This window comes from Gobio gobio (genome assembly GCF_949357685.1).
Source record: "Gobio gobio genome assembly, chromosome: 10".
Classification (NCBI taxonomy): Eukaryota; Metazoa; Chordata; class Actinopteri; order Cypriniformes; family Gobionidae; genus Gobio; species Gobio gobio.
Genome location: NC_137116.1, coordinates 23,192,610 through 23,332,713, shown reverse-complemented (window position 1 = coordinate 23,332,713; position 140,104 = coordinate 23,192,610). Strand labels below are relative to the sequence as shown.

Below are 140,104 nucleotides of genomic sequence, written 5' to 3'. Positions count from 1 at the left end.
CAACTTTGTTTGCATTTTATTGCCACAATATTCTGACATTGGGCTTAAACCGTATGGGGAAACCAACTTGTATTCCGTGTTTCCTACGCTGGTTTTGTCTAGATTGGACTAACGGTTTCAAAGATATCTGCAAATGTTTTTAAGCGCTAAATCAAAACACTGCACAAACCATAAGGCAAAACCTGCCATGTTTGATATCGTTGCACTCTGCAAGGATTCAGGAGACAAAAAAAGTTACTCCCGTGAAAATAAGTTGACCACAGCCAAAGTTATAAGCATTTGAAAAATAGATTTTACCACTAGGTGGCGCTGGTCTGAAACTTCTCAGGCTCTTTCAAGGCATCGTGCTGATGACCCATACCAAGTTTCGTAACAATTCATTAATGTGTTCTTAAAATACAACATTCAAAATTCAAAATCGCAGACAGCCAAAATGGCCAATATGGTAAAATTGGATATCAGTCGCCCCGAATCTAACAAGACAATTTTTTAGATATATCTCTGGACCAGTAGGTGGTGCAGTGCCGAAACGCATCATGCAACCTCAGTTCATGCTTGTGACGACATGTACCAAATTTGGTCTGAATATGATTAACTGTTGCGGAGATATAGCCATAAGTGTATTTTCACAATCGCTGCTTAAATTTGTTTGTGTGTGTAACGTACTGCTCAGAGAAATGAAGGCTGAGGATCCAAACGCAGCTTTATTAAAGGGTAATCCACAATCGTAGTCAAAAACAGGCAAAAGGTCATACACAGGCAAGCAGTCCAAAAAGGCAAACAAGACAGGAGAGACAGGCAAAAGGGTAATCCAGAGAACAGGCAAGTAATCCAAAACCAGAGACAAGAAACCAGGGAAAACACTCAGAAATGCTGTTATACAACAAACAAGACTTTGCCGTGAATGACAGAGTGAACATGGTATATATAGGCTGAGGTAAATGAGACACAGGTGCAAACAATGAGTGCTGATGAGTCCGTGCAAAGGATTATGGGAGATGTAATCCTTGATGGAGTGACAGTCCGGGGTGGAGTGCCCTCAGGTGGTAATCAGGGGCACTCTCACTGGTGATCGTGACATAGCCCCCCTCCTAAGGAGTGGCTTCCAGACACTGCTATAATTATCCCGGAGGGAGGTGGAGCGGAGGCTGACCCGGGGGCGGGATGAAGGGCCAGGCCTGTGGAGCAGAAGAGGGCCTGGAGACTGAGGCAGAGCAGAAGGCCAGGAAGGAGCAGGCTGGACAGATGACCAGGGTGGCACAGGCCAGACAGATGACCAGGGTGGCGTAGACAGCCAGTGCGGAGCAGACAACCACCACAGACAAGGTTGAAGACCCCCACGGCAGAGCAGATGACCATCACAGCAGCACAGACGAGGTTGAAGAACCCCACGGCGGAGCAGACGACCACCACAGCAGTGCAGACGGTCTTGGAAACCCCCATGACGGAGCAGACGACCACCACAGCAGTGCAGACGAGGTTGAAGACCCCCACGGCGGAGCAGACGACCACCACAGCAGTGCAGACGGTCTTGGAGACCCCCATGGTGGAGCAGACGACCACCACAGCAGTGCAGACGGTCTTGGAGACCCCCATGGTGGAGCAGACGACCACCACAGCAGTGCAGACGGTCTTGGAGACCCCCATGGCGGAGCAGACGACCACCACAGCAGTGCAGACGAGGTTGAAGACCCCCACGTCGGAGCAGACGACCACCACAGCAGTGTAGACGGTCTTGGAGACCCCCACGGTGGAGCAGACGACCACCACAGTAGTGCAGACGAGGTTGAAGACCCCCACGGCGGAGCAGACGACCACCACAGCAGTGTAGACGGTCTTGGAGACCCCCACGGTGGAGCAGACGACCACCACAGCAGTGCAGACGGTCTTGAAGACCCCCACGGTGGAGCAGACGACCACCACAGCAGTGCAGACGAGGTTGAAGACCCCCACGGCGGAGCAGACGACCACCACAGCAGTGCAGACGAGGTTGAAGACCCCCACGGCGGAGCAGACGACCACCACAGCAGTGTAGACGGTCTTGGAGACCCCCATGGTGGAGCAGACGACCACAACAGCAGTGCAGACGGTCTTGGAGACCCCCATGGCGGAGCAGACGACCACCACAGCAGTGCAGACGAGGTTGAAGACCCCCACGTCGGAGCAGACGACCACCACAGCAGTGTAGACGGTCTTGGAGACCCCCACGGTGGAGCAGACCACCACCACAGCAGTGTAGACGGTCTTGGAGACCCCCACGGTGGAGCAGACGACCACCACAGCAGTGCAGACGATCTTGGAGACCCCCACGGTGGAGCAGACGACCACCACAGTAGTGCAGATGGTCTTGGAGACCCCCACGGCAGAGCGGGCTGAGCAGGTGGCCCGTCGGAGTGCTCTCTAGACTCGGGACAGGAGACGGAGTCCTCTCTGGACTCGTGACAGGAGGCGGAGTCCACTCTGGACGCTGGTCAGTGGCTGGAGCCATCTCTGGAAGCTGGTCAGTGGCTGGAGCTATCTCAGGACGCTGGACGGAGACAGGGGACGTCACTGGGCTCTGGACGGAGACAGGAAACGTTGCTGGACCCTGGACAGTGACTGGAGATGGCGCTGGACCCTGGACGGCAGCCATGACGGGACGAGACTCTGGAATGGCGGCCATGTTGTCCAAAGATACATGCTTGGCAGAGGAAGTGGGTATGTCACTATCCTCCTCCATGATATCCACTGTAAAAGCAGAACCGCTCAGTTGCAATGCAATGTCAATGTAATTTTTCAGAGACCAATTAGAAAATGTATGTGTATTCAGTGCATGTATCCTTCTCATCATCATCATTATCATCATCATCATCCTCCTGCCATGATATTAGTTTGTAATCTTGATGCTGCTAAAAGTTGACCTATCTGCACTACTGCATGCATAATTTCACCTGTCTACTGATCAGGGGGGCGATTCCAGATTTATTATTATTATTATTAGTAGTAGTAGTAGTAGTAGTATTTTACTAAAATTAGTTAATAATAATAATAATAATAATAATAATAATAATAATACTAATACTAATAATAATAATAATAATAATATTTTTTAACGTGTATTTTAAGGGCACCTCTAAATTATGCACCATTTATAATCTGAAATACCATCGTTTAACCTCTAGATAGCTGTATATCCCTATATATAAACATATCAACATGGCTGTGTATTCCCTATTTGCTGGGTTTTGATTCAGACATAATTAGTTAGTTTGCATTTGATTTGGATATGTATTTTTAAACATTATGAAAGACTACTCTTTGTCAAAGTTGAGTTTTTATATTGATTTGAAGTATCAGTTTTGTATTAGCCTACAGTCAAATCTGGACACAGAGAAAGCATTTAGTTATTCATACTAGCTACATATAATAGCTTGATCAGTCACACTATAGTAATCAGAATACAGGAATCAGTAGTCAGAATCAGAATATCGACCAGGACGACATTTCAAAATATATAATTGAGTGTTAAATACCATGAAATGTGGTCTGAAAAGTCTTAATCAGAATGGTATTATTATTAAAGAATGGGTATTAAATGTTTTGATTGTAAAGTTTAACATCAGCTCAGTGGTGTAAGCAGATTATATAATATATACTAATCCAATATCTAATATAGAGAATCTAATATATACAATTTCAATGCAATTCCAAACCAATCCAATAACGACACAGCTCGAAATTCAGGATGAACACACATAGTCAGCCTAATGGTGCACAGCTTTTTAAGCAATCGTGCTTTATTTATTTATTTATTTATTTATTTACATGTAAGTGTGCATTGTTGGGGTAACAGCTTAGGACCCAGGACCAGTAGTGAAAAATGAAGACCAAGAGTCAGGAGTGTAAGTAATTAAAGAAAAATGTACTGAAGAATAGTTTGCAGTTTTATCAGCAGCAGAAGCCAGTTTCAAGTCTCATAAGGAGTTTGTTGGCCGTGCTCCCTCTACCAGCCTCCCCGCCTCCGCCTATCGTACATACAATTTCTGAACAGTTATACTGTTTTCAAGGTCTAGCCACGTCATTACTGCAAGTCGAATGATTCTGATTGGCTCAGAGAAAATGAACAGTCTTGGTAAATTTCCACACATTGTAAGTTAATCACAGATATCACTTGTTGATGCTTTCACCCCGGAGTTAGGCACGTAATGACCTTCCAGATTCTGGAGCAGGCGTCAGCTTGTCCAGAACAACAAGCCCCCCATCTTTTAGGATGCCCATAATCCACCTCCAATACTGATCTGTAACACTGAATACTGCGCACATACAAAGATACATAGTCTCTCCAAGGTTGGAGTTGGTGAGATCTGGTCCCAACCAGAGAAAGTTTTCCAAAACATATTGATAACGTGCTTTTCTCTCAGTGAGAGATACAGACAATAGTACAGACCATATTCATCTTGATTCTTTAGGGTTTCAGTAAAAGTAAATATAAAATTAAATAAAATTAAATGAAAGACAAATCCATATTTCATCTCTGGAAGCCGAGCTGAATGAGCAATCACTGTTACTGCATTCCTGTCTAGTTAGGGGTGTGTGATGCCTCCAAAATCCAAACATTGTTCTGAAATCAAGCGTTTTGGCGAAACATCACACACGCCCAGGACACACCCTCAGTCACCACTCAGAGACCAAATACAAACTTTAGAAAATATAAAGGAAGAAACAATCATTGGTACTATTGACTAATCAAAATCATAACTGGAAAGAATCATTAAAATCATAATAATTATATAGGAGGATGAATATTGATTGAGGCTTTGATTATGAATTTAAGTAGGATATATATATATATATATATATATATATATATATATATATATATATATATATATATATATATATATATATATATATATATATATATATATATACACATACACACATAATTATATTGAAGCGGCTGTAGATTCCAGAATCTTTCAGCATTAAAAGTACGATTTCGGCAGCGAGAACGATGCTGAGTCAAATGAAGATAAAGACGTGTTCTGGCCAAGCAGCAACCTCCCGCAGTTTCTCTTAAAGCCAATACGGAAGTGACTTAAACTGCAATTCATCGACTGGCCGCTAGGGACAGGCTCCAGAAGGGACCAGAATCTCACTGAGCATGTTAAAATGGCCAACTTTACAGCAGGAAAAAAACATGTTTACAGCCTGGAACAAATTGTGGTTTTGGTCTTTACGGTTAATTTTGCCCTTCATGACAACTGTGAGGGGGATACGTTTTTTTTATAACTCATTCGTTTACATTATATAAAGCCTTAAAGTTCTGCATAATTCAGGGCGTGGCCACTTTGAGTGACAGGTGGATAGCCATTTATCTGCTGTCTGTTATCACGTCACCTCAGCTCCACCCGAGTGATGCGCGATGACACGCTGCCAAGATGGCAACTGCCAGCTCGTCCCTACTTTACGCTTCAAAACTGCTCTTCAGAATCCTATGGGTGACGTCACGGACACTACGTCCATATTTTTTACAGTCGATGGTTCTGGCGTCTGGGGTGTTTATTGAACCAATCAGATAAGAGCAAATTGAAAGTCAACGAGCAGCTCATTTGATTGGCTACAGAAGAAGGTGGACCCGCCTTCCTCCTCGCGCTTGCAAAACTTTGGCCCTGTCCACACGAACACGGGTATTTTCAAAACTGCAGCTTTTTCTACGGCGGTTTGGCTGTTCGTCCACATGCAAACGCAGTATCCGGTTACTGAAACTAGACTTTTTTGAAAACTCCGACCAGGGTGAAGATTTTTAGAAACTCCGGTTGCAGCATTGTCGTGTAGATGGTGAAACCGGAGATTTCGGCTTGCGAAGTCGAAGTGTGTGCTGTTCTCTCCTTTGTTTGACATCAGATTGTGCGCCGTTATCTCTTTTGTTTACATGAGTCTATGAAATGGCGGACGTAGCTTTTAATAACTCTGCTAACAGCGCTTATCACATGTATACATTTACATGTGCAGTTATCTCATTGTATTGCAGAACAGAGGCGCCAGAATTCAATAATACAAAAGAGTAAGGCAAGTGTGAAGCTATTACAGTCCACTTGGGCCCTGCCCCATACAGTTACACTGAGTCCAAAGTAAAGGAACTTGTAGAAGGGTTTCACTGAGCCCATGGCATCCCTCAGTAGACTGGGTAAAACCAGCCTGATCTGCCATCGATTTGATTTAGCCCTGCAACTCAGTCTGGAAACCTGTACATTAATTTCTTTTTTGTACATTAACACTTTTACGGGAACCAATCACAGACTGGCCTATCCACCTGGCGCGCTATTGGCGGGTTTAACACGATGACGGATAGAGAAGCGATTTGTCATTGCCCGTTGATCACGCCACTTGTGGTCTGATTGGTTAAAGGACTATCCAATTGCGTACAGAGTCATTTAATTTATGCTCGTTGATCACGCCTCTTGTGCAGTTGAAAATACATGGCAGACTCCCCAGACCAATGTTCAATCTTAAATTGAACAAATCCTTCAGTGCTTTGGTGCAGTCGATGGGACCCATGTGGAAATCATGCAGCCAATCATAGCGTGGTTTTGCGTTTTCATGTGGACAGAGATTTATTTAAAACCGTGCTTGTGTGGACGCGATTGTTTTTTAAGAGGAAAAACTCTGGTTATAAAAATACCTGTGTATGTGTGGACTAGGCCTCAGTGAGTGAGAGAATCGTGCCAAAACTGTAAGCGCGGCTAAAAGAAAGACGGAACTGTACAAATCGGTTTCTTTCGGGAACGTTTTTTTGCCCTATGTTCACAACAAGTCATTTAGACATTTGCTACAGTTTTTTATTTTATTTTACACAAAGGTTGGTTTTACACGGTCAATCTATTTTGCAGTTCCTGACTCTGTTGTTTTCACTTGCAAATCGATGTTCACAGGCATGCAATGATTTTGGACGGGTTTTGGCGAAAGAAACTTGTCAAAAGTGTAAGCACTGAATGGAAGAAGAATACAGATCATATTTATTTAAAAACTTTTGACTGGTTCATCTCTTATGATTGTGTCCATGCAGTTTACAAACATTGATTTACAAAAACCCTCTTTAAATTAAATATAATATTTATGTTTGAAACATACAGCTGTTTGGACCGCCAAACTCTAATGTTTTCTTCTAAATTATTACTTTAACAGTTAAACTAATCAACAGCAAAATAAATAAAACAATTGTTTGTTTGTGTATATGACACAAATGTTTTAAACACAAATGTTTTTGTTACTGAAATCCACCCTTCTGCTAGGATAAATATAATCCTGATTCATTTTTGGATCAAAGGTATCCCAATCTTGCTGAATAGTTTTGGGCCCCGTCCACGTGAAGCCAGAGCTTTCCCTATCCAATCTTTTTTTTTCCTAGTTTCAGGAAATATCTGCGTACACTCGAGAGCATTGAAAACGGCTCAAAATGATGTAGTATACATGCCAGGCCAGTATGTGGCGCTGTAATTCTGCCACAGAAATACACTAAAAACGGAGAAGAAGAGTTGTGGCTAGAAGGGGTACAGCAACAGTCAGAGGTGAGGCAAAATTTCACAATAAAATAACAATAAATAAATTTGCTACTTACCAGATGTGTTTTATTAACGCCTACACCTACCCCAACCCTAAACCTACCCTTACAATACTGCAAATACAGTAATTAAATGACGCAGTATTGATGCCGCATGACGTAATGACGCCTGCCCAGTGCCCGTAGTTGTATCCCTTCTAGTCTTTCCCGCGCAGGACGTGGTGTGATGACATCACCGTTTCACAAAATATACGGATTGGCTGTACACACAAAAACGCAAGGGTGTCGTTTTCAGATTCATCCACTCTGGGACCCGGTTTCAAAAAATATTGGTTTCATGCTCCCAAAACGCCGGATCCGTGTGGATTGTTTTTGAACAACTGGGCCCTGGAGATCTACCTTCCTGCAAAATTCAGCTCCAACCCTGATCAAACACAACTGAACCAGCTAATTAAGATCTTCAGGAGCACTTGATAATTACAGACAGGTGTGTTGGGTTGGCTCTGAACTCTGCGGGTACTCCAGGCACCCCTGCTCCAGTGTCTTTAGCTCTATAACCAGGGTTGACAACTTTGGTCCTCAAGGTGCACTTTCCTACAGAGCTTAGCCCCAACTTTAATCAAACACACCCGAACAAGCTAATCAAGGTCTTCAGGATTACCAGAAAGCAGGCATGTGTTTGGTCAGGGTTGGAAGAAATTTTTGCTGGAAAGTGGATCTCCAGGGCCAGAGATGCCTAGCCTATTTTGGCCTCACAGTCTTAGGCTGCATCAGAAACCTGGAAAATGCTGCCTTCGGAGGACACATTTCAAGGTTGGAAGGCATCAAGGTATGTCCGAATCTAATGTTAGCTCCACTTCCTGTCTCCTGAGATCAGGGGAGCCACTAGCAATTTTGGGCCCTATGAAAGAATATGAGGTTGGGCCCCCTAGCGCACCCATTCTGCACCAAACATACAAGCCAACCAGCTATCCAAAATCAAATACTGACCTATTACGTGAGCACGCTCATTCCACGAGAGAAATGCACATTTCATACATTTCGTTACATAATCAGAGAGTAGCCTATTTCTTTTTGTTTTGAATTGTTTCGTTTAAAAGTAATCGTGCCAGCGCCTCTATGTCTCAATTATATTGTCTGCTATATTTGCTTATTGTTTATTAAATCCAGGGAATTGGTTGATGTAACATTGATTAAAATTAAGATACGCTTTATACAAAACGAAATTCACTTTAAAGAAAGGCTTTCTACAAAAACAAATCCAGGGTTAGGGTTAAAGGGTTAGTTCACCCAAAAATGAAATTTCTGTCATTAATTACTTACCCTTATGTCGTTCAACACCCGTAAGACCTCCGTTCATCTTCAAAACACAAATTAAGATATTTTAGTTGAAATCCAATGGCTCAGAAAGGCCTCCATTGGCACAATGCACTTTACACTCTCAAGACCCATAAAAGGTACTAAAGACGTTGTTACAAAGTCCATCTCACTACAATGGTTCAACAATAACTTTATAAAGCGACGAGAATTAGTTTTTGTGCGAAAAAAAACCTAAATAACGACTTATAGTGATGACCGATTTCAAAACGAAGCGTTATGAATCAGTGAGTCGATTCAGCGGTTTGGATCGCCAAAGTCACCTGATTTCAGCAGTTTGACACGCGATCAGAATCATGATTCGACTCGCTGATTCATAACGCTTCGAAGCTTCATGATGGTGTGTTTTGAAATCAACTAAAATATCTTAATTTGTGTTCCGAAGATGAAAGGACGTCTTACGGGTGTAACGACATGAGGGTAAGTAATTAATGACAGAATTTTCATTTTTGGGTGAACTAACCCTTTAATGAAGTGGTCAAAATAATTTCTGACCCACTCCATGACTTCCAACATATTACGCATTTTATGTGTCCTTTCTTACTAATACTGCTCACTTTTCATAGTCAACATAGATGAAATTAAAAAAATAACATTATAATATTTAAACATAAACATGAATATAAAACATCTTCTTAAAGGCTACAACAAGTATAGTTGCCTACAGTACAGAGAAAGTTCATGTCGGAGCGGATTTGAGCGAACATAGTTTTACTGGTGAGCGTGAGCCGTTCATGAATGTAGCTGGAAATGCAGAAATAAGCCATCATTTTGTTTTATTTGTAACTCTTTAGTAGATTATACATTTATAATTTATAATTACATTACTACTAGGCCTGCTAATAAAACCGATCTCTAGGGGGCCCCAAAAGTGTGTGGGCCCTTAGAATCGTCCTAACTTTTCCCCCCTTAGTGGTGCCCTGCCTGAGATACCTTCATCCGATCGATTTTTGAAGGCAGCATATTTGTATCCTTCGCTGCCTTTGATATCCCACAATCCTGTGCGTTCCATTCTGTGACAGTTGAGCTGGGAAAAAAGATGGTGTCCGCAAGTTGCATTTGCTGGTCAGTTTGTGTGTAAATATAAGTTTTTGTCAATTATAAGTTTAATATAAGTTTTGTGAGGTGCCTTCACTGCACAAACGCTGCCTTACAAGTCATTGTCTGATAAGGCAGAGAGGCAATGATTCAGCTGCCTAGGTTTTCGGACACAGCCTTCCTCTGAGTCCGCACTTTCGTGACATAATCTTGCTTTGACTGACTGCCGGGTAATGTCCTCTGCGTAGCTGCCCGGGACGTGTGGAGAACACATCAGAGAACTGATGGACCAGATGATCCAGCTCCGTCTTCTGGGGGGCCGACAGCTGTGTTCCCACGTCCACGACCGGGGGCTCGACAGAGGCCAGTGCGCTGAGTTGGTCTCTGGTCCCCACCCACCTCTTCAGCAGGTTAATATGATATAGCTGCTCTTCACGCCTCCGGCCCGGCTGGCGCAGCCGGTAGTTGACAGGACCCACTCGCTCTATGACCGTGAACGGACCCTGCCAGGTCGCAGAAACTTGCAGGCGGAGGTGGGGACCAACACCATGACCCTGTCGCCGGGCTGGAATTCGCGGGGTTGAGCCGTCCGGTCGTACAGCTGCCGTTGGCTCTGCTGGGCCTTCATCAGGTGTTCCCGGACTAATGGCATGACCCTCTCAATCCGCTCACGCATTTCCCTCACGTGTTCGATGGCGGAGCGGAGAGGTGCCGGCTGCTGCTGTTCCCAGGCTTCCCGGGCCACATCCAGGAGCCCTCGTGGCTGACGGCCGAAGAGTAGCTCGAACGGGGTGAAACCCAAGGAGGCTTGGGGAACTTCGCGGACTCCGAACAGGACGTAGGGAAGCATCAGGTCCCAGTCTCGCTTATCTTCGGCGGCCACTCACCGGAGCATCTGCTTGAGGGTTTGATTGAAGCGCTCTACTAAGCCGTCTGTCTGCGGATGGTATACTGTGGTCCGGATCTGCTTCACCTTCAGCAGCCGGCAGAGGTCAGCCATTAGCCGGGACATGAAGGGAGTTCCTTGGTCCGTCAGTATCTCCGCTGGGATGCCGACTCGGGTGCAGAGGAGGAAGAGTTCCTTGGCGATGTTCTTTGCCGTTGCCTTCCGTAGGGGAAGTGCCTCTGGATACCTGGTGGCGTAGTCGACAATCACCAGGATGTGTTCATGTCCACGGGCAGACTTCGGCAACGGCCCCACCAGGTCCATTCCAATTCGCTCGAAAGGTACCCCGATGATGGGCAGCGGTATGAGCGGACTGGGGGGGGGTGCTCGTGGCGCGGTCCTCTGGCAGGTGGGACAGGCTTGGCAGAACCGCTTCACTTCTCCATCCAGGCCCGGCCAGTGGAAACGGTCCCGGATGCGCTGGATGGTGTTGGCGGTTCCCAGGTGGCCGGCCATCGGATGGCTGTGGGCTAGCTCCATGACCATTTCCACGTTTGGTTTGGGAACCACGAGCAGTTCTTTTACCTCCCCCCTTCGCTGGGCGACACAGTACAACAGGCCGTTCCTGACGACGAAGTGCGGGAGAGTTGCTGTGCCAATCCGGTCCGTGCTGAGTGCTGGCAGGTGATCGGTGTTCCTTGCCAGGGCGACGCTGACGAGAGCTCGGGAGACTTGTCACAATGTGTAGTGTTGCTATTCTACCACTAGACTCTCTGCATAAACATGCTCAGAGGAGTGCTTATATTTACTCACATTTCTACGTATAAGTACAAGTTGGTAGATTCCACACTTTGTGTGCAACTGTTCTTACGAGCTCTGCGGCTCGCCAGTGATTGCTCAATCACGTCGAAAAGGTCTCACTAGACGTAGGCACAAGTACCGCCCCCGTGTTTACAAAGCGAACATGCAAAGACTAATACAAACGTCCTTTAGCAAAAAAAAAGGTTAAACAACGATTTTGAAGTTGAAGATGTTTTTTTCTGGTTAAGGGTGTCTGTAATAGTCATCGCATGTTTGCTTGGGGCGATTACTTCCGCATACGTCTAGTATGTGACCTTTTCGACGGGATTGTGGTGTGACAGAAGTATCGCACGGACAAGTAGATCCGTACCATAAATCCATTTGGGATTTAGCCAATGAGAGAAAAGAGGAGGATCAGAAAATAAAGTTGCACCAATCTAATAATTTGTTAATATATGCCAATGTTTCTCTTTTCGATCGTACCACAGTGCCCCCGGAATGCGATTTTCAAATTGGGTGGTTACAGCCATTCACAGTATTTTTCACGCGACTTCAGATTGTGCTCATAACCGAACTTTCAAATGTTTTTGAAAAATATTGATATTCACTCTACAGCAAATATTTCTGCACTGGTTCCGATCAGGCAAAAAACCTATAAGACTAGTTTGCAAAAGTAGGATTTACAAGAAATCCAAAATACCCGAAAATTCCAACGATATAAGACTTGAGCCTAACGGTTTATGAGTTATGAGCCTTTAACCGCCCTAGCGCCCCCATCAGGCCGAACAAGGTGAGCCTTGGTGACGTTGTAGGTGGTGTGAGTACCAGCCCTCAAAGTTTCATATCTCTACAACTTATGGTTTGGCCTCCCCGATCACTTTTAGTGAAGAATGCTGATCCTTGGCAAAGTTAACAATACCAATAGGGTTTCAGCGTTTTGCGCTTGAACCCCTAATAATGGCATTGTTTATGCTTAAATGTGGAAATTAGTAATAAAAGGAGGTGTGTCCAAACTTTTGTAATGTATAGCCTACATTTGAACCTAAAATCTTGATTTTGTCTAAATTAAAATATAAAAAGAAGACAAAAGATTTGTGTACATTGTAACGTGGTTTGTTTGTATGGGAAGAAGGAGGCGGGAACCGGCGAACATTTAAAAGACTTTAATAAAATAAATCAACAAAATAACTTAACCGGCAGCAGTCCCTCACGGACGACTGCCGCTTACATACAAAACAAACATAAACAAAACATAACATAAAATCCAGGCCTGGTCCTCTCTCGTCCTTCACTGTCGTCACTCCTCCTTTATACTCCCGTCACTCCTCCTTTATACTCCCGTCACTCCTCCGTGAGACATGAGGCCGATGCGGCACGCAGCTGGCGCTCATCATATTTAATGGCCGCGGCCTCGTGCCGCTCTCACAGTCCCGCAGCCTCGCTGCTCGCCACATACATGTTGTTTTGCAATTAGACCTACCCGTTAATCAGTACCAGCATGTAGTTTAATGCAGCCAGACTTAGGAATTACTTTTAAGTGGAAATACACTTTGCATAAATCATTTTTCGTTTTGGATTGTCACTCTTTCGGTTCCTACTGCTCATCCTTTTAAGGTTTAATTTCTGAATCCTATTTGATATACATCTTTTCTTGATTACTGTACAGTTACAAAAGAATAGCAAAGGAGATAAAATGGAATTTACTAGTAAAGAACAAACTGAGCTTTTATGTACAATGTCTAAGATCATAAGGCTGTTAGTGGAACCAGAAGTGTTCTGATCCAGTCTGGATAACTAATAATAATGTACTAATTTAAATGCTTCAGTTGGACCATCACCTGCTGTTTAACAACAAATATTCAACGCGTCTTTCAGAAATCTCTTAAAACTGTGGACGCAGAGGGGTCATTTACACAACTTTTGCTTTTAAATTTCTTTAATAAAATCAGAAATGGCCAACTGCATCGGAAAAAAATGAAAAACATTAGAGAGGCAATTGCGGCCCGCCTTTGGCCAGGGCATCAGTGTTTACCTCATTTCCTGCTTTGTGCAATGTTGGCTCAAACAGACCTTCAAGGAGCCGAGAAGTTCCTAAAACACATGTGAATGACCAAACACCTCCTTGCTTTGGCAAGCTCGTGCTAATCCATTCCAGACGACAAGACATTTTTATGGACTGAATTTCTGGCTGTAATACGAGTCACATTCCCTTTCCGGAGGCAGTTTGCTTGAACATCGGTGAGATGCTAATGGGCATAACTGACTCAAAATGTTGTTTATGTAACTGGCTGAGTGGCTTGCCAAAGTATGTTGATGAAGCTATTTCCTGTATTTCCTTACTCAGTCTGCAAATTGAGGCTTCGGTCATAATTTGTGCTCCTCTTGTGTAACAACCCTAGTGCAGAAAAAAGACTGATACTGTAGTTTGTAATTTTAATAGTTTTAATGAATATTCATTTAGCAGACATCCTTTTCCAGGGTGATGCAATAATAATATTAACTTAAAATAAATACTTTTTTTACACAAACAATGATAAAACATGAACTAATAAACCCAAAAATAATAGTCAGTGGCGTTCTGCAGAAGTATATGAGTGAATAAAAGGAAGTTAAAGCCACAAAATGGAGGTGACAGAGGAAGTTTACCCTCAGGTTGAAATCGAAACTTACTAAACCTCCATTACAATGTCCCAGTAACCTACAGCATAAATGTTTTAGTTATTATAGTTCTGTGCGTGTGAAAACATTTAAAATGGTGAGGCTCGAACAAAGAGCAGCATATTGTTTCCATGGACAATTTAACTTCTGTATCTGTGTGAAATGTTTACAAGTGTAGGGTGGAATGGGTGGAATAGCTTTGGGTGGGATGAGCTTGACCCTGAAAAGAATCTGCCTTTGTTGTGACATCTATTTTTTTTAGGGTATAAATGTGGAAATCAGCAGGCAATGGCTGCTTCCACACTACCATTGGATGTCATTCTGTGCCTCAGGTGATTTGCGAAATCCACCTGGGTTTGCGAAAGTACCCGGTTGATGACAGTTTTTGGTATCCAGCCCTGGAGAACAGGGACAAACCAAACATTAGAACACTCATTAAGCAAAGTATAGTGTGATACTATTGAGAATGACTTTACTTATTAAAGACCATTCAAACTATTTCTATCAATTATCATTTAATTTCGCAACTTCTTCAAAGGTAAACAGTGTCATTTTTAAAGCCACTAGAAACAACAAATAAAATCGGGGGGGGGAATTTTTTTTTTTTAAAAACTCTGAAAACTCCCCCTATTGGTTGGGAAAGAGATAGTCCCGCCTCAAACTCATGCTATTGGTTGAATCAATGTTGCTGTGTTGGGCTAAAACAAACAATGCAACTTTTCAGGGGAATCAGTCTAGTAACGGCCTGCTTATAGATATTAATCTGGAATACGAGAAAGTATTTAACATCCAAGAAATTGTACAAAATTATTCACCTTTTAACTGAGAGGGCAATTGACTTACCTTAAGGTCTAAACTGAGCAACCAGGTAAACTTTGTCTTATTGGGATCATCTGTACTTGGTCGCATCACAATACAGGTTGGTCCATTCTCAGCCCTCAGAAAATAAATAGTATTGTAAATTTAATACATTGCAAGAGGTTTTAATTTTTTTGTTTGTTTGTTTGTTTGTTTGTTTGTTTTTTGACTTACCTTACAAACCCTTTCTTCTCAGGCATTCCAGGGTGCTGAGTGGACATCCCGGCTAGGAAGCATGTAGATCCCCTTCGCTTGGCACAGCGGACGCTTACAAAATCTCTTGGGCCCACCACATTTCCAGGTGTTTCACCTGAAATCTCATGTGTGATCATAGTATCCTGACCGATTTTTTGAAGAATCTGAGAGGGACCAAAACTGTATTGAATACCAAAAATCTCTAAGCAACAGTAGCTGTATGTTTTGTTACATTGTGACGGAGGCCTGTGATATAAGATATAAGAAGATGGGCAGTCCTTCAAAAGTGCAGTGACTATAATGCACACAGGCCTGCAGCATAGGAAGCAGACAGTCAGTAGATCTATTTCTACCCACCTTGACTTGTTTGACATTGGGATTCCACTCCCCCATTTGTTCCATGTTGTCCACCAGCTCCTCATAAAGATCATCTGTTTGCTGTTCCAGCATCACTTCCAACTTAAAAACCTTCCCAATGTCCGGTAATACTTTACTCATCACCTTATCCCCATTGACCTGAGAGAGAAAAATATATAATAAAGGCCTGGACACCAAAGTGCCGTATAAAACTGTATAATAAAATATGCATGTATACAAGGCATCTATACATGGCCTCATTAGAATGAATGATGAAATCTGATTAATTATTATTATTATTACAGTCTCAATCTCAGTTTGCCAGCCATCCTGTTCACTGAGGATGCTGATAGACTTCTGCAGAGCATCCTGTCCCTGCTGCACATAGCACTGCTCAGCTTCACTGTACGTCTCTTCTGCAATCCGACTGCCTGCGCAAAGAAACACACACATAAACGTGATCATCTCTATGAAGAAGCATCAAATGCATACTAGATTTCTAAAGAAAATGTGAATTTCTGTGAATTGGTGGAGAATTTTCGAAAACACATACTGTTTTTCACCTACTATATAGGGGAGTTGGAATATTTGGATGCAGAGACTCATTATAATGCCATTATGAGTGAGTCATTGAATCATTCACTCAACCAATTTGCTCAAAAACACTGAATCATTCAGGAACAAAACAAGTAACTGCATCCAAAATCACAAAGGTAAGTTTAAGTAAATTGGGACATTTTTCCCCAGTCATCTCAATGGCAAAAAGTGTCCCAATGAGTAGGTACTGCATTTGATTAAAAACTTACTTCACAATTAAAGAAGTACATTCTTTATAGTATGAATGTGGTAGTATAAATTAACTCCAGTCATACTACTGTACATCGGCCATGTTGTCAATGTCATATGACATCTATTGCGTTGCTTCACTGTCATTCACATCTCCTCTGCCGTGGCCTCGTGTGACAGTAAAGTGTCCATCAGATACACACTTTTGTATGAAAGCAATTTCACTCTAACTAATATTCAAATCAACAGCCCATTGCTCCTGTAATATTGCTTAAATATTGCTTAAAATATACTGTATATTAAACAGACAGTTAAACAGGACAGTAAATAATTTCGAGAATTTAGTTAGCTAATATTATTAGCTATTACATGTACAGTTAAAGTCTACAGCATCCATATTTCTTAAATACAAATGTTCAAGATGTGTGGAAGTTCTCTTACTGAGCAGGGAGCTTCTTCTTCGGATGTGGTTAATCCAAGCACTAGGTCCAGGTCCAGAAAGCTTGTTCAACTCATGATGGATTGCAATCATTGCATTCTTCCTCAGACCTGATTGTGATTGTGATAAAAAAAATAAAAAGTATATATAGAATAAATACAAGCATATTATTAAAATATTTCAGAAAACCTGGATACATGAAACAGCTTCTTACCTGTCATGTTTCTCGTGTGCCTGTAGGAAATGCCAGCACAGAGTTTGAAAGTTGCAGGCAACATTATAAAGCTTTTCTTAACCGATGAATGAATGACTACACGTGAAATGTGGGCACGGTGAGTTAGCAGTGGAATATGAGGAACAGCTGGCTGCTTCAGCCCCTTTATAGCCCCACCAGACAAGGCCGTGTTCTCGTCACCTCGCAGATAAAACAGCACCATCACTCAATGCACGGGGTGACCCTGTGTGTCAAGGATGTGCAACGAACACGACGGCCTATCTGTTACCACTATAAACACGTTGTTACAGATAACAGCCAGTGCCTGAAGACTACCCACACAGAACACTGTTTTTTTAGAGTCACAATAAACAGTGCAGTACAACTAAACTTATCTACAGATATATTTTCGCATATGATAAGCCAGTAACTCAAAATGTCACACATGACTTGCTCTCCTGAGTCCTGGTTCCATTACAGCATTAGTTTAGGAGGTCAAGTTTATAATAACAAATCATCAGGCAAAAATATCCAAAATCATCATCATCCTACCTCAAAGGGGTCAAATAAAATGTCATCATTACTTGGTGGCACTCCAAAAAAGAGGTAATTAGTTGCTTCTCCAAAAATAATCAACATGAAATGACCTAAAATGACAACTTTTAGCTAATGTGACCAATTATGGCTTTCAATAATACCAGAGATGTAAGCTGGGCTGTGTTCTGCAAATCCAGGTTACACAAACACATCTCAAAGCTGCAACAAATCAATTCTCCATCAATGATAACAATAAGAGGCCGGTCTGACAGCCTTGGACTCAACCGCAAATTTTCCTAGTTCTATGAAAATATTGGTTTAATGACTCGTGGTTTTCAACTTGACGTAAAATCAACTTGTTCAAGAACATTTAAGCAAGATATTGTGGGGGAAAGTGGTTTTATGAGTGAAAGTACCTTAACCCACAACCCTGTGTCCCTCAGAGTAATTTATACGTTAAGCCTTAACCTAAGGACAAACTTCTAATCAGGATGTTTGGAACAGTCACAGACTGTTGAAATGAAGCTGGAACAGGTGCAAACCATAGCTGTTAATGTACTACAAGTTTAAATTGAATTAATTACATATGACTTTTTTTCAAATTACTTATATCTTATACATTTTCCAGGGAAAAGCACTCAAATTTAATTAAAAAACATTATTGTGGCATACGAGTAAAACAATAAACTGTCACAAAAGTGATTTTTTATTTTTATTTTTTTAATATTGCGTTTCTAACATTAATAAACATAAGAAATGTTTCTTCACACAGAGAAAAAGGATGTCAAAATTGTATCTTTATGTGTACAAAGAGGTCCTTTTAAGGGTACTACCCCAGCGACAAGCTGTTGTACCCCTAAAGGCACAATTTTGAAATCCTTTTTCTCTGTGTGTTGGGCACTAAATAAGCATATTAGAATTGTATTTCTGAAGGATCGTGTGACACTGAAGACTGTAATAATGGCTACTGAGCTTAGCCATCACAAGAATAAATAAATTTTTAAAATACAAAGTACAAAAATAGAAAACAGTTACTTTACACATAACAATTTCTATCATTTAAATCAGTTCAATGATTGTTAGTCTGCAAAAAGACAGCCGGAACCAGGAACACTTCCTATAACACCTGATGTACTTGTTACATCATAATAAGAATGGCATCTAAGCAAATATTAATCTCTCTGTTTATCTCGAGGTTACCATGGTCAGCCAGATTCTGGCTGTATCCAGATCAGATAGAGGACCTGTGCTGGTCCACAACGCAGCCCTGAAGTGTCAGCAGAGATTCTGTCAAGTTCTTACCTGTAATGCTGCCTGAATCATAATCATACACGTTCATTTATTGGCCAGAGAAGAACTGGTCCCCCGACTGATCCTGGTTTCTCCCAACGTTTTTTTTTTCCTCCATTCTGTCATCTAATGGAGTTTAGGTTCCTTGTCACTGTCAACTGGCTAGCTTAGTTGGGACACTTAATATTCAACAATATTATTGATCTGACTGCATTGACACCATATGAGAACTGAGCTGGACAATGACATAACTGTTTTCTCCAGAGATGCTGTATAGATTAATAAACTAAATTAATAATTAATTGCTTTAGCTGGACAATGACACTATTTTCTTCTAGATGTGCTGTACAGCCGAAACAAACTTTGTTGCAATATTTTCCTGTTGTCAAGCTGCTTTGAAACAATCTTTATTGTAAAATACAGTCCTATATAAATAAAGGTGACTTGGTTTATTTTAAATGTTAATAATATTTCACAATATTACTGTTTTTACTGTATTCAAAATATACACCAATCAGGCATAACATTATGACCTAATATTTTGTTGGTCCCCCTTTTGCTACCAAAACAGCCTTGACCTGTCAAGGCATGGACTCCACTAGACCCCTGAAGTTGTGCTGTGGTATCTGGCACCAAGATGTTAGCAGCAGATCCTTTAAGTCCAGTAAGTTGCGAGGTGGGGCTTCTATGGATCTGACTTGTTTGTTCAGCACATCCCACAGATGCTCCATTGGATTGAGATCTGGGGAATTTGGAGGCCAAGTCAACACCTCAAACTCGTGTGATTCATCAGACCAGGCCACCTTCTTTCATTGATCCGTGGTCCAGTTCTGATCCACTCATTGGCACCCTGACTGGTCTGCATCTATGCAGCCCCATACGCAACAAACTGCGCTGCACTGTGTATTCTGACACCTTTCTGTCAGAACCAGCATTAACAGCATTAACCTATCAATTTGAGCTACAGTAGCTAGTCTGTTTGATCGGATCACACAGGCCAGCCTTCGCTCCCCACGTGAATCAATGAGCCTTGTAGTCGGTTCACCACTGTTCCTTTCTTGGACCACTTTTGATATACTGACCACTGCAGACCAGGAACACCCCACAAGAGCTGCAGTTTTGGAGATGCTCTGACCCAGTCGTCTAGCCATCACAATTTGGCCCTTGTCAAACTCGCTCAAATCCTTATGCTTGCCCATTTTTCCTGCTTCTATCACATCAACTTTGAGAACAAAATGTTCACTTGCTGCCTAATATATCCCACTTACAGGTGCAGTGATGAAGAGATTGTCAGTGTTATTCCCTTCACCTGTCATAATATTATGTCTGGTTGGTGTATACATGAATTACAATGATTAAATGTAATTAAAAGGTTAAATCGACAGTCCTAATATAAAGTAAAACAATTTAACTAAATTAATTCAGTTTTCCTTGACATTTATTATTCAAAGTTTTACGTTTATTTATCATTCACGATAATCACGTACGTTATCATAATACAAAGACATTCACATTTCTAAAAGAACTACACAGTTGTGTTCAGGCCAGCACAGGTTTTATTCAGAAGGACTCTGTCAGGTTTGGCTTCACATGCAGTCAGCGTAGTACAACATCTCTCTTTAAAACGTGTGTGTGTGTGTGTGTGTGTGTGTGTGTGTGTATGTGTTTGTGCGTGTGCATGTTTACATTGTGTGAATGACTGAAGTGACACACAAGTGCAAACCGTATCATGGGCACTAACCTGGACTAGACTTCTAAAAAGGAGGCACTTCATTGGGTTTTTTTCTTTCTCCAGAATATAGTTAAAACTCACTTCATAACTTATACAAAAAATTAATCCAAAAAAAGCTGTGCCTTCAAATTCTCATGTTCTCTAATTTGAGTTTTTACTTGCCAAATTAATATCACTTCAGTTCCCTTTTAGTTTGGTCATTGTTATAAAGGCAAAGTTCTTTTATGCAGCAATTACATGCGTCACCACCAGTTCATTTGTCACATTGTTGTACATATGGAGGACATACAGGAAGTATATATAAGCAAAGCATTATCTCTTAGTCTGAGGAAAGGTTCAGCAAAGGTTCATTTTTCTAAACTTCAAAGCTGTTAAATTACTTCAGAGGATACTGTAGAAGTTTAAACCATCAGGCCTTCAATTTACAACCCTTTTGTTTAAATTACAGAAATAATGCTAGTTTACTGTGACACCAAACGTTTCCGTCCATTTAAGAAACTCTTTAAAAAAGTGGCAAACCTTTTCTTTTATGTTTCCATAGACCAAATCAATATTTCCTTGCCAATATAACATAAGTTTACATCAGTCCCTCTTCATGATATAGAGAGTTAGAAACACTTATTGAACTATTACAAAAATAATATGCAGTTTATCTATGCATACTCAGGAGAAAGGTCTACTTCAAATTCACTGTAAAATCAGTAACTCGACTCTCAGTGGCCGGAGTATCAAGTTAATCAAGTTTTATAGCAACTAACACACTGTGGTTAGAAGAATCGCTAATTTAGATACACAACAAAGTGGCAAAAGTGAAGAATATTTCCTGTAATGGTAAATAAAGCACTTCCAAACAAACTGTCAGCATTGGCCACAATTTAAAAAAATAAGAGAAATGCATGAACATAAACCTTTTCTGAATTTCACCTGAAAGTAACCATGAATCATCACAACTATGTGGCGTATAAAGTCTCACCACAGCGAACAACATCATGTCACTAATATACACAAAGATCAGACCCCTAAACCATTAACCTTCTAAAAGACACATTGGTCCCGCTCGATGAATAGTTGATTGACCATGCCGTGTGCAGTGCAATTTATGTAACATGTCATAATACAGTGCAATAACCAGTTATTACACACATTTCAGAAGAGAAGTTTGAAATGTTAGAACCTGCACTAAGTATACACTTTTTTTTCGCTTTAACCCTTCAGAGGAAATTTCTAGCACAAAAAATTAATGGCATAACTGATGCATAATTTGGTAAACACACATCAGTTTAATGATTGGAAATTACATGGCACTTAGCATACGTACTTGTGAAATAGCTTCAAGTCATAATTCTAATACACTTGATTTGTCTTGAGATTCGCTATTGAACTTTGAGGTGAAAAAAAAAAAACCTGGAATGGTATTGTAAATGCAAGATTATGAGGTTGAGATTCATATTCTATTCCTTCTTGAGTCACTCTGTTTGGTTACTGATAAACTATCCATTTATTAAAACATTTGAACACTACAAAACTATCATGTATTCTCTATGCACGGGATATAAATGTATTTTTAGGTTCCAGATTCCCATGATGTCTATACAACTGAAATCCTGGACACTTTTTAAATGAGTACATTTACAGTTGGGGAAGATGAATGAAATGTCTTTCTACCAGTTGGCATCTGATTGGAAACTGCATAAATATGAGAAAACAGCTGCTGAGGTATGAAAGTTAATGTGTGTGTGTGTGTGTGTGTGTGTGTGTGTGTGTGTGTGTGTGTGTGTGTGTGTGTGTGTGTGTGTGTGTGTGTGTGTGTGTGTGTGTGTGTGTGTGTGCGTGTGCGTAAAAAGGCTGAAGTGAAGTGGTGCCAGTTTCAGTCTATTAGTGGTTGTAATCTGATTTAATGAAGGCATTATTACACACCGGATCTGGAATAAAAGCTGTTTTGTTGTAAAAGTGAAAATACTTCACTGTGTATGGCCAATTCTGTCTCCTCTTGGAGCTGCTGTGATACAAATTTAGAAAATTTTTAAACTGTTCTCCACATCAGCAAAATCTCACAGTAGCTCAGATTGAAGAGTCCAGCAAGATCCTCTGATTCAATGCCAATTTGCCTATGGAAGCTGAATAAACCAACCGTTTATCGTTATTTTCTGTAACTTGCGTAAATAAGCCACTTATGAATAATGTGATAAGATGAAAAGTATTCCCTGACTGATTTGTTGTGCTGTGATTGGCTATGTATCTGCTGGTAGGCGGCCTACATACCCAAAGACCACGCCCACTGAGATGGCTCCGCCTTTCACAACGTTCAATGGCCTTTATGCACAAAGGAAGTGATCATACAGAGATACTTTTAGCTTATGTTTGTAGACCACGTAGTGTCCGGCAAATGGAGCAGATGAGATTTTAGAAAACGGACGCTGGTCTTAAGTGGACTGGAAGAGGCTGAAAGGGATAGTTCACCCAAAAATAAAAATTTTGTCAACATTTACTCACCCTCATGTTGTTCCAAATCTGCATGAATTTCTTTTTTCTGCTGAACACAAAATAAGATATTTTAAAGAATGTTGGTAACCAGACAGTTGACGGTAGCCATTGACTTCCCAAGTATTTTTTGTACTATGGAAGTGAATGGCTACCGTCAACTGATTACCAACATTCTTTAAAAAAATATCTTCTTTTGTGTTCAGCAGAAGAAAGAAACTTTTACAGTTTTGGAACAACTTTACGGTGAGTAAGTGATGACAAAACTCTCCTTTTAAGCTGCCAAATTGAGTTTGTTTTTCAGTGATATCACATAATTTGCAGATGACACAGGAAGGAAAGAATATACAGCTTAAATGAGCACCTATTTCCTTGTGCTTTAGGCCTTCCCTTCTCTGCAGCAAAATATGACAACGGTTACTCAAATACGTGTCTTCCTGTAATAAGCTCAATCTTTGGCCTGAGAGTATGCAAGGCAATGCACATTTTGGGTTGAGGTTGGAGGTGTTACATGTAGATGGAAAGAAAAAAGCGGTAAGTAGGTATAACGAGAGGGATGGAGGAGGAAACGAGAGTGTGCGTGTGTTTGTGAGTGAGTGTGTAGTCTCTTAAGTTCACTATATTAGCTTTCCTTTGCAAAAGAAAATTTAAAAAGCCCCCTTCCCATTCCCTGTGGAGGCCTCTCTTTGTCAATAAAATCCCCTGAATAATATGAGTTAATTATGTCATTGTCAGTGGCTCTTTACTGTTCCAGCAATCCTGAGGGAGCGTGAGGTGAAGGAATAAATGTTCTCCTTTCTGTCACAAAACAGATAAATAAAGGTCTTTAAACAGGATTTTGTTTTGTCTCCTGTCCTCTCGGCAGGCCTTGGATGGATAGTGTGGACCAAGGCAAGGAAAACGGACTCTTCCACGCTCTGTCGACTGGTCTTTAAAGGGCAGGAGGAGGAGTTCCTCACTCTTATTCTTTCCTCTCTTTATCGCTCACTTGCTTTTGTTCCCTGCAGTCCTGCAGCAATCTGTCCACTAGGGGGCAGAGTTTGACATGGAGTCAACAGAGTTGACACTGGAAGACGAGACCCGGCTTTGAGCGATGGTCACCTCTGGATGCTGAAGGATGAGAGACAATGACAGATAGAAATAATTAATGTTAGTTATGATGTATAAATTCTCTCTTATATAGACATGTACAATCAGGGTCCAAAATTAACACTCGCCAGCAGTGTTGGGGGTAACGCACGTTACTTAACCAGATATACACTCACCTAAAGGATTATTAGGAACACCTGTTCAATTTCTCATTAATGCAATTATCTAATCAACCAATCACATGGCAGTTGCTTCAATGCATTTAGGGGTGTGGTCCTGGTCAAGACAATCTCCTGAACTCCAAACTGGATGTCAGAATGGGAAAGAAAGGTGATTTTAGCAATTTTGAGCTTGGCATGGTTGTTGGTGCCAGACGGGCCGGTTTGAGTATTTCACAATCTGCTCAGTTACTGGGATTTTCACGCAAAACCATTTCTAGGGTTTACAAAGAATGGTGTGAAAAGGGAAAAACATCCAGTATGCGGCAGTCCTGTGGGCGAAAATGCCTTGTTGATGCTAGAGGTCAGAGGAGAATGGGCCGACTGATTCAAGCTGATAGAAGAGCAACTTTGACTGAAATAACCACTCGTTACAACCGAGGTATGCAGCAAAGCATTTGTGAAGCCACAACACGCACAACCTTGAGGCGGATGGGCTACAACAGCAGAAGACCCCACCGGGCACCACTCATCTCCACTACAAATAGGAAAAAGAGGCTACAATTTGCACAAGCTCACCAAAATTGGACAGTTGAAGACTGGAAAAATGTTGCCTGGTCTGATGAGTCTCGATTTCTGTTGAGACATTCAGATGGTAGAGTCAGAATTTGGCGTAAACAAATTTGACTTGTTACCACTGTGCTGGTGTAATGGTGTGGGGGATGTTTTCTTGGCACACTTTTTTTTTTTTTTTTTTTTTCATTTGGCAGACGCTTTTATCCAAAGCGACTTACAGTGCACTTATTACAGGGACAATCCCCCTGGAGCAACGTGGAGTAAAGTGCCTTGCTCAAGGACACACTGGTGGTGACCGCTGGGATCAAACCAGCAACCTTCTGCGTATCAGTTCCATGGTTTAACCCACTGGACCACCATCTCCACTTTAGGCCCCTTAGTGCCAATTGGGCATCGTTTTAAATGCCACGGTCTACCAGAGCATTGTTTCTGACCATGTCCATCCCTTTATGACCACCATGTACCCATCCTCTGATGGCTACTTCCAGCAGGATAATACACCATGTCACAAAGCTCGAATAATTTCAAATTGGTTTCTTGAACATGACAATGAGTTCACTGTACTAAAATGGCCCCCACAGTCACCAGATCTCAACCCAATAGAGCATCTTTGGGATGTGGTGGAACGGGAGCTTCGTGCCCTGGATGTGCATCCCACAAATCTCCATCAACTGCAAGATGCTATCCTATCAATATGGGCCAACATTTCTAAAGAATGCTTTCAGCACCTTGTTGAATCAATGCCACGTATAATTAAGGCAGTTCTGAAGGCGAAAGGAGGTCAAACACAGTATTAGTATGGTGTTCCTAATAATCCTTTAAGTGAGTGTATCTTTTACATAACAATTGAAAAACTCCATTCTCTTTAGTTCAGTTCAGTTGGCCTTGTTTATTTGTAGGCAAAATATCAGAATGTGGATACTTCCTCATAACATAGATCTCTGCATGTGTAGCCATTTAAAGCATTGCTTTCCATAAAAGGTGATTAATTATCTTGGATGCCTAGTTATTTTGTAGTTTATTTACAAAACGCATACACTACTGTTCAAAAGTTTGGGGTCAGCTATTTTTTTTAAAAAGAAATTAATACTTTTATACATAAAGGACACAGTAAAGACATTTATAATGCAACAAAACACTGGAGAAATGGCTGCAGAAAATTCAGCTGTGCCATCATAGGAATAACTTATATTTTACATTATATTAAAATAGAACACTGTTCTTTTAAATAATAATATACGCAGAATGCAAAAAGTGACAATTTATGATCCCAAACTTTTTGAGTAAAGCATGTAGTGTATTTCTCACAGTAAAACAACAAAATAAAAATATGAACAAAATCTTAACACATCTTAATGTTTAACAGCTAAATATTTTGTTGATATTGTCTCATTTAGACATAAAGCATTCATTTTATAAATACAGTATATATACAAACACATTAGTGTTGCCAAATAGATTAATTGCGATTAATCATCTAATATAAAAGTTTGTAAATGAATAACACTGAATATCTCTTCATCACGGCACCTGTTGGTGGGTGGGATATATTAGGCAGCAACTGAACATTTTGTCCTCAAAGTTGAAGTGTTAGAAGCAGGGAAAATGGGCAAGTGTAAGGATTTAAGCGAGTTTGACAAGGGCCAAATTGTGATGGCTAGACAACTGGGTCAGAGCATCTCCAAAACTGCAGCTCTTGTGGGGTGTTCCCGGTCTGCAGTGGTCAGTATCTATCAAAACTGGCCCAAGAAAGGAACAGTGGTGAACCGGCGACAGGGTCATGGGTGTCCAAGGCTCATTGATGCACGTGGGGAGCAAAGGCTAGCCCGTGTGGTCCGATCAAACAGATGAGCTACTGTAGCTCAAATTGCTCGAGAAATGAATGCTGGTTCTGTAAGAATACACAGTGCAACGCAGTTTGTTGCGTATGGAGCTGCATAGCCGCAGACCAGTCAGGGTGCCCATGCTGACTGAGCCCTGTTCACTGCCGAAAGTGCCAACATTCGGCATGTGAGCATTAGAACTGGACCACGGAGCAATGGAAGAAGGTGGCCTGGTTTGATGAATAACGTTTTTTTTTTTCACATCATGTGGATAGCCGGTGCGTGTGTGTTGTTTACCTGGGGGACACATGGCACCAGGATGCACTATGGGACGAAGGCAAGCCGGCGGAGGTAGTGTGATGCTTTGGGCAATGTTCTGCTGGGAAACCTTGGGTCCTGTTACTTCGACACGTACCACCTACCTAAGCATTATTGCAGACCATGTACACCCTTTCAAGAAAACGGTATTCCCTGGTGGCTGTGGCCTCTTTCAGCAGGATAATACGCCCTGCCACAAAGCAAAAATGTTTCGGGAATGGTTTGAGGAGCACGAGTTTGAGGTGTTGACTTGACCTCCAAATTCCCCAGATCTCAATCCAAACTTGTATGGGATGTGCTGAACAAACAAGTCTGATCCATGGAGGCCCCACCTCACAACTTACAGGACTTAAAGGATCTGCTGCTAACATCTTGGTACCAAATACCACAGCACACATTCAGTGGTCTAGTGGAGTCCATGCCTTGACGGGTCAGGGCTTTTTTGGCAGCAAAAGTGGGACCAACACAATATTAGAATTAGGTCATAATGTTATGCCTAATCGCTGTATTGTGTTATGTTAGATGTGATTAATCAATTTGACAGCACTAATATATACATATATATATATATATATATATATATTAAGATTAATGTCAAATACAGCTTTATGGCCGGTATGAAATAATGTGAAATTTGAAAAATAACAGAAAATATAGGATTCAAAATCTAAATTTAAACCTAGAAATAAAAAGAAAGGAACATTTTAATGTACAATTAAGAAGAAACAAATAAAATCTGCACTCTTTCTAGGTCATTAATCAAACAAGTAAACTTGTTCCTGTGTAGAGATAGGAAAACAAATTCTAAATGAATGTGGCAAAGTTATTTTTGGCCCCTGGGTACAATGCTTCAGCCTGATCGTTGCTGTTCTGCTCTACATGTGTGAGCGTGTGGTGTCCTGATGGGGTGTTTGACCTGGTCTGTAGTTAACTATTGTGTTCTCTGGGGTGTTCCTCTGTGGTGGAGGTGGAGGGGATCCTCACATGTCTCCTAAAGATCCTGTCCAGCAGGCTACGCCGAGGAGGCTCGGGAGGCTGGTTCCAATCCAGGTCAGGGGGTCGTGTCCCCTGAGGCCCGAATACATTAAGGTCGCTGAAGCACTCCGTCTCGATCATCTGCAGCAGAGAAGGTGCATAAAAAAGAGGAAGGACAAAATAGCAAGAGATAGACACACAGATGATGAAGAGAAGGTCAAATCATCCTTATTTTATAAAATCTTTACAGAATACAGGGTAATTACAGTTCTGGAGGCTGATTGGTCAATGCAGCCTTCTAGTCATTCTAATATACATTATTAAGAGCTATAAACACCATTAACACCTGTACATCTTGCGGTCAGTGACCTTTTTAATTTTTTCTTGTTCATTACTGTGCCAAATGGAATGTTAAAGATGATGCCAGGTTGAATGATTCATTATAGTGTTATCTGAAAAAAATGTTGCCATATGGCATTACGTTGGCAGCAGTGGGGATTTTAGCACAGCTTCATACCTCATTTTGCCATGGGATGGAGACACTGCCAGTGGCAAACTTGGAGTAGAAATCATTGTCTGTTTGGTCCAGGTTGACTCCCTTTACGGTGGAGAACTGCTCAATGTCCAGAACATCTTTACAGTAGACCGCCCTGGGCTGTTCAATTATCAAAGAAGGGAAACAAAAATGAAAAACAGTAATAACAGAATTCAACCCTATGCACATTTCTAAAGCCTTGAAATTATGAAACATGATCAAAACAAACATCTCTGAAAAACCTGTTATACACAATCTACAACATGCTGATAGTTTATACTTTTTTTGTAAGCAAAAGACCTTGTAGAATAATTGTAAAAACATCCCCCTTCAGGTTGTGGTACACATTTTTCTGCTGTAAAATCTTTTTTTAAATGTAAATGTAAGAATAACTTTTATATTGTTGGTAATATTTCAAGATGAACACTTGATTGGTTTACTATATTTTTTTTTGGAAAAAAAAAAAAATATTTTGAGGAAGGTTTATTTTATATCTCTCAATCGTCATGTGTTTTGCCCTCAACAACTAAAGAGCTTTGATCATAAAACAAGGGATAAGAATACCATTTTAGAAAGACATACATTGCCTGGCCAAAAAAAAAAAAGTCACTGTTTGGATTTAAATAGGCAAATGTTTAAGAGTCTATGATTGGATCATTATTTACATTACATAATTGATGGAGTGTGAAGCTTTTCATTTCTTAATCAACAATGTAGGAAGACACATCATGAATTGGCACCTCAGAGTCCAGACCTTAAGTTCATTGAAAGTCTTTGGGATGTGCTGGAGGAGACTTTACAGAGAGCTTGACTCTTGCATTGTCAATACAAGATCTTGACCAAAAATGTATGCATCTCTTGATGTGCCTGATGCATCTTGACATTGAAAATATACTCCAATATCCTACTATATGAGCCATTAAAGGTCCCATCATCCCATGACATGAAAATTTCACTTTATGAGGTTTTTTAACATTTATATGAGTTCCCCTAGCCTGCCTATGGACCCTCAGTGGCTAGAAATGGCGATAGGTGTAAACCAAGCCCTGGGTATCCTGCTCTGCCTTTGAGAAAATGAAAGCTCAGATGGGCCAATCTGTAATCTTCCCTATATGTTGTCATACGGGGAAAGGGATTTGCCCGCTCAGAGAATTTGGAGAAAATGGATTCCGTTTATTTTTTACATTTAATTCAGTCGCAATGTCAGCACAGATTTTACAAACAGACTTTTACGATATGGATTCGACAGCACCACCACAAAGAGTAAGTAACAGTGTTCATTAATGCCTGATCTGTGATTTCAAATGTGTAGCTAATTATTCAAGTTCACACAGATTTTCTTTCTAAATCGTTTAATACTGTTTATGCATCAGTGAATCAATCCAGTGACTAAACGATCAACTTCACATTGTTTCTCTCAGGAGCATTTAAAACAATCTATTATTTAAATTGTGATTAAACTACAGAAAGCGATCAAAGAACACTCTCTTTATAATGTTCAAAGCTTTCAATCACACGTTACGAGTATATCTGCACACTTGTCCAAACTCCCGTTATAATGAATGACGCCGTTATGCTGCACAACGAAGCTCTTACTGTATTCATATCGATGTTGTGTATGCTGTTAGTTGTGGTGAAAGCATTTCGTGAGAGAAATCGCATTGCAATGCTGAGATCACTTCATTCAAGCGATCAACACACTGTCTGTCTACTCAATGCTCATCACTGCAGCATTTCATGTGAAGGGAAAAGATCTAAAAAATAATGCTATAATCAACACTTTCACGATTCATTAATCTCGACAGCTGTAATAGTAAAAAACGTAGTAAAAGTATTTGAGAGGGTTCCACATATAATACACATTTCAAATGCAAAGATGTCAGCCAATCACAACAGTCTCACAGCAGACACGCCCCTTCAAACAGAGCATTTAAGCCAAAGGGCTAAAATCACGATAGAACATTTTTATTTCTAAATAATGACATTTTATGATGTAAAAATCATACTAACAATATAAATACACCTCAGCAAACATTATAAAATAATTTTAAAAAATCCAAAACATGGGACCTTTAATGCCTGATGTATCAAATATGATGCTCAATAAAAAAAACCCCGCAAACTTTCTGACTATTATTTCATTTGTCAGGCTTAACGGTGTTAACATCAACTACATGAGGACAGGAACTCACATCAGGCACAAAGGAAGGTTCCAGAATGCCGGCCTCCAGCCTCTTGAAGTTGATGTTCTTAAAGAATGGGTGGGCTTTGACTCCAGCAGCTCCATCCACCTGGCAGCCGAGCCTCTGCTTGGGATCTTTGGCTAACAGCTGTGGGACAAGGAGCGAAGAGCAGCCAGTCAGACATTAGGAACACAGGTTTGTACATTCTTTAAGAGTGGAATGAAAGAGGTGAAGCTGGCCAATGGCTTTGAAACACTCGGAAAAAGAGCTTGTGTGCCAAATGAAGACATTTAAAGGGGGCAAACATCCTAAAAGGGTCAGCAATCACAAACCAGACATCACAAAACCACACAGGAACGAGTTAGGCTGGGAACTTTAGTGAGCTCAAATGTGGAGGCCATTTGCATGACACGACTTAGAATTTCAAATTAGAGTCAGTTCACCTTAAACATTTTAATAAAGGCCTTCTGAAGCGAATTGATGCGTTTTATAAGAAAAATATCCATATTTAAAACTTTATAAAGTAAAATATATAGCTTCCGGTGGACTGCCTTCCGTATTCAATTTACGAAAAAGGTGTAACTGCTACCACGTATCACTAGAACGTAGCCCAGGCATTTTGAACTGCGAGAGGCGTTACACTTTATGTGTAAGTTGAATATGGAAGGTGCCAGAAGCTAGATATTTTACTTTATAAAGTTTTAAATATAGATATTTTTCTTACAAAACCCCATTGATTCACTTCAGATGGCCTTTGTTAACCCCCCGGAGCTGTGTGGAGTATGTTTATTATGGATGGATGTGCTTTTTTGAGCTTCAAACTAAAATGGATCCCATCACTGCCATTATAAAGCTTGGAAGCATCAGGATATTTATTAATATAACTCAGATTGTGTTAATCAGAAAATAGAAAGTCATATACAACTAGGATGGTTTGAGGGTGAGTAAATAATGGGGTAATTTTCATTTTAAAGTGAACTAAGTAATTTAAATAAGTTTTGCGTGAAGAAAGAAAGTTGGACTTCTGCTGAAAATCTTAAACCTTTATAAGACCATTATGAATTAAATTTAAGACCTATATCACGCAATAAAAAAACTTACAAAAGGAAATTCAAAAATCACAAACTTGCAAAGCAAATTAATTTATTCAATTTGAACAAAGTATCAGTAAACTTGCACTTCCCCATAGCTCAATCCCACCAGGATATTTATTTATTTATTTTTTGGTAAAAACATTTTTTAATCAAAATCTGATTTTTGTGGTGGTAAATTTTCCCGCTTAGAGTCAGAAATATGGCCAAAATCGTACAAGTAAACCACAGCAATAAGCAATAAGAAAAGGATATATGGACATAGGCATAATAATTATGTGTATTTGATCGTTCAAGGGCAATAAGCCTAAATAGAGCACATTTGGTATCTGATATCGGTCCGTGTGTCAGTACCGAATAGAGTTTGTGGTTTACATCGCTTTTATTTACTCTTTTTTTAGTGCCATCATACTTTTTATTTGGTCATTCATCCACCTTGAGTAATCGCTTTGCCCGGTCCTTGGCGCTTATGTGAGACAGCAGGTGAAAAATGTAATGATTCGCCTTCGCTCTCACAATCGCGGAACTGGAAGAACTCGAGAACTATTAGCTGAAGAATAAAATCCGTTTTGTGTGTCTGTGGTACAATCAGAAAGAGATTGGCTGTAATATACGATGCATGTTGTTCTCATTTGTAGTCATAATACAACAAATGATATTTGGACTAGCGAAAGAAAGAACTGCAACACCCCGGAATAAAAAACAAAACACACACACACACACACATTCTAAATCGCTGCAGGAGCATTTCAATAAGCATTAGAGGTAGCGTTACATGTACGTAGGAAAATTAAGACATGTTTAAAATTATTTAAGACCTAGAACTCAATACATCAGTGAATTTAAGACTTTTTAGGGCCTAAAGTTTAGATGTTGAAATTTTTGACTTTTTAAGGGTGCTTTCACTCTAGCAGTTTTGGTGCGCACCCGGGTTTGATTGACGTCAGAGTTTGGTTCGTTTGGATGATGTGAACGTTGTCTTCCGAACTCGGGTGCGCACCCGCAAATCGTACCAGAGTCCACTTAAAAAGGGTGGTCTGGGATACGGTTCATGTGAACTCCGGTACGGTTCGCTGCTGATGTGAACGCAATCGTACTAAATCACGGAAGTGAACTGCTGGAAGATGACATATGATTTGATAAAAATGTGTGTTTGAATGTGTTTCAGTCATTTTCCGGGCGAGCGTGACTGACGTACTGCAGCAGAGAGCTGTAGATCTCATTTCTGCTCATCTTCAGCATTCTTTAGAGCATTTGCAGTACATTCACGGCAGATAGACGCAAGTACCATTACGTACTAAAGCTTTAGAAACAAAACCAACGGTTCAAAAACAAAAATATAAAAATTAGGTGAGCAACGCTATGCATTTTGCCACCTTCACGCTCGCTGTCGATACTAAGCAACCGGGTAAACAGCTGCTGCTTTGATGACGCAAACGCACCCTGGTTCGGACCCAGACAATATAATATGAACACAGTCGAGCGGGGGCAAGGGGAGGGGGAGCAATCGAACTCGGGTTTGGTCCAGGCAATGTGAAAGCACCCTAAGACCCCGTGGAAACCCTGAAATTACACATTTTTCATTTTTGGGTGAACTGTCCCTTTAAGATGAACAGAAAGCCAGTCGCATGACACAACTCTAATAAAAGACAGCTGAGGTTCTTTACAATACATATAGAGTATTAAACAATACTGAACTGAGCTGCTCTCAGAGAGCTCATTATCAGCTTCTTTCCCAGCCGAAAACATGCACTAGCAGCCAGAAAAATGAGCCAAACATACAGAATGGACTCAATTTGACCAGTTTTGTGCACTCAATCAATGGACTCTTAATCAGCTTGTATGGCGTGTTTGACTGAAGAGATAATGTAGCTTTGGATACAAGCTCTTAGTTGTACTCTGTGTCATCTTGGATTTTGACCAGCATAGAAACTTCATTCTTTGTGTATATGTGTGTGTGTATGTGTGGCCTCACCATCCTGCAGATGGCTTTGGTGTCTTCTGAAAACTTGTCGCTGTACTCCTCTTCCTCCTCCTGCACCCTCTTCTCCACTTCTTCCCTCTTCACTCGCTCTTTGCGAGCACGGAAAGGCGATCGGCCAGCGGTCATCTCATAGATCAGACAACCCAACCCCCACCAGTCTGGACTCATGCTATACCGCTCGTTATTGATCACCTCTGGAGCTGTCCGTTAATACAGTTTGAGTTCATCAATCAATAAACATTTCAATGTTTCATATTGCCATGAATAGATATCTAGTAGGACTGAGTGGTGCAGCTAAAAACAAATCTCGATATTTTTCAGCCTTTCGATTATATTTGGTATATACTAGCGTTCAAAATGTTGGGGTCTGGAAGATTTTTTCTTTTTTTTTAAAGAAGTCTATTATGCTCACAGAGGCTGCATTTATTTGATCAAAAACACTGTAAAACAGTAATATTGTGAAATTGTATTACAATAAAAAAGATTTTTTACTATAGTAATATATTTTAAAATCTAATAATTTATTTCTGCTGAATTTTCAGCATCATTACTCCAGTCTTCAGTGTCACATAATCCTTCTGAAATTATTCTAATATGCTGTTTGGTGCTCAAGAAAAAAATTATAATTATTATCAATGTTGAAAACAGTTGTGTTGCTTAATATTTTTGTGTAAACCATGAGGATTTTAATGAATATTCTTTGATAAATAGAAAGTTCAAAAGAACAGCATTTATTTAAAATAAAAATCTTTTGTAACATTTTAAAATGTCTTTTGATCAATTTAATGCATCCTTGCCATTAAAAAGTATGAATTTCTTTAAAAAAACAAACAAACAAAAAAACCTTTGAATGGTGCTGTAAATCAATACATTCAATACTAAAAATGCATTAAAAAAGTTATGATTTATTCATAAATGAGAGATGCTATTTTGCTTCAATTTTAAATCGTCTGCAAAATCATGAATATTTTACACATTTATAAATCAATACAGCTAAATATCATTACCCATATAGCCCACAGTCCCCACTCGACCACGGATCTGTTCTCCATCAGGCACTTTAATGGCCAGTCCCAAGTCTGAGATCCGGATATGACCTGTAGGGATAGTGAGGGAGTAGTAGCAAACAAACCAGAACAAGTTAATTTAAGTTAATTTATTGTTATATTTCATAATTTATTAAACTTTAACTGATATTTATATATATATTTTATATTTATATAAAATGTAATTTATATATTTTGACATTGGGGCTATAATTAAAGATTTATTAATATGGCAACTTAGGGCCTTATTTTAACAAAGTGCTAAGTGCACTTAGGGCGTGTCCGAATCCACTTTTGCTAGTTTAAAGACAGAAAAAAAAAGAAGAAAAAAAAAATCGTCGGCGTGCCAGGCTCATGGTCTAAAAGGGTTTCCCTTATTCTCTTAATGAGTCATGGGTGTGTTTTGGGCGTAACATGAAATAAACCAATCAGAGTCTCATCTCCCATTCCCTTTAAAAGCCAGTTGCGGATTCACTATTTACATGGCGGAATTTGCAAGCAGAAAGACTGAACACTTCTCCAGAGAGGAATCCTTTGATTTTTTTATATTTAAAAATGTTTGCGTGCTGCTGCGTCCCTGTGTGTGTAAAAAGCAGAGTGTACGCATGTTGTGCACATTACTAACGCGCCCTTTAAATAACACAAACAATACTGCGCTATTGACTTTAGACCAGGTTTCAGTTGGTCAATGGCGCAGTCGATTTCAGTTCTCAAAATCCGCTTGTTAAGTCATGACGTAAGGAACGCTGTTTCTGGGTCCAAGCCTGAAACTCGTTTCACACTATTTATTCAAATTAAACATCAAACATTTAAAAAAGTTAAAGATTTTAAATACTTACATTCTACACAACAGTCTCTGTGCTCACAGTGTCACAAACATTAATATTTTAACGATTTATAAAAGATGAATCACTGTCTGGCCATCTGGAATTTTCGTATGGAGATAAAGAAAATTTTTTTTGTAGTATTACACCATATTGTGTGTGTATATTAGCACCGTTTGTTGTTTTTCTTGTGGTATGAGATTCCATTTGGACCCAGAAGCTCTGCCGCGTGACGTCAGACTTAACAACCGGATAGCAACGCACCAACTATGCGCCTCGTTTGCACCTCTTTTTCAGACTGCACAAATGGGTGCACATACATTTGTGCACATGCATTTGCTATTTAAACAACGTGGCGCAGGACGTGAAAATGATAATGGCGTTGGGCTGAAATTTGCAAAAAACACTTGTGTTGCGCCTGGTGTCGCATTGCTCCCTTAGTCATTGAAATCAATAAAAATAAATAATGGAATTTATCCATACATAAATACATTTTTGAACAATCATCTTACACATGCTACACTTTTTTCTTCTGTCTTTTGTGTGAACTAATAAAAAACAACAACAACTTTGGTATCAGATGGAAGCCAGTATCGGGAAAGAAAAAAAGTGGGATCGGTACATCCCTAGACCAAATCCAATATAAATTTAATGTCAATGCAATGTCACATTTAGCTCATTTGAAAGAAAAACTGATTTCTTAACTTACCATTATCATCTAAAAGTATATTCTCTGGTTTTAAATCCCTAGAATGAAAGAAAGCAAAAATTTTCAAATTCATTATCATTTTATGAGGATGGGTGTATTTGAGGATAGTGTAGTCACACATTGGTTCCTGCCCACCTGTAGACGATAGACTCTCTGTGCAGGTGATCTAGACCACAGCAGATCTCGGCACCATAGAACTGCACACGGTCCTTCTCGAAGCCTGGGGTTCCCATGTTATAGATGTGAAACTTCAGATCACCACCGTTCATTATGGTCAGCACCAGACACAGGGCATCTTTGGTCTCATATGCGTACGCTAAACTAACCTGAGAGAAGAGGATGAGCAGAATTTTTTTTTTGACCTTTTTAAGTATACAAGCTGTTAGCTAGTCTTTATTAGACAAAAAATATTGGACAGAGACAGGAAGGTACTGAGGAATATGCATTTGAGCCTTTATTGCCTGGCCACTTGTGAATGGAACCCCCAAGATGGATGTTTATACCAGGTGTAAACATGACCAGAGTAAAGGGAGGAAAAGAGATGATAGATAACAGATAAATGAACGAATCCACTTACCACAAACCTGCTGTTGACCTTCTCCAGAATCTGTTTCTCATTTAGAGCCATGGCCTCCCCCTTTCTCTTCTTTATCCTTTTCTTCTCAAGCTTTTTACAAGCATACATTTTACCTGTGGCTCTCACCTGGCACGCACACACCTGGGCAGGGATGGACATATATTATCACCACATATATACACACACACACACACACACACACACACACAACATGCACGCACGCACGCAAACCTTGTGACCAAACTCTAAAGTGATAGTTCACACCAAAATTGAAATTCTATCATTTACTCATTTTTATGTTGTTCCAAACCTGTATGAATTTATTTCTTCTGTTGAACTAAAAAGAAGATATTTTGAAGAATGTTGGTAACCAGCCAGTTGATGGTAGCCATTGACTTCCATAATATTTTTCATACTATGAAAGTCAATGGCTACTGTCAATTATCTGGTTACCAACATTCTTCAAAATATCTTCTTTTTAGTTCAACATAAGAAATAAATTCATACAAGTTTGGAACAACATAAGGGTGAGTAAATGATGACATCATTTTTGGGTGAACAATCACTTTAGAGTTTGGTCACAAGGTTTGGCGGGTAAATTTTTTTTTAGCAGTCCATTGTCATAGTGTAGCACAGCCCACGCAAGTCACTTTAAAACCAAGAAGCTTTCTATTGGTCAAAAGTGGTGAATTCGCATGACCAACGCATGAAAAACTACACACCTGCGCACATAAGTATTCATATGCGCTTGCCTATGGACTAAACACTTGATGCTTTATGTGCACGCCGTCACCATTCTCACAGATTCAAGTTTTTTGAAATATCCAAGTTTGTGTTTTCAAGGCACCAAACACTGATGCCTTGCAAATTAACGGCCAGAATGCATTACAAGTTTTCTATTTTAGTTGAAGATGATGTTGTGTAATTGGCCCAAAAAGTAAATAATTAATGAATTTTCACAACTGAAATGAATCAATAAAAAACTTAATTTAGCTGGACATTTTTTTCTAGAGCTGTTGTACAGCCAAAACAATCTCTCTTTCATTAACTTCCTATTATCACTGTAAAGCTGCTTTGAAAAAAATCTGTATTGTAAAAAGCACTATATAAATAAAGGTGACTTGACTTTTACCAACACAACTTTTAATTTACGAGAAACTTCTGCTCACACAGATTCCTATTGAAATGACTGAATTTGCTCGTGAAATTTTGCAGAGCAATGTTAAATGTCACCCCACCTTTACAAGATAGCATCTTAACTGAAACATCAAAAAATGGTTGATTTGCTCTGCAAAATTTTGTGGGTGAAATCCAATTAGATTGGGAGTTTTGCGTGAGGGTGAAAAAGTTTAAGTTGGTTGCGCAAATTCATTGCGTTCACCAACAAAATGCTGCTTCGTTTGAAAGTGACTTCATACATTGCAACACCATTGACTTTTTTTCCATCATAGACCTTTTTTTTGCGAAATGTCACTAATTTAACTGCCCCAGCAACTCTGCACAGCACACAAATAATGCTCTTTATGCGAGTTGGACAGGAGACTGACTCAAAACTGATTCCAAAAGAGTTTGATGTTAGCATGTTGCTAAGGTAATAATAGCAACAACTGAATAGACAATTGTGGTTATTGAGTGGAACAATGATATAATCATCAACTATTCTTTTAGTTCTATCTTTCAAGCTTTCTAAGCTTGTTGCAATGCATTCTGGGACTACCTTATCTACAATGAGGATACATGCACTGCTTATTTACTGTTTGGCCAAAATAAGGCCCCTAAAAAGATGGTATGATGTTGCTGCCTATATTTCAACAGCCTTTGTGTCAGGAACACACTTGTCCACAATTACTGTCTAGGTAGGCAGCTCACTGGGTTTTTTAATACAGAGCAAACGAGGAAATATTTAGTAATATTTACACGCAGTGCAGGTCATCTCTTTTCACAATACCCTTACCTCTCCAAAGCCTCCTTTCCCCAGAACTCTATACTGCCGAAATGTGTCTTTTGTGATGGACTGTCTGGAAACGAAAGCATAAAATCTGATTTGAAACCAGCACAGACAGGAACCTGGCAATTTAACATTCAAATCCATTAATAAAACTAGGTTGAACACAAACTGCATTACAAGTTGTACAGAACATTACAATTATAAAGCACAGTCAATAAGAAACACATTTTCCAACTCATCTGTGAAACAAAGCCTTCACAGAATTGTGTTTGCAGAAAAAGTGGGAAGGAAATTTTTCATATCTGTTTTATGGGCCACTTAAATGTAAAGTTGACCAAAAGAGTTTATATCTAGCATAGACTTGGACGCTGCTAAGTAACTTGAACGTTTCATGACCCAAAAATGACAGTTTGCTTTCATGTGTTGAGCTGTTAACAATTACACTAACAAATAATTGAAATGGATTAGCGTCCGCACTGCCATAACAGCTGAATATGATTTAGCAATGAAACAAAAGCAGGACGTCTGGTTTTAGCAGAGCAAATAACTTCCCCCAGCAACCTAAAAGAATGAAATAGACAACTTTTAAGGTAGACTAAAAGGGTAAGAGGCAAAGAAAAAGGAGATAAAGTGTGTAACCAACCTTTCCAGCATTTTCCATTGGAGGAAGCGGTCGAAGTACATGCTGTTCTGATAGTCAGAGAATGGAGCATCACTTAAGTAGTCATGAAGAACTCTGTGAGATTTAAAACAGCATGGAGACTGTTAGACCATAAGCAGCACAGTTAGTATGGTTGACTGACTTCAGGTGAACAATGACACTATTTTCGATTAGAGCTGCTGTACAGATGTTGCATCATTGAATCGTTTTCCAGTTATTATCACTGTAAAGCTGCTTTGAAACAATCTATATTGATAAAGCGCTATATAAATAAAGATGACTTAAAGGGATAGTTCACCCAAAAAGGAAAATTACTCCAATATTCACTCACCCTCAAGTCATCCTAGGTGTATATGACATTCTTCTTGCAGACAAAAACAATCGGAGTTATATTAAAAATGTCCTGGCTCTTCCAAGCATTATAACGGCAGCCTAAAATGCAATGATGACGTCGAACGTAACGCAAGCGTTTTTTACTGCGGGAGGCATTACACTTTTATCGTAAGTTGAATACGGAAGGCGGTTCACCGGAAGCTCGAAATTTTACTTAATAACGCGTTAAATATGGATATTTTTTTTACACAAAGCATCGATTCGCTTCAGAAGGCCTTTATTAACACCCCGGAGCCATATGGATTACTTTTATAATGGATGGAAGCACTTTTTTGCATTTCACTGCCATTATAATGCTTGGAAGAGCCAGGACATTTTTTAATATACAGTAACTCTGATTGTATTCTTCTGAAAGAAGAATGTCATATACACCTAGGATGGCTTGAGGGTAAATTATGGGATACTTTTCCTTTTTGGGTTAACTATCCCTTTAACTTGACTTGTACACTGACAAAAATTGCAACAGTTGCAGAAGTAATGTTTGTTTCTTTAGGGATAAAAAAAATGTGTAAAATTATCAATATCCCAGAAAAACTACACAACCCTTAAATCTGCATACTGTCTTTTCTATATAGTTAGGTTTATGTTGAAAATAGTACAGTCAGTATGTGAAAGGTGGCCAGATTGCATACAATTTCCAGTGGATTTTTGAAGTATTTTGGGCAAATCTTGCCCCCAATTATTGTTACAGCTTGTCCCAATTATGGCAATGCTTACTACATACTACATACCCTACAGTTAGGGGTCAGTAAGGTTTTTTTTTTTCTTCAAAGAAATTAATAGTTTTATTTACCAAGAAAATATATAAATTGATCAGAAGTTACAGTAAAGACATTTACAATGTTACAAAATATTTCTATTTCAAATAAATGTTCTTTTGAACTTTCTATCCATCAAAGAATCCTGAAACATGTAATCATGGTTTCCACAAAAATATTAAGCAGCACAGCTGTTTTCAACATTGATAAATGTTAATCTTAATCTTAAGTTTTTATTTAAAAAATGTTTCATCTATATACATAATATTTTAATACAAATCTAAAAATACCACAAGATATCTACAACAAGAACAGTTGGGGCCAAGGTTAAAGCATTTGAATTTGCTTAGTTTAAGAGCAACAGACGTCCAGGTGTTTACAAGCGTATTTGCATTTGTCTTACTGGCGACAGTCACTGAAGATCTCCTTGCAGGGGCTCAGTTCTAGATTTTCTCTGCATCTTTCAGCAAGACCTTCAGCAACATCCACACACTCAGAGGACTGTCAGAGAAACAACATGCTCTGATTACAGATGCCCACTGAGACATTTAAGATCCAAAATTAACACACACACGCACGCACGCACGCACACACACACACACACACACACGCACACGCACACACACATGCACGCACACACACAAAGTAAAGTTAAACCAAATCACACCTGCTTGGTGAGAAACTTCTTGATGATCTCATCTCCTCGGCTCTTCCTCTTCTCATCTGGTGCCACCTCGTAGTCCTCCTAAATGACCAGATGCAAACAAATTAGTTTCAACAAGTACTCACAACTACTGAACATTGAGACAAACAAGCCATGACATAATCCAAAATATAAAATGACACCTTATAACTAAATGTACTTAATTTAGAAGTAAATGAAATAACTTGCACATAAAAATGCTAAATTGCAGTTTCTGGGGGTCAGGGAGAACAGGTTTTTAATTTAAGTCGTCCACTGAGAAACAAAATTGGGTTTACAAGTTCCGAGCTCTTCCTGTGTTCTAAGTTTTTAAAGTTCATACCATAGTTCACTCAAAAAGGAATCTATAATTTACTCACCCTCAAGTTGTTCCAAACCTGTATGAGTTTCTTTCTTCTGCTGAACACAAAAGAAGATATTTTGAAGTACATGGGTATCCATTTTGATGGGCCCCATTGACTTACATAGTATGAAAAAAAAACCAAAATGGAATTCAATTGGGCCTAACTGTTTGGTTACCGACATTCTTCAAAATATCTTCTTTTGTGTTCAGCAGAAGAAAGAAATACATACAGGTCCCCCAAGTGAGTAAACGATGACAGAGTTTTCATTGTTGGGTGAATAATCCCTTTAAGATCAAACTGATTTGAACTGAATTATACACACTTCACTCTCAGAGTTATTTCAGATTTATATGCCCATCATGACACCTGACATTTTGAAAAATGTTTTTGCATATTAGTTTTTTTTCCCATTCAATGAAAGTCATTATTTTTGACCCCACTGACTTTCATAGTATGGACAAAAACAACTGAAACATTCTTCAAAATATCTTCATTTGTGATCCACAGAATAAAGAAAGTCATACGGCTAGGTTTGGAACGACGACTAAATGATGACAGAATCATCATTTTTGAGTGAATTATCCCTTTAATTCAGCAATAATACATTAAAGAAAAATTGTATTTGGCAATCTGGTTGTTATTGTTAACTAAAACAAAACAAAAAAAAACTATTAAAATTAGTTTTCATTAATTCAAATAAAGCAACAATAAAATATAAATAGATAAAATACATCAACTTATTTTATTTTGGTTAGTTGCCAAGTCACCATTTCGAATTCGAATTAGTGTTTTTGAAAATAGGCTCATTTTCCAACTCCCCTAGAGGTAAACAGTTGAGTTTTAACGGTTTCGAATCCATTAAGCCGATCTCCGGGTCTGGCGGTAGCACTTTTAGCATAGATCATTGAATCTGATAAGACCGTTAGCATCTCGCTCAAAAAATGACCAACGAGTTTCGATATATTTCCTATTTAAAACTTGACACTTCTGTAGTTACATCGTGTACCAAGACCGGCGGAAAATGAAAAGTTGCGATTTTCTAGGCCGATATGGCTAGTAACTATACTCCCATTCCTTGGATATTACATACAATTTATTCCTGTCCAAGTAGGTTTTTTATGGTCATTATAAGCTGCAACATGGACCAGACTTTATGTATTAATCAAAGATCTAGTCACGTGAGACTAATGTGGATCAGACTTTGTGCCGATACTCAAAAATCTTGAGACTAATGAAACCGAGCCAGACAGAGCTTATTCAACACTGGAAAAAAGAAACTACATCCAGTGAGTTCACCATTACTGATGGTATCCGATTCTATATGCTGAATGAGGAAGAGGCATCATGTAATTGAGTCTGCGAGTGATTACACAATGAATGAGCTCCACAGTCTGGCACGTCCTTTCCCTTAGGGCCGTAAATGAGCCTATGTGTGTGTGGTAGGGGGGTAATACTTGATGACACCCTCATCAACACTCTCTCCAGCACTCGTGCTCTGTGGATCCTATTACGCAAGACTCTCCATGACCACCTGCCCCCCTCTCAGTTCCATCTTGAATGATGTAAACACATACACAAATGATCTCGTACCCACAACGAAGCATATGTACCCACAAATAGGTTTTCGGACATATCACGTGTCCGCACTCGCGTCACACGGCCCTGCTGTAGAGTACGAAAGGCACATACACATATGCTTCACGACCGCACACACATGCTTCATGAAGCCCACCGTGTGACTTCAGGTTGCTTGGTAACCAGCCAGTCAACACGGCAGGATTCCATAAGGTCCTGGAGCGCCACGGCACGGCCCAGCAGCGTCACTAAATACATTGAACGTCATTACATAGTGGGGGACTGTGTGTGTGTGTGTGTGTGTGTGTTTGTGTGTGTGAGAGTGCATACTGCGCCTTGACACATACAGAATGATTTCCATTCCACTTAACACATTTGGCAAATCCTTCAGTGGAAGATTGCCGTGAGTAGTGGTGGAAGAAAAGAATGTTACATGGAATGTTCAGAGTTCAATAGAAGTCAAGTTCTATTGAAATAATTTCAACTAGTCATACTCATTGTGGAAGCTCAAACATGCTTGCGTAACACGCAAGAACAAACCTCATTGGTTCTCTTGATCTTCCATTGACCATATTTGATGAGCTCCATGTATGTGCGTTGATCAATGATCATATGAGAATAAAAGACACAATTAAATCTGTTCATCATATAAAGAGATTGTGTCTTTTCAGATCTAGATCAAACTGCTAAATTTATATAGATTACTTACGATGTCTTTATGAAGTGTAAAAGTTTTGGTGGAATGGAATTTCAATAGAGAGACAGAAATCTGTCATCTTTTGTGTTTCAAGGAACGAATGGGTTTAGAACAGCATGGGTTTAGAGGGCGAGTAAATGATGACAGAATTTTCATTTAATACAAAAATCACAAATGTAAAGCCAGTATTTCTGTTAAAGCACTTAAATACTTTTTTATTGTTTTCATGGATGTCCAAAATATTTTTAAAATCCCCCCTAAATCGTTGAATTGTTTAAATCATCTATTTTGAGGTGGAACTACTTCTCTAGTCGTCTGAACCCCTGAAAAACAAACTACCCAAGATCAGACAAGAATCCTGAAAAAAAAGTGATCATTTTACAAAAATATTAAGCAGTACAAAAGTTTTCAACATAGTTAATGAGAAGAAATGTTTCTTGAGCAGCAAATCAGCATATTAGAATGATTTCTAAAGGATCATGTGACAATGAACACTGGAGTAATGATGCTGAAAATTAAACCATCACAGCAATAAATTACATTTTAAAATATATTAAAATAGAAAACAGCTATTTTAAATTATAATATTTTTTCACAATATTAAAGTTTTTACTTTATTTTTGATTAAATAAATCCAGCTTTTGTGAGCATTAGAGACTTGTTTAACAAACAATAAACATATTTACTGACCCCAAACATTTGAATGTTAGTGTATTTTTTGTTATTAATAATAATAATAATAATAATTGTATAATTAAATAATTATATATTTCACAGTGATGTGTAAAAAAACCTCACTGGATTATTACAATATTTGGAAATGTATTTTGGAAAATTTAAATAGACATTTAACCTAGACCTAATTAACACTAAAGCAAGGAGCAGGTTATAAATGTTATTCTAATAATCATGAATAAATTACTATTTCTACAGGGTTTATGTAAATATATATTATATCTAAAATCTAATATCGTGACAGCCCTAATATATATATATATATATATATATATATTAGTGGTGGGCCGTTATCGGCATTAACGTGCTGCGTTAACGTGAGACTCTTATCGGGCGATAAAAAAAAAATATCGGCGTTAATCTATTCTCAAATTTGGGTTGGGAGCTGGGTCTATACTACGCAAGCTATGATGACTTTCACCTTGATAGTCTAGCGCGGATGTATACCTAGCCGAATTGCACTGTAGGGGGCGAGAGAACGAGTCTTCGAACCTGTGTGTATGCCTACTGAAACGATACGACACTCCTTTTCTACAGTATCGATACCAGCCGCGCTCTCCTCTCCGACCGACAGCGAGTTGACACGCACCCGCCTCCTCTCATTCAGTCAGTTGACCCTCTGAACACGGCGAACGCGTGTTCTGCTGAATTTAGCGTGTTAGTATTGGTGTGACCGGTCTGAATTTTGCGCGGGGTTGCACATAACGTTAATTCTACTAATTCCCGCAGATTTCGCGCTCGCATCAGAAGCGCGCACACACATACCGTAATAAAGCCGCCTCTGACATTCAAGGGCAAAAATGAGCTCCTTTTTCCAGCTTATTAATGGTCAAATACATTCAGAAATGTCTCAAATCCCATCTTGGTGAGTTTTAAAATAAACATAGTCGTAACCAGCTCACAGGAACAATTTTTGGGATCCATGCGTGCGTCAGGTCTTAAAGGGACAGAAGTTATTTATTATTCAAACTACAAAAAGACAAGCGATCACTTACGAGCACACATATTCTGAATGCCTTCGGCAGAATTCAAATGAGCCATTTTAATCTAGATTAATTCCAAGATTACAGTGAGATTAATCTAGATTAAAAAAAATTATCTCTGCCCACCACTAATTTATATATATATCTATATACTCACCTAAAGGATTATTAGGAACACCTGTTCAATTTCTCATTAATGCAATTATCTAATCAACCAATCACATGGCAGTTGCTTCAATGCATTTAGGGGTGTGGTCCTGGTCAAGACAATCACCTGAACTCCAAACTGAATGTCAGAATGGGAAAGAAAGGTGATTTTAGCAATTTTGAGCTTGGCATGGTTGTTGGTGCCAGACGGGCCGGTTTGAGTATTTCACAATCTGCTCAGTTACTGGGATTTTCACGCAAAACCATTTCTAGGGTTTACAAAGAATGGTGTGAAAAGGGAAAAACATCCAGTATGCGGCAGTCCTGTGGGCGAAAATGCCTTGTTGATGCTAGAGGTCAGAGGAGAATGGGCTGACTGATTCAAGCTGATAGAAGAGCAACTTTGACTGAAATAACCACTCGTTACAACCGAGGTATGCAGCAAAGCATTTGTGAAGCCACAACACGCACAACCTTGAGGCGGATGGGCTACAACAGCAGAAGACCCCACCGGGTACCACTCATTTCCACTACAAATAGGAAAAAGAGGCTACAATTTGCACGAGCTCACCAAAATTGGACAGTTGAAGAGCGGAAAAATGTTGCCTGGTCTGATGAGACTGCCTGGTCTTCTGTTGAGACATTCAGATGGTAGAGTCAGAATTTGGCGTAAACAGAATGAGAACATGGATCCGTCATGCCTTATTACCACTGTGCAGGCTGGGGGTGGTGTAATGGTGTAATGGTGTGGGGGATGTTTTCTTGGCACACTTTAGGCCCCTTAGTGCCAATTGGGCATCGTTTAAAAGCCACGGCCTACCTGAGCATTGTTTCTGACCATGTCCATCCCTTTATGACCACCATGTACCCATCCTCTGATGGCTACTTCCAGCAGGATAATGCACCATGTGACAAAGCTCGAATAATTTCAAATTGGTTTCTTGAACATGACAAAGAGTTCACTGTACTAAAATGGCCCCCACAGTCACCAGATCTCAACCCAATAGAGCATCTTTGGGATGTGGTGGAACGGGAGCTTCGTGCCCTGGATGTGCATCCCAAAAATCTCCATCAACTGCAAGATGCTATCCTATCAATATGGGCCAACATTTCTAAAGAATGCTTTCAGCACCTTGTTGAATCAATGCCACGTAGAATTAAGGCAGTTCTGAAGACGAAAGGGGGTCAAACACAGTATTAGTATGGTGTTCCTAATAATCCTTTAGGTGAGTGTATATATATATATATATATATATATATATATATATATATATATATATATATATATATATATATATATATGGTAAATGGACTGCATTTATATAGTTATATAGCTTTTTAACAGACCTACGGCCATCCAAAGTGCTTTACATTTGCCTCACATTCACCCATTCACACACCGACGGCGGTGTCAGCCATGCAAGGCGCCATCCAGCTTGTCGGGAGCAGCTGGGGTTAGGTGTATTGCTCATGGACACCTCGGCACTTGGTCAGGTGGAACTGGGGATCGAACCACCAACCTTCCGGTTTGTAGACAACCTACATGAACCACTGAGCCACAGCCACCCCATATATATATATATATATATATAAGTGGTGGGCATAGATAATTTTTTTTAATCTAGATTAATCTCACTGTAATCTTGGAATTAATCTAGATTAATCTAGTATGATGGAAAAGGGAGCTAATTTTTGCACTTGTATGTCAGAGGCGGCTTTATTACGGTATGTGTGTGTGCGCTTCAGATGCGAGCGTGAAATCTGCGGGAATTAGTAGAATTAACGTTAAGTGCAACCCCGCGTGAAATTCACACCGTTCACACCAATACTAACACGCTGTCATATCGATATGATAGAAAATGAGTATCATATCGTTTCAGATATTTCATTATCGATACATATCGAAATATGGATATTTTTGACAACACTAGTAGGCATACATACAGGTTCGAAGACTTGTTCTCTCGCCCCTATAGTGCAATTCGGCTTGGTATACACCCACGCTAAACTATCAAGGTGAAAGTCATCATAGCTTGCGTAGTATAGACTCAACCCAACTTTGAGAATAGATTAACGGCGATATTTTTTTTTATATCACAGCACGTTAACGCCAATAACGGCCCACCACTAATATATATATATATATATATATTATATATATTATATACTGAAGGTTCTTTGTGAGGTCAGGTACTGATGTTCGACGAGAAGGCCTGGCTCGCAGTCTCAGCTCTAATTAATCCGAAAGGTGTTCTGTTGGGTTGAGGTGTATAAGTCAGTCAAGTTCCTCCACACCAGACTCGCTTATCCATGTCTATGGACCTTGCTTTGTGCACTGGTGTGCAGTCATGAGTACCAAACTCGAATGTGCTGTGGCAAAAAAACAATGTTTATTTTTTTAGTTTCGATGTCGATTTTTTACAACTCTTGCAGCGACAGAAAAGGCTTAAACCAATCACATACAAGGAAACAAACCAATCACATACAAGGAAACAAAGGTGACGGAATGTCCAGTTGATGTCATTAGCTATTCAATCAACATTAACCATTGCCAGGTATCGCATTTCTCATGAGATTACAGCTGTAGTTGTGTTTGCCCACTGTAAACTACAGACAACGATAACATAACCTTTTGAGTTAAAACTCATTGATTTTTTTCTAAATCTAATTGTTTCCGCGACTATGGAAAGTGAATGTGTTTCCATCAGTTCAACTGTGGCACTTAAATGTTTACATTGTGACTGAACTGGAAACATAGCTGCTCGGGAACCATCGATTGGTTCCTGAAGTTTGTGGTTGGTCTCGTCAGATGCGGTGCTACCGTCTCTGGAGGAGCTCCTCAAATTGCCCCACGGACGTTCGAAAGTAAGTGCGGAACCGGCCATGATAAAGTTGTAGCTCCTGTACAAGATTAGCATACTCCCCTTCAGACTCTGTTCTTTTAAGACTGTTCTTTTCGGTCCTTTAAATAAAATGAAAATCTCATCTTCACTGAATGAGGAAGTGTCCGTGTTTTCTCAGCTGTTCGCCGTGAATGTTTTGGAATGTTGGAGCTCTCACACGTCACAGGCGTCGCAAATTCGTGTCGCAGCTGATGTGAATGGTTTTGAAGCGAACTATTCGCACACTAAATATTCGCTTTTCCACTTTGTTTTTTCATTATGCGTCCAGTGTGAAAGGGCCTTAAACCTTGTGGAAAGCCTTTCCAGAAGAGTTGAAACGGTTATAGCTGCAAAGAGTGGGCCAACTCCATATTAAACCCTACGGATTAAGAATGGGACGTTCATGTGCATGTAAAGGCAGGCGTCGCAAAACTTTTGGCGATATAGTGTATGTGTCATTCTGCAGAAAATGAATATTGGAAGCAATTGACTACAGAAGACAACTACAGGTGCTGATCATATAATTAGAATATCATCAAAAAGTTTATTTATTTCTCTAATTCCATTCAAAAAGAGAAACTTGTATTTTGTATTCATTCATTACACACAGACTGATATATTTCAAATGTTTATTTCTTTTAATTTTGATGATTATAACTGACAACTAAGGAAAATCCCAAATTCAGTACCTCAGAAAATTAGAATATTACTTAAGACCAATACAAAGAAAGGATTTTTTTTTAAATCTTGGCCAACTGAAAAGTATGAACATGAAAAGTAGGAGCATGTGTCTCTGCCGCTCAGTCCCGCCCTCGGTTCGTCCCCTCTGTCTCCGCTGGGCTCTTCCCACTTTTCCAGCATTTTTCAGATATTGCCAGTGGGTAGAGTTAAGCTCTGAGCAGGGGTTTAGTCAGTAAAATACACACTAAATAATGCCACTCTAGGCAAGTTTTCACTTAAACACAGTCAGCTATGTTTTAAGTGAACATAAACAGTCTAGAAAGAAAACGGATTTGTAACAGTATAATGGATCCGTGTGTCAGGTATTAAAGTGACAGCAGCCTAATATACCTACTGCCAAATTATGAGAAAATATTAAAAGGTCTATATGGCAGTTTTTCCCCATGGTATCAATGTCAAAATTGTGGCCAGTGAAAATGCTGAGTGGCAAGTAACTTTGGAAAACCACTAGCCACAGTGGCTGGTGAGCAGAAAAGTTAATGTCAAGCCCTGCTTGTGGCTATACTTGTAAAACAATGTTTATTGTCATGTTTATTCCCTGGTTTCAAGTACTTCCATTGTAAGCACTTTACTGGAACAGTAATTTTTGCTGGGTACATGCCAATGTTATTTTTTGCGGTTATCGTACCACAAATGCTGTTGGTAGAAGTTCAATCTGTACTGAACCCAGAAAACATCTTTTTATACTGACATGTTTTTTTATATTTTAAACTGTTGAAGATGACAGTGACATTAAGAAAGGGGACACGGCTTAAATTGTGCTTTCTCTGCCATCTTTTGAATGAGAAATTATGGAATTTACAGGGGAATTTGCTATGCCTGCATGTTAAAGGTCACCGCATGGAAAAAAGCAGCAAATACAAACACTCACAATCTCACACACACACACACACACACACACACACACACACATACACGCACGCACGCTGGGTTTGCATGTTTTATGGGGACTTTCTAACGATATAAAGATTTTTATACTGTACAACCTGTATATCCTATCCCCTAATCCTAACTCTACCCCTAAACCTACCCATCACAGAAAGCTTTCTGCATGTTTACATTGACAAAAAAAGCTGTTTACCTTATGGGGACCAAAAAATTACCCCACAAGGACAAGGATTTCAGATATTGCCATCCCGGTGGGGACATTTTGTCCCCATAACGAAGGGTTTACCAAGACCACACACACATATACAGAGAGAGAGATCCAATCATAATAGTGGCTTGAGAACAGACCTACGCCAGCAGCTCTGAATGGTACAGTAGAGCTACCAGGATAAAACAAATGGCGGGCTGCCTCTGACACAGGGGAACTGGGCCAATCTGATTTGTGCGATAACATCGGACTATTCCGCCTCCACCGAGATGGAAAAACAAAACCCGGACCAAAAAGGTCATCGGCATACACATTTCATTTGTCTTTGTGTACACTCAAACCTAAATAATGTGTGAGGAGGTTTCTCACAATAAAGTTCTTGTGCTTCTTTCCTTCTGTCACACACACAGAGATCTCACACAGAGCAGACACAGACAGTGCCGTCTAACTTGCCACAACAATTGAGATCCCGCTACTTTCTGACGTCAGAGCAGGCCTCAACCCCCCACCACCACCACCACCACCCCCGGGCTCTTTCCTTATGGTGGCTCGCACAAACACGCACATGCACATTTGCTGCCGGCAGAACATATGCGTACATGCATCAAACACATTAAAGTATTTTCAGTTCAGTGCATATGTGTTTACATTCAATTTGTTATTCAAAGCAGAATCCAGAACTAATTTTGATGAGTGTCAGGTCATAAAGGGAACTTTTTCTTCTTCTTTTTGACTTTAGAATTGTTTAAATGGCTAAAATCTCACACAGCTAAGAGTATGCAGAGTATTTCACCCTATAAATCAAAACAAATATTGAAAAAAAGAAAAGAAAATAATAATAATAATAATAATAATAATAATAATAATATTATATAACTTTTTAGGATCATTAGGATTGCTTTTTTTCCCCTTCTTAATTTTTTTTGTTGCCTTATTTTCATGAGAATTAGTTGAATTTTACCCCGATTCTCACTACCATATTCTTCTGGGTGCTTTATTTCTTGAGCTTGTTTGTAGTTATTTTCATTTTTTATTTTCATCTGTAATACAATAATTCAAGTTATTCTGTTCTCATACAATGATTTTTAAATTAAAATCAGCATACTACAACATATACATGTACTATCATAAACATTTTAAATTATATGCACTACTGTCCAAAAGTTTGGAGTCAGTAAGATTTTTGTGACAGTCCACAAAAATATTAAGCAGCACAACCATTTTCGACATAAGAGCACAAGAGACTTCTTTCAAAAACATTTTACAGACCCCAAACTTTTGAATGATAGTGTTTATGTATTTTTTTGGGCACTAAGAATTGTGAGGTCCTATTTTATTTCTAATGACTCTAAAATAAGCTTTTATTTACTTTTTATGTACTTTATTTACAAAATATTATTTGGGGTAAAGCACAACTTGTCCATTCTCTGTGTGATACACCCAAAGGTAAATTCTCCAAACAAGGATGATTTATTTAAATGGAAATAAGTGTTCATATATGCACAGTTAATGATAACTATTTTACCTTTCTTAAACTAGTGTATTCAATCTATTAAGAAAATCAACTAAATGCAATAAATCACTCCTAACATTGATATTTGTAATACATTTTGTTAGATTGTAATACATTATTTCACAAGAATCTCCAAATTAAGGAAAACCCCATTAAAGTGATAGTTCACCCAAAAATGAAAATTAGCCCATAATTTACTCACCATATGACATTCTTCTTTCAGACGAATAAAATCTGAGTTATATTACAAAAGTCCAGGCTAATCCAAGCATTAGAATTGGATTCATAGTTGCTCTGTTTTTGAAGTCCATAAAAAGTGCATCTGCCCATCAAATAGCGTGCTCCACACGGCTCTGGGGTGTTAATAAAGGCCTTCTGAAGCGAATCGATGTGTTTGTGTAAGAAACATACCCACATTTAAAACTTTATCAAGTAAACTTTCGACCGACCGCATTCCCTGTTCAATTTATGGAAAAATTTTTGAAAGTTCCCCTGTCGATCGAAAGACTAACGCGACCAGGTACGCTCGTCATGACGTCACGTACGCATCTTGAGTTTCACTTTCAACATTCAACACTTTTCCACTTAAGGCGGTCGACCGAAAGTTTACTTGATAAAGTTTTAAATATTAATATTTTTCTTACACAAAGGCGTCGATTCGCTTCAGACGGCCTTTATTAACACCCCGGAGCCGCGTGGAGCACGTTATTTGACGGACAGATGCACTTTTTATGGACTTTATGGATCAAATTCTAATGTTTGGATTAACCTGGACTTGTGTAATATAACTCAGATTTTATTTGTCTGAAAGAATACACATATACACCTAGGATGACTTGAGGGTGAGTAAATTATGGGCTAATTTTAATTTTTGGGTGAACTATCCCTTTAAGATGGTTAAATATTTGTTTAATGGCATCTTTTACTAAGTACTATGAATGAAGGGCAGTATCACCAATACCAATACTGCTACTGATGACTTTAACAAGCTCATTGCTTCTGCCTAAATTAATACGTGATGTTAGCTAAATGCATGATTTTTATTATCTTAAAACTGTGCATTTCTGACATATGGACATTCTTTTAACACAGTCACCTATGATAATAGATTGCTCTAAATTGCAGAAACATGCATTTTCTGTAGAACTGTTTTGAAACTACGTATTGTGAGAAGCGCTATACAAATAAAAGTGGGATGAACATTAAATGAAATGCAGGGAAGGAGACCAGAGGCATTTTTTAATGGATGCTTTTGTGGAAAAACAGCTTATCATATAATGATTCACCAGCCTATCGGCTAATCTTTAAGTTTTCCATTAAACATTTGTTTTGGATTTATCTATTTTTAGAGTTTACACAAAAAAAATGCTGTTTTATAAGAGAAGTCACAAACAACTTTGCAACATGTAGGATTCAGTTTACGACACTTCTCATTCCTTTCTATCGTATCCGCAAAACAGTGATTTACTGAAATTCAATGACGTCAAGGCTGTAATGTGTTTGGTTATCAAGGCACATGTAATCCTAGTTGCGCTTTCTCCAATTGTTAAAGCCATGGACCCTCATATCTCCCGATAATAAGACAATGGCTGCATCCGGAATCGCATACTCTCTTGAGCAGGTACTTATTTTGAATAAATAATTACTTCACGACCACTAAAAGAGTATGTTCTATCTAGTATGAATATAATCCGGACATACTACATTCACCATGATGTCATTATCAGGTTATCATTCAGGTCGGTTACATCGCTTCACTGCCATTCATAAATCCTCTCCTGTGGCCTCATGGGATAGTAAAGTGTCCATCATATGCACACTTCAGAATCTCGTCATAAATAGTCATCCGGGTGTTTGTTTTTTTGCCTACACTTTTGAGTACAGTGAATTTGGACATACATTTTTTGTCACATACTGTTTATCACCAACTATATAGTAGGGAAGTATGCGATTTCGGATGCAGCCCATCTCTGGTAACCCAGGGACGATTGTATGATGCTTTTATGTTTAGGACATTTTTGTTTTTTCAGACTTTGAGACATTCACATGCATCTCTGTAACACATCAGTAAAGCTTCTGCTATTCAGTTATACGGTGACACAGCACAAAGGTTTTTTGTTAAAATGAGGAGGCGAAAGTTCCAAGACTCAATAAACAAGATGAACACCTTTTCCATGTCCTAAAAAAAAGCACAAATATGCTGCCCCATGTTTTATGATGGTGACTTCCTGTCATGGGTTCAGGTTCCTGGGGTTCAGACTGTTTGGGGTCTATAGGGGTGTTGGAAAGACCAGACAATGGCCTCATTCAGTGACCACATGCCGGTACTGATATTTTGGGCTTTATTCCATGATAGCCAAGCTAGTCATGTGGGAGGCATGTTGTCCAGGCCAGTGGAACATTGGTGGAGGGGTTAACGAGAATCCTGAGAGAGTTTGAGCGGGCAAGATTTAGAGAGAAGATGAACTGCTTGAAAGAACCTGCAACTAAAAGCTGTTTTGATGATCTTTATTAGATTTATGTTCATTAGGTGCTTTCAGCGTTGGAGACATGTGTATGCGTAGCCTGACATACCATGGCGTCCAGAAGTTGGATGCATCGCTGCATCTCCGGTCGGGTCTCACAGTAAAGGCGGAACAGAAGTCTCCCGATGGGCTGCTTCTCACACAGGCTGAAGTAGTCCCGGTCTGAGACATGAAACAAAAGCAAAACTTTACAAAAGTGTGCTGTGGTGGTATCATGCTACAATGATTGAGGGTGACTTTGATATACCATGAAAAATATGTACTTTGCTGTTAATTGGAAAGGAAACTTAAAAAAAAAAAATTCTGTCATTCACTCACCCTCACACCTATATTACCATCTTCTGTGGAAGATAAAAGATTATATTTTGTCCATAAAATGAAAGGCAGCAGGGTCCAATCTTGTTTAGAACATCATTGACTTTTATTGCATGGACAAAACAGTTCTTCAAAATATTATGCGCAGAAGAAAGAAAGTCATACAGATTTGAAACAACCTGAGGGTGAGTAAATTACGTTATTTTCAATTTAGAGTTGGGGGGTGGGGTGGGTGAACTTTCTCTTTAAGTATGTATTAGCACATGCAAGTACTGGAACGCGATATACCAGCATTTGCATGTTAATGTTAGCATCCAGCTAAATTAATTACTTTAAAATTTCAGTAACACTTTACAATAAGGTTGTATTAGTTAATAGTTAAGGCATTAGTTAACATGAACTATCCATGAACAACACCTCTGTTCAGCATTAGTTCATCTTTGTTAAAGTTCACAGTGCATTAACTAATGTTAACAAGATTTTAATAATGCATTAGTAAATGTTGAAATTAACAATAACAAAAGATTAAAAATGTTTTATAAGTTAATTATTAAAACATTAAGGGCAGTTCATTATTAGTTCATGTTAACTAATGTAGTTAACTAATGTTAGCTAATGAACCTTATTGTAAAGTGTTACCAAAATGTCTTAACTTTATACATCTATAATTCTGCTTTAATATACACAACAGTTTGGGGTCAGTAAGATTTGTGTTTTTGAAAGAAATTAATACTTTTATTCAGCAAGGATGCATTAAATTGATCAAGAGTGACAGAAAAGGGATTTATTTATAATGTTACAAAAATATATCCATTTCAAATAAATGCTGTTCTTTTGAACAAAGAATCCTGAAAAAATATGATCATGGTTTACACCACAAATATTAAGCAGCACAATGGTTTTCAACATTGATAATAATAAGATATGTTTTTAAACAGCAAATAAGAGTATTATAATGATTTCTGAAGGATCATGTGATACTGAAGACTGGACTAATGATGCTGAAAATACAGCTTTGCTGTCACAGGAATAAATTACAATTAGAAATATATTCAAACAGAAAACAGTTCCTTTAAATTGTAATTATATTTATTTTTTAAATAAAATGTGAAAACTATTGCTAGGGTAACTTAAGTCAAGTTGTTCCTGTTAAACAATTAAAATAGTTGATTGATGACAGTCACTCCTTTTCATCTGTACATAAAAATCAGTAAAAAAAAAAAAAATTAATAGGGCACGATGTACTGTACTAATTTGATGGAATTTTATGTATTTTTTTTTTTTTTTTTTTTTTACAGCTGTTTTACCTGTATTCCGAATTTTGGACTTCATTGCGTTCTATTAGGGTTAACGGAAATTTCCGTAAAATTACTGGATAATGTTCAGGTAATAAGCTGGCAGTACTTTTTCTATTGTTTTACAGATTCATTTTTTACAGAGTAGCTCAAGAAATTGTGCACAATATTAGATCAAAAACATATTTGTTTGCATATTTAGCAAATCCACTGGGACAAATGTGGGTACCTTTGACATACTACTGTAATTTGGGACGCACTAATGCTCCTCTCACATTCGATTTCTCAGATAGTAAGCAAACTGGGATTCAGACAATGGCAATGTAAACTCAGAGATGACTAAACAATGCTGAACAGCAAAATGACATCACAGTAAGGGAAATTTGGCCAGGAGAACACCACAGCTGACAAGAAGCATGAAAATAACAGGAAGTTCATGAACAAGACAAGTTGAGTGTCGATACTTTACCGATGGTTTTGCTCAATTCTGTGCACTGACTGATATGAGGAAAACGAAGAATCTCCCTCCATTTTTTACTTCTTCCTTTCCGTTTTCCTCCTCCACCTAGATGGGGAAAAAAAGACAAAAGTAGACCTTAAAAAAACTTCAATCAACATCAATGTAAACAAAAAAAAGGGTTAACAAAAAAATCTTAAAGCCTGCTGTATCATATTTGATATCCAAGTTTCTAAGGCCTCTAAAATTATCAACATGATCAAAACTTTAACCCTGTTGTACACAATCTACAACATGCCTTCTGCCCTTGATAGTTTATTCTTTTTTAGCAGGTAAAATAACTTTTAGTATAATTGTAAAAATGTCCCCCTGATCATAAAACTAAGATGTATAATTGGGAGATGAGTGACAACTGATATTTGCATGCATTTAATGTTAGTAGTCTGTAGACAGCTATTACAAGCTATAAGAACTTGTCCATATATAAATAACAACATATGTTGTTTTGTATTTCGAATCGGCTTTGGCCGCGACTCTGGAAGACTTGGAGTTAAGCTTTTCTTTGAGAATAGAACAAAGAACGGCACTGAAGTCTTTCTTAAGAAAGGAAGATGTGTTCGGAGTTTTGCCGACCGGATACGGTGAAAGTTAAATCTATCAACTAGCTCTGCTTCACCTTCTTCGTTGCTCCGATTCCCCTCTGATTGAGCCCTGCCAATGGTGAGTTCCCAGACCCAACATCTTGATGTGGGTCTGGCTTGTCAGGCTAGGACAATAGTTGATATCCAATTGAATATGCTGATTTTGCGAATGCCGTTTCATGCTGTCTTTAAATGCCAGGATACTTTATGTGACCGCTAATTAGCTTTAAACCTCATGAAATCTCCTTGTGACTTTGAACATGTGCAGTGTAATAAAACATGTCAGCATCTGGTCTCTCAGCCTGAGAGTAAGTAAGCTCTAGTTAAAACGAGTGTGTCATTTCTGACGTCAACGCAGGTCAAAAATATGCATTCCCTCCCAAGAGAAAAGGGGAGCTTTTACAACAAACTATGTCACGCTCTGCAATAACTGTTTGCCTTTTGAAACATTCAAACTTATAGAGGCCAAAAAAAACAGAGCAGCTTCTGCTACAGATACAAAAGTGCTCTTTATCGCTCCTTTCACTCTGGATAAAATTCAAGGAGAATTCGCTGTATGGTGTTCCCACTCTGGAATGGGAATTGAGGGTTTGACCATTCCAGCATTGTGAATAATGCTGAATGTTTCCAAACACAAACAACCAGGGTAGTTAAAGCCCAAGACAGGTCCTTAAAGACATTCATCTCACGTACATGACAGGCCTTGTTAATTAGGAGCCACTGGCTCATGAGATGCCAAAATTCAAATCCTTTCCCACCAAACGCCCGGATTTTTTGAAGGGTACTAGCCAGATTCAGCCACCATAAATAAATATGAGAGGAATGTTACAGTAAATTGCTCATACTTGGCAGGGTGATTTCTGTGTGTGAGTAGATTAACAATTTTCAAGAGCAATGAACCCTATGAAAATTTCTATTGGAATATTTGGTAACACTTCATTTAAAAGCTTTATATGTAATGCATTATAAAATTATTTAACACATTATGTCTTGTAATGCACCTTATAATGGATTGTATGGTCCATGAATAATTATAACCACAGTTATAATTAGTGATGCACCGAAATGAAAATTCTGGGCCGAAACCGAAAATTTAGGATGCACTTGGCCGAAAACCGAAACTGAAGCCGAAAATGGCTTCTTTTAAAAGACGTATATATAAATTGCTTGAATTTAATGGATCTGAAATGAAAAAAAAAAAAATCACGAACCAATAGAATAATCAAACTTTTATTAAAGTTACATAACAAAAACTAAAATATTTTTAACAATAAATATAAATAATAATACCAGTAAATAATAAAGTTTTATGTTCCATCAAATAAAATAGTTTTTTAACAGTTGTGCAAAAAAAGATCCACAATTATCTGAATAACTGCACACAAAATCACAGAATGTTTCTCATTAAGAACATGAGATGCTGCACTGAATAGTCTCTCACTGTCTGTCACTGTTCTCCGGGAAAAATGGCATTTGGGGGGTAAAATATGTGTTTTTTTTGGCAGGGTTGCCTGCTAAAATTCGCATTCCTGGGTCTAAATATCAGATAATTGGGGTCGCTTCAACCCACAGACATGGAAAAACATCCCGCGGGAAAACCGTGGACTTGGCAACACTGCTTGGGGCAGATAAATACCTGCGTGCATGCCGCGCAAGCAATGGAAAGCGGCCTTCGTTCGCGCGGCAGTAGTCAAGGGGATTGTCGCTTCTGGCAATGGGTAGTTCAGCTATACGTCTATATTTGTTCTCATACCGCTGACATGCTTAATCTTTGATAGGCAGACGCGTCACGTGATAACAGCTCGACCGTGAGTGAAACCTAATCGCTTGCGCACGGATGGGAGTGGCGGGTGACATTCATTTCCGTTTTATGTTTTCAGCTGTTTTTTTATGCCATTTTCGGCCGAACATTTTCTTGCACTTGCACCCCTAGTAATAATTAGCACTGTCAATTGATTAAAAAAACCTATATTAATCACATATTTTTCCTGTGATTAATCGCATTTAAAAACACTCAAGTTTTTAATATAAGATTTAATACTCTATAATATAATAATTTCACAGTTAATCTCCAAATCGATGTGAAAAAACAAAAAACAAAGACTGTAGCCTATATTTTAAATACTTAATGGCATCTTTTTATGAATGAAGGCCAGTATCACTGATACTAATACAGCTACAATGTCTCTATAAAATTTATTTTTTTTCCCTTCAATTTTAAACATTAAATTATAGCCATTTTACAGTGTAACTGAAAGCTATACATTTTTTTATTACACCTAATTTAAGTAAACTTAAAACAATCCTCACATAAACCCATGATAAATGTCATATTTACTTAAAACAATCCTCACATAAACCCATGATAAATGTCATATTTACTTAATAAATAAACTACATAAATGTCATGTTCATGTACCTATGAAATATACAGAAATGGAATTAAGTTATCAAACAGTCTGCACTGCATAAATTATAAATTCAATATAGATTAATCCTTATTAAAGCTACAAAAGTTCCTTAGTCAAGAGCAGTGCATAATTTTCTCTGTTATCTTGGTTCTTTGATTAACAGAGAATTAGTGGCTGCTGTCACTTTAAGATCTGCTGCTGCAGCAGCACATTTCACGCATCCCATTTTCTCTCACAACTCTTTACATTCATTTAAGAATTTATTTAACCAATTTAAGAGAATATGCAACAAAATGAACAGTTTGGCATAATTGTGTATGTTATTGTTCTTTGAAGCGTGAAAGAGAACCCAATTCTGGCATGCTGTCTGTGTGCATGATACTGGTGCGTGTCTTTCATCATCAAACTGATGAAATTGAGAAATTTTGCAAATAAAGCTTTCTGTTGGTCAACGCAGCGAATTTGTGTGACCAACCCATTTCGCCCTCAAGCTAAATTCCTATCGCGTTGACTTTAAATGCCGGGCTTTTGCCCATGAAATTTTGCTGAACAATGCTAAATTTAACTAAACATTAAGGGCCAGATTTACTAAACAGGGTAAATTAGCACGAGAGCACAATTCCAAAAAAGCGCTGATGGGAGTGGAAAGTTCAGTGCAAATTAAAGAACACAGATGCAGCCGGATCATTTCTATAATGACAAATGCAATCTAAGAGCAGCACAAATTAGCGTCTGGAGTAAATAATGCCGCAAATACCAGTAAATTGACAAGCGCAAACCTTAGTAAATCACCTTGCATGATTCACAACAAAAGTGAAATGAATACGCCTCAGACTGAAGGAAATGCAAATTCCTAACTCAGGTATTTTGTTGTAAATTTAAAAGTAATGCGTTACTTTACTAGTTACTTGGGAAAAGTAATTTGATTATGTAACTCAGGTTACTTGTAATGTGTTAACCTTAATACTGCTTATGCACACAAACAAACTTCGTTAGTTTAATAGAGACCAACCCATGGGCCATAAAAGTACAGAGAAAGTACTGTTTTTCATTTTACAAAACCTTTAGATTACGGGCCTAATTTTAACGATCTGAGAGTATGGTCTGAAGCGCATGGTCAAGTGCACTTGGGGCGAGTCCGAATCCACTTTTGCTAGTTTAACGTCGCAAAAATGGTCGGCACGCCCAGCACATGGTCTAAAAGGGTTGTCCCTATTCTCATAATGAGTCATGGGTGTGTTTTGGGCGTAACGTGAAATAAACCAATCAGAGTCTCATCTCCCATTCCCTTTAAAAGCCAGTTGCACTTACACCATGGCTGATTCACTATTTGCATGGTGGAATATAGACACCCTCAACCTGACAAGCCAGTTTAAATACATAACCAATCGTGTATTGCCACGATTGGTTAAATAAGTAGCCATTTCATTCGTCATTACTGCAAATAGGTCATTTTGATACATGCAATGACTATCCATTATGACAAGTAGGCATTTTTATCTTTATGTACACAATAATAATCTTTTACATTGTAATCCTTATATTTTTAATATATAAAATGTTTATGTGCTGTTGCACGTCCCTGTGTGTGTGTGTGTAAGAAGCAGAGTGTACACCAGTTGTGGACCCGCCTATAGGCGGATATTACTAGCGCGCCCTTTAAATAACACCAAAAATACTGCGCTATTGACTTTAGACCAGGTTTGAGTTGGTAAATGGCGCAGTCGTTTTAAGTTGCCTCAAAATAGCAACGCACCAACAATGCGCCTGACGTTTTCAGACCAGCACTCCCATGGGCGAACTAATGGGCACAAATACATTTGCTATTTAAACAACGTGGCACTGGACGTGGAAATGATAACTGCGTCAGGCTGAAACTAACAAAAATCACTTGCCTGCCGCCACATTGCGTCGGGTGTAAGATAGAGACTACAACTGAAACCCAAAACACTATGTTGAGGTCTAAAATAGAAAAGGGCGGAAAAGACTGTAGACCATCCCCAACAAAAGCAATGATCTGATCATGAGAAATGCACTATTTGCCAAAAACTTGCAGCTTACATAATCCTTAATGCGTGTGTCTGTTACAGATTTAGGGGGAAGTGACGGCAGGAGTAATGGTGACCATTTTGCCACAGAAAAATAACAGATGCCAATCACACCAGAGAAGAATGTTTGCTTTACATCATCCTGCCAGAGGTCTGTTCAAGTCAGAGCATGCATCACTGGTCAAGTCAATGCATCAAACAACATAAAACACCCAGAAAAAAGTGGGTCATAAAACGGAGATGTAATTAACCTCCTTCATTTCAGTCTATCAGAGCCAAGAAGAGTCAGATCGACAGCTGAAGGTCAGAAGGCTTGATGCTCACTCATCCGAGTAATATAAACAAGAATTGAATTTTCTGAGAATGACATTTAGAGCTTGATGGAGCTCTTGCTGATTATTACAGCTGGAAAAGCGAAGATAAAGCACCACCCTTATGACTGAAGCGGGATAGGGATCCGGTCTCATTATTTGGAGAGGTTTAGGTGGATGCAAGGCGTACACAGCTTTATGTAAATGTATTGTACTTACAGTATGTGCTCAGATCGGCTCGACAGGCATCATATCAGAGCAACTAGTAACCATTTACTTGTCATTATTGGGTCTCTGATTTGCTTCATGAAATGAGATGTTGAAAGAGAGCATTGGTGAAAATTGCAGTGCTTCATCCACTCGCATTGCACAACAACAAATACTCTCATATTCTCCCTGTGGCAAAACTATTGAAAACACTGTCTGAACAAACAGATTTAATCGTTTACGAAATGACAGTGCAGATATTCAGTCCTAACAAATCAGACATTTAGTCAAATCTTTCATCTTAATCATTAGTGATGACTACAGAACTACTTCTCAAAAGTCAACAGGTCACATACACACATGGCTAAGCTGAAAACATTATGAAGGAAAGCGGATCCCAGCGTTTAGCATTTACGAGTGCTTGGCAAACTCGCTGTGTTGTTATCATTATCAAAATGAGCCCAGGAATTCCAGTCATGGCATGAAATAATGTGGGCCACAGCACGGTCAGGTGCTTGTGTGTATCTACATTTAGGAATGGTATAAGCACCATTTTCAGTGTTGGGGAGTAACTAGTTACATGTAACTAGATTACGTAATTTAATTACAAAATAAATGTAACTGTAATCAGTTACAGTTACTGAGATTTAAAAAAAAAAAAAAAATTGTTACTTATTAAAATGTTAATGATTACAAAGGAGGTTACATCTGAATATTTTCTGTAAAAAGCTAAGATATGTTGAATAATATTAATTTGTTGCTTTGCCTGTTTTTGATGTGCATGATGCCTCCTGCCATTTAAAGGACGTTTAGTGACGCGATGCTATTCCGATGCTTTTGCTTGGCTCTGTTTGAATTTGCAGCACACCACGTCTGCCAATTATATCAATCCACATTGCTGCTGAAAGCTTTAGGCAACAACCTGAGAGTTGCCACCATGGCGAGTAATAAAAATGCATTCCAGTGCTGGAAATTAGTATGTAATCAATGTAATCAGTTACATTACTTTAATAAAGTAATTGAAATAGTTACACTACTTGTTACATTTCAAATAGAGTAACTTGTAATCTGTAACCTATTACATTTCCAAAGTAACCTTTCCAACACTGACCATTTTGTATTGCAAATTTTTCAGTTTCTCAAAACCAGCTTCAGTACTACTTTACAAAATTTCCTCTGAATAAGTGAAAAAAAAGTCCTGCAGGCTTTACATTTTTGTTCACTATTCTATACAACATAATTTATATTTTAAAATGTGTCCCATTGAAAGCACTGCAATTTTCCAGAAATTGTACTGGATGTGCTTGATGTTATACGCATTCATAATTTTAAATACAAATTTAAATCAAAGAGGCAGTATTAACATAGAAGGTCTGGATGCTGAGGGACATCAAAATTTTATTTCAATTTGTCTGGATAAGTCCAAAAAATTTGACACACATTTGAATGAAAAGTTTCATTATAAAAATTAAATAAAATAAAAAACATAAAAAAAACAAAAAGCTGAAAAAAAGCATGTTATTTCTTGGTCTTTGTGACTTCATTACTATTTTTTTTTTACTATTATTGGTAACCTTTGACAGTTAATTTATTCCAACAATAGACCTCACAATAGACAGCATTTATAGAGTGCACTCGCGATGTGATCAATACACTAAAACACACACCATAGAGAGAATGACAGGAAATCAATTATTTGTCTCTGTGTCCTTATATACACATGAACGTATTGCAGATGTTGCAAATGTTGAAGAATTAGTGAGCCTGTTTAATTTGTTCCACAAGACTCCGACTACACCCTTTTGTTTCAAGTTCGTTTTATGGATGTGACCTAATGTGCACAATATAAAAATATGCTTCACAACGGTCTGCAGTAAGTCTGTCAGAAACATGGAGAGCAACGGCAGAGGCACACACCCCGCATGACGGTAACATGTCGTCATTTACTGCATTGCAACTTTAGGCCGTTTTACTGTTGATTGTTTTACTTGGTGATTCAGAGGTTTAAGTCTTTAGAGAGCACATTAACTACACTTAAATGCAGGCAGATTATATAACAATTCAAATAATGGGAAACAGTTGTTATAGGAACAACTGTAAAGTAAAACAATACAATAAATTGTAGAACCTGTTCAAGTAATTATGTTCACATGTCTGTGAGTGTCACATTAAGGATTTGTTTATTGACCGCAATCCACAAACTGAAGTGCAACCCATTTATAACAATTGTACACCACCTCAGTATCTAAAATCCAGGCTGCTGAAATGTCAGTGTAGTTATAATTTTAAAATATTTATTGTGTGTGTAATACAGTATCTACAGCAGCATTAATAATTGTATTGCTCTGTGTACTTCATAACGCCTCAAATTACATTCACGGGAAATGGAGTTTCTGTATTTGGTGCGCTTCAGTGTCACAATGACGTACATTTTCTTGATCCCGTGGATTCAGTGTCTATTTTCTTTTTCTGCAAATTGTTTAAGTTGGTGGTCTGGTGAGACTATAACAGGTATTGACTCGACAGATGCGGTGTCATGGAAAAACGAGTAGCCTAAGCGACTGCATGCAACACCTAGTTGACTTGATAAACAATCCATTTCAAGATCAGTTGAGGGTCTAAAATTAGCAATGAATTGATAATGGATTATGATCAATTATTAACCTCTAGTTTTCATGGTTTGCATTTTGCTAGCCCCATCTCTAATGAAAAAGGTCTATTTTCCTTTTTGGCTGAACTATTCCCGCATTTACTCAGTCTCATGTTGTTCCAAACACAAGAAAAACAAAAGGAGTAATGTTAAAAATTCAAACACTGCAAACTGTTGAACAGAAACCTTTATGCTCTTTTTGTGGCTGAAAGCATCATTAATATTAGTCTAATTATTAAATAAATTAACACATGATGAGAATCTAGTATTTTTGTATAACTGACATTCTGCAGAATCTTGTCGAAGTTACTTATGATGCTCACTAATACTTTGTTTTAAATTATTTAATTTGGTAAAAAATAATGACCAAAAACTAAAATTATATTACAATTATAGATAAGTAGTGCTGGGCAATTGATTAATCGCGATTAATTGCATGCAAAATAAAAGTCTGTTTACAAAATATGTGCATGTACTGTGTATAATTATATTATGTATATATAAATACACACTCTATGTATATATTTAAGAATATATTATAATATATATATATATATATATATATATATATATATATATATATATATATATATATATATATATATATATATATATATATAATTTATCTTATATATAAATATACACATTTTCTTAAATATATACATGCATGAGTGAGTTTTTATATATACATAATAATTATACAAAGTACACACACACATATATTATGTAAACACAAACTTTTATTTTGGATACGATTAATCGCAATTAAAATGATTTGCCCAGCACTAATAATAAAATATTATGGTTATAATTAAGATTGTAATTAAAATACACAGTTGAGGAAAATATTAACAACATAAAAACAGTTCAATATATTAACAAATGCATGTTTTTAGAAGATACGTAAAGAACTTGCATATTATTGTACAATAAAATGTTCTTTTTGTAAAATAAGATTGTGTGCCCATTTTCAAAAATTTACTAGAAAAAAATGCAAAAGTGAACATGGCACAGCACATGTAGATCACAAATACACCTGCGCAAAACTAAGCTAAATGACTCATGACTGCTTGAAAAATTCAGTGAATTTAATGTCTGCCACCATACATCATAGTTTTTCAAAACCCTATAAAGCATTTAAAGGGTGTGATTAATCAAACTTTTATCATGATACGGTCGGTTAGAAGAGCTGCAGAATTATTAAGGTGTGATGACTCAAGAGGAAAAGAAACAACCGACCGGCCACAGCATAGTTTCACTTTCTGAGAACAAAACAGCGCTTTTGTGTGTACTATACCTCTGTCTAAATATACATGTGACTGTGTGAACCGAAGAGGAACCTGACTGCACTTTGATTGACGAGAAATCTGCAACGCAGCAGCACTGCTGCTTCCTTGTATGGTTATAGAGTCGATCTTTGGGGAGAGGTTTTTCAATGATGTCTTGTAGGCCAGCTCACATCTACCGCTACATCGGATATGGTGGAGGATACCAAGCCTGACTGATAAATGAAGGAGGCCTAAATACTGACATTAAAAGGATAATTGTTTAAATTGTATAAAAATTGTTATTTTGTTATACATTATAAGTCAGTGCACTATTAAGTTTTTTGCCGTTTTTAGCATACAGGTTTGGAATGAAACTAGAGCAAGTATGTATATAAATAAATATGCATGTATATAAGTATATTAATTATTTATATCAATTACTTAACTTGTTTATATATACACATTTGTAAATGTATATTGTATATAAATACAGTGTGTGTGTGTGTGTGTGTGTGTGTGTGTGTGTGTGTGTGTGTGTGTGTGTGTGTGTGTGTGTGTAATGTGTGTGCAATAGCAAACGACAGCAATCCAACAAACCAATCAATTCCCAATAGACAAAATCAATTCCCGCCCTACACTTTTTATAGTTCAAGATTTCGTTTCACTTGGATATACGTCACAAGAAAAGAAAGACTATCACAACTTCCGTTTCATAGTGACTTTGAATGTGCAGGAATACTGTAGATCTGATCTTTATCTCCGACAGATCACTCATGTTGTGTGTTTTGCTGCAGAACTCAGACACACAAGTGCATGCTTTTGCTGACTGCATTCTCTTGCTTAACCGTTCATCCACACAGACTGTTCACCAGTAAACCACATCCTGAGGAAGGGAACAAATCAGATGAAAAATAGCAGGCCCATATCAACCAGACACAAAAAAAACAACTGTATGTGCACTGTATTGTTGCAAACATGAGGTAGCAGGTATATTTTTACATCAGGGGCGTTTTCTCTGAGAGAGGGATGTAGGCTACATAAAGAAAACAACATAGACACACAAAAAAATGAGATCAAATGAGATCAAATAGGTATCAAATTTTTGGACCATTTTCCAAGTAACATTTTCCACATTCAAAGTAACTTTGCAACTACATGTCAACTAACTTAGAAGACTTTAGAAGACTGTAAGGTGTTAGGGTTCAGGTGAGTAAAAGGTTCAGTAGAATGTCTCATCAAAATAAAGTGTTAACATATTAAGCAGGCAGTCTATTAATACTCTAATGAGAGTTACTTGACAACCACACCAAGTTGCTTCATTTGGCCAGAAGAAAACTGTTCCCCGAATGAGCCTGGTTTCTTTTCAGGTTTTTTTCTCCACTTTGTCACCTGATGGAGTTTGGGTTCCTTGCCAGAAGTTGCCACTGTCGCTTCTATGGCTTGCTTAATTGGGGACACTTAATATTCAACAATGTTATAGATCAGACTGACACTGTTGTATGAGAACTGAACAGAGCTGGACTGTTTTCTGAAGAGCTTCTTTATAGCCAAATTGAACTCATTTCATAATTGATGATGATCTTTACAAGAGAACTGAATCAACAACTGAACTGACTTTAGCTGAGCAATGACACTTTTTTTTTTTTTACCTGTTAGAGCTGCTTTACAGCCGAATTGAACGGTTTGCATCATTGAATCATAATTGTCCTGTTATCACAGTAAAGATGCTTTGAAACTATCTGTATTGTATAAAGTGCTTTAAAAATAAAGGTGACTTGACATGCAATTGCAAAGTTACTTATAGTTAGCAGATTATCCAAAATGGACCATCGAAACAAAGAGCCCTATCATACAACGCAAGTGTTTTTTTGCTAGTTTCAGCCCGACGCAGTTATCATTTTCACGTCCAGTGCTACGTTGTTTAAATAGAAAATGCACTCGTGCCCATGTGTTTGCCCATGGCTGTGCTTGTCTGAAAAAACGTGGTGTGTTAAGGCACGTTGATATTTTGAGGCAACTGAAAATGACTGCGCCATTGACCAACAAAAACCTGGTCTAAAGTCAATGGAGCAGCATTTTTTTGTGTTATTTGAAGGGCGCATTAGTAATATGCGCCTATAGGCGGGTGCACAACATGCGTACACTAGAGATGCGCAGTTGGGGGTAACAGCCGGAATAGGCTACTATGGAGACTATGGAGTGAAATCAGAAATGACATCGGGCAAAGACAGCGCGGGATGTTCAGAAGAACGCAGAGCTAAACTTCTAAGCTCAATAACATCCACAGCAAAAAAAGAAGGCAAGAAAAATTGTCTCAAAACTTTGCCTTTGGGTTGTTATGGACAATTAAAAATGTACACATGTCCACATCGGTGGACTTTCAGTGAATTTCTGTGAATGAATAGAGTCAGCGTTTCTTTACTATTGAGGCTCCATAGTTTGTTTCTTGTATAATTGTTAGGCCTGCTGGTATAAAATGAATTGCCCTGTCTGCCTGAAAAAGACGCGTTCTTTTCCCATGCAGTCAAAATAACGGTTTAATTTCTTCAGGCTCGTCCTAGTCGTCACCCTGACATGACAGTGCGTAGAGTTCATTTGCCTATAATGTCAATGACTTGTTATTTTATACAAGCTTTCTTTCTTTTTGCAATAGTCATTCATTAGTAATGGGCTAAATAACAGCATGTTGAAATTATGTGCCAAATTGCATTTTTTATGACAATAATAAAGTTGTACAGTGGCCAATTGAGGTAAGGTCAGGTTTGTCGATGTGCGTTTCATTTAGGATATTTATTTATTTTTGTCCCTGTGCGCCGATCGGAGACGGAGTTCACTGTTTATATTCGGGTTACAATATTCACAGCCAATAGGCTATACTAGCAGGAGCGTGGGAAGTGGAGGTGCTACTAATTTTAGTTCACTTACATTTATTCATTTTTAGCATTTAGTAATTTATTTGTACACTTTAAATGGCCCATTAAAAAGTAGGCCTATTATTGATATGTTGAATTATGTTTTGAAGCATACATGAGATCATATTGTGACCGTTGCGGTGTACGTATAGAGAATGCGTAGAGCGGTAATATTTCCTCCAGAGTGGAGAGCGCCTTTCTGAAGATTCCGTTCATTTCTAAAGCTCATGCCCTTTGTGAAATGCTGGTTTGAATATAGGGCTATCTGAAGTAAATAGCTATAGGGCTGCCCCCAACTAAACTTTTTTCTAGTAGTTGTTCATTTAAGCCGTTATTCATGCTTGCATCAGCAGCGCCTTGCATCGGCCATCATGCGGACGCGTCGAGTAAAAACAAGGCTTTACAATCAGCGGATGACGGGCGGGTGCAGCTTTGAAAATCGGTCAAAAAACGTTGGTGCGGATGGATGGCAGACGGATGATGAGTTTTGTGATGCGGTTGCAGATTAAATAATAGCCCATCCGTGCATCTCTAGCGTACACTCTGCTTACTACACACACAGGGACGCGCAGCAGCATACAAACATTTTTAAATATTAAAAATAAAAAGATTCCTCTCTGGAGAAGCGTTCAGTCTTTCCGCTCGCAAATTCCGCCATGTAAATAATGAATCTGCCATGGTGCAAGAGCAACTGGCTTTTAAAGGGAATGGGAGATGAGACTCTGATTGGTTTATTGCACGTTATGCCCAAAACACCCATGGCTCATTAAGAGACTAGGTACAACCCTTTTGGTCCATGCACCTGGCATGCAGAGCGTTTTTTCCGTCGTTAAACTAGCAAAAGTGGATTCGGACACGTCCTAAGTGCACGTACGCCATGTGCTTCAGACCATGCTCTCAGATCATTAAAATAGGGCCCAAAGTGTTACCAATATTTTTTCTGAGAGTAATCATGATTGCAAATGGTCTGCAAATCAGCCTGAAAGGGTCACACTGGTGAAATGGTGACAGTAAGTCTGATTCTTTACTGCTAACTGGTTCTTTTGAACAGTTCAATTTCAATGAATTTAAATTATGTAAAAAAAACAATGCTATTATCCCAGCAGATGAAAATGCATGCTCAAACACATTCCAATAAAGCCATGTCAAAATGAACTTGAAATTATTTTAAACACTGAATGATCTGCAAGCTGAACTGACTTTTATGACTTTCAAGTGTTTACAGAGCATCTTAAGACTAATGATCATTTATCATGTGTGAGATGGTGGTCCAGTGGGTTAAACCATGGAACTGATACGCAGAAGGTTGCTGGTTTGATCCCAGCGGTCACCACCAGTGTGTCCTTGAGCAAGGCACTTTACTCCATGTTGCTCCAGGGGATTGTCCCTGTAATAAGGGCACTGTAAGTCGCTTTGGATAAAAGCGTCTGCCAAATGCATAAATATAAACATAATCATGTCACCAAGTAATATTTATTATTATTAATCAAATTAATTAAAAAAGGCTTTTATTACCATTACTAAACATTACATTATCAGTTGCTTGTTGACAGTGTATCAAGCATCACAGTCTTATCTAGCATCTCTTGTGCTCTGATGGCTGACAGCAGATGTCAAACAGGAAACACTGGCAACATTCAAACACACTACACCACAATAATAAACTCTTTAAGTCAGAGATCAGAATCAAAAGCATGCATAAGCAAAATGGTGCCTGTTCGGTTTGCATGCACACACTGACAGAAAGACAAGGACATAATCAATGAAATGAAAGGTGACGTTAATCACCAATAAGCTGCATGCAAATGCAGCGGTGAATGAAGAGAAAACAGACTTCTCTTGTGATGCCACCATGTCAGTTTCTGGAAAGCGATTTGCATTTACGCCACACAGTCAGATGAGATCAGCAACATGCAAACCTCAGTGCCATGTAATAATGCAAAAGACTAGGGTTTTAAGTTGTAGTGCTTGTTTGAATGGGATTCTTTTACTTACCTCAATGTCAACTCAAAGCACACAAAATGATTTGAGCATGACTAAATTTGATAATGTGGCACAAAACAGACTAAGCGACTACATTTTCAAGACTAATTCATGTTCACTTATTTGCTGTGTAGGACTGGTATTCTGCTAATATTTAATAATTTATTTGTTTATTTAAATTTATATAGTACTATAATACATCTATTTAATTCATTCCTTATTATGATTTCATTCCAGCAAATTTGTGGCAAAATTGGTCAGTGGAAATGGACTCCCTTGTTCTGGGATGAGGGTAAATACAAGAAAATAATTACAAAATTGACATAAAAATGTGTTAATGGTTGAAGACATCCATATGTGTCAAAATGTACTGATCTGATGCAATTTTTTTGCTATTTGTGTACATTCACTTTCACGTTTTAAGAATGAAACTACATTCACCGAATTTGTAGAGTTTTGCAAAGCATTCACAGACTTGTACACACACACACACACACACACACACACACACACACACACACAAAAGGCCCAAGTGCATGCATTAAACCAGCCCTATATCAAGTAAAGAGGATCTTCCGGGAAGATAAGAGAAAGCGGTTTATACTTATACAGTGAGGAAAATAAGTATTTGAACACCCTGCTATTTTGCAAGTTCTCCCACTTAGAAATCAAGGAGGGGTCTGAAATTGTCATCGTAGGTGCATGTCCACTGTGAGAGACATAATCTAAAAAAAAAAATCCAGAAATCACATGTATGATTTTTAAACTATTTATTTGTATGATACAGCTGCAAATAAGTATTTGAACACCTGAGAAAATCAATGTTAATATTTGGTACAGTAGCCTTTGTTTGCAATTACAGATGTCAAATGTTTCCTGTAGTTTTTCACCAGGTTTGCACACACTGCAGGAGGGATTTTGGCCCACTCCTCCACACAGATCTTCTCTAGATCAGTCAGGTTTCTGGCCTGTTGCTGAGAAACACAGAGTTTGAGCTCCCTCCAAAGATTCTCTATTGGGTTTAGGTCTGGAGACTGGCTAGGCCACGCCAGAACCTTGATATGCTTCTTACATAGCCACTCCTTGGTTCTCCTGGCTGTGTGCTTCGGGTCATTGTCATGTTGGAAGACCCAGCCTTGACCCATCTTCAATGCTCTAACTGAGGGAAGGAGGTTGTTCCCCAAAATCTCGCAATCCATGGCCCCGGTCATCCTCTCCTTAATACAGTCCAGTAGCCCTGTCCCATGTGCAGAAAAACACCCCCAAAGCATGATGCTACCACCCCCATGCTTCACAGTAGGGATGGTTTTCTTGGGATGGTACTCATCATTCTTCTTCCTCCAAACACGTTTAGTAGAATTATGACCAAAAAGTTCTATTTTGGTCTCATCTGACCACATGACTTTCTCCCATGACTCCTCTGGATCATCCAAATAGTCATTGGCAAACTTAAGACGGGCCTGGACATGTGCTGGTTTAAGCAGGGGAACCTTCCGTGCCATGCATGATTTCAAACCATGACGTCTTAGTGTATTACCAACAGTAACCTTGGAAACGGTGGTCCCAGCTCTTTTCAGGTCATTGACCAACTCCTCCCGTGTAGTTCTGGGCTGATTTCTCACCTTTCTTAGGATCATTGAGACCCCACAAGGTGAGATCTTGCATGGAGCCCCAGTCCGAGGGAGATTGACAGTCATGTTTAGCTTCTTCCATTTTCAAATGATTGCTCCAACAGTGGACCTTTTTTCACCAAGCTGCTTGGCAATTTCCCCCGTAGCCCTTTCCAGCCTTGTGGAGGTGTACAATTTTGTCTCTAGTGTCTTCGGACAGCTCTTTGGTCTTGGCCATGTTAGTAGTTGGATTCTTACTGATTGTATGGGGTGGACATGTGTCTTTATGCAGCTAACGACCTCAAACAGGTGCATCTAATTTAGGATAATAAATGGAGTGGAGGTGGACATTTTAAAGGCAGACTAACAGGTCTTTGAGGATCAGAATTCTAGCTGATAGACAGGTGTTCAAATACTTATTTGCAGCTGTATTATACAAATAAATAGTTAAAAAAATCATACATGATTTCTGGATTTTTTTTTTTTAGATTATGTCTCTCACAGTGGACATGCACCTACGATGACAATTTCAGACCCCTCCATGATTTCTAAGTGGGAGAACTTGCAAAATAGCAGGGTGTTCAAAAACTTATTTTCCTCACTGTAATTATAGCATGGCCAGGTAAAGAAACAATCTCTTTTTATTGTGCATGTGTGTTTAACCGTCTGTGTAGCACATTTACAATAATGTCAAACAACTCAATAGCCTTTTAGGTAAAACATAAAGGTAATACATTGCATTACTATATATGCCACTGTTCTCTCAAATGGTATTTTAGAAAAATCTAAACAAAAAATCTAGTTTGTAGACCCTTTTTGGGTGGGAAGGGGTAGGTTGTGACCTTTGTAAGAAATTAACCAGGCCTCGGGGGCAAAAATGCCCCAGATATATAAAATGTGGGGATGAAAATGCCCTCATAGAGAACTTCTGTTTTTCTTCCATTATCTAGTGTTCAATATGTTTCATAATAATGTATTCCAGGTGTATCTACTTAAATGCTGCCAGTGCCAATGCCGGAGACAGTATGGGAAAAAAAATACTATGAAAGTCAATGGGGCCCATCATCTGTTCGGTTACCGACATTCTTTAAAATATCTTCTTTTGTGTTCAACAGAAGAAACAAATTCATACAAGTTTGGAACAATTTGAGGGTGAGTAAATGACGACATTTTTATTTTGGGTCAACTGTCCTTTTAAATTAAATTTGTACATTTTTAAATTAAGTATTTAGGGTCAGTAGGATTTTTAAAAAAAAAAGAAAAGAATTTCATACTTTTATTCAGCAAGGAGACATTAAATTGATCAAAAGTGACAGTAAATGTTGTTACAGAAAAATAAATGCTGTTCTAATGAACTTTCTATTCATCAAATAATCATGGATACAATGTATAATGGTTTCCACAAAGATACAAAGCAGCACAACGGTTTTCAACATTGATAATAAGAAATTTTTCTTGAGCACCAAAATTACTTCTGAAGGATCATGTGACACTGAAGACTGGCGTAATGATGCTGAAAATTCTAAATATATTAAAATAGAAAATAGTTATTTTAAACTTGTATAATATTTCACATTATCACTGTATTTTTGATCCAATAAATGCAGCCTTGGTGAGCATAAAAGACTTCTCTTAACATAAAAAAACTCTTACCCTTTTGAATGGTAGTCTATATTATTATCAAGCTGTTTTTATGTCTAGGAAAAATGCCCTTGAAAATAAATTTCAGGGGCAAATTGTGCATAAATACAAAAAAAATAAAAAAAATTTAACCTGGTTGTGACCATTTATGGAGTGATATTAAGGCAGAAAATGTTCAAGTAGGCCTATGTGATGATAAACAGGGTGAAAGTCATAGATTTATCAGGTTTTATGTCAGTCCATGTCAACATAAGTGAGAAGAACACACAACTGGTTTCCAAAAGACACCCAACGTGTTAGAAACTAACAAACAAAACCTCAGCACAGCTGGTGTTTATTTAACTCTGCTTTGCCACAGCCCGGACTACTAACGGTAGCCAACACAGTCTGGGTACAGATATTAAAAGTGACCAGACTACCTGTGTTAAGTGAAAACAAACCTGCTCTATACATAGTTGATCTTCTAGTCCATGTGCTTATGTGTTTAAGGACTTCTCCAAGGTGTGGCCCCTCAAACTACAACAGAAGCCTTTGTGCCACAGGATGTAAAATAAGTGCCGCCTTTTCCAAAGGTGAAGGCCAGGACTATTGGAGGAAGAGGCCTTTTGTTGAAATGTTCCAGTGCGATGTGGTCATTTGTCTTTTTATTATCGCTTTGAGGGCACTGGCTTCAAACAGCTTTTCAAAGAGCTCAAGGAGTCATGACCAAGAGAAACTTAGCAATCAGGCCATGCTCACTTTGGCTCAACTTAACAGTGCTTGCTTTGTAAAAGATTCAACATAAAGTCTGCTCCATTTAAAGGGACAGTTCACACAAAAATAAAAATGATGTCATTTACTCTTCCCAAAAAAAGGTCATTTTTGGAAGAATATACTGGCCATGTTGAGGTGAATGAGGACAGTCAAGCTCCACAAATGACAAAAAGCACCATAAAAGTATTATAAAAGCAGTCTACACAATTTCTTCTGAAGTCATATGACAGCTGAATGTAAGGAACGGTTTCAAATTTGAAACATTTTCACAAAGAATCTTGTCCATTCATAATGAACAATTAGAGATGTCTGAATCATGACAAAATCTGAGTCATATATTTTTAATAAATATGTTGATCCAGTCTGCAAAACCTGTTGTAAGATGCATTTATGAATCAGCTAAGCGAATTGCGACGAACTGAGCTTTCACACATTTAACGTAAAAAGACTGATTGCCTTTGGCTAAGTCACTGCTGCACGATAGGTGGCACTGACCGAGAAGAATACTTTTTTCCTCATGTATGGATCTCGTAGGTTTTCCCATTTGGCTTTAACCTCGTTCCCTGCACAACATACAACAGTAAATTAAGATAAATAAAGTTTGGTACTACACAGAAACCATTATGGAGTGTGTGTAATAATTTCTGACTGCGATTAAATGTGAATTTTGATTAAATAATGGAAACGCATACATAACATACACTATATCGCCAAAAGTATTGGGACACCCCTCCTAATCATTGCATTCAGGTGTTTCAATCACTTCCATGGCCAAAGGTGTATAAACCAAGCACCTAGGCATGCAGACTGCTTCTACAAACATTTATGAAGGAATGGGTCACTCTCAGGAGCTCAGTGAATTCAAGCATGGTACCATGATAAGTTGCCACCTATGCAATAAGTCCATTTGTGAAATTTCCTCACTACTAAATATTCTACAGTCAACTGTTAGTGGTATTATAACAAAGTGGAAGCAATTGGAAACAACAGCAACTCAGTGGCAGACCATGTAAATCCATGAAATCACAGAGAGGAGTCAACACATGCTGAGGTGCACAGTGCGCAGAAGTCTCCAACTTTCTGCAGAGACAATAGCTACAGACCTCCAAACTTCGTGTGGCCTTAAGATTAGCTCAAGAACAGTGCATAGAGCTTCATGGAATGGGTTTCCATGGCCGAGCAGCTGCATCCAAGCCTTACATCACCAAGTGCTATACAAAGCATCGGATGCAGTGGTGTAAAGCACGCCGCCACTGGACTCTAGAGCAGTGGAGACGTGTTCTCTGGAGTGACAAATCATGCTTCTCTGTCTGGCAATCCCATGGACGAGTATGGGTTTGGCGGTTGCCAGGAGAACGGTACTTGCCTGACCTGCACAGAGTCCTGACGTCAACCCGATACAACACCTTTGGGATGAATTAGAGCGGAGACTGCGAGACAGGCCTTCTCGTCCAACATCAGTGCCTGACCTCATAAATGCGCTTCAAGAGGAATGGTCAAAAATTCCCATAAACACACTCCTAAATCTTGTGGAATGCCTTCCCAGAAGAGTTGAAGCTGTTATAGCTGCAAATAGGGGGCCAACTCCATATTAAACCCTACAGATTAAGAATGAGATGTCATTAAAGTTCATGTGCATGTAAAGGCAGGCGTCTCAAAACTTTTGGAAATATAGTGTATATCGTCATAATCATATATTTATTTCATATATGTATAAAAGAATATGCATTTTATATCATATACGTTTCATCTGTAGAAACATTTCCCTCAGTTGTTTATGTGTGGGACTCAGAATGAGAAAATGAACAACACCATTCGGAAACGGCAATAGTTATGATCACATAATATGATTGAAAGCTCAAGCGCGAATTAGTTGTCTGACTCATAACAGACACGCACGGAAGAAACAAGCGCTCTGTACGCTGTTTAAAGCTCTTCAGATTGTACATTTTTGCGGAAAATTGATAGAAAATTATATTCTGAATAAAGAAAATGTAAGAATAAATCTGTTCTCAGACCAATAATACTAATATATATGATAATACCAATACCATTCTCTTCTCTCTTCCGGAACACATATTTTCTGTGTTTACACAGGTTTTCAAAACAGCGCAATCACTCTCACACTTTTGTGCAACAGCAGTGACTCGGTAAGCTCAAATCTAATTGGACGGCTCGTTTCATCACGGGGTGACAGAGAAAAAAAAATCTGGATCAATCTTGCTGCGATTGATCCATATTGCATATTGCGATTGGTGTGAATAGCCCCATAGGGATCTATTGTTTAAATTCACTGTTTTGTACATTCGCGCCATTTAATTGCACTCAGTGTGAAAGGGCCTTTAGTGATCCGGATTATCTGTGATTAACAAAAATGTTGTCTGTTTATCCCCCAAAAAATTTAATTCTATGGCTTCCAAAGATTTAATATATAGAATATAGAAAATATAGAAATGTTATGGTACTGTTGCATACTTGCTTATGAAGATCAATCTTTAAAAGTGGCCAGGATATTCTTTAAAAAAAAATATTTTGTGTTCCACAGATTAAATGAAGTCATATGGGTTTGATAACAAGTAAATAATGACAGAATTTTCCTTTTTTAGTCAATAATAGTCAAACATAAAACAGGATTCTTGTGGTACTCTGATAAATGCAAACTTGACTTCTGACTTCCCTTTTTACAGCTGTACAAAGATATCAAATATTTGTAACACTGATCCTTGATATCTACAGCATCCTCAATGTGTTTATATCAGATTACAGCACAACAGGAAGCAGTTATCTAATCTACAAGCTGTGTGTCACCAAAAAAGTTTTTTATTGAATGTCCAAAAATATTCAACATAAATAACTAGCTTGTTCATAGGAATAAAGGGTATGAAGTGACAAATATTATTTTGTTGACTGCCAGTCTCTCAACACATGCTCAAGACTTTAACTGCCACCAAGTTAAGCATCACTATTACTATTTCTAGTATTAAGGGTTTAGCGGTTTAGAACAAATTGTTGAGGATAGGTAGGTAACGTTACTGTAGGTTAAAACTTTTCTAAGGGATCAGGTTTATTAATTTTGCCTTGTGAATGATAAAACTGACTTGCATTAAAACTCAAGCCATATCTAAGGACCAGATTATAGAGACCATCACTAAAAGCAGTAAGTCAAATGAATAGTATGTCCGAATGGGCAGAATTCATTAAACAGCTGGTGAAAAATATCCATCCGAGAATCTAATATGTGCATCCGATAGACATTTTCACTATCCTATGAGAAAAAGCAGCACACAAGTAAGCCATTATGTTAATGCCTTAGCAATGCCATTAAAAAACAACACCCAGACCATCTTAGCAACTGCATAGCAGCAATGCCTTGCCAATCACCCCTAACAATCTACCATCAATCTGGCCTTAGGCAACACTCATATTTTCATCAGGAAATCAGGTAAAAAAGAAAAACCAAGCTGCTGTTGTGTTGCTGCAAACAAACCTGAATGCAAACTTTATGAATGCAAACAGAATGTAAATTTGTTATTGTCTTTGTTTACATTTTGCAGGACTTTAACAAATTATCTTTCTTGAATTATCATAACATATGTTGAAGATGCAGATTCAACCAGCATGAGCTAATTTCTAGATTCAATTCATAATTGAAAACTGGTGTCAGACTAATTCACTTGATTGGACATTATTACACAACTAACAAAGATGATACTACATCAGTGTTTTTTTTAAACAATAATCAGAATTTTTAACAAACACCAAAGAAGAGCTTGTGGCAAACAGCTGATATACGTTCAATTAGACTTCCTGAAGCCATGCATACTTAATGTGACATTTGATAATTACCAGAATTAAAAATAGCTTTTGAGCTCGGGGGCAAAATCTGTTGGTACAAACACACACATGCACACACACACACACACACGCGCACACACACGCGCGCACACACACACAAAGTCAGATGGGGTTAGATGCAAGTATGTTGACTGGGAACACAGTCAGGATAGTGTGTGACCTTAAGGCAACTCAGCAGTGATTGTGAATCAGGTTTGTTCCTATTGTACAAAAGTCAAACTCCTTAGTTCTGCTGGCTCAGTTAGAGCAGTAGTTCAGACAGTACTTCTCCCATCATAAATAATACAATAAATACTAATATTAATATTAAATTTAAAATGATTATTAATTATTCCAAATCAGCATATTAGAATGATTTCTGAAAGATCATGTGACACTGAAGACTGGAATAATGATGCTGAAAATTCAGCTTTCAATTGATTAAACTTTTTTGTAATAATACTGTTTTTACTATACTGCATAATCTTATAAATCGCATAATATTGCATAAAGCATCATCTATAAATCACTTTTTGAGTGATTAGGTTTACAATAATACATGTACAAAATATTTTAAATATATATAGCATTTAAAAGGTACAATAAATAAATAAAATACATTTTTGCTGTAAAATTGTCATATGGTGCAAATAATGGACCTCATTTATTAATTTAACATAGAAACGAGCGCAGATCAGAGTGCAGAAACAGTGATAAAGAAAGAACAAAGAAGATAACATTCTAAACCTAACATTAATGATCGACTAATGAGCTTCGGTTGTTGGTCAGGAAAATAATCTAAATGAACAATGTTCTAATTACAAATCTCTACCAGATTTACTATGCTGCACGTAAGTTCAGCCGTTCACCAAATTTTTCTGTCGTCTGTTCATTTTGTAAATAAGGGACAACATGTTAATTGTACAAAACCTCATCTATATTAATGTTTAAATAAGCAGACAATGTTTAATACACAACCAAATATGTAAAGACTGGGGGAAAGACTGGAATTACTGACGACTCGTTTCAGGCAGTTCAGAAACAGTTCTTTCTTTTGGGAGACAATAGCTGGGTTTCCATACAAACGTGAAGCGAATCTTTTCAAAGTTTTGCAAAAAAAACTAAAATGTGAATTAGGAGCGTTTCCTTCAAGTTGTTTGAGGTGGTATTGGTAGTAACCAACAGTGAATAAAACAAGGCATGCAAATCGACACAGGACTGCAATTAGTTACGATTGGGCAAGTTATAAAATTTGCAAGCAGTGCAACTTGCAATCGTCAAATTGAATGTTATGCACAGAAGAAGAAATGCAGAATTTTTGATGAAGGCACTATCAGCAAGGGCATTACAATGACGTCAAGCCTCATACATATGGGAAAGACAAATTCATTAGGATTTTTGGGAGGTCATAGTGACCAGACATTTTACTCCCAATCTTTGGCTGACATTTCAGAATGTCAGAGGCCACATTTGAAATGTTCAACATTATTGACACCATTCAGCGGAAACAGCTGATTAGTCACATGGGTTTAGTGTTCTCTACGTCAGAATTTATTCGGCAAGTGCGGTTCCATCTCCCATTATTCACATTAACTCTTTTTCACACAAGTAAAAAACCACCACAAGCAAGTGTAGAAACTTTTTTGCAAATTAAGGGATTTTTTTCATAATAATGCATAAATGCAATGACTATCCATTATGACATGTAGGCATTTTTATATAAAAATAATATTGCGCCATTGACTTTAGACTAGGTTTCAGTTGGTCAATGGCGCAGTCGATTTCAGTTGCCTCAAAATAGCAACGCGCCAACAATGTGCTTGAACACACCTCGTTTTCAGACCAGCACGCCCATGGGCTCACAAATGGGCACAAATACATTTGCTATATAAACAACGTGGCGCAGGACGTGAAAATGATAACTGCGTCAGGCTGAAACTAGCAAAAAACCCTTGCGTCGCACCTGGTGCTGCATTGTGCCAGGTGTATGATAGGGCCCAAAATGTGTTTCTGTGTATAAAAATGCAGGCTAGACGCCCCTAACAGTTCCAAAAAACTCTCCCATGATCCTTTACTTTGAGCCCTGGACAGGATTGGGGGTTTTTTTGTACTATATTTGTGTATTAGAGATATGTATTTCGGGAAATTGGCATGTGGGTGTGTGAGTGTGTAAATCTGTCAATGTTTAATCCGTGTATACCTGTACCACAAAGGAATCATTAAACTCTTCCTGCGACTTAAGCCAGGTGTCGTATCTCTCTCTGGCACTATAAATAGCGACAGTGTGGAATGTGAGAAAGCATGCCGGTCTGACTGCCATCATGGTTGCTTTGTGCTACAATTACATAACACACAAGCATAACATAGCATTTGCATTCAAAGTGTGCCGCACAATGCTGTCACCGAGGCATCTCAAAGTCCACGGGAAAAGAATAGATAGCAATGGAGAAAAAAAATTGGAGGAGAGGCCAGTTACCTGCCCCAACACGAAAGATCAGGGAGAGGCAGATGGCATTTGATTATCTCTTACACCCCATCCTTTTACACACAGGTCGTTCTGGAAAACATAAAAAGCCTGTTGTAATCAGGGACGTTGCCTTAAATGGTTGCATGGAATGCCATCAAGTAATCTGACAATGGTTTCATTATAGAACTTCAAAGCAGTGAAGAAGAAATATGTTCACAGTAGTTGTTTTGGACAAGGGGTCAAAGTGGTTTCGCTATTCCTCGTAGAGCCCCTAACTTCCTCGCCAGCTGTTCTTGATTTCCTCTACACCACTGCCTCTCCCTCTGCCTCTCCCCCCTCAAGCTCCTCATATTCATCCCATGGCCTCCACCTGACTGTTCTTACGAGTTCAGGGATTTCTTGGTACATCATCACTGTCCAATAAGAACATTCTGAGCAAAATATAGCCCATTTTAGTGCTGCATTAATTATGATCTGAGCATAAATCCAATTTGTTTTGTGCCATTGATCTTTTTACTAACTGAAACCAAACTAAATAAATAAAAAATACAAGAAAGCTTTGTTGTTTTCTCCTGAATTGGAACAGCTGTTTTTTCAGCTCTACACAAGCCACACCCCTCACATGATCGGCTATTAAATAATTATATTTAATATGAATTTGCTTGTGCTTTCAATTACCAATAGTTGTGTGGTCCCTCTGCTCCATGAAACATTTTGCGATCCATTCCACAAAATATTAGGATTCCCCACCCCCACCCCAAAATCAACAGGGAAATGTCAACTGGGATTATTTTTAGAAGACCTCAGAATCTGTATTCTCTGTAATGAACACCAATCATGTCCCTTTCATTTATGAAGGATGTTGCTGTTTCAAGAATTGTAATATGCCAGGGAAAGTGGTGTAAGTTGAGCCATGTTTTGTTAAGTTGTCATCTATGCAAGCAAAAATGAAAAAGTGGTAATCATCATATCTGAGGACAGTTAGTAGCTGAAAGGCATCTACAGTATAAGACCATAGAAATAAAATTTCTCTTCCAAAAAAGGTTCCCCACATTAGGGGTGAGCTGTGCCATGTCATAGGGTAAAATGAAATTTCCTCTCTCTGTACTCACATGAACTGATTTAAATATGTTTTTAGTACATTAATGGATCTTGAGAGAGTCAATTTCATTGCTGGCTATGCAGGCCTCACTGAGCCATCGGATTTCAACACAAATATCTTAATTTGTGTTCCGAAGATGAACGGAGGTCTTACGGGTGTGGAACGGCATGAGGGTGAGTAATAAATGACATTCTTTTCATTTTTGGGTTAACTAAAACCATTTGGGTGAACCATAGATGTTAAAGGTTCTTCTTTGGAACCATCAATGCCAATAAAGAACCTTTATATTTAAGAGTGCACAATCACACAATGCACAATTCCAATGTCTTATTTTGCTGCACATTATTAACCCTGTAAAGTCTGACATATTAAATAACACTGAAAATTCTAGTAAAAGGTCTTTTACTTGCTAAAATTATAAACTATCAATCCGACCACAAAAGGCATGTAGACGATTGTGTACAACAGGCAAAGTTGGTTGATAATTTATAGGCCTTAGAAATGTGTCTATCATATGTGATTACAGTAGGCCAGGGGTGTCCAATCCTGCTCCGGTAGGTCCACTGTCCTGCAGAGTTTAGCTTCAACCCCAATTAAACACACCTAAACCAGCTAATCAAGGTCTTACTAAGCATACTAGAGACCTCCAACAGGTGTGTTGAGGCAAGCTGGAGCTAAACACTGCAGGACACCCCTGCAGTAGGCTTAAAGGGTTATTATCTGCATAAACCAGCCAAGAAAAGATTCATTGTTAAATATATTTTAGTGTTGTAAAAAAAGGCAAAAAAAAGGCAATTCTGGTAAATTATGTCAAAGGCAATGCTCACAATTTCTATTAGTAGACCCACTGGCACAGCTTACCCCAACGCCTCTGGCACACTTTACCCCCACAGCTACCAAAAATGCTTAATTGATTAATGAATAACATATTTTAAGCAATGGTTTTATAAACTATCAATTCATTAAAAAAAATTTACCTGCCATGCAAAAAATTTACTTCAACAGGCAAAAAAGTTGAGCCTTAATGCTGGTAATTTGTCTAATGTACAGCTCTGTACAATGAGCCAGACTCTAAATATATACAGCAGGAAATACACAGTGTGCTAGATTAAGTATGCCATATCTTACCCCACTTTCCTCTATATACGTAAAATTGGAAGTTATTCAAATTGTGCATCAATAGGACATTGTATTCGCTCAGACAATGCGATATGCAAAGCATGGCATGTTATCATGGTTTGTAATATGCAAAGCAAAATTTCAGATATGTAATGAGATATTCTACCAGTCATCTGTCCTAAATGACATGGTTGACACCATGGTACAGTGGTAATGGGCTAAATCATATTGATCCCAGTTTTACCACCAGAAGTAAAAGGCAAAAAAGCTCTAAACAAAAAACTATTTTAAAAAGCTGCTGATGAACACACAGGGTAATGCATGGGATTTTTACAGCCAGTCCAAATTGAGACTAAATATTTCAAAGTTGGCTCTGTTCTCACTCTCATATAATCACAAGCAGGCTCTCATGGAGAGTGAGTGGGCTGAAGGCGAGGTTCAGACTTCATCATGATGGACCTTCCCTTCCATTAGAGGCTCTCCACTCAGAAGAGCTTTTAAAACTTTACTACATTACGTCACACAAAAAAGAGAGCAAGAGACTGCATTTAAGGACAGGCAATGAAGCATGTTAAAAACCTTTAGTGGCAGATGAAAATTAAAGAAAACTCCCCTGCACTTCAGCAGGACAGAATGTGGTTAAAAGTTCAGCTGCTCTGACTCGAGAATTCTTAGCTTCATGTCAATGCCCTCACTGATGATGCAACCGCTGAGCTGTTCTTCATGGTGGAACATCAACAAGCACCTAAAACCTGTTGCTACATGCTGTAGTTTTATCAAAAGTTGTTCATTCTGTACTGTTGTGGTGAAAAAGCAAAATGGAACTCTATTTTACACTTTTACCAGATACAATGTCATTAGTCCCAAGTCCAAATTCTCATAACTGTAACATTTACAGCATTTCTCTAAACAGCAGGTGATACTCAAATATTCATCATATTACATTTCTTACAATTAAAATAAATAAATGAGCAAATGATTGAGCCAATCAATGTCTAAAGTTCTCCCTTATTTATTTACAATCTTAAAAAAATACAAAAGATTTTCGTAACGATGCCATATAGATAAAACATTTTAGGTTTTCAAAGAACCTTTCAGTGAACCGTTTTTTTTTTTTTATTAGTGTGAAGAACAATTTTAAATCTATAGAACTTTTTTCCAATATAAATAACGTTTTGTGCAGTGGAAAGGTGCCAATAATTATTTAAGAGTGTACATTCATTAACATAGACCTTAGATTGAAATGAGACAGATTATTTTACCCCAATTGCACCTTGGCCCAGTACTTCTAGGGGTATCAAAACCCAGTTCATGCAAACAACTATCTAATCATTCAGCAATGTTTTTTATGAGTACCAGGACAGCTCAAGGTCATGCTATCTTGACCTTTCCTTAAAGGGATAGTTCTCCCAAAAATGAAAATTCTGTCATCATTTACTCACCCTCAAGTTGATCCAAACCTGTATGAGTTTCTTTGTTCTGCGGAACACAAAAAAAGATGTTTAGAAGAATGTTTGTAACAAAGCAGATAGAGCAACCATTGACTACCATAGTAGGGAAAAAAATACTATGGTAGTCAATGGTTGCTCTATCTGCTTTGTTACAAACATTCTTCTAAACATCTTTTTTTGTGTTCAGCAGAACAAAGATACTCATACAGGTTTGGAACAACTTGAGGTTGAGTAAATGATGACAGAAATTTCATTTTTGGGTGAACTATCCCTTTAAGCTCTGTTCTAGCACCTCTTCACTGCTTACAATATCAGTGAGCGGCTCTTAAAGGAACAGTTTTAAAAAAAACAATCTTTATTTACTCACATTGACACGGCTTATTTCAATACGATAACAGTTTGTAATAACCATGTCAATCAATATCCAAAAAAATACCATAAATGGACAATTAAAGGGTTAGTTCACCCAAAAATGAAAAATATTACATTCTTCTTTTATACGAATTAAATTATTTATATTATAGTTTTATTAAAAAGGTCCTGGCTAATCCAAGGATATAACTGTTGGTCAGTTAACCTTTCTAACATAAAACAGTTGTCAAATAGCCTACTAAGTGTTTAGCTGATTACATCTTACTTCACATTCTATCACAGCTAAAACGGATGCTGGAATTTATGTTTGCCTTTTGAACAGTAAAGCCCACCTTCAAACATTTTGGCATTGAGCATGTTTACATACACACTGATATGATGAAAAACTCCCAAAAATCTGCTTTTTAAATGAACCAGTTGTCCCAGTTTACATGCAAACCAATAATCCATCAATGTAAGTAAACAGTTTACAAGAAGAAAAAATAGAACCTTACTCTAATAAAGGAAAACGGGTTAATGTGTTTAAATGACCACATGCATTGTCAGATTGTTAAGCATAATTGGGTTAAGAATGTATAAACACGCTCATTGGCGAACACTGTAACGCTCAAAATAATTAACTGGTTTGAGTAGAGCGAACACAAATTAAACAAATTAGTTCAAACTAAATAACTTTTATGCATATTTAGAACTTTCTTTTTCTTTTGAGCTCTCAAAACTGACACATTTTTAAATAATCTGAATTGTTTCATTGTTTTGAGTTTTATGATCTCGCTTCTTTTCATTTAGACTAACTTAAATTTAACCGAAACTGGGCTTGGATTTCTATCTCCCAGCATGCCTTGCCATGGCACTCAATGCCAAAATTAAGTGTTATATTATTATGGTTTTTGTGCCAAGGTTAACATTAAGTGGGAGATTTAGTAGTGTTTAATATTTTGTTATGCTAGTTTAGAAGAGTTTTTGTTGTTTGGGGGGGGGGGGGTTGTAGGGTTACCATCATGGTGACGAGTGGAGCATGAGCTTAGTTTGAGAACAGATATATGTTAAATGGATTACATTGCTGTCCTTATTCAGCAAGTGCTATGCTAATGCTACCAAAGCATTGTGTAACCAATTAACAGAGGTGGACAAAGTACACAACTCTATTACTCGAGTAAAAGTAAAAGTACCACTGGTCAAATATTACTCTGTTACAAGTGAAAGTTGTTAAAAACTAGTTTTACTTAAGTAAAAGTACAGAAGTACTTGCTTTTAAAAGTACTTAAGTATCAAAAGTAAATTTCCTTTTTTATGTCAATGCATTATTTCATTATTGTTGCATTGTTGTCTAAATGCACGCTATGCCATCATGGTCAAACATGCTAGCATACGACCACCTTGAACTAATTTAAATACTTAAAAGTTACAAAGCTTTTTACAAAGCTGCTGTCACTTTAAGGCAGAATGCACAAATCCTACACACTGATACACATCCGATATTCCCCCAACTGTTTACATTCACTTGAGACATAATCAACTTTGTTTACGTGAATACTTTCCAAAATGAAAATTGTGACATTTTGTGTGTATTGGTCTGTTTAAGTGCGAAAAAAAACGCAAAAGAAAGCTCTATTCAGTTCAGTACTCGAACTCTGGCATCTGAGAGGCACAAAAAAAAACAGACTGAACTGAGCTCTTTCATCATGCTTTTTCAGATTCATCTATATGTCTATGCTTCTCTTTCTCCCAGACATTTACATTTTGCAAAAAAAAAAAAAACTTTTAAAGAAAAAAAAATCATCCACTGACTTGCAAAGCTGCTACAGAAACGACTTTTGACTTTGAGGATCTTGATAGAAATGTAGTGGAGATATTTGTCTTTCAAATGTAGTGAAGTTAAAGTAAAAGTTTCCCTAAAAAATAATACTTCAGTAAAGTACAGATACTCAAAAAGTGTACTTAAGTACAGTACTCAAGTAAATGTACTTCGTTACTGTCCACCTCTGCCAATTAACACGTCCCTGACAGCAAAGGGACGCTGAAGCGTCTTTTTCTAGATTTTAACGTGCATATATTTCCCAAAGACCCTTCTATCTTCTCTTGATACATCCACATTTGAATAAAAAAAACATTAAAGTCTAACTTCAAACATAACCCAGCCATTTCAGTAGCACACGTGACTTTCATTCGACCACTTCTAAATGTAACTAATACCACAAGTCAGTCAACAAGTTAGTATGGATATTGACCATGTGGAATTAGATCAGACGGAAATGACATCAGCTAAAGCAACAGATGTCCGCTCTCAAACCAACTGGCCATTTACAACAAGTCAAATTCAATTTTCACGCCTATCAGTCTCTGCCCAACACAAGCTTCAGCACTTCTGCTACACATTTGTGTTGCCTGTACCACAATACATCCATCCAATGCGGCAGTCATTGCTAGACTGGGTGTGGATAATCAATATTTCAGCAAAATGTTATGTGAGAATAATGTATGCCTGGCCTACTCAAAGTAGCAATAATAATGGTAACAATAAAAAATAAAAATTACAAATCTTAGCCTTAAGAGCAAAATATATCCCATCGTTTTTATTTAGAGAAATTACAGATTTTTTTCAATAGCCATTGTTTGATTAAGCAGTACAGTAAAAATCTAGTTTAGTCTAAAAAAATCATGGTATGTTTACAGTGTTTCACCGAATGAGCACTGCTAAGAATTATGCTTAATTTTCAGTTATGCTATGTGCAACAATATATCAATAGGACCTACATACTTACTATTACTATTTTTAAACTAAAACATGTTAATAAATGAATAAGGGCACACTGACACTGACTTTGATTAATTTTCTTGAATTACTCAGAATAATGGATTGCCACAAACTTCTCAACTCTTATGCAGCTAATGAAGACTACATCATAAATTTACAATCACAACATGTACGCATTTGACACTTTTATCCAAAGCAACCTACACTGTGTTAAATGTACACATTTTTATGCATTCTCTGAGAATCAGACCCATGACCTTGGTGTTGCAAGCGTCATGGTCTACCGTTTAAATATCTTTAATATATATAGCCTATATTATTAATACTATTAAATTAGCTGTTTATTGTTAGAAAACTTAAAGGGTATATGACACACAGTTTCTACCAATCTCATGTTAATATTGAGTACCTATAGAGTAGTATTGCATCCTCGATATCTCAGAAATGTCTTTAGTTTTATCATATTTATAAGCTGTATCTTTCTTTCCGAAAACAGCCGAACTCGTGGAGGCATCGTGCAGTGGGCGGAGCTAAAGAGTCACGAGCACACACACACACACACACACAATACATCATGGCATTATACCTGGATAACTTTCGATTCACTATATGTTCGTGTTTACATTATATGCACTTGCGTGCGATTGCCAACAAAACAGACATTTGATGCAGTTTCACTCACCGCCTGCGGTTTCGACCCATGACCGGGAACTAACAAACACACTTGCAGAAACTCTGTTGCTGCTCCGAAAAAAATAAACTGCATCCACTGTTTCCTTAATGCTGGGATATTTGGAAAGCTGAACAAGGTTATCTTTCCCTCACAACCAAAAACACATTTCTTTAGTGACATTGTTGATTTTGTGGTCTAAAAACAAAATGACAGCGCTGCCGACGGCTCCCGAAATAGAACGAAGCTCGTTGATGGGCGTGCTCTTGCTCTCGCTCTGGTTGATGTGCAGAATGTATGAAATAGCATTAGACCCCCTTTTTACCAATTTTGGGCTAATGGCCAATAAAAGCACCACATTTTTTTTTGTGCAATATATTCAGTGTTGCTTAACTGTATACTGCCAGCAAAATCATTGCCCATGCCTAGTACATGCTTACTTTAGCAAGCATCACCTATATGATAGACTAACTACATAAGAAGATGCTTCTGACGGCAGAGTGCATTTTAACATAGGAACCTGTATATTAAGCTGTGTATTAACAACCTAATACCTCAATGCAGTGGTGCAACTTTTTAGCATTTGGCCAAAGCAGCAGCAGCAGCAGCACAGATTTCCCCCTCGTTATGTGTGTGACACAATATTTCTTTTTCACTCTAAGTTCTTTCTCCTTTCTTTTACTGCCTTGCATTCTCTATCACTCTTTTTGCTCCCTGTACTTGTCTCCTCATTTGCCTCTAACTACCTCTTTACATGGGTCTGGATAATGTTTATTCTTCAGGATTTCACACGGCACAGTTTCCAGCGAAGAGGAGCAGTCTGCCAGATCCAGACTTCTTGAATGGGAAGGAGAGCCCCTCGTCCACCGTTGTCAAGGGTTACGACGTGCACTCCACATCGCCTATGCTGTCTGAGGAGGCCAGGGTCAGATTACAGCCTTGCTTAGGAATTCACCCCCCACATCTCTCAGACACAGTCACTCACTCACTCCTTTGAAAAGAAACCAATACAATGCTACTTCCATGAGAGGTTGCCAAAGGAAAAAAAAATTACCTTAGGTCCTGGTTAACAGGGCTGCTCTTGGTTATTGTTCCATGGTACATTAATTCTGTCAGCTTAATAATGGAATAATCTACAAATTGGGATGGGTCAGGATGATTGAATAGTTACCCACCAATTGCCTAGCTGATTAGTGAGGTCAGTCGACTATATATTTGTTTCCCCCAACAGTTAAAAAAAATATGTATTCGGCGTCTCACAGTTTTTCACATCGCGCATAAAGTTCAACTTTTAATTAATTATACTACATATATAGACCACTGCAGGTTTTTTTCATCCTGTTGCACACCATATAGCTGTTTTTAAACATAATGCACTGATGGCTTAGGGCTGGGCAGTATGATGATATATATATAGTGGTAAGGATATATAGGGCCAGATTTACTAAACAGGGCAAATTAGCATGAGAGCGCAATTCCAAAAAAAAACAACGGTGATGGGAGTGGAAAGTTCAGCACATTATCTCCTGACGACACGCAAATAATTTGCATAATGACCAAGGCAATCTTCCAGGAGCAGCACAAATTAGAATCAGTTTTTTTTGGGTGGTAAATAATGGCGCAAAAAAACAGTAAATTGACAAGCGCAAACCTTAGTAAATCACCTTGCATGACTAATTTAAATACTTTTCTCCCATACATTTTGATTCTGAAAGGGAAACTCCAACAAATGCATATGCAAATAAGGTCAGCCACAAAGAAAACTTTGTCCACGCCTTTTAAGAGCAAATTTTTCACTGTGTGTCTGTAGCAAATCCTGAAAGTAGTTTTTTAACGCCAAAAGAGGGTTTGTGCTGGCGCAAGCTGTTAGTAAATCTGGTCCAAAGTCTCTATCGTTAGAGATTTTGCCATATCGTTTATATTGTGGTATGTAAATATATCAGCCTAGCACTGTACTACTTAAAGTTATTGAAACATTATAGTGTTAAAGAAACATGCATGAATAAGAAAATAAAGACCAGGAAGTGAATGTAAAAAAAAGATTTTTTTTAATGCACAATTAGTCACCATGTGATCCCAAATTCAGTGCTCTTTATCAGCGTATTGTGCTTGAAATGTCAGATACAAAAAAATTATTTCAAAATATATGCCTATTTCAATTATTCACGTAAACATAGTCAGATATGTCTTAAGTGAAACATAGCATAAACAGTGTAGTGTAATTAATACACTACGCAGGGATTATTTATACATTTAATTGTTACATTTCTGTATTATTATTTCATAATTTAATACTTTAGTAAAAAAAAGTAAGTAAAAGAAGTAAAGCACTGTATTATTATAGTAATTATTCTTTATAAAAAATTGGATGAAGATGCATCATGGGGCATTGAGAACCGTTTTATAATCGAATCGTTACCCTCTGATTTGTAATCAAATAAAATTGTGAGGTAAATGAAGATTCACACATCTATACTCAGATTTGATACTACAAATGATAGTGATTATTTTCCTCATAGATCTTTTACTGTTATTTGATTTACTGTTTATTCCACCTCCAAACCATAATTAATCAAAATGTTCATGAGACAAATGTAGGGGTTGGATGGTAAAAAGTGGGTGATCCATAATAGAATGAATCCTAATCAAATAAAATTTTGCTAAAATAATGCCTAAATAATAACCGTTATCAGTGATATTAGCTGAGGAGGAAAGTTGTTTCAGAAGAAGAATGCGTTATTACATTTAAGGATTATGAAGAAAACATATTTCTTTGGAATAACATCCACCAATGAACCGTTGCATAAAAAAACTAAACGGGGTCAGATTTGATTTCATGTTGACTTTACATCCAACTCTGAGCTGACCGTGGACTGAAGACAATCAGGCTATTTTTTATGTCCTATCTGCCTGTATTGTCTGTCTATAATAATGACACCAGATATCTGAGGTCATGAACTTGACTGATATGTTTGCCTTACGTCGTCTTGATATGTCTCCTCTTGCGAATGAACTTCCCTGATAAATTCAAACAATACTTGCAGCTCATGCTTGTGGAAATTGCCTAGGCTTAAAGAACTGCATAATGTTGGCATATGTGCATTGGAGGTTACTATAACTTTGGATCACCTCACTTGATGCAGCAGCTTCCACACAGTGTCTATACCGGACGCAAAAGAGGCTGTCTGTGTCTACACTGGACATGACAAGTGACCATTGCAAATGTATTTGTTCTTCATGTCAGAAGTACATGTCAGAAATAGAACAGGGCATCTGTTTACTGTTGGGAATTTGTTGTGTCGTGTCGCATCCAGTGTAGACAGCATCGCTGATTATAATGGGTTCTACTGTCTTTTGTCACGTCGCTCCGCTTGTGTTCGTTATAGACACTGTGTAACAGTAGGAAACGATGTCACTAGTGGTGGCAGGAAAGGGTGATCATGCAAATGCTGCAGTCACAGTGCTAGCTCAATTTATCATGTCTGCATTCTAATATGTTAGAGCGCAATTCATGATGTGACAAGAATGCATTGCATTCTCAGCAAGTTCCTATAGTATTGTCCTATATGAAATATGCCTTTACATCTCACAACTGTGACTTTACATCCTGCAATTGAGTGGAGCGAGAAACTTCTTTTTGTAAACTTTCTCACAAGTGCCACTTTTTATCTTTTACTGGGCTTACATATTATAATGTGTATTAGTGTAACATGTTTTCTGAGCTCTGACTACGTCAAAATGGACCGCCAGTTCAAAGAGAAAGTTAGAGTTTAACTGTCATAGGCTTATGGCAGGCTACATGAACACTCTCAGAAAAAAAGGTACAGCGTGTCACTTGGGCGGTACCGTAAGGTACAAAAATGTACTTTTAAAGTACTAATATGTACCATTTAGGGGTAAGTAAGGTAAAAGGATGTACCTTTTCACTTTTGTACCTTAGGGTGGCAGTGGCAGTGACAGCGACAGCGCTGTACCTTTTTTTCTGAGAGTGAATTGAGAATACTCAATGAAATTAAACATTCAAATTCAGTACCAATTAAGACTAAACACGGGGCCTACCTTTTCCAATGCCAACATGATGTCTGTGCCTGGTCTCCAAGAACAATATCATAGCAGACGTAGATGGGCTTTCTGTTTAGTTTGGGGCTGCCTGGCTCTGGCCGGACCCTCTAATGATTTCGGAAGCATGGCTTCAGCCATGTAAACAGACTGTGTGGCCTGTAAACTCTGCTTTTCCTGTTATCTGCTGCTAGTCGAACATTTGGACAAGAGTCTGCGTGCCTTGCGCCTCATTTTCTGCTCTGAACACAGCGTGATAAACAAATGTTGGGGGGGAGGCGCACACATGGACATAGAACAAACAAAGCAGACCCTTACTGAACAAGTGCTCTCTCACACACATGCACACACACAGAGGCTTGCACACATCAATAAACACACGACCACTTAAAAAAGGCCGGTTTCCTGATGTTCACTGTGTGTTCAGAAGGGTTTCAATTTGAATAAGAGCAGTAGCATGACGAGAAACATGTTTGCAAAAAGGCTTTTTTCAATATTTGTACAACGTTGTGAAATGTCCCGTTAACTATTAAACTATGAACACTCACCCACATTACCGTCCACACAAACACTCCGCAAAGCCTGCTGTCCTTTGAGAGAAACTCTTTTGTCTACTATCTGAAGTGTGGAAAAGCAAAATAAACCAAGCTTCTTTAAATTCTCTACACAGAGAAAAAAATGGTGTCAAAATTGGACCTTTAGGGGTACAACAGCTTGTCACTGAGGCAGAACCCTTAAAGCTACACTGTGTAACTTTATTAGTCTATTCTTAGCTAAAAACACTTAGTTCTTTCAAAAATATATGTGCTCATTAATGTATATTTACTTCTTTCAAGTAATAAAGTATTCTCGTAAGTTTATAATATGCCATTGAAAATACATAAGGTAATGGGATCTAACGGTGGTCGCCATGTTGCCCCTCCATCTTGAAAGTACATTAGCCAAAGAGGGACATACCCGTAAATTCAAGCTTCGCCTTTCTGTGCGTTAATAACTCCGTAAGTAATAATAGTTATTGTCATTGTAGATGTGTTTCAGAGTGTGTCATCGCGTAATTCAGTTGATGTCACCTCAGAAGTATTTTTGTGTCAACATACAATAGCGTAATGCTCACCTATTTGAATAATCATTCAGTTATTTTGTTATCAACAATGTTTATTCGTTTTTAGAAAATATTTTCTTGTAATGTATGTTGATGGAAATATGCATCAGGTCTGATCGGCATATTAACAATTGTTATACAGAGCGCACTGCAGTGCTAACGTTAAAGCGCCGCACACACTTTTATAACCCGACACCGCTTGTTAGCAGCAGCAGCGGCAGCTCCGCTCCTTTTAATGCAGCTGCATTTAGCGCCTATATATGGTACAATAAGCTCTGGTTTACGGTTACATTATACAAATGTAACTTATAAGTATAGTTATACAGTTCTTAACTGTGTATGTATATTTACCATCCTTATTTGTTCTCTCACAGAAACCACATTTATGTACATATCCACGCAAACCTGTTTATGCCTTGCAATTGGATGACTGAATAAACATTACTATCATCAAAGTTCACTCTGGATTAGCTGCAGTTCTTTCTAGCCGAATAATTAGGCCAGTTTAGTTCCATCCATCCCACTGCGCACAGAATATCCCACAGGCACCATGTCGAATGTGGACGAGGTCGAACTGGAAGCCATGTTAATCTTGGACTAAATCGGCCACCGTAGGAGTTGAAACGAAATCGGAATTGAGAAGAACAGAAACTAAAATTCACTGGATGGTCATATACCTTTTCACCACTAGATGGGGGGAAATATCACACAGTGTAGCTTTAAAAGGGCATATTTGTACCCTTTTTTTTACCACAAAAAGGTTCATAGTAGTACCTTAAATGGATAGTTCACCCAAAAATGAAAATTAGCCCATGATTTACTCACCCTCAAGTAAATAAAAAAATAACCGTATTTAAAACTTTACAAACTATAATCTCTAATTTCCGCTAACTGTTGCATGCGCGTTTACAAGAGACTGGCGTTCCAGCGTAGGACGCTCCGATGAGAATATGCTAGTTCTCACGAGAAACAAGTTTTGTGTTGCTCTATCTTCTGCGCTTCCGCATTCGTCACCCAAACTTACTCTACGCCTGCGTCCTAATTCATACGCTGGAATGCCAGTCTCACGCAAACGCGCATACGACAGTTAGCGGACTGCCATTATAAATCTTGGAAGAGCCAGGACATTTTTAATATAACTCCGTTCGTATTCGTCTGAAAGAAGAATGTCATACACATCTAGGATGACTTGAGGGTGAGTAAATCATGGGCTAATTTTCATTTTTGGGAGAACTATCCCTTTAAGGTACGTATTTGTACTTGTCTCTAAGGTACTAAGATGCAACTTTTAGGGAGTAGAAAAGGTACAAATATATCCTTTTAAGAGTACTGCCCCAGTGACAAGCTGTTTTACCCCTAAAGGTAAAATTTTGACACCCTTTTTCTCTGTGTGTGTACATTATTTGTCTATATTCAGTTAGATCAGCTAACATTACTGGGCTAGGCTAGTGCTCTCTGTTCAACAACATAGTGAGGGTACATTGTAAATCTTACACTTGTCAAAACAAGTGCCTGTCATTTATGGTAAACTCTGGGCTAAGGGCAACAATGAGCATAGGAAATGAATGTTTGGGCTTGTGCCAGTTCACAAGAGAATTTTAGTAATTAATGGAGCCAATGGTGCAAAACGTTCATCCATGGCTAACAAGGTTCACCAGCTCCATATTTTACAATTTTTGCTGAACGATGTCTTAACTGAGCTCTGAAGGATCACAACAGATGGCAAAAAGCACAAGGTGAAAGACACACTTGAGATGTAACTAGAGATTAAGATCGCAAGAAGCAACATTTGAATGACCGATTGAATTGTAACTGTAGATTGGTATTAAAAGATATTCAAGAGTTAGTGATTCACATAATCAGATTTACTTTCTAAAATTAAAGTGTGAATGGTAAATGCAATCTTGTTTAATATCATGTTCCTTTTGAAATGGACAGACAAATAAGTGGCTACCATATACCTTTCCTTTTCGAGACCCATCAGGACCCCATTATAATTTTCCATGATGCACACAGGTTCAAGAGAGCAGCTTTGCACTAGGAATGCAGCTAAAAAAAAAATTTTTTTTTTCACGCTGATTGACAAAATGGGGAAATGTCAAATTAAAAATTATTGCTATATCATCTGTCCTACGGTAATTCCATTCAAGGCCTGACAAAAAGACAACACATACTACAACTCTTTATACCCTTGTGGTCTTGGTTTACATTTGGCTCATTCTGAATCTAAATCAATTCAAGCTTCAGCGTAATAATGATCGTCTGTCGAGGCCTTAGCCTATATCATAACACCAGTAAAGGAAGTAGCGGTTATTGTGGTATTCGTGGTAACGAAGACAAGCGTAGTTCACATCGTCTTATCGACTGCTGACCAGAATTGACGGACCTACCGAGTTAATATCAGCCAGTAGTGCGTGTTTGTGTGGAAAAACGTTAAAAAGGTGGCAGCTGTAACATATCTACCATTTCCTTACAGACAGCTCACGTCATGTAGCCTACCTCACTGGAAACGTATATCGTATAGAAAACACCACCAAAAGGCGAGAAGTTTGTGGTCTCTCTACACTTAATAACTTGCATTCAAACAAAATCACGATCGCTTTTCAGCGCGTAAAACGGATGTGGGAAGCTGATGTTCTCGGGCGTTCAACCAGTAACACGTACCAACTGTCAAACGATACAATGTTACAGCATTATGACGCTGGCGTTATGACTTTGGTTCCAGATGAAAGAACCGCTGGAGGTGTTCAATACTAAAACAATGTTACATGTCGTACTGGATAAATTCACGCAGCATCTGTTTGAGATTACATCATCACAAAAGGTGCACGAGCAGCGGTTTCACGGCTTTTCCTGGCTGTAAAAACTACAACAAACTACATAGCTACGATTAAAACAATAACAATAAATCACATTTTCGCGTACTCACCCTCTCTTGCCTTTAAGAGTACCGTGTTTGCAACAATATTCTCCAGCTCCATCAAAAAACCACCGTGATATTGCCGTGGAAGCCGAAGAGTAGCCTAGATAGAGCTCCTTATTGCTCCTCCCAGCAGAATACGCTATTTTCCGTCCTTATAAAAGTATTTAAATCAAAACCTAGGCATTTTAAATGATCAACACACGTATACAGATGCAAAACATGCAGAAATCGCTGACACACGCGTGTGGTTGTTGTAGTTTGCGCCACAAAACGCGTAAGGAAGGCATTGCCTGTTGAAACAGCGTTGTCGAGCCACTGGCCACAAGTCCCGTTAAACCGTACATGCCAAAGACAGCAGGCCGAGGTCTACATCCTTTGAGGGTGCACGGCAGAAAACGAGTCGATCATAGATGAGTTGTTGAAGTGCCGCTGTCACTATCAACGTGCTCCCTCTCTCGGTGCGTAATCGAAGCAGGGCTGGGTTTCTGCTTTCAGTTGTAATTTTTGGCTGGGTCCCAAGCGGCTTTCCCCGTGTCTCCGTTCAGATTTACAGCGGTAGAGCGGCGTTCAAATGGCGTAGCGATGCGAAAGGATGAGCACGCGCGCGGTTATAACAGTATATGAGATTCATCTTTAGCGCTTGTCATGTTTCCTTGTCATTCCTATTCAACAAGCGTTTGAAGGGGCGTGTTCAAATGCAGCTGTGACGCACGGGCCTTGAAGAACAAGCATGCATGGCTGTCAAAGGATATTTGATAGCAGCACATTCATGCCGCTCCCGCTCTTTCAGTCGGCACTGGGAGCAATAATAGAAAGTGGGATAGCCCTGGATTGAAAGTCAAGGCCAATAAATAGCAAAGACGAATTAGCCTACACTTGTTTCATTTAAGTGGGGCCATTTCACTTAACTTAACATTTTGTACATGGCGTGTACAAGCGAGTTGATAATTAGACCAACCAACAGAAATTCGATTCGTGGTATTGCTTTTATAAAACAATTCAATATATTAATACTCAATTCAACTTAACAACCGGTTAGTTTGTATAGGCTAATTTTGCTTTGCATCAAGTTTTGCGTGTCACCAAACACAGCACATACTGAAATCCGGACTTGAAATTTCAATGGTAACAAAGAAAATTCACCTCCCAAAGGGTTTTCTAATCACCCGGTTCTAATGCCACTCCGGGATTTCTGTTTTTCATTCCCACTCATGAGAGAAACTCGCATTAGGAAGAGTGAAAAGCGACGAACACTAGCTGTTACAGTCCCCCTGTCATTGTGCTTTGTTATAGTTATTTTAAGTAATATATCATAATAATAATAATAATAAACACTTTTAAAGCCTATAAAGTGAAATTTAGGGCATTTTCTCCCTAATGCCATTGCTGTACATTTGAGGTATTCTCAAATACTCTGAGCTTATTCAAATGAAACAATCATTAAGAGAGTATAAACTGTATTACTCACAATAATAAAAATGCAATTTAGTCTAATATATTCCCTGTAGCCATGACGTGCCCTCTTCTCACTATATTAAAAAAGTACCTGTCGTCTAAACTTCAAACTTTAATGTCCTTCTCTTCTTCTCTCCAAATGCAAAATCACCCCCTAGCTACCGATTAATGCAAGGACATGTTTCACATGAAAAGCCAGGCTCTGTATGTGGAGATTTTAAAATTAATTATAAAAATAAATGTAAATAATTATATTATTTACATATAAAATATAGTTGTTTTTTAATATAGTTCTAATCTATGTTCTAATCTAGTGTAAATACACCCTGATGTTTTAAAACACCAGCCCTCTGTGTTGATTGGCTACTAAGAACATTTCTGGAGATTGTTAAATTAAAAAAAAAAACATAATACATCAAAATTATATTTGGTTTCTAAGAATCAAGTAGAGTGTCAATTAATTAAAAGTCTGTCATCAGTATAAAACAGGTTTAATAGAACAAAAATATTTTCAGTGTTGTTTCATGCGTTTTACATTATACAGTACACCAACTTAACCATAGCGTCATATCCATAACATAGTGAACACTGAAATAAACTTTTCTTGTATACCATTTACAGTTGTTTAATTTTAAACTAAAAGCCAACAGGCCAAGTGCTTCAGTTTGGTCCATCCTTCATTTCGCTATGGCATCTGCCATAAAAAAAACAAAGATGGTGGGCAATTCTCAAAACGTGCCTTTACAGCAACTGGTGAAACAAAATCTTGAAGTCATAATCTTGCGAGACTTGAATGATTTCAAAGTCAAGATAGACTGTTGTCTCATACCAAACAAAACCATCCAATAAAACAGAAATAAAATCATCCAAAAAGAACTAAATGTTTCAGAAATCATCTAACGTGTCAGCTTTAGGGATCGATAACCCTCTCTCTTTCACTGCCTGTAGCTTCAGTCTCTCTGACTCCTGCTTGGCTTGCTGTTCCGTCCGCTGTTCCTCCAGAATTTCCTCAATGGAAACTCTCTGGAGGATTTGATCACATTCTTTATCCAGATCCTGGAAGGGAAAAATAGTATAATATTAAACTTTTTAGAAAATCCAAAAAAAAAAAAAAAAAAAGTGAGTAGTGGCAAGATTTCTGATTTGTTACCCTAATGAAATGTTGTATCATCATATGCCACATGCCTAGCAAATATTACACAAAGTCATAAAATCGTTCCAAGGGTAGCAAGACGATAAACACATGTACTTACTACTTCTCCAAGCAAGACAACATTTTCTCCTCTGACGACAAATATTCCACGAGGTATGTCACCAAATTTTTTACCTACATGGATTCGCTCAACTGTTTGATGCAAAACTAAATTGGCTGTGAAAGAAACAAAATAATCATGCAACAGGTTCACTGTTCAAATATAAGGGTACATTTTACAATGAAAATAACCACTGTCAACTGTTCTTTTCATGTTACTACGGATCTGAAAAACATAATTCAACCAAAACATTATATTCAGTCACCCTCATGGCATTCCAAACCTGCGTGACTTTCTTTTGTGGAACACAAAATATATTTTGAAAAACATGGGGGACCAAATAGCATTACCAGAATAAAGAGACATCTACATTTTCAGTGTGTTCATTAAATTGAATACAGGTGTGTAAACAGCAGAATATCTTGGAATAATAATAAAAATGGTTACTTGCAAAATAATGTCAGGCCATTATACATACCAAACTGATCTATGCTTCTAAGGATCCCAATCAATGTTCTTCCATCGCGAAGGAGGACAAGGTGTTTTTCTAAAAAGAGGGGAAATTAAAGCATTTTCAGTCACATGAATACGGTTTTTACTTTGAGATTTCTGTCATGATTGTATTTTATATTATTATCACACGAACACCTGTATTATTGAGGCAATTATTATTCACGCGAACTCTGGCTTAGCTATTTGATTCACCAGGCTAACGTTAGTTCAGCTTGCGGAACAATAGCAAAGAGGGCTAGATTTCTATTTTTAGCTTAAACATGTAACACCAACGTGACTTTTATAAATGATAAAAGAGCCTAACCGAACATCATTACACAACGCCAACTGTGTGAGAGTGTGTCCCTCTCTCCCCGGGGTGAATTTACTCCAATATATTTAATTATTTTGCAATTAACTTACTATCAATGTCCTCGATGAGGCTCGCAGTCCCTGGCATGTAATTCATTTTGCTAACATTTGGGAGTTTTTAAACGTAAAGTATCAAGCCATGGACCATTTCAAATGTGTATCCTTATTCCACAGGATGTAACACAGAAAGTGCTTCCGGTTCAATTTAACCCTTTAAACCCAGGTTCCTTACTGCTTGTTCCAAAGGTCCCAAGCTAGCTTTAAAATATTTGTTTACCTATAATGACGGCCAAAGGGGGATAAAGTTATTCACTCTGTCACTCTGTGATTTTAGTTTGATTCACTGATAATCAGTGGTTAGATTAAAACATCTATATCCGATTTATGAACAAATCTTTCGTTAAAAGTAGAATCTTTTCAATGAACTGGTTCACAAAACAGCCTGAATTGGACTTTCATCCAAGAGGTGTAAGTTAAATGGATTTAACTAAAACGTTTATTTAGATTCTAAATTATGTTTTCATGAGTTCAACCAAGTTCAACCGACTGAACCGCATGTGAAATTATAATAATACAACTCTTATTAAAATGTATTATTTTTAGTGCATGTTGACGTTATTACGTTGTGATGTAAAATAATCACTGAGACGGTCGTTTAACATATAGGAAAAAACGATTCGACTTCCTATTACTAGAAATGTTACCTTTGTCACATGGGTGTATCGTCACCACTGTGCTCGTCTCCTATTGGCTAGTTGAGTTGTCAGTCAAGGCGCGTCTGCTCGCGAGTTGAACTGAATGACAGCGCCGTGCTTCAGTGTATGTACCAAACAAAATGGGAAATATATCCAGTTGAGGTACTCTAGTTGCTGCATACTGTGAAACGTGGTGGCAGATAATTAAAGACCAGTTTTGAGAAGATCCGTTTCGGTCTAAATCTAGCTGTGGTTGAGAGAAGTGAACTTAAGACAAAAAGAGTTCGTGGTTTAGTCACGAATGGCTTTCGATTCAGTTGGCAGCGACAGAGTCGGAGGTGAGGCTGCGTGGATCATGCATCAGCAGATGCAGTCTGATCCCAAGTCATCCTGGCCTTCCAGCTACAACTCGGAGAACAATAACTGGAACAACAGCATGGTGAGTCTTTTGTCGTCTGATACTGGTAGGGGTCGCTAGGAGAAATAGCATAGAAGCCGTTAACAGCATTTCCAACGATTTCTATCGCTCACACGGCAAAGCAACGAGCTGGACTCAACAGTATGGCCCGCAGGGTTTGTTAGTAAATCAGGCAAAACCACATGCTTTCTGTCTTGCATGGACACTGGACAGTATTGTTTACCAGCGCAAATGAGTATGACTGCTATAGAAACGCTCATTTGACGTGAAACTGTTGCAACGCGTTACACATGGATTTATTCACAGCTATTGTGGTCCCACCTTCAGTAATCTGGGTTAGTGGGTTTAAATACTAAATATTCAAGGCGGTGTGGATAAACTGGACTGTGTTCTCATTAACTCTTGTTTATTCCCTTGATAACTTCTACTTGAGCCTGAGCATGAACCTTTACCACTCACTGAATCTGAGTACAGACAAAATGTGTTTCTATATAACTCACTCGGTATGGATCATCCTCATCAGATAATAAAACGACGTGTCAAATACACTATATTGCCAAAAGTTTTGGGACGCCTCCCTTTACATGTACATGAACTTTAATGACATCCTATTCTTAATTCTTAGGGTTTAATCAACTCAACTCAATTTATTTATAAAGCATTTTCAAAGCCATTAGAATGGACCAAAGTGCTGTCCATAAATAGTAAAAAAAAAAAAATTCATACAAACATGGACAACAAAACGAAACATAACACCAAGAAAATAATGCAACCAATCACTCACAGTTCCCAGACCCAATCAAACGCCTTAAGCTAGATAAAATAAGAGAGTCTTCAAGTCCTTTTTTAAAAATGTCAATGCTTGACGAGGATTTAATATGTAATGGCAACACATTCAGAGTGCAGGAGCCGCGACAGAAAAGGCACAATCTCTACTACGCCTCAAACGAGACAGTGGGACGGTTAGGAGCATGCTCTGAGAGGAACACAGGTGAGGTTGAGATTGGTAAGAGATCAGAATATACTTTATATACTCAGGAGACAGATCATGCAGTGCTTTGTAGACAAAATTTACACCTTGTATTGTATTCTATATTTTACAGGTAACCAGTGAAGAGATATCAATACAGGTGTTGTATGATCCCATTTTCTGGTATTTGTTTAAGGATTAGTTCACTTTTAAATAAACTTTTGCTGATAATTTACTCACCCCCATGTCATCCAAGATGTCCATGTCTTTCTTTCTGCAGTCGAAAAGAAATTAAGGTTTTTGATGAAAACATTCCAGGATTTTTTTCCATATAATGGACTTCAATGGGCTCCAAATGGTTCAAGGTCCAAATGACAAACGTGATCATCTCTGAGCTCAGCCATAACTTCCACTAATGGAGGTCAAAATATGAGCGTGGTCATATATATATAGATCGTAGATGCCTCATTCTACTGATTGGTGCAAGCGCTAATGAGGCATCTACGTATACATCTATGACCATGCTCTTATTTTGACCTCACTTAGCGGAAGTTATGGCGGAGCTCAGAGATGATCACGTTCGTCTGATAAGAGGTAAAATAATAGCATAAATACTGCTCGGTTTCTCGCAGAATCTGATCGTTTCGCTAGATAAGACCCTTATTAATCGTCTGGTATCGTTTGGTATTGTTTAAAGCCCTTTGAAGCTATACTGAAACTGTCATTTGGACCTTGAACCGTTTGGAGCCCATTTAAGTCCATTATATGGAGAAAAATCCTGGAATGTTTTCATCAAAAACCTTAATTTCTTTTCGACTGCAGAAAGAAAGACATGGACATCTTGGATGACATGGGGGTGAGTAAATTATCAGCAAAAGTTTATTTAAAAGTGAACTATCCTTTAAGAATCTCGCTGCAGCATTTTGGACATACTGAAGATGAGTAACCGGAGATTCACTTATGCCTTGATATAGAGCATTAAAACAATCCAACAGTGTGGAAACAAATGCATGCAGAACAGTCTCCCAAATCCTTATTTGAAAGGATAGGTTTCATTTTCGACAATTTTCTTAACTTGACGATCAAACCTGATTTCAGAATCTAAAATTACTCCAAGGTTCTTCACATGACCATGACTATTGTTGGATAATAGTCCATAATTTTCAACCAAGCCATTCCCAAGATGTTTTTCCCAAACATTATAAACTCAGTCTAAAGGCCCTTTCACACATTAATTAGCGCGATGGTTTTATTTTTTGATCAGCTGTTTGTGTAATGAGTGCTTCCACACTGAACGCGAATGTGCTGTGGCGAAAAAACATTGTTTATTTTTTTCGTTTCGATGTCGATTTGTTTTTTGTTTTGTTTTTTAACACTCGCAGCGACAGAAAAGGCTTAAACCAATCACATACAAGGAAACAAAGGTCATGAAATGTCCAGTTGATGTCATTAGCTATTCAATCAACATTAACCTTTGCCAGGTATCGCATTTCTCATGAGGTTACAGCTGTAGTTGTGTTTACAGCTGTACAGCTGCAGCTGTGTTTGCCCACTGTTGGCTATAGACAACGATATCATAACCTTTTTTTTAGATTAGATTAGATTCAACTTTATTGTCATTACACAAGTACAAGTACAAGGCAACGAAATGCAGTTTAGGTCTAACCAGAAGTGCAATAGCAGCAAGTGCAAGATATACAACGTTTGCATAAGTGCAGGACATGGATATGTACTGAATATATATAAATATATCTATAAATATAAATATATCTATATTTTGAGTTAAAGGTCCCATGGCATGGCATTTTTCTATTATTTTATAATGTTTCCTGAGGTGTACTTATATTGTTAGTATGATTTTTACATCATAAAATGTCATAATTTAGAAATAAAAGGCATTTTTTCTATACTGCTGTTTGCCCTGTGGCTGACTGCCCTGTTTCAAGAGGCGTGTCTGCGGTGAGACTTCAGTAAAAACGCCCACTGTTGTGATTGGCTGACATCTTTGCATTTGAAATAAGCGGAGGGGGCGTGGTTTAACGAGGTCTACGAGGCACGAGCAGGCACGAGCTGCTGCCAGAGAGACGGATGGTCCGGAGTTCACTTCACATCAGTTCTGTCAGTCTCAGATCAGTGAACTGTTGTAGTTACCGCATATACTTCAGGTTATTAGTCTATTTCTAGTCGGAGGGACTGACACTCATGTCAGAAAGTTAGTAACTTTAGTAAATTATGGATCAGCGCTGACTGGAGACGCGAACCGTTTAGAACGATTCAGTCCGATTTGGTGAACTGATTCGGTTCACTAAAAAGAACCGGTTCAAAAGAAAGATCGTTCGCGAACCGGACATCACTAATGTACCAGAGACTGAGCTCAGCTATTGTTAACAAAGTTATTTATAGTAACTACTGAGTTATGAGAGCGCTGTCAGTCAGCGCGAGTTTATTGTGTTTGTATCTGAGAGTTCTGAATAAACACGAGTCCCAGTCACACGAGTCCGTCTTCATCATTATTACCAACTTTGTAACACATGCAAAGTACCATTACAGCTGTCGAGATGAACGAGTTACTAGTAAGTGTTGATAATAGCATTATTTTTTAGATATGTTCCTATCATATGAAAAGCGTCAGTGACGCCCATTGAGTACGCAGCGCAAACAAAGACACAACAGCAGTAATCGAATGTAATCCAGTTTATTGTGGGGATAGCTGGCTAGCCCGGATATGCTCACGCTTACCCCCCTTCTGCTTAATCTCGAGCCACGTAAGGCGCCTCCGCTGTGGGCCAGATGCAGTACTGGGGGTCGGTGATGTTGAAGGCAGAGTCAGTGCAGCCCGAGCTTCGGCGTGTGTGAGGTTTATCTCTAAAGATGTTACTCTGCCGATGTTGAGCAGAAACTCATGAATGTATGCACATTTTAGAACAGATAGACGCGATGAGGACGTACAAAAACAGTGACTCACAAGACCGAAAACACCGTTCTGTCGGGAGAGAGAGAAGCCGCTGCGTGTGCACGAATAATACATAATTAGCTACACATCAGAAATCACTGATCACAGATCAGAAGGAACTGAAAAAAGACTTCTGTTTTCATTTGTACATCCAAACACTGAGAAACTGCCAGCATTCACTCGTTCACAAGCCATGATCTCTCGAGCATTTGCTTGGGCGTGCCAGATTCTCTGGGCGGAGGAAAGTGAGGTAACCGTTCCTGTGTGGACGTCAAAACAGGAGACTTCAGGATTGGCTAGTCTGGCCTGTCATTTTCTCAAAGGCAGAGAAAGACAGCCAGAACTCGGTTTTACACCGATCAACATTTCTATCCACTTGGGGACAATATTCAGGCTAGGGGAACTCATATTAATGTTGAAAAACCTCATAAAATGAAAATTTCATGCCATGGGACCTTTAAAACTCGTAGAATTTTTTATAATCTAATTGTGTCCGCGACTATAGAAAGAGAATGTGTTTCCGTCAGTACGACTGTGGCACTTAAATGTTTACATTGTGACTCAACTGGAAACAGATGGAAACACAGCTGCTTCGGATCGATTGGTTCCTGAAGTGTGTGGTTTATCTCGTCAGATCCGCTGCTACTGTCTCTGGAGGAGCTCCTCAAATTGTCCCACGGACATTTCAAAGTAAGTGCGGAACCGGCCATCATAAAGTTTTAGCTCCTGTAAATTAGCATACTCCCCTTCAGATTCTGTTCTTTAAGACTGGGGGCACCCAAAACCTTCTTTTCGGTCTTTTAAATAAAATGAAAAGCTCGTCTTCACTGGATGAGGAAGTGTCTGTGTTTTCTCAGCTGTCGCCGCAAATGTATTGGAATGTTGGAGCTCTGAAACGTCACAGACGTCGCAAACTCCGTTGCGGCTGATGTGAATGGTTTTGACGCGAACTATTCGCACACCAAATATTAGTTTTTCTGCTTCGCTTTTTTGTTACGTGTACGGTGTGAAAGGGCCTTTATCCTCATTGTTATGGAGTAATATGGAGTTGGCCCACCCTTTGCAGCTATAACAGCTTAAACTCTTATGGGAAGGCTTTCCACCAGGTTTAGGAGTGTGGTCAAAAATTCCCATAAACATTCTTCTAGAAGCGGCGGGGCCCATTCTTTCACAAATGTGGTGCATGATATTATACACCTTTGGCCATGGAAGTGATTGGAACACCTGAATTCAATGATTTGGAGGGGTGTCCCAATACTTTTGACAATATGCATTATAAATATTGACCATTATTGCATTTACTTCGAATGAATGAATTTAGACTACATGGTGGTTTTAAAATGTTTTAAAAAATATTTTCCCTCTCACGTGCAAAGTACCATTACTTTCCATGTAGTGTGAGTAAAGTAAAAAAGTACCTGCCTTTAGTAAGTGTAAAAGAGTAGCTTAATTAAAGGTTCCATGGCATGGATTTTTCTATACTGATGTTTGCCCTCTGGCTGAATGCCCTGTTTCAAGAGGCGTGTCTGCTGTGAGACTTCAGTAAAAACGCCCACTGTTGTGATTGGCTGACATCTTTGCATTTGAAATGAGCGGAAGGGGCGTGGTTTAACGAGGTCTACGAGGCACAAGGCTGTGCCAGAGAGACGGACAGTGTTGGGCACGTTACTTTAAAAAAGTAGTTAGTTATATTTACTAGTTACTTCTTACAAATAGTAACTGAATTAGTAACTGAGTTACATCATTATAAAAGTAACTAATTACCAGGGAAAGTAATTACTGCGTTACTTTTTTTTTTTTTTTTTCCCAAATGTTCAATTATGTCAAATACTTGGATGCCCCCAATATTAGATATGTTAAATGAATGAATTGGACACTAAATAGAATAAATTATTATTATAAAACATTGTACATTAATGTACACTATTGTAATGTTGCTGTGGGACAATGTGAGAGACACCTATCAAATTCAATGCATTATTGTAAATATTATCAGTAGGCCTACTATAGTGTAAATATTATCAGTACTATACTTTCCTTTGGTAGTGGAGCTCACGTTATCACCTGGGTGTTTAGCCACTAGTTTTGTGGCATATGATGATGTGAGGCGCTTCAGAATCACTTGCCACCGGCGTGGAGAGACTCTTTCTTCCTGGGCATAAGTTGCACGTTAGCTACATAAATATTCTTACCTTTCACCTGAAAAGTAGCGCTTATACTTCCAGTTTGCGAAAGCTACCTTTGAAGTCGTTGGACCATCGCTGTGTGTGTGTGTGTGTGTGTGTGTGTGTGTGTGTGTGTGTGTGTGTGTGTGTGTGTGTGTGTGTGTGTGTGTGTGTGTGTGTGTGTGTGTGTGTGTGTGTGTGTGTGTGTGTGTGTGTGTGTGTGTGTGTGTGTGTGTGTGTGTGTGTGTGTGTGTGTGTGTGTGTGTGTGTGTGTGTGTGTGTGTGTGTGTGTGTGTGTGTGTGTGTGTGTGTGTGTGTGTGTGTGTGTGTGTGTGTGTGTGTGTGTGTGTGTGTGTGTGTGTGTGTGTGTGTGTGTGTGTGTGTGTGTGTGTGTGTGTGTGTGTGTGTGTGTGTGTGTGTGTGTGTGTGTGTGTGTGTGTGTGTGTGTGTGTGTGTGAACCATAGACCGTGAAAAAAAATAGGTGTGAACTCAACCTATCAACCTTATCTCCCACCCACCAATCATCATCAGTGATGTGTACCACCGCACCCACCCCCAACACGCATGGCTGGTGCGTGCTTCAGTGAGCTCAAATATAGTAACGCGACTAACACCGCATTTTTTTTCCTCAGTAACGGCGTTGTAACGGGAGAAACAGTAATTCGTTTGATTACTCGTTACTGAAAAAAATAATTCCGTTAGTAACGCCGTTTATCTGTAACGCCGTTATTCCCATCACTGGAGACGGATGTCACTTCTCATCAGTTCTCTCAGCAGTTCAGTGAACTGTTGTAGTTACTAGCATATACTTCAGGTTATTAATTTATTTCTAGTCAGAGGGACTGTCACTCATGTCAGAAAGTTAGTAACTTTAGTAAATGATGGATCAGCGCTGACTCGAGACGCGAACCGTTTAGAACGATTCAGTCCGATTTGGTGAACTGGTTTGACCGGTTCACTAAAAAGAACCAGTTCAAAAAAACGATTCGTTCGCAAACCGGACATCAATGGACCAGAGACGGAGAGATTGCTAACAAAGTGATATTGTACTGATATGAGTTGTGAGCGCTGTCAGCGCAAGTTTTATTTTTTTTGTATCTGAGAGCCCCAGTCACGCCGAGCCCGTCTTCCTCCTTATTACCAACTGTAACACATGTAATGTACCATTACAGGAGATGAATGCGTTACGAGTAAGTGTTGATTATAGCATTATTTTTAGATATTTTCCTATCATATGAAAAGCGTCAGTGTCGCGCATTGAGTACACAGCGCAAACAAAGACACAACAGCAGTAATCGAATGTAATCCAGTTTATTGTGGGGATAGCTGGCTAGCCTAGCCCGGAGACCCTCAAGCTTACCCCCCTTCTGCTTAATCTTGCGCTGCGTGTGGTGCCTCCGCTGTGGGCCAGATGCAGTACTGGGGGTTGGTGATGTTGAAGACCGACCGGCCAGTGCAGCCCGAGCTTCGGCGTGCGTGAAGTTTATCTCTAAAGATGTGGCTCTGTAGCCTAGAAATCTAGACGCACCCTAGCGGCAGAAAATTTATTTTGCCGCGAGTGTAGTCTAGCAACTCTCGGTAGGCCTGAGCGCTGGAACAGCAAAAGAACAGCACTGAAGTCATTCTTAAGAAAAGAAGATATGTTTGAAGTAGGGCTGAAACGATTCATCGAGTTACTCAATTAACTCGATTACAAAAATTCCTCGTGGCAAAAAGTCTGCCTCGTTAAATTCCTATGCTCCGCACTATACTCGCAGGGATCTGATTCACACGGACCGCTGTTCAATGTTCAGGAAGCACACCATAGCGCGTGATACATTTTGAATTTGGTTGGCACGATGGCGGAGAGTAAAGATGTTCATAAACGGCAGAGAATGTCTAAAGTTTGGGATCATTACATTCTTAAAAAAGAAGAGAACAGGTGCAATGTGTCTACTGCAAAGTAGACCTGGCATTCCACAGCAGTACGACTTCAATAACGTAGCCTAAGCCTATACATTGATGTTCGCTGATTTTGATCCCATACTGTATTTGTAGCGATGTCGTGATGCGGTTTGACTAGATATGATGTTTAGCTTTGATGTTTTTAAGTAGTAAACGTATACACCCCAAAAAAATTTTATCCAATTAATCTATTAATCGATCGATTAAGTGCTAGATTAATCGATTACAAAAAGAATCAATAGCTGCAGCCCTAGTTCGCAGTTTTGCCTACCGGATACGGCGAAAGTCTATCAACTAACGTTAGCTCGGCTTTACCTTCTTCTTCGCTCTGGTTGGTTGTGGCGCTCATGGTGCTATCCAATTGCGTTCAGAGGGAATTTGAAAGACAACCGTTTATCCCGCCCCTCGGATTGAGCCCTGTCAATGGTGAGTTTCCAGACCCAACATCTTGATGTGGGTCTGGCTTGTCAGGCTAGTGGCTCTGCCGATGTTGAGGAGAAACTCACGAGAAACTCAAAAAAGACTTCTGTTTTCATTTGTACATCCAAACACTGAGAAACTGCCAGCATTCACTAGTTCACAAGCCATGATCTCTCGAGGACAAACAAATATGGCGCTCGCATGGGCGTGCCAAATTCTCTGTGCGGAGGAAAGTGAGGTAACCGTTCCTGTTATGACGTCATAACAGGAAAATTCAAGATCAGCTCGTCTGAGCTGTCATTTTCTCAAAGGCAGAGAAAGACAGTCAGAACTCGGTTTACACCGATCAAAATTTCTAGCCACTTGGGGACAATATTCAGGCTAGGGAAACTCATATTAATGTTGAAAAACCTCATAAAATGAAAATTTCATGCCATGGGACCTTTTAAAAGTACTGATGAGTACGCATTCTACCGCCTTATAATAAACACTGTACACTGCAATTTAAAAATGTAGAAAACAGATAGTACATACTAGGGATGGGCATTTTTCCTAAATATTGTATTCGAATATTTGGGCCCATATAAAATGAATATTCGAATATTTGTTTATTTAAATGACGTTATTTTGAGAAAATGAGAAAGATGAAAACGTTTTTGTCACCATTTCTGAACAAACTTATGATTAGGTACTATACACAACAAGTTCACCTTATATCTTGAGGGTTTCATTCAGTTCAAAACATTAAACAATATATGTAAACAAAAAATATAGGCCTAAAGAGAAAAAGCAATATAAGGTCAAGCAGCACAAGCGGACAAAAACACTAATAAAGCAGAGCGCACAGTTATCGTGCGTAACGTACATATACACAGCAAAGCAATATAGTAAAATTCAAATAATATTTTTATTTTTCGAATATTAATTACAGATCGAATATCCAACTATTCGTGCACATACTGTAATTAACATTAGAATTATCTAAATCCTCCAACTGTTTAAATTTTGACTTAGAACTTTTTAAAATACATCATTTATCATTGATAAAATGTACTGTATCTATTTCCAAAGCAATACGGAAATACTATTACAGAGATGAAAAGATAAAGTTATGTTCAGGCGACCCATCACCATTTTGAAAGATTATATATGAAAAGATTAGATTTTAAATCAGTTGTAAGGCCTTAATGAACACTGAGCGAGCTATTGTTGCTCATAAAATATAAATGTTCAGAACAGTGCAAAGAATACAAAAAACATATAAAAACTCCCATGTGAGAGCGCAGCATCACACAGATGGGTTAAAAAAGAGAGAGGCAATTTCTCTCCAGAACAGTGCCAGCTTTAGAGTTTTGTGATAAAGAAATGAAAATTTCTTTAAAAATCACTTATGTTATCAAACAGTTAACCTTGCCTAATGCACTCAAATAGGCAAAGACAGTGAGCTAACACTAATTATATTGTAATTCCATATAGTATACAATGCTAACATTACATAAGCAGCAGCCCAATAATATCAGTGATGACTAGGGGTTAGCTGGGAGTCAGGGTAACCCTAAAATCCACAAAAGTAATGCTGAGAATGCATGTCATTATTCAACTTAAATGCAAATTAATCTACATAATTAATTTTATTATTTTATAACTTGAAAAATGTTGTTGCACAAGTATACACTCGATAAATGAAGGCTGACTGTTTGAAATTCATCAAAGAAACAAACAAAAAATGTATATAAACAAGCTGTAGTTGTATCACATCACATCACTCGCTGACAGAGATGCAGTATAATGCCACAGGTCATCAATAATGTGTATACTGAATTTGGTCCTCCAATTTCAGTACATTAAGCCATGGCAAGCTTTTTTTTTCCACATTATGGGTTCAGAATGTTTCCAACACACTTTTTCACAGCACACATCGCACACACATCACATGCTTGCTCATCATGTTACAACTACAAAAGGTATGGAAAGATAAAAATGTGCACTATAAATATGAACCTATGTAGATTTGTAACAAATTTGCATAATACCAACCTGGTCTTCATTGGATGCCCGCAAACAACGTCTACTTCGTAATGCCTGGTTCAAACTTCAAAGATATTAGTCCCATTTTGGGATGATCTGTTTGACACACTTTTTCACAGCACACATCGCATGCTTGCTCATACTAAACTCATCAAGAATTGAGCTGCCGACTGTGGCAGGACGTGTGCTACGGAGAGAAGCCGTCTACTCTCTATATGTTCAAGTTAATAAATGAGAGTGGGAATTCCCTGCATTATGAAGTTCATGTAAGTGTTATTAACATTGTACGCAATACCTGCAAACTTGCACCAAATTTCAGGCCCTGAAGATATACAGAATTTACCATAACATGTTTCTTCAAATTAGAGGAAGAATTAAAGGCTGATATCTCAATTGAATTGATGCTTGAAAGATGTGCTTCCATGATTAACAGCAGTTAGCACCACCTACTGGGCTGTGGCTAAATATTTGTGTGTGATTTAATTTAACGGGAATCACGAATCAATACTTTGTAATGCCTGGTTCAAACTATAAGATATTAGTCCCATTTTGGGATGATCTGTTTGACGTTGGGTGTTTTGGTGATTCAAAAACGATAATGGGCTTCGGGACGCAAGAATCGGTTTATCTCGTTTAGTGTCATAGTGGACGACAACCAACGTTGTGTCTGCAACGCTTCATGATGTCACGACAGAAAGACTAGCATGTTTAATTTTTTTTCCGGTCCTTCACGATGGGTTCCATCACATCTGTGAAGTTGACCAATAGTAGCACAGAAACTCTGAAAACTCCGTACACCGCTTTCAAACATGGTAAAACGAAAGCGAGGCGATGATATTGGTGCTGCTAGGTGGAATTATGCAATGGAGGAAAGGTTTGTGGAGCTAGGGCAACAATACTCCTGCCTTTATAATGTTTCCTCGAGTTAGGAGTGGGTGATCTGAGGATATTATATTGTGATCTATCTTGAAGTGAATTGTAGCGATCATGATCTTTTATGTTAGCCTGGCTCCGCCCTCCTACGTACTTCCGCTCAATTTTCATTTTCCTTCAGTACTACGTCTGGGACTGGGGTGTATCCTTAGGTTTTCCCCCGAACAATTTTTTACCGGTCCAATCAGCGAACAGAGGGAGTGGCTGAGAGCGATGACGTTGATGTTGTGCGCTAGTTTGAGTTGTAGTTCAGTAATGGCGGCGGTGAAAGATGCGAGTGTGTGGCAGCGCTGACGAATGTCCAGAAGTTAAAAGTGTGGCGAGGTGGACGAGCGAGCGACACCGGTGTGCGTGATTGAGACACACCGATCTCGAGTCCTCTCATGAGGGAGCACGGAGGCATATAAGGACGAGCGACACCGGTGAGAGAGGACCAGGCCTGGATTTTAAGTTGGGTTTTGTTATGTTTGTGCGCGGCAGTCGTCCGTGAGGGGCTGCCGCTTTTACTTTCATTTTGTGTTTATTATTTGATTAAAAGTTGTTAAACGTTCGCCGGTTCCCGCCTCCTTCTTCCCTGAACAAACGAACTCCCGTTACACGGAGCAAGAACAATCACTGCTGTACTGCTGATGTTGTGGTCCGGGAAAAGTCTTTTCCAGCTCGCTCCGTTAGTGGTGAAGGAGTTGCTGAAGCCGTCCGTCTCCCACCACCCGCGAGAAAAACCCAGGCTGAATTATCGACTTTTGACAAACACCAAGGTCGTGTGGTAATGTAATTGCTGTCCGAATCCACATCTCTGAGTTTTCAAGAATATATCACTTCAAAACTCACTGTTTATATCCTTTATAGACCCTTTCAGAGCACTGTATTTCTTTAAATACTGGCAAGTGTTTACAAGAGCAAAATATTTCACCACCGCTCAAAAAATAAAAGAAGAAAAGCACGTAAACATTTGAATTGGGCTGTTATTCAAGGCAGCATTTATTCTTATCATACTAAGCATATGACATTTTATTGACAGCATACAATCATGTTATGATTGCACGAGATATGCACCACGAGAGCAGCGCGTTCAGATCACAAAACTCTCCTCTCCACCGTGAATAAATAACAATCCGAATGTACTAATGCACGAGGTTTTATCACTTACATTGAGGTGGTGTGCTCAGTTAATGTGAGAATCAAAGGCGAACGACGCGTGACATACGTCACGACCAAACGTTAGTGATTGGTTAGGCAGATCCAGAGTGACTCTTGGCAGATCCAATAGTTTTAAACTTCAACAGAGAACCCGCCTTCAAGGAAGTAAACGCTTGTCAATGGAGAGTGGCCAGACTCTATGTACAAATGAAATGTACAAGAGTCTGGTAAAACCAGGCTACTTTTATGTCCCCGTAATGAGCAATGACTGCCTACTAGACGGCTGTGCTCATGCGTCTCTATAATGTTTCTTTCATGCATGGTTTGAAAAACAATAAATACAATTTTAGTTTTGGTTTTGTTTTTGGCTTCCAACGATTATGAAAACTTGTTAGTCAAGATAAAATGATCATTGTGCCTCATGCCATTCCTTTCCTTTAAAGCGGTGTGCTTTCACTCCTCTTTAAAAGTACACAAAAGAAACTTAATCTCTAAATCAGTCAAATAATATAACATGACTAAAATGCAGTCTACTGCACGCGCCTAAAAGGTCAAATATACACAAAAATACATTGGTCTTGACGAGTATTTACATAAATACTGTCAGTTATGTCTTGAGTAAATAAACAGTTGGGAAAGAAATCGCATACATTTCATTATCCATGCATTCGGCCTTAAAACCTGATGCAAATACCTGCTGCTGTCTGTGTCATTAATGCTAAATAAAAGACAAAGAAAAAATCACTCACTGCTCTTGACTGAATAACTAGTAGTTTTAATAAGAATCAATATATATTTAATTCATACAGTTGAGACTGTGCAATGTTTTAACATTTAACTCAGGGTTTAATGACTATTTTGAAAACTGATTGTATAATGCAATACTGTGGCTTGTTCCAGTCTGGAATGGATATTCTCGATAGTACATCTTAAAATTGGGAAGATCGGGCATCATGATTGTTTGTTATACACCGATCAGGCATAAAATTATGGTGGACAAGTGAATAACACTGATTATCTCTTCATCACGGCACCTGTTAGTGGGTGGGCTATATTAGGCAGCAAGTGAACATCTTGTCCTTAAAGCTGATGTGTTAGAAGAAGGAAAATGGGCAAGCATAAGGATTTGAGCGAGTTTGACAAGGGCCAAATAGTGATGGTTAGACGATTGCGTCAGAGCATCTCCAAAATATGGGCGGCCAAGGCTCATTGATGCACGTGGGGAACGAAGGCTGGCCCGTGTGGTCCGATCAAACAGACGAGCTACTGTAGCTCAAATTGCTCAAGAAGTTAATGCCCATTCTGATAGAAAGGTGTCAGAATACACAGTGCGTTGCAGTTTGTTACATATGGGGCTGCATAGCCGCAGACCAGTCAGGGTGCCCATGCTGACCCCTGTCCACCGCCGAAAAGGGCAACAGTGGGCACTTGAGCATGGACCATGGAGCATTGGAAGAGGGTGGTCTGGTCTGATGAATCACGTTTTCTTGTACATCACATTTGAGGAGCACAACAAGAAGTTTGAGGTGTGGACTTGGCCTCCAAATTCCCCAGATCTTAATCCAGTCGAGCATCTGTGGGATGTGCTGAACAAACAAGTCTGATCCATGGAGGCCCCACATCGCAACTTACAGGACTTAAAGGATCTGCTGCTAACATCTTGGTGCCAGATACCACAGCACACCTTCAAAGGTCTTGTGGAGTCCATGCCTCGACAGGCCAGGGCTGTTTTGGCAGCAAAAGGGGAACCAACACAATATTAATGTTATGCCTGATAGGTGTAAGATTGTGATATGAAATTTTGGGAAGATCGCCCACTCGAGTGACTACCATGACAAAGTGAAAAAAACACAAACGATAACGGCGGTGCTTCAGCAACCCTGTAAGTACTGGAATTAGCTTTAAGCTAACACGCCGCTTCAGTAGTTTGTTTACTCTTGTTTTCAGAAGTCAGTCGCTACTTCCGCCTTCTTGATGACATCACACATTTCCTTAAAGACTGCAAGCAATGATTAGTCAGGAAGCAACGTGTAGTCGGACATGTTTTTTGTGCACGACACAACAAAAATTAAGGAGTCATAATCTCACAGTGACTATCGTAACAGACAAAAATATTGTGTAGTCTGAATCTGGCATAAGGCTGCGTTTAACTTTTAACTAACATTTTTAAACATGCATACACAAACTTCCCTTAGCACTTCCCCTCCGGGAAATCTCCGCTGCCATTTTAAAATCTGTTCAAATTCATCAAGTGGATGACTGCTTGATTTTGACCGAGGGAGAACTTCAGGCAGATCCAAAGACCACAATGCAACACGATTGTGATGTCACAACAGCAATTTGCAGTGCTCAAACACAATTTACTCACACACCTTATACTATTCAAACAATGAAGGGAAAAGTAGTTTACAGCTTTAATTTAGGTAGATTAAGCCATTTAGAAGAGTTACACTGAAAACAACATGGCTCCATATCTGATTCCAAGTGATCAAGGGCTTAGGACGTTCCATTTAAACCCATTGCAAGGATTTAAGTTATTCAAAAATACATCAAAAATGCAATTTGTTCCAAAATAACTTGAATACACTTCTTCTGTTTAGGGGAGTGCACAAATAGTCGAATGTACAAATATTCAATTTGTAAAATAAGTATTCGAAAAATAAAAATACTATTCATATTTTGCTACATGTTTGCTGGCTGCAAGTGCAGTGAATCCATGATAAATCCTAAGCACAGAAACTAAAACTCACAGTTATAACTAGGGCTGGACCAGGGTTGGTATTCGAATTTTCAATTTTAGGATTTTAATATTTGTTTTAGTTTTTTTCCGCACACCAGGCACCAGGCATCCTCCTCGAAACGGTTCTCATTCGCATTTGAATATGTTTATACTATACAAATTTCTTTCTTTTTTTTTTTTTTTTTTTTTACAATTATCTTATAGCTTATCCGTTTTTAATAGGATGGGCAGTTGAATAGGAACCCAACCTTGTTATACTTAATAAATATATTTACTGCTTCTTTGCCTAAGTGTTCACTGCAAGGCTGCATCTGAGTATTCTCTGTCTAGAGTGCACAACTGCATGAGCTTATATGGGAGATGTGCATGCCTGAGCTTGCATTTTGGGTTAAGCTGCGTTTGGTTTGACCTTGTGTAAAATAGAATAATAGAATCAAAATGTATTAGCCTTTTTACCCCGTTAGGGATGTGACGGTGTGAAAATTTTCTCACCGTCACATTACAGTGCAGCTGTGAATGAACAATTTGGGGGCGGGTTGCTTGAATGGTGGGTTTATTAGCCTATTATTCTTAATGAAAAACACGCCGAGAAGACAATACAATAACAAACTTCCTTAAATAGCGCTTTTACATTTCGCTTTGAAACCGCGATCATCTTGTCATTCAGCTCCTCACTCGTGATGAATGAAATATGACTCCTACTGCTGCTCCTGCGGCTCACGCTGCACGTTTAGCTTTTAATTGTAGTTAATCTGTTCTCTAACGGAACTAAATGATTTTTACTAATATAAAATATCAAAACGACAGTGGGGGCGGTGCCGTGGTGGGCAAGTGATGTAACCGGTGTTATGCCTGAACACCGGTAACACAGACTATTGCAGCAAGCCTGTTATTACCTGTTATTATCAATCTAAATTAATCTACTGTGAAATTTAGGAGCTTGTTACTGGGACATAACAGACCTGTGTGTTTTGTATCACTAGTGCAGTGTCCGTTCTCGGAGCATATAAGCCCTGCCCACATGAGATGTGCCGCTTCTCGAGATTCCTGCCTCTATTAGAGAGAAGAATATGTTCAGCCCCCTCCCTCCAAAGCTTCGAATATTCGGTGTTGATTACTACCGAAGCTTTGAAGCTCAAAAAATGGTATTCGGACCAGCCCTAGTTATAACAATGCATTGGGAGGCACTGTGGAGCATTTAAACGAGTTGATTGTATTTGTTGTCGTCTGCCTCTTGGCAGAGTGAAGTTTGGAATTACTTTGATCAAAATTATCTAACTAAATTATCTTACAAAAATGGAATTGTTTTTGATCAAATTAATCAACATGTCGTGTGCAAACATTGTCGGGTGAAACTTAAATATCACCACCACAATGAGAAATCACATGAAATCCAAACACAGTTGAAAGAGGAAAGACAGCTGTCCATCACTGCATTCACGACTACAGGTAAGTGCAGCTGTACCCCCGAGCGAGCCGAAAAGATAACTTCTCTGATAGCAAATTGATCTTGAGACTTCCTTTAAGTTGGGAGATGGGTTTAAGACCAGAAAACAAAGCGCTGTCACTTAGCACACCCGTCCTTATTATTATTATCAGACTGAGGAACCAACTTTCACCCGAGCAAGTGGATATTCTTGTTTCTTTTGGCCCGGTTTTAGCATAATATGACATCACAAAGATCACAATGACATAAGGTGTTGTGGTGATTCTTAAACGATAATGGACCTTAGATGCATGTTAACCTGAAGGAGACCTTCAAAACAAAATGAAGAACCTTTTAAAATAGCATAACGGTACTAATTTTACAAATATTTTGACATAAACCCTGAACACGCAATAAAGGGGGTGAGGCCATGTTGGGCTGCTTTAGAGAAGAGGAAGGGTTGTATTAGAGTGTTGTTGCCATGCCATCGAAACTCTGCCCGTCTGCCGTATTAGACGAGTTGTCTCTTAAGCAACTCGTAAGCAATTTCGTAAGTTTAGTTGTTGGATGTAAGAGTGAGCAAAACAGTCATGATGTACTCCCGGCATTAGAGCCGCTGAAGACGCAGTGGATTCATTTTGTTTTTGAAGAGAATGCGCCCCCACATACCTAAGTTCGTTTACGCTTGCATGCATTTTACACCAGACTGGTTTGTGAACGAAGGTCAATACAAAGGGACAATAGAAAACACAGATTTTGTTAAAGTTGTTATATAAGGATGGATCAGTACTGACTGTTCATGATCCAGCTTATAGAGCGATACTGGTCATGGCAGTAATGAAAGGGAGAATACGCAATACCCCAAAAAGCCATAAGGTCTGTATTTGTTTACTGTTAGTTGTAACAAGTGTTTTTGTGTAATTCGCTGCGTATGTTGATGATAATGCAAGGGGGAGAGAGTGTTTATGGACAAGACTTTAATGTGCACTTCTTTTACTGTGTATTCAGCTCTTACAGTGATTTTCTGAGGTGAAAACAGACACTTCATCTTTTGTGTGATGTACAATAAACTTTTTAAAACTCATCAGTAAAATTTTGGCCATCATTCGGACAGCATCCACTACAACAGGCTTGTACTAATAGTGGATAAAAGCAAGATGACAACTTAAGTTATAACTGTAATTAAACTTAACTACTATACATTTTTTTTTTATCTCCATGCAGCATTTATTCTCTGGCTCTGTAGGCATCATTGTCCGACTCCGGTTCGAACTGAACACAGCTACTGATAGTTTCTGACATTTTCAATGTGTGAGATTGTCCTGACACTGGAGCATGAGCTCTTGAAGTTGAAAGGGGGTCGGGAGCAGCCACTCATTTGCATTTAAAGGGACACACACACAAAACGGCACATTTTTGCTCACCCCCCAAACGTGGCATTTTTTAACATGCTATAAAATATTATCTGTGGGGTATTTTGAGCTAAAACTTCATTTTAGCTCAAAATTTATTTACATACACTCTCAGGGGACATCCAAGACTTATTTTACATCCTGTATAAAGGGGCATAATTGGTCCCCTTTAAGCTAATAGAAAGGGTGGGGTTGACCTCGTTGGTATGGATTATGTCATCATGCCTATTAACTATGCACACAGTGATTGGCTGTTGGTGGAAGGCTTTCTGTCAGTCATTTAATCATAGAAATATTGCAGAATGAAGTATCATGTTTCCATATTAAAATAAAGATTTTAAAATAAAAATGTTCCCATATTCAAATAAAGACTTTTAAAATGTAGGCTTAAGTGTCACTAATTAAAAATATATATTTTAAGCTAATTGTCAGCCGCTTGCATGTCTGCATCTCGAGAGATTGCAGAATTCAAGTGACATGATGTTTTATTAAAAAAAGTTCGGAAGGAGCATGTTTAAAAATCTAATCCGCTTGAGAGGAGGCACCTAAGAGGAGAAGACTCACCTAGTTACCACGACAGATTTCTGCATCCCTCCGCCACCCAGACTTCTCGCTCTCGGCAGGTTCCTATGCCAGCCTGGGACACGGGGGAGTACTCTAGCTTTGGGCTAAATTCTGAGCTCGGAGCCCTTCATTTGGACAGCACACCAAATAGGCTTATTTTACTCTTTTACTCTATTCGATCATTTGAAGTGTGAACTCGAGAAAACAACTGCCACATTTGTTTGTTTTTATTTATTTCATTTCAAAGATTTATTTCTGGCACTTTTGCCTTTTATTATAATAGGACAGTGAGTGGAAAGTGGGCAAGAGAAAGGGGGGGCAGGATTGGGAAAGGTCCATGAGCTCGAACTCGGGTCACCTGTGCTGCCCACAAGGCTATCGGTGCCGATGATAGGACATTATTTAGTTTTTTAGTATTAACTTAATTAATTTTATTCTCCATCATTCAATGCGTATTGCCTGTACATAAATTAACATGTATGTCAACCATTATGTCATCGCAGATTAAAATATATAAATCCAAATATTTATTGTATTTATGAAGACAAGGCTCTATCGCCTATTGCCTCTATGGTGTACAGTGTCTTTGGGTGGATTGCTGAGGCGCATTGCCAGCAACAGTAATTTTAGGATTGTTTTTTATTTTGTTTTACTGATTTAGGAGTCCTCTTGACTACCCCTAACTTTTCACAGATTTAAGAGCTGGTTTAGTGCTAAAATGCTTTGTGAAATACTCTTAGATCAAAAATTTAGGAGTCCTAAAATTAGGACTGACACACCCATTATTTTTAAGAGTTTCTCCTAAATCGGCAAGTTAGGAGCTACTTTTAGCCTTAAGATGTGTTGTGAATACGGCCCTCATCTATAACTGTATCTACTTATTTTTATTTTAGGAATCTCAGTATCCTGGCTATTCAAATTATTGGTACCCTCAGTCACACACAGCAGGACCTTACGGCAACTCATACCCACCTGGAACAGAGGTCAACGGACAGGCGTCATATAATCACCAGGTACTGCCGACACCGACTTATGCAAGACCCTCTGTCAGTTAAATACACAGCAAACTTATACCACTTCACTCTGCTGTGCCCTTTCAGGCAATGACAGCCTATCCCAATGGGGTGTACAATCCAGGACAATACTCCACGAGTATGCTACATCCTTCCAATCCGTTCTACTGCAGTGACCAGGTTCCTTCAAGACAACCTCAGTATCACAACCAGACTTGCCCTGAACAAAATGCGAGGGGCTCGGCTCCTCCCCCTTACCCTGTACCTCATTGCCAAGGGGTAAATTAATTTACATATATAAACATAATATATGACTGTAAGTTTGGTTTTGCACCAAGCACATTTCTGGGTCAATTGCAAATAATAGTTTCCATGATTAAGAAAAAGGGGAAAAAATATTTTAAAATCTAGCATGTGCAAACTTCTTAGCATTTTAAAATCACAAAAAAAATTTTTTAACAACTTCTGTTCCTAAATAAATAAAGCTGTAATTTCAATTTGGTTATGACTGGCCTAAGGAGCCCTCGGAACTCTAGAAAAATGATGAAATGTCTGATTTTAGACATACTGTACATGACAAATAACAAATACATTATATCTTGTTTAAAGACAGTGCTACAAATTAAGTAAATTAAACTTATAACAAAATGTGTCTACTCAGGTGATAACACCAAAAAGAAAGGGAAAAATCAGACCTTATGAAAAAATAGGCCTATTTTATTTGAAAATTTCTTAAACGGTTCTCCACACGAAACAAAATTCATTTCAAACACAAATTCGATAAGAACAGAGTGGAAATTATTAGCAACACCAACATAACAGCAAAGCTAATTTTTTCTATAAGTTTAAGCACAAACTAAGAAAAGTTTAAAAAAAACTTTAACATTTCAATATTTAAATTAAAATGACTAAATCGCAGGCTATCATTAGTTAAAGTTCAGTCAAACTGAACATGGTGTGTGTATATCGTCAGTGTTGTCTCCGGCGGGGCTCAGGTAGACGATATATTGGGACATCACAGTATTTTTTAAAGGTGATTATCTAAAAGATTTTTTTACATATCGCCCCTACCAGCTATGTTATTGTTGACTAAAACTATTAAAAATACATTTTTGGTATCTTCTTGGCTTATTATTATTATTATTATTATTATTATTATTATTATATTAAATAAAAAACTTAACGTAAACAAAAATATTTCCTTGGTAACTAACTGAAATTACTAAAACTGGAAATAAAAATAAATGAAAGATAAATAGAAATATTAAAACAACTTAAAACTAGAATTACAATTTAAAAAAAGCTATAATAGTACTGTATATAAATAATACTAAAACACTGGGGTGTACACATTGTGATCATTATTTTCAAATTGTTTTTAAATATAATTTTTAGTTAACAAGTGTTTGTTTTAACAAATATCATAAATTATTCATTCATAAATGTCATTAAGTTTTTTGGGAGCCACACCACATTTCACAAAATGAACTAACCTTCTCATGTTATCTAATTTTTGAAGAGACTTATTGACCTCTGCAGAATTCCTCTCTGTTTTGATTGCACCACAAAAATATCTCTTATTCTAATAGTCTTCTTTTTCCTCTTAGGCTCCTGCGTACCCAGCAGGATCTTACCCACACTATGGAGAAGGATGCCCTCCGAATGCCCCTTACCCCAACCAGCAGCCCATGCTCTCAAGACCCCAGCATGAGGCCTGGTCCCACTCTGGAGGGTATGGGCCTACACCGCCTCAACAGCATTGGCCATCCAATACCCAAACACCCCATGGCCACTATGGAAACCATGTACGACCACCTCACCCCCCACCGTGGCAAGGACCTGCACCACCTCCATATGAACACAAGGTATTTGTGATGTTTTACAAACATGTATTAATGTTAATTTTAGCAGTAGCATAAAAGTTATATCGCAAATTTCCTGCTGCTGAATAATATTTCCAAGTTTGGGCAGCCAAAGCAAATGTAATAATATTTGATGCTTTTTCCTAAAGATGATTATGACGCTTTTAAGTAAAATTAAATAGAGCACCTCCTCCTGCCCCTCTGAGAAAATCTTCCCTTTGTTGTTTCTTGGCAACTAGCACTGGGGTTAAAGAGGGACCTATTATGCACCTTTTTACAAGATGTAATATAAGTCTCTGGTGTCCCAAGAATGTCTGTGAAGTTTCAGCTCAAAATACCCCACATACAGTATAATTTATTATACCATGTTGTAAATGCCCATTTTTGAGTGGAAGGAAAAACATGCTTTTTCTGTGCATATATCTTTTAAATGCAAATGAGCTGCTTCCCAGAAGAGGGTGTAGACTTTACAGCTTTTGCCTATCATCTCTATCGCGGTCACACTCACGTGACATTGCAGTTCTTCATCATAAAAGTTTATTATCTGCATGCGATTTAAAGCCATATCAGTTTAAACTTCTGATATATGGTTTTCTGAGCACACACTCGCAGCACGTGCACAGAAAACTGGATGTCAGACGGCACAGAAAACTGGATGTCAGACCGCGCGTAGCGTGAGTATTAAACTAAGTTATTTTTAATATTGCGCTTAAACTGTCAAAAACACACACTGTCACATAAACGCAGTCGGTTATGTCTGTGAACTTAAACCACCACAAGTAAAGAAATCGCATTTGTATATTAGATCAGTGAATTAAAGTTCACCCAAAAATTTGAATTACCCCATGATTTACTCACCCTCAAGCCATCCTAGGTGTATATGACATTCTTCTTTCAGACGAATACAATCGGGAGTTATATAAAAAAATGTCCTGGCTCTTCCAAGCATATTATAATGGCAGTGAATGACAGCCCAAAAACGGTAATCGGTAATCGGTAATCGGTGTGCGGCTGAGCACTGTGTAACACCGATTATCACAGCAGGCCTAAATCAAAGGATTATTCTGTATTTAGGAATAGTTCACCCAGAAAATTGTTTCACTGGAAAAATAAAACCGCATACAGGTTGGGAAAAACATGAGGGTTAGTAATGACCAGGGTCGCACGGAATCTGCTGACTTTTTTTGTGATTTTCTGCGCTTAATTTTTTGAAAAAGCTGTGGAATGGTTTTAAATGTGTTAAAAAGATCTAAGAATATTGGAACTGAAAACATTACAAATAAAATATAAAATATTCACTTCTTAACTTTTATTTAAGGTTTACAATACAAATCAATACAACTTGTTTTTTGAACAAAGCTAGATCTCTATTATAGTACATCCACTAAAAGACATATAAAATATTACTTTATTAATTGTATTGTACAAAAATCATTAAATAAACAATTTCACATCATTAAACAATAGAGCAAAATAAATAAATACCTACCGAAGTAAATAATTTAACTATTTTTAATAGTTATAAATAAGTAATTTTTGCTGACAAGTGATGTTTCCTTAACTCTTCCGCAGTCAATTTTATTTTAGACATTTTCAAATATCACTCTCTCACAAAAAAAAAAAGTCACATCAATAAGCGCAGCCTACTACCCCTCACAATCGTGCACGTGATTGTGTATGCTTCTTAAATGACGGGCACTACAATCTGGGGAAATCTGGTGCGTTTTCTGCGGAAGTCTGCGCACGCAGATTCCGTGTGGGCCTGGTAATGACTAATTTGGTAATGACTAATAATTTATAATTAGTATTAGTATAAACTGTTAAAGATTATGGTAGGTTATGGAAATTACAATAATACAGGTTGGTATCTTAATGTTTGTCTTATGAATCATGCTGACATAAGTTCTATGACATGCTAGGTTATAATCGAGCTTAAGCTGGTTTTTGTGTTGTCAAGTTGCAGTGTTCATCTAAATGGCCTAGTGTACATCATAGTGTGTATTTGAATACTGAATGATTAATAATACACATTGTGTGTCACATCTATCTTTCAGAGCAAGCGCACAACATCAGATCTAAATTTGTTACTTAGGTTTTAGATGGACAAAAACATTTACATGACATTTTACAAAGACAAATTATTGCTTCAGTCTGCCAGATATCGAACTTCTAAAGTGCATATAAATGTACTGACTGGCAAACACAAAGTGGGAAGGCTTATTTAACAGTTAAGAGATTGGTGGGTTCACCTCATGTCCCTCCCAAAGCTGATTACATAAGACTGCTCAACTCTCCCACTATCAGAACATGTTACTGTACATCACACTACTTCGATTTCCTGTTTTCAACTAAAAAAAACATGGACAGTTGCATATTTAATTCTTGTTTGGGGGGGAGCAAGTGATGTTTCCTTAACTCTTCCGCAGTCAATTTTATTTTAGACATTTTCAAATATCACTCTCTCACAAAAAAAAAGTCACATCAATAAGCGCAGCCTACTACCCCTCACAATCGTGCACGTGATTGTGTATGCTTCTTAAATGACGGGCACTACAATCTGGGGAAATCTGGTGCGTTTTCTGCGGAAGTCTGCGCGCGCAGATTCCGTGTGGGCCTGGTAATGACTAATCTGGAGCTGTTTATCTCCAGTCTTTGTGCTAAGCTAGGCTAGCGGTGGGTGCGTCAGACAGAGTTATGGCACGCACGGAGATATGTATGGTATGTATGGACTTATCTAACTCTGGGGCATACGATGAATAAGCTAAAGTCCCAAAAAGTTGGCGTGTTCCTTTAACTTATGTGTACAGCCAAAGGCTTAGCCTTTCAACGTATAATTTTGATGGCATGTGAACTAGAAGGTTTTATTCTTGTCCAGTGTCTGTGCTATTTCTCTCCAGAAGTTATGAGTAATATAAAAATGTATTTCTACTCATTTAAATTGGATTTTGCAGGTTTCTCTTTACCCTCTCACACAAATGCTTGTCAACTCAGGAGTCTATTGTTGTGTCCATTAAGTTGTTTGTTGTTGTTCTATCTCTTTTTCAACTGTAAAACAACAGCCCAGGCCAGTGTTGCCAACTATTTTGTAAAAAATAATAATAATAAAAGTGTGAGTTGAGCATTCAGAGTATGCATGGTTAGAAAAATGGGTTATGATTTTCAGCCTTAAAGGGTTAGTTCATCCAAAAAGGAAAATTCTGTCACTAATTACTCACCCTCCAGTCGTTCCCAACCCCTAAGACCTTCGTTCATCTTCGGAACACAAATTATGATATTTTTGATGAAATCCAAGAGCTCTCTGACCCCTCCATAGACAGAATTTTAATTAACACTTTCAAGTCCCAAAAAGTTAGTAAAAACATTGTTAAAATAGTCCATGTGACTACAGTAGTTCAACCTTAATTTTATGAAGCGACAAGAATACTCTTTGTGCACTCTTTATTTAACAATTTCTTCTAGCCTGTCAGACTCTGTTGACGCAGTGTAAACACCGCAGCTCTACCAGAACGCCGGCTTACCATTGGCCGACGCTGTTCATGTGACCACCATGACGCATGCGCACGAATCGTTCTGCCGTAGAACTAGGAAGCACTACACTGTTTACACTACGTCAACACGTGCTTTTTTTAGAGTCCGACACATGCTAGAAGAAATAGTTGAATAAAGTTATTTTTGTTTGTTTTTTGCGCACAAAAAGTATTCTCGTTGTCTGAGAGCTCTCGGATTTCATCAAAAATATCTTCACTCTTGTTCCGAAGATGAGCGGTCTTACGGGTTTGGAACGACATGAGGGTGAGTAATTAATGACAGAATTTTCGTTTTTGGGTGAACTAACCCTTTAACGCATGCAAAACCTGCTTTGTGGTTTTAGAGTTAGTATATTGTGTAATATATTGAGGGTTTATTTAAATATAAATTAATATCTGTCTCTTAGGATCCACCATATCACAGTCAGCCTCATATGCACCCTCGAAACCAACCTCCAGGCTCCAAACCACGTGCCAGCACTCCAAACCCAACTCCGCCGCCGCCCAAACCCACCCAGTTCAGCGCTCCACCTCAAATCTACAACAAGGGTCCCTCTGGAGGTGGTGGACCTGAGACCAAACCAGCCCAGAATGAACAACCTTCAATGTCTTCCCGCCCAGGGTCATCCATCTCAGCCCCATTCAGTGATAATCCCGGCCTGGCTCGAGTTCAAATGGTTATGGCCAGAGTTCAGCTCCTCCAAGAGGACGTGGACGAGTTTGTGGGGAAAAAGACGGAAAAGAGCTACCGGTGCCTGGAGGAACTTTTGACAAAAGAGCTGCTGGAATTGGACTCGGTTGAAACCAATGGGCAGGATGTTGTTCGACAGGCTCGCAAAGAGGCTGTTCAGAGGATCCAGGTCATCTTAGACCGCCTTGAGAGAAAGGCTTTTTAATAACAGGGTGGATTGATGATGGTTCCGGATGTTTTGTTGTGTTTTCATTTTAATGTTCTTTTCTCATGATCAGAGAATAAGATTTTCACAGTTTGGCAGTTAGTTGCATTAAATTTGTGGTGTTTTTGGGTCATGTATCCTAATGACGGTAATGTATTAGTTGAAGTACAGGCGCAAAATGTCCTAATCATTGCAGTGCCATATTTGAACCAGCCTTCTGCCATCCAGCAGTCTGACATCTGCTCATGTCAGATTAAACTCACAAGTCTCATTGCATAACACCGTCTGTTTTTTGTTTTCTTCTTTCTTGAGTCTATTCAGACTTAACAGATAAAACGGCTAATTCGACCACATTTTATTTTCAGGGTTTTTTTGGTAGCACAACTTTTCAAAATATTACAAAATAGCCTCCATTGCTCATTTTGCGCTTGCAATATTGTTTAGCACTGCTATTATACCAATACATTCATGATTTTATTGTAAAATATCTTGATTAATAAATAAAGGAAGGTCAGTTTTTGGTAACTTGCTCTTAATCCATGTAATTTCATTTTCTTTTGCATTAGTTTTTTCATTTGTTTCATTCAGTCACCTTCTTCATGGAAATGCATGTTCTTTAGCCAAAAAGGTCCATTCTCCACTGTTAAAAGTGTAGGGATGCACGACACACTGCTCACACAGAAGTCAACATGGCAAATTTGCAAAACTTACGCAACACTCACGATTCCAATTGAAATTAATTATTGAAAGTCACTGGCAAAATTTCACAGAGCAACTGTAAATGTCACCTTATTTGATTACACACGGTAGTTTTCCTACTCAATCATTGGTCTGTCTTGTCCAAACTGAGTGTTACAAACCCACAACCTGGATGGATTAGACCAGCTCTCACTGCCATAGTTCCCCGGATCTCATCGGATCCATAGTTCCCCGCTACTATTTTTCTAGGCCTGCATATGGAGTTTAAAGACCCTTTGAAATCTAATGGTGGATTTTACACCAATGTCAGTTAGCTTTGAGACCATTTATCATGCTAGTGTACTGCTAAAAGTTGACAAACCTTCAGTACCACCTGCCTCTAACAAGCAATATTGAGTAGCCAATCATGATTTCCCTAGGCTGTGATGTAAACTAGGCTATTTTATTAAAAGAAGAGCCCTTTGAACTTTCGTTTTATTACGAAAATTGCATTCATCAAACCATTTCATGGGGTTTCTAAAACGTTCAATGGACCTGCATCTCAATGCATCTTTTCAATGCAACTACATCTCAGTTCACCTTTTAGTACAGGCCATTTTGTTAACATTATTGTTTACATCCTGCAGTTCGGAGGACTTTTGGGTATTGTTTGTTCATTTTTCTTTGTGAGACTATTGATTTTCAGCTGATTCATTGGATGCATCTGCATCAGTGTTCAGGTGGCTGATCTGCAGGCCTGTTTACAGTCAAACAGGAGGCCTTTTTAAAAAAGACATTAAGGAATAATATACAGTTTCTATCAGAAAGACTAGAGTGTGGATGCAGACTATGGACAGACCATCAGCACTTTTCCATGGATTAAAAGTTCCCTTTAAATTCACTACATTTAATACTTTGCACCAAAGTCACTGACATGGACCGTCCAACAGGTCTTCCTCCTACCACAAGGATCTTATCTCTGTTTTGAAACCAGGAAAAACAGTGCCATAATATCAGCAGGTGCTTTTTCATACCACATCAGAGAAGTAATACAGACTGCAAATCAACTGAGCTCTGCATGAAGTCTCAGATTCCATGTTTATTGTGTGTGGTTTTTGTTCTCTCTCTCTCTCTCTCTCTGTAAATTATCTCTTATATATACCTGAAATTGTTTATTAGACTAATCTTTACAGGAAAAAAGAAAAGTATATTTGTATAACGAATATATTGAAAACTCAATTCCCAAATAAGGACCAAAAACCTGCCTGCTGAAGCCCCCAATGTAATGCATGGTTTTGAACAAAAGCAGGGGCTGTTTCTCCATAATGTTGTAGGACTGAATAAAGGTCAACTGACTGTAGGGTCTCTCATATTAAAAATCAAGACATTCAAATTATTGTGTCATCGGCTCATGATATTTCTTTGCAGTAAACAATATATGCATTTATTTACACTTCACTGTAGTAGCTCAATTGAACAAAATATTCACTCAGTTACCCCCCCCCCCCCCCCCCCAATAAAATTTTACTTCCTTATTGCTAAAATTAGTGTAACAAATTAATGAAAATAATTTATGCTTATTGACAATTGTTTATTGTTGAATCCTAGTGTGCTCAAACAATTAGATATGCATTTTATCAAATAAATATCCAGAGATCAATTCTGAAGTAGGCCCAAGTGTAAATTTTCTGCTTTGGTTTTGTGTAAATTAACTACACTATTGCGGTACAATATTGACAATAGACAATGGACGTTTCTGGGTAATTCTTACTATTCAGTGCCATTTCAGCTTGGTACATTTCTATATAACAAATTACATGATTTAATCATTTTATCTGAAGAAGGGCTTGTTACACTACAAGAAATATATATTGGTCCAGCTCAGGATATCATTGTTTAATCATTTTGACCAATTTCTTGACACATGCAAAGGCCAAATGTCCACCATGTTACAGGGCATTATCATCTCAATTCTCAAATCTCAAGTGCACAGTTATTGTAATATTTTCATTTTCTAAGAGCTAAAATGTCCCTCACTTTACCCTGCAAATGTTTTATCAAAGTCTTCATAAACAAGCATTATCTTGAAAAAAGTTGTTGTATTTTAATGCACAATGGTAATTTTAATACATTTCTTTAAGAATAAAAACATTTCATTGGAATTTTGGCCCCATTTTAAATAATTTAATTGTGCCATTTCATTCCCAATAAGTAACCACAAAGTCAAGTCATGTCAACTTTATTTATATATTCACAGTGTTAAACAGGAAAATAATGCAACTGAATTTGATTCGGCTGTACAGCCGCTCTGGAGAAAACGGTGATGTCATCTAGCTCATTTAAATTATCATATAATGACAATGTGGGCAGATCAGTAATTTAGTTGATGTAGTTAATTTAGTTTAGTAATTCAATTTATTTAAAATGTTGTGTCCCCGACTGAGCAAGCCAAGCCAAAAGCAACAGTGGCAAGGAACCAAAACTCCATTAGGGAGCCACCACAGTAGGGGTGTCCCCGACTAATGATTTACATATTCGAATCAGAATTGTCGAATCTTTAGTCGACCGATAGTCGAATCATTGAGCCCGATCTCACGAAAATGCGTATAAATAATACGAGTGTGCAATCTCGTGGAATGTATACGGCAAAATGAGTTTTGGCGTGCATGGTATGGCGTTTTTCGCGTTCATATGATACGCACTTTATGGCGTATTATAATCAAGTCACAGGGAGCATAATACATGTGTGCAAAATGCCAAAGTGCAGGGGAACATAATAGGCTATATATAAAAAAACACAAGCCACAGTTAAATTAAGTAACCCTGAGTGATCAATAAATAAAATAAAAATAAATAAATTATTAAAACAACGAAAGTTTTGCCAGAATTGTGAAATTTCTCTTTTTAACTGCCGAGACAACAATAAACGCTAAACTGGCAGGTTTTTTTAGCTAAACATGTTCACAGCAAATTAAAATTAGAAACGGCTTAAATGTTTGAAAACACTTGTACCCTACCCGATCGAAAAAAATCCAGTCTTTCACTCTGCTTGTGTGCGTTTGAGTCTTTTCGAATTGTGTGCGGGGAAAACCAACTTGTTAACGTTGGCCGGCTGCAGTGCGCTCTTAAACTTGCCCGTTTTAAGTGGAAAGCCATGTTTGTTGTTGATGAGTGCTAGGACATGAGCTGTTGGCACAACTTGCATTTAACTTTTTTTGGATCATCTTTTACCATTTCAAAGTGCATCCACACTTTAGAGTTTCTTATTCCAGACATTGTTAAGTATTCCCTGCCGCCAAGATGCGCCTCGTCTGTCAGGGATCAGGGAAAGTGAAACTTAAAATCTGTCACAGGGGTGGTTGGATTTACACACACAGGCACGCACACAAATATTAAAAATATTTATTGAACGCTTCTTTCTTTTCACGTTTTTTTTTTTTTACAGCATCATCATAATTAAAGGCTGTATATAACTTAATATAATCGTACAAAACCAGTAGTTATGTGTGAAATTAGACATTGAGCACCCCCCATATTGCCAAAATGGTATGATCCTCGTTACATAACACCCGCAAAGATTCGACTGTGAGATCGGTGGTCGAATCAGGCTCCGGATATCGATGCATCGAATCTTCGACTATTCGGGGTCACCCCTACACCACAGAGCTGAAATTCTTAATGAACCTCCTATAGAAGTTCACAAAGCCAATGAACCGTTGAACCTCCTTGACTGTGGCAGGTGTGTACCAGTTGTGGACTGCCTTGACCTTCTTAGGGTCCATCTCCAGGTGGCCAGGAGTGACGATGAACCCAAGAAACTGAATCTGGGAAACATGAAATTCACACATCAAGGAGAAGATGAGGATGTTGTCCATGTATATGAAGACGAATAGATTGAGCATGTCTCAAAGAACATCATTAATAAGGTTTTGGAATACTGTTGGTAAGCCCAAACGGCATCACCAGATATTCGTAGTGGCCCATGGGGGTGTTGAAGGGGGTGTCTTCCATTTGTCCCCTTGCCGGATCCGCACGAGATGGTAAGCATTGCGGAGATCCAGTTTAGTAAAAATGGAAGCCCCTTGAAGCAGCTCAAAAGGAATGGCCATGAGAGGAAGGGGGTATCGATACCGAACCGTGATCTTTTTGACGGCCCGGTAATCAATACAAGGCCTAGACCCCCGTATTTCTTCTCTACAAAAAAGAAGCCCGCCCCGGCCGGGGAAGTAGACGCACGGATAATGCCGGCTGCCAAGGACTCCTTAAAGGGTAACTAAACCCCTGCTCAGAGCTTAACTCCACCCACTGGCAATTTTCAAAAAATGCTGGAAAAGTGGGCAGAGCCCAGCGGACACAGAGGGGACGAACCGAGGGCGGGGCTGAGCGGAGGGCGTGCACCTGAGACCCGCAGTGACGGATTGATTGACAGCTGTCTGACTCGCGAGTCGCAAAGATGGAGAATGACTGGAGTGACGCCAGCTTTGCAACAGAGCGGTAATTTCTCCTACCTTCACCTGAAGTGGAGGAGGGTGGATTGTCTGTAACAGACACAAACCCGGAGCCTTGTCAATGCGAGCCGCTCCTCAAACTGCGTTAAATCCCGATGCCGACGATGCTAGTGAAGCAGCCGCGCAAGAGAACTGACCTAATCTATCTGCGTCCGCGGCAACCACTTGCGTGTCAGGGTTTGAAAGCGCGTCTCATGTATGAAAATTATCTGTACACATGACGGGCGGCAATAATATCGCAAGAAAAGCCTGACGTGTACTGACAACTGCATTATTTAACCGTATTTTCTTCAATACAATGTTAAAGCAAGTGTCAAGTGAGTTTCATTCATAATGTTTACTTCATGTAACATGACAGTTCATACTGGAGTGAAGCCGTTCTCATCGTGTGATTGGGGGAAACATTTCTGAGGGCGTGGTGAGCTCGTGCCAGGGGCGCGGATAGTGAGCCGTTGGAGGTACCATCCTACGTCACGATGTACCACAACGTCCAATAGAAAAATTCAACTGCAGTAGCCACCGTTCAACCTTAGGAGGGCAGCACTTTGGCGGTTTTACACCATATTTTATAGAATTAAAACACTTTATACTCAAATGTCAAAACATTTACTCGAATCAATGAACAGCATTAATAAAGCCCCAGTATTACAGATCATTAACTAAAAAAAGTTGGTTTAGGGTTTAGTTACCCTTTAATGTAGGTATCCATAGCTGATCGCTCGGGGGAAGATGAGGAGAAGATCCGACCCCTGGGAGGGCAGGACCCAGGGAGTAGATCAATGGCACCGTCGTAAGTGCTGAGAGGTGGTACGGAGGTAGCCCGGGACTTGCTGAATACTGGCTTGAATCAATGGTAAACACTGAGGACTCGGGACGGGTCGACAGACTCATGAAACTCGGACTCTGTAGCAGGCAGGTAAGTTGGCAAGTGGAAACCCAGTTCAGAATGGTGCCAGTGGGCCAGTCGATCTGGGGATTATGTCTGCACAGCCAAGGGTGACCCAGGATAATTGATACTCGGGGGAGTCAATGAGATAAAAGGTCTCCTCCTGCTTTTGTTGAAAGATGGTAAGTCGCAGGGACTGAGTCGCCTCTGTGACTTTAACTAGTTCCAGAGGTCTGCCATCCAAGGTTGTTACTGCCTGGGGTTAAGGAAGTAGTTGGGTAGGGACCTTAAGTTCCTTAGCCAAGGTCAGATCAAGGAAGTCGCCTGTGGCGCCGGAATCGATCATAGCCTGGACCCGGTGTTGGTGGCCCTCCCAGGACAGAGTGGCTGGAACAGCTAGGACAGCGTTAGTAGGAGGAGCTCTAATTTTCCCCATCACAGCCCTTCTGTAGCTGGGCGGGGACAGGCGTTTCCCGAAGGCTCGGGGCAAGTGGAGTGGAAGTGGCCGGAAGCACCGCAGTAGAGGCACAGACGCTTCCTCATGCGCTGTTTCCTCTCGTTAGGAGAAAGCCTGGAACGGCCCAACTGCATGTCTTCTGGGGAATCCTGGAACAGGGGCCGGGGAAGCTCTGGATGAAGGAACACTGACTGGAGAAACAAACCTGGCCCATGAGAGTGCCTTGTCTGAAAGAATGGTAATAATGTAAGCAATCTTGGAACGGTCTGTGGAAAAACTTGTTACTGTTCTGTTGGACTGGTGCCTTGTCGTGGCGGAACAGCTTGTGAGTCCCAATGACCTTGAGAGCTAAGCTGGCGGGGGACTTGTACCCCTGGTAGCTTTAAGCAAGCCAGACAGGTCAAAGGCGAGAGACCAGACGAAACCCAGTCCACCCTACCCTACTAGCCCGGCAGCAGGGGCTGGTATGCTGAGTATCAGAGCGCGTCTGCTTTCATAGCACCTGAGTCGGTCTGTCTCAGTCGCCCGGTGAGCAGAAGAGCACCTCGCCAATGGTCACGGGGCAATAGACCTAGTCAGTTGGTCACTGCAGGGCAACTCATAACTACACCAACTGTCACACACCTGTGTTCCGTTGGAATTTGTAGCGCTGAGTCCAGAGGTGAAAGTTTGACCTGGGCATGCATGCTTTCACTTAAATTTTTGCCCGGGCGCTCTCTACTATGAGCATCTCATCTCTCCTTTATGACGGCAAACTTTCAGCTTCCACGACTGGCAACTCGGGAGCACTCTGTCTTTAAGAGTGCTGTCGTTGCTCGGCAAGGTTTGCGTGTACGGCAGGCGCGACCTGGTCGTCATCCTGCAACTGTCGCATACACCTCCATCGCATGCTGGAATGTACGCTCTCTTGGTGTTAGTTCTGACATGGACTGCGTCTCACCTTGTAAATCAGCCCTGATTGATGCAGAACTACTCCGACTTAACATCTCCATCGCTGCCCTGAGTGAAACCTGGCTGACCAGTGTTGGTTCTGTCCGGGAAAAAAACTATACTTTATTCTGGAATGGATACCCAGACGGTGACAGACCAATGCACGGTGTTGGTTTTGCAATCCAAAACAGGCTACTGTCCTCAGTGGAAAAACCTGTGCCCATCTCCTCACGCCTCTCCTCACTGCGCCTGCACACAAACTGTGGCCCAGTTACAATCATAGCCACTTACGCCCCTACACTGACTTCTGATTTAGATGTAAAGGAATCTTTCTACAATCAACTTAGCGCCATATTTCAGAAGACCCCCTCAACTGAACGTTTGATGATCCGTGGTGACTTTAATGCCCGAGTGGGTGCTAACTCTAGTGCATGGCCTGACATTCTGGAAAGCCATGGATATGGCAACATGAATGACAACGGTCAGCGCTTACTGGAATTTTGTAGCACCCACAAACTCTGTGTCCCCTCCTCATTCTTTCAGGGCTCAAGCTCCTCCAAGGTCACCTGGCGCCATCCACGTTCTAAGCGCTGGCACCAACTTGACCATGTACTGGTGAAGCGTGAACATTTGAAGGAAGTAACACACTGCCGATCACTACACTCAGCAGACTGTGACACGGACCACGGCCTTCTACGTTGCAAACTAAGGATGGTCCCAAACAAGTTTCATTATGCCAGGCCTAAGCCTACTCCTCGTCTGGATGTTTCTGCAACCTATGTTCCTACGTTGCAGCATGCATTCCAGGAACTACTTGCTTCCAGCTTTGACTCCTCACCTCCTCATGCAGACATCACGACTGCCTGGCAGCACTTCCACTCTACTACCACAAAGGCTGCTTTTTCCATCTTTGGAAAGCGATCCAGATCCCAGCCTGACTGGTTCAAAACCCATGCCAGCCTGCTCCTACCTGAAATTGACTCTAAGCGCTCAGCCAGACTGTCCTACCTGCAGCATAACACTCGCTCAAATAAGGCAGCTTTGAAGCAGGCATGCCGCAATGTCCAGCGGGTCACTCGCACAGCCATGCAGGCTTACTGGAGCACACTATGTGACCGTATTGAGTCAAGTGCATCCATTGGAAACATTCGAGGAGTCTTTGAAGGACTGAAAGAAGCCTTGGGGCCAATCCCTAAAAAATCCTCTCCACTCTGTTCCCTATCAGGTGAACTTCTGACTGATTTGGAATCTCAATTGGCGAGATGGGCAGAGCACTATAGCCTTCTCTATGCTCAGCCTGTCACAGCCAACACACTGGCAATAACCGCGGCTGTTCCTGAGCTCCCCCCTATGTCTGATCTGGATGCAGATATTACCATTGAGGAAGTCAAATCTGCAATTAAAGCAATAAAAAATAACAAGTCTCCCGGAGCTGACGGCCTCCCCCTGAGGCTTATAAGGCAGGCGGTGATGTTCTTGCCTCTGTCCTACATCATCTGGTTGTGATGTGCTGGAAGAGTGGATATCTCCCAGATGTCCTTAGAGATGCCAACATCATCACCATCTATAAGAACAAGGGGGACCGTGCAGACTGTAACAACTTCAGAGGAATATCTCTGCTCAGTCTAGCTGGCAAGATATTTGCTCGCACTATTCTACCACGTCTAAAAATCCTTGCTGACCGTATCCTCCCTGAAAGCCAGTGTGGGTTTCGTGCTGGCCGCTCCATAGCAGACATGGTGTTCTGTGTTCGTCAACTACAGGAAAAGTGTATTGAACAGCATAAACCTCTGTTCTTGGTGTTTGTAGACTTGACCAAGGCTTTTGACTAAGTTAGTCGATCTGGACTTTTCCTCATCCTACAAAGACTTGGCTGCCCTCCAAAGTTACTGAAGGTGATCACTGAGTTTCATGAGGGCATGAAGGCAACTGTACACTCTGAAGGCACTTGCTCTGAAGAGTTCCAGATAAGGTGTGGAGTAAAGCAGGGATGTGTCCTTGATCCTACCCTTTTCGGAATTTTCTTCTCTGCCCTACTACGCCGTGCCTTCCCTGATGACTCGGGTATCCTGCTACACACCCGCAGCTCAGGAAAGCTGTTCAATCTGGCCAGACTGCGGGCAAAGACTAAAGTACGCCATGTTCTGGTACGTGAGCTGCTTTATGCTGATGATGCTGCCTTTGTTGCCCACTCAGAGGCAGATCTACAACTACTCTGCTCATCTTTTGCCGCTGCATGTCTAGAGTTTGGTTTGCAGATCAGTCTTAAAAAAACAGTTATCCTGGCTCAACCTGCAACCCTGAACCCTACAGTATACATTAACAACACACCTCTATCTGTGGTAGACAAATTCACCTACCTGGGTTCCACAGTATCAAACAACAATAACCTTGACACAGAGCTTGACATGCGCATTGGGAGGGCATCATCGGTGTTTGGAAAACTGAGCAAGCGTGTCTGGCACAACAAGAACCTCTCATTGCTCCTCAAAGTCCGTGTATATCATGCATGTGTACTTAGCACCTTGCTATATGCAAGTGAGACATGGACAACTTACAGGAGGCACGAACATCGCCTCAACGCCTTCCATTTTCGCTGCCTCCGCTCCATACTGGGTGTATGCTGGAAGGACCATGTGCCAAACTCTGTCATACTTGGGAGAACTGGTTCCAGTGACCTGTCCAACTCCGTTGGACTGGACATATTTATCGAATGAAGGACACCCGCCTCCCAAAAATCTTGCTGTATGGCGAGCTGGCAAATGCCCCCCGCAAACATGGTCGCCCCCATCTACGTTTTAAAGATGTCATTAAGAGGGATCTTCAGGCCTTCTCTATCAACCTGGACAACTGGGAGGCACTTGCAATTGACAGACCCAACTGGCGTGCAGCAATTGACAACGGCCGCAGGGACTCTCAGGAGTCCTATAAGTCATTTCTGGAAGAGAGAAGCTCAAAACGGGAAGCAGTTCGTCGCACTCGACATGAACGGCCATAGTAGTAGTAGTAATCTTGGAACGGTCTGTGGAAAAACTTGCGGGTTGCTTGAATGTGAGGGAGCACTGGGTGAGGAAACCCTGGCAGGAACTAGGATCTCCAGCAAAAGGCTTGGGAGGCGGTAGTCGGGGCTCCACCACTGGAGAAGGCCTGTCGCCACTTGGGGGTGATAAAGAGGAAGGTGCAGGACCGGGAAGGCGATCAAAGAGCTGGCGGATGGAACCCATCATATCTGACAGAAGTTGAGAATGTTTGGCCATCAGCTCTTCTTGTCGGCTGAGAACAGCTTCATGACGGTAGAAGGATGACTCATGTTGAGTGATCGCCGCCAACAGATCCTTGGTACAGAGTGCCTTGATCCAGAGTGTCTCTGGGTCCATGACAATGTTTTTCTTGTCACAAGCCGGGCTCGAAATCGGGTCTCTGGTGTGGTGAGTGAGAGATCTACCACTTAGCCACAGATGCGGGAATGTTGGACCCAAACAAAACACTCCAGGCAACACTTCAGGCAAGGAAGATTTATTAACTTTAAAAAAAGGAACTTAGCAGGTCACAAAAAAATCCAAAAAAAGTTATTCTCAGACTGAGGTATTAATAAAAATAGTGGTACTGCAAAGAATCACAGGAGAAAAAAACAAACAAACAAAAAAAAGAGACAGCTTGGAAGAACTCAGTGGCGACACAGCAGGGCACCCTTAGCCAAGACTCAAAAATTGAGTGAGCAACAAGTGAAAAAACACAGCTAAATACTCTAGGGGAAACAAGGCACAGGTGACCTGGATAACGTTAACAAGGACACATGAGGAAGAACTAAGACAGAGGGGAACACGGGGGACCTCTAGAGGCCTGGAGACAAACAGGAGTCAGGATACTGACAATTAGGTTACAAAATGTTTATCATTGTATTTTACAATTTAAATTTTCTAGTTTAGAGAACACATTTCTCTCTCTCTCTCTCTCTCTCTCTCACACACACACACACACACACACACACACACACTCGCACACAAACACAGACACTCACACCACACACACATTGTAATGGCAAATCATCTAAGATAATTTAATTCCAGTTTCTACCTAATCAACAAAGTGTTCAATCGTAAACTTTTAACTTTGAGGGCTCTGGCCGTGGGGCATTTCTTGGCTTTGGAGACTGTCTGGACTTATCCTGACAGACTGGACTCAGATTTTATCCTGGCTCTGGTACAATCCCTCTGCTTTCTCTTATTTTGTCGCCATTTTGTTTTTTTCTGTGCTCTCTTCTCTCTTTCACTGAGTTCTAACACTTTCTTTTTTCTTCCTTCTTTTGTCCTTTCGCCACCCCTCCTTCTCTTTATTGAGTTATATATGCCTTCTTTCTGGGTCTGCAGCTACTCTTTCTTGAAGTTATATAACAAATAAATGCATAATAAATTAATTATAAGTACAAATACATGCTGTAAATATTTATTTATCTAGGTTTTATGTCCACTCTGTTACGATATGTCCACCCCATTACTGTGTAAAACAGTAACAGGGTGGACTGTAACAGGAGGGACATTTTGTGCTAAAGTTTGCCATTGCCACTCATGTGATGACAACAAGTTAGTGTGCAGTGATCACTGAGGAATTATCAGTTTCCATTATACATAAGCATAACAGAGTGGGCATATTATGCTTTACCACATCAATGAATCATTCTAAAACATTGAAAAAAAGGTAAATTTAAACGTGATACTTACTCTGCTTCTTGAGGATAGTTTGCCGCCAAAAAGCCTTCTAACAGGAGGGACAGGGACACAACATATTTTAAAGACTTTAAGCATTAAAATGTATTAATGACATGT

The 140,104-nt window shown here is 39.0% G+C and overlaps 4 protein-coding genes across 6 annotated transcripts; 1 reads left to right on the top strand and 3 right to left on the bottom strand.

Moving 5' to 3' along the window:
* Positions 1–14,072: 14,072 nt before the first annotated feature.
* Positions 14,073–17,356, bottom strand: star (steroidogenic acute regulatory protein). Its single transcript, XM_079826427.1, has 7 exons — positions 17,153–17,356; positions 16,941–17,048; positions 16,017–16,144; positions 15,714–15,872; positions 15,336–15,520; positions 15,147–15,240; positions 14,073–14,701 (listed from the first exon to the last, which is right to left on the bottom strand). The coding sequence occupies exons 1-7, from the start codon at positions 17,214–17,216 to the stop codon at positions 14,582–14,584; spliced, it is 858 nt and encodes a 285-aa protein (XP_079682553.1). The 5' UTR covers positions 17,217–17,356; the 3' UTR covers positions 14,073–14,581.
* A 5,084-nt stretch (positions 17,357–22,440) lies between these two features.
* grk5l (G protein-coupled receptor kinase 5 like) lies at positions 22,441–97,827 on the bottom strand. Of its 3 annotated transcripts, none has more exons than XM_079827610.1 (16): positions 97,147–97,827; positions 56,861–56,956; positions 54,831–54,943; positions 41,508–41,585; positions 41,244–41,341; positions 39,672–39,764; positions 39,035–39,098; positions 37,081–37,221; positions 36,639–36,829; positions 36,504–36,541; positions 34,932–35,021; positions 33,916–34,124; positions 30,859–30,996; positions 28,649–28,786; positions 28,141–28,272; positions 22,441–24,302 (listed from the first exon to the last, which is right to left on the bottom strand). In XM_079827610.1, the coding sequence occupies exons 1-16, from the start codon at positions 97,196–97,198 to the stop codon at positions 24,219–24,221; spliced, it is 1,755 nt and encodes a 584-aa protein (XP_079683736.1). In that variant the 5' UTR covers positions 97,199–97,827; the 3' UTR covers positions 22,441–24,218. The 3 variants fall into 3 exon arrangements, with proteins under 3 accessions (XP_079683736.1, XP_079683737.1, XP_079683738.1); XM_079827611.1 differs by having other exon boundaries at positions 23,808–24,302; positions 28,073–28,272; XM_079827612.1 differs by having other exon boundaries at positions 24,073–24,295; positions 28,089–28,272.
* Positions 97,828–99,071: 1,244 nt separating this feature from the next.
* lsm1 (LSM1, U6 small nuclear RNA associated) lies at positions 99,072–100,896 on the bottom strand. The gene is made up of 4 exons (XM_079827918.1): positions 100,764–100,896; positions 100,327–100,395; positions 99,849–99,964; positions 99,072–99,651 (listed from the first exon to the last, which is right to left on the bottom strand). Exons 1-4 carry the CDS (start codon positions 100,807–100,809, stop codon positions 99,481–99,483), a joined length of 402 nt encoding a protein of 133 aa, XP_079684044.1. The 5' UTR covers positions 100,810–100,896; the 3' UTR covers positions 99,072–99,480.
* Positions 100,897–101,474: 578 nt separating this feature from the next.
* bag4 (BCL2 associated athanogene 4) lies at positions 101,475–129,886 on the top strand. Its single transcript, XM_079827917.1, has 5 exons — positions 101,475–101,846; positions 121,415–121,534; positions 121,622–121,813; positions 123,142–123,399; positions 127,331–129,886. Exons 1-5 carry the CDS (start codon positions 101,709–101,711, stop codon positions 127,817–127,819), a joined length of 1,197 nt encoding a protein of 398 aa, XP_079684043.1. The 5' UTR covers positions 101,475–101,708; the 3' UTR covers positions 127,820–129,886.
* Positions 129,887–140,104: the final 10,218 nt, after the last annotated feature.

What these genes read in the sequence shown, in the direction of transcription:
- star (XM_079826427.1), bottom strand. Translation starts at nt 17,216, where the DNA reads ATGTTGCCTGCAACTTTCAAACTCTGTGCTGGCATTTCCTACAGGCAC. An exon ending in GCACACGAGAAACATGACAG is followed by an intron (nt 17,049 to 17,152) that starts GTAAGAAGCTGT and finishes AATCACAATCAG; the next exon opens with GTCTGAGGAAGAATGCAATG. An exon ending in GGCAAACTGAGATTGAGACT is followed by an intron (nt 15,873 to 16,016) that starts GTAATAATAATA and finishes TTTCTCTCTCAG; the next exon opens with GTCAATGGGGATAAGGTGAT.
- grk5l (XM_079827612.1), bottom strand. Translation starts at nt 97,198, where the DNA reads ATGGAGCTGGAGAATATTGTTGCAAACACGGTACTCTTAAAGGCAAGA. An exon ending in ACTCTTAAAGGCAAGAGAGG is followed by an intron (nt 56,957 to 97,146) that starts GTGAGTACGCGA and finishes TTCCCCATCTAG; the next exon opens with GTGGAGGAGGAAAACGGAAA. An exon ending in GGAAAGGAGGCTTTGGAGAG is followed by an intron (nt 37,222 to 39,034) that starts GTAAGGGTATTG and finishes ATCCCTGCCCAG; the next exon opens with GTGTGTGCGTGCCAGGTGAG.
- lsm1 (XM_079827918.1), bottom strand. Translation starts at nt 100,809, where the DNA reads ATGAATTACATGCCAGGGACTGCGAGCCTCATCGAGGACATTGATA. An exon ending in TAGAAGCATAGATCAGTTTG is followed by an intron (nt 99,965 to 100,326) that starts GTATGTATAATG and finishes TTTCTTTCACAG; the next exon opens with CCAATTTAGTTTTGCATCAA. An exon ending in TTGTCTTGCTTGGAGAAGTA is followed by an intron (nt 99,652 to 99,848) that starts GTAAGTACATGT and finishes TTTCCCTTCCAG; the next exon opens with GATCTGGATAAAGAATGTGA.
- bag4 (XM_079827917.1), top strand. Translation starts at nt 101,709, where the DNA reads ATGGCTTTCGATTCAGTTGGCAGCGACAGAGTCGGAGGTGAGGCTGCG. An exon ending in AGGCGTCATATAATCACCAG is followed by an intron (nt 121,535 to 121,621) that starts GTACTGCCGACA and finishes GTGCCCTTTCAG; the next exon opens with GCAATGACAGCCTATCCCAA. An exon ending in CACCTCCATATGAACACAAG is followed by an intron (nt 123,400 to 127,330) that starts GTATTTGTGATG and finishes TCTGTCTCTTAG; the next exon opens with GATCCACCATATCACAGTCA.